This window comes from Cryptomeria japonica, chromosome 11 (assembly GCF_030272615.1).
Source record: "Cryptomeria japonica chromosome 11, Sugi_1.0, whole genome shotgun sequence".
Lineage (NCBI taxonomy): Eukaryota > Viridiplantae > Streptophyta > Pinopsida > Cupressales > Cupressaceae > Cryptomeria > Cryptomeria japonica.
The window spans coordinates 557,847,328-557,991,506 of NC_081415.1; positions in this window are offsets into that span (position 1 = coordinate 557,847,328).

A 144,179-nucleotide genomic window follows, 5' to 3' on the forward strand; every position below is an offset into this window, starting at 1 on the left:
CCTCTAATAATTTTGGGCCATTTTTTGGTGTTTATTTTTTGTTATGGTTATTTCCTTTTTATACTCTTATGACTCCTATTTGGGTGGAGTTTTGCATGAGTAAAGATTATCTTGTAACTCTGTTCCTTTGGTGGGTTGCCTTAATGTATATAATTTTTACTAAGATTTGGAGTAGCTATAAGGGAGTTTTTATTACCCTTTCTCTTGACATAACTTAATTGTCTCCTATAGAGTTGGGGAATTCTTTGGTGTATTGGGTTGCTTCATTAATTATGTATCTTTCATCTTCTTTGAATTCTCCTATAGATGTGGAGTTATGTCCTATGGAGGTGGAGATTTTCATAGTTAGAGGAGACAAACTATTGTACAAGGAAGTTGTTCCTAATCCTAAGGATGATCTTGATGAGCAGTTTATTGGTTGTAAGGAGGTTGTTACTACATTTCTTTCTATTTATCTCTTTTTCTCTTCTATTGAGGTGGAGACTAAATATAGTATTCAAAGATTGTTTTGATTGTACTTGTAGGTTATGGGAGCATTGTAAAACCCTTTGATAATGAGTCTCTAAGTTATCTTGTCTAATGGTTTTAACATTTTAATAAAAACACTTTCTCTTCGATGCTTACTTTTTGTTGAGTGGTTGATGGTTAGCTGCTATTCGTCTCCACGGTACCTTTGCGAAACATTATTCTTAATCATTTTCAAACCCCTACAAAATCTATTTGTAACAGGTTTCAGGTCCCTTAAAAAACCTATTTTACCCCTAATAAAAAATATAGTAATCAATTTGTTGGCATTTGAATGAAGATTGCATTAATGATATGTTATGTTGTCATTGATGTCAACTGAGCCGGTAATGATATTCATGATTGCTGATGTTATTATTGATATTGCTTTTGTGTTGTAACCGGTATAATAAACTTTGTGGAAGATGTTGTAAACTGGTATATGGTAATTTGTAAGTTGAACCGGTGTACAAGGTTAAACATTTCTATGATATGTAACCGGTAAACCCTACCTGTTGTTTTGTATTAAACCCTTACCGATCAAAGTTTGTTGGTTTAAGATATAATGTTGAGTGGTATAGATGGAGACACGTGTGATCATTGTATGAGGATAAGTTCAAGTTATTTTGGCACATTTGATTGTCTTGGGAATGACCAATGTGGATTGCATCAAATGCATAACGCATGATGAGTTACAAGTCCAATGAAGTGGTGATCATGGAGCAGTTGGAATTTTCTTGAAGAATGTGAAGAGATTGTTATGATTTCTAATGGTCAAGATTGTACCGACTTGTTTGTAATCTTGATGATGAGAATTAGGTTTTTATTGTGTTACTGACCTAGTTGATTTGTATTTAAGGTCGATGAAGTTGTTTGAAAAATAGTTGGCAAAATTGGTAGAAACCAATTATGTGTATGGTTGCCAAATCAATGAATGGCTCTGTAGTTTGAGTAAAGGTTGATTGAAGCTTAAGAAGGATCTAATCAAACAAATGTAGTGCTATTTAGACAAATCAAGAAAATCTGTTGTTTTCTAACAATTACAACAAAATTGAAATCCCCTAACAGGGTAACCTCTAACAAGCTTGGTTACTGATTAAATCCTCTAACAAGGTGGTCCATTAATTTGGATTCTCAAATCCTCTAGTGAGGTTACTGCTAATAGGGTATTGTGCTTTTCATCAAGGCATATCTGTAAATCCCTTAATCGGGTGATTCCTAACTAGAAGTAATTCTTAACAGGACTTATTGTAAAAGCTTTAACAAGCATGTCTCCTAACAGGGTGAACTTCATAAGAGTTTAGATAGCTATCCTTGTGAGTCTCATGTCACCATGGTTTTTATCTATTTGGGTTTTCCAAGTATAAATATTTGTATCAAGTGGTGATTACTTTTGTGGTTATGATCTTATTTGTTGATTTGATTAACTAATTAACTATTCTGATATGGCATGATAAATGGATGCATTGAGAGATGGAATATGTTGATATTTGATTAAGCATTTAGATGTTTACAAGATTGAAGTTGTTTACTTTTAATTTGGCTTAACAGTCAACTGGTTGGTGTTGATAATCTTTGAGTATTGATCTTGACAAGTGAAAGTTTACTTTGTGAGTTTGATTTTGAGTTTGGGAGTTTGTATCAATTTTTTAGTATACTGATTCACCCTCCATCAAAGTATTCTTCCTAATACTTATTCTTTCATCATATCATCAATTGGTATCAGAGCATCTCAGGTCCTCTTTACCTAAAAGCCTAATAGCTTGAGGAAAAGATCTTGTAGATCATGATGAAGAAAGAAGGTCCTAAGTTAAATAAAGAGAGCTATAGAATCTGGAGTGACAAAATGAAGATTTACATTAAGAGTCTTGGTAGTCAGTATTGGGATCATATAAAAACTAAGTATGTTGCACCTACTGGTATCCCGACTGATGATCATAAGAAAGAACAACAAGAGAATCATCAAGCATTAGAGGCTATTATAAGTTCCTTGTCTGATGCTGAATATGTAGATGTTCATGGTCTTGAAACTGCATATGAAGTATGGAAAAATCTTAAAGAGATTTATAGTGGTGATGAACATGTTAAGATTGCTAGAAAGGAGAGTTTAAAAGGAAAGTTTGATGACATGAGAATGTCTGAAGATGAGAATATCTAGTAGTATGGTCAAAGGATAAAAGAGATAGTTGGTGAAATAAAGAGTGCAAGAGGGAAAGTGGAAGATGCCACAGTGATCAGTAAGGTACTCAGAACCCTGTTACCGGTCTATGCTATCTGAGTTGTAGCTATTCAGGAGCTCAAATTCATTGACAAAACTAAGGTAACTCTTGACTCTATTATTGGCAAACTTAATGCTTTTGAGTTAAATGGCTATGATGGTAGTGTACAGAAATCTGAATCTACATTCCAATCTTCTATCTCTAACCCATCTGTGAGAAGAAGTAGAGATAATGACCATAGCTATGAATCCAGATCCAACAGAGATGCTGATGATGAAGATAGTTTAGTGTAGCTTGAAGCATTATTAGCAAAACGACTACCTAGAGGCACTAGCAAATATAGAGGTAAGCTACCATTAAAATGTTTTGCTTGTAATAAGATTGGTGATGTAGCAGCAAATTGCCCTAATAGTGAAAATGAATACAAGAGAGACAAATTTAAGAAGTATAAGGGTAAAGGCAAAAGAGATTATCTTATAACTATTGATAGTGGTATTACTGATGATGAATCTGATGATGAAACTAGTGAAGATATTGTGTTTGTGGCTATTAAGGAAGAGATATCTGATCAGAAAGTGCTAGTGTCTAGGATAGATAACTCTGATGATTGGATCATTGAAAATGGTTGTTCACATCACATGACTAGTGATTGAACAAATTTCTTTCCCTGAAGGAATTTGATGGCGGTGTTGTTAGATTTGGCAATGAATCACCCTGTATTGTTAAAGGAAAGGGAGTTATTTCTCTAAATGGGAAGAGCAGTACTGACGATGTCTATTGGGTTGAAGGTCTAAAGCATAATCTTCTGAGTGTGGCATAACTGAATGACAAAGGATATCCACTGGAGTTTAGAAATGGTATGTGCAAAATCTTTGACAACAAAGGTGAATTGATTGCAATCGGTAAACAGACCAGAGTTAATCTATTTTATCTTAATCCTAAAGTTAGCAACTATTTGATTGCAAAAATAGATGATAGCTAGCTTTGCCGTAGGAGATTTTTTCATATAAACTTTGACAACATTGTTAAAGTGAGTAAATCTAAGATAGTAAGAGGTCTACCTCAGATAGACAAACTGGTTAATGCTCTTTGCAAAGAATGTCAATTGGGAAAGATGACTTCTTCAACTTTCAAGAGCAAGTCTTTCTTAGCAGAGCACTTGTTAGATTTGGTTCATACAGATCTATGTGGACCAATAAGAACTAGAAGCATTTTAGGTGATAGATATTTCATGATCTTCACTGATGACTATTCAAGGATGATGTGGGTCACATTCTTGAAGGATAACAATGAAGCTTTTGGTAAATTCAAGGCATTCAGAGCCTTAGTAGAGAAAGAGAGTGGCAAAAAGATAAAATGTTTGAGAGCAGATCAAGGTGGTGAATTCACTTCTATAGAGTTCACTGAGTATTATGATGAGAATGGTATCAAGCAGCAGTTGTCTACACCAAGGACACAACAACAGAATGGTATAGCTAAAATAAACAAATGGTCAGTGGTTGAAGCAACAAGAAATATGTTGATACAAGGAGGTGTTGTGAAAACATTTTGGAGAGAAGTTGTAAGTACAACGGTCTAAACAATAAATTGGGTTCTCGTGAAAAGAAGTAAGGAAAAGACACCTTATGAATATTGGTATGGAACATCACCGGATGTTAGTTATTTTAAGACCTTTGGTAGTAAATGTTTCATTAAAAGAGGTCATTATGTAAGAAATTTTGAAGGTAAAAGTGATGAAGGCATATTTCTTGGCTATTCCACCAAGAGTAAGGCCTACAAATGATTCAACAACCAGACACATAAAATTGTTGAGAGTGCTGATGTTCGAGTAGATGAATGTCGTAAATTTTTAGAAGAAACCAGTTCAAAGAAAAGGATGAAGATCCTTGCATTTTGCTTTTGGAACTTGAAATAGTTAAATCTAAAACTAGTAAAGCAAATTGTGATGCACTTGTTGAACTGGAACAGATGAATTTAGAAGAAGAAGATAATGAAGGAGCTGAACCTAAGGAGAATGATCATGTTATTCCTAGATATGTGAGACTGAATCACAGTCCTGAGTAGATTATTGGGGAGAAGGATGTTGGAGTACTTACTAGAAGGAGAATAAGAGAGAACTCTTGCATGATATCCACCATTGAACCTAGAAGTGCTAAGGAGGCATTTGGTGATGATCATTGGGTTAAGGCAATTGAATAAGAATTGGATTGAGAAGACCAACACTTGGACCCTCGTACCCCGACAGGTAAACAAAAATGTCATAGGTACTAAATGGGTGTTTAGAAACAAGTTAAATGAGGATGGTGTTGTAGTTCACAATAAGCCAAGATTAGTTTGCAAAGGATATGTACAAGAAGAAGGAGAGGATTATGGAGAAACATTTGCTCCAGTAGCAAGACTGGAAGGAGTTAGAACATTGCTTGCATTTGCAGCTCATAAGAAGTTCAAGGTATATCAGATGGATGTTAATTCTTCATTTTTGAATGAGATATTTGAAGAAGAGGTTTATATAGAGCAGTTTGATGGTTATGCATTGACAGATAATGAAGACATGGTATGTAGATTGCAAAAAGCTTTATATGAATTAAAGCAGGCACCTAGAGCATGGTATGAAAGGATTCATACACATCTGATGAAGATAGGCTTTGCAAGAACCAGTGATGAAAGCAACATTTATCTCAAGTCTGAGGGAGATGAAATACTAGTCAATGAAGTATTTGTTGATGATATTATATTTGGAGGTAATGGTGTCATGAGCAACAATTTTGCAGATGAAATGAAGAATGAGTTTGAAATGTCATTAGTAGGGGAAATAAAAAATTTCATAGGCTTGTAGATACAACAAATGAAGAATGGTATTTTCATTACTCAATCTAAGTATGTGAAAGGGGTTTTGAAGACTTTTGGCATGAGTGACTGTAAACCAGTTGGAACCCCAATGGTTACAGGTTGTAAATTGTCCAAGGAAGATGCATCTAAGTCTGTAGATGAGAAGGAGTACAGGTCAATGATTGGGAAATTACATTATGTTGTTCACAGTTGACCAGATATTGCCCATGCAGTTGGTATTGTTGCTAGATTTCAAAAAAATCCAAAGGAAGCACATTTGATAGCAACCAAGAGAATTTTTAGATATCTGAAAGGCATAATTGACTATGGATTATGGTATCTATATGGAGGAAATTTTGACTTGAAGGCATACACTGATGCTGATTGGGCAGAAAATATTGATGACCAGAAAAGTACTACTGAAGGATCATTCTTTATAGGAGGAAGGTTAGTTTCATGGAGTAGTAAAAGGCAGAGTTGTACTTCACAATCTACTACTAAAGTTGAGTATGTAGTAGCTTATATGAATTGCACACAAGAAATTTGGATGAGGCACATTTTGGAAGGTTTTAAGATGATGATCTCAGAACCTATAAGGATTTTATATGATAATATGAGTGCCATAAATATTTCTAAGAATCATGTTTTGCATGCAAGGACTAAGCACATTGAATTAAACTATCACTTTTTGAGGGAAAAAGTTCAAAGTAATGATGTTATCTTAGAGCATGTTTCTACCAACGAGAAACTTGCAGATATCTTTACCAAACCTCTACATAAGACCACTTTTGAGTATCTTAGAAGTCAGTTGGGGGTTGTCCCTCTTCATGAAGTTAGTTGAACATGATGTTGATTGCATTAGTCCTTGAATTACAAGTTGTAGTATGTTGTTGATGCACAGTGAAAATTCAACATCACATCTTTTACTTTAATTTTGGAATTGCTGTGAAAGGGGGAGAAGAATTATGTCATTGATGAGAAGAATTATGTGACTGGCAAAGGGAATCCAACAACAAGCTAAAGACAGACAGAGCATGGTGAATACTTGGTAATGTAAACTAGGATTCTTATTCACCCATCAACAACAATAATCAGAGGCATTGATATTTGTATTGCGATCAATGCCAAAGGGGGAGATTCTTGGCACTTGCATGAAGATTGCATTAATGATATGTTATGTTTTCATTGATGTTAATTGAACCGGTAATGGTTTTCATGATATTGCTGATGTTATTGTTGATATTGCTTTTGTGTTGTAACTGGTATAATAAACTTTGTGGAAGATGTTATAAACCAGAATATGGTAGTTTGTAAGTTGAACCAGTGTATAAGGTTAAACATTTCTATGATATGTAATTGGTAAACCCTAGCAGTTGTTTTGTGTTAAACCCTAACCAGTCAAAGTTTGTTGGTTTAAGATCTAATGTTGAGTGGTATAGATGGAGACACATGTGATCATTGTATGAGGATAAGTTCAAGTTATTTTGGTGTGTTTGATTATCTTGGGAATGACCAAAGTGGATTGCATCAAATGCATAGTATGAGATGAGTTACAAGTCCAATGAAGTGGTGATCATGGAGCAGTTGGAATTTTCTTGAAGAATGTGAAGAGATTGTTATGATTTTTAACGGTCAAGATTGTACCGACTTGTTTGTAATCTTGATGATGAGAATTAGGTTTTTGTTGTGTTACCGACCTAGTTGATTTCTATTTGAGGTCGATGAAGTTCTTTGAAAAAGAGTTGGAAAAATTGGCAGACACTGGTTGAGTGAATGGTTGCCAAACCAGTGAATGGATCTGTAGTTTGAGTAAAGGCATATTGAAGCTTAAGAAGGATTTGATCAAGAAAATGTAGTTCTATTCAGACAGATCAAGAAAACCTGTTGTTTTCTAACAATTACAGTAGAATTGAAATCCCCTAATTGAGTAAGCTCTACCGGGCTTGGTTACTGATTAAATCCTCTAATAAGGTGGCCCATTACTTTGGATTCTCAAATCCTCCAGTGAGGTTACTCCTAATAGGGTATTGTGCTTTTCATCAAGGCATATTTGTAAATCCATTAACCGGGTGATTCCTAATCGGAATTATTTCTTAACAAGACTTATTGTAAAAGCTTTAACAAGCTTGGCTCCTAACATGGTAAACTTTAGAAGAGTTTAGATAGCTATCATTGTGAGTCTCATCTCACCATGGTTTTTACCTATTTGGGTTTTCCACGTATAAATATTTGTGTCAAGTGGTGAATGGTTTTGCGGTTATGATCTTATTTGTTGATTTGATTAACTACTTAACTATTCTGATATGGCATCATAACTGGAAACATTGAGAGATGGAATATGTTGATATTTTATTAAGTATTTAGATGTTGACAAGCTTGAAGTTGTTTACCTTTTAAGTTGGTCTAGTAGTCAAACTGGTTGATGTTGATAATCTTTGAGTATTGATCTTGACAAGTGAAAGTTTACTTTGTGAGTTTGATTTTGAGTTTGGGAGTTTCTATCAGTTTTTTAGAATACTGATTCACCCTGCCCTCTCAGTATTCTACCGAATACTTATTCTTTCATCATATCATCACAATTAAAATTTATTCTTGTTTCAATGAAGAAACATAACATTATGTAGTTTTTATTTGTCAAAGATCATATAATAATCACCATGATGCCTTACATTTGTAGTTTCGCAAATTGTACACCCCTAATTAGGGTTGTACAATTTCATGCTTAGGTTAGCACCCGCTTTAGTGTGTTGCATTTTTCATTTTCAATATTCCTTTAGGCATTTAATTATTAATTTAATTAAACATAAAGTGCTCCCTTATCATTCCACATAATATAAAAATTGGACCCTTAACCATAAGTGTGCCACTTTTTATTTAATCTTCTTTAATCAATTAATCATTAAGTTTTGATAATGTTCTATTTCAACTTTCTAGGCCCGATTTCGCATATCTAAACACCTTGGATTGTCGCACTGAGCTAGGATTAGCTTTGTAATCATGAAATCTTGCATCCCTAAAAATTTGGAAAAAAGTTGGTCCCAACTTTTTTCCCTTACATTTCAGGATCATGTTGTGGCAGTATTACAATGTTTAAATCTTTCTTTATGTGAAAATATATCCATTCTAGGTTGGCCTATCATAAAAAATAAAGCTAGGATTTCATATATAGCTTTTGCTTTCCTCATTTGAAGGATCCAATGACTTTAGCAATTGAAGAGCCTCTTGTGAAGTGAAAGTACAGGTTTATGTGAAGTGTACAATCAACAAATCAAGCATTTATCAAGTCTTTATCAACCTTTGTATCATCTATTGAATCTTTGTAGATATGAATAATAATAAGGAGATCATCGAGTGTTGATTAGCTTGTACCTCTCTCTTAGGGTTTGGTGTGGTTTCATGTTCTTTTCATATCTCTATGTGAGCTTCACCTCACTCATTTTTAGATTTACATTATTGCTTTAGATCCATATTGCATTTGTGATTTGAAGCATTAACATTTACATTATATTCATATAGGGTTTTTACTCAAAACATAGGGTAGAACTCTTAATTTGCATTCTAGCTCATTTAGGATCTTACAAACACATGAGATTATAGGGTGTACACAATTTTCAATATTGCATCAGCTATTTTTGGAGGTGGAATCACCAAGATAAGGGGTGTGACTAAGGAAAAACCCTATATAGCCACCTAAACACCACTTTTCAAGTTGCAAGTGTAGGTACATGTTTTCGACGAAGCTGTGATCTTTAAGGAGCAAAGAAGTCACAGACAAATGCCTAGATTCATAGGAAGGCCCCAGATGCCTAGGACTGAGGCACCCAACACCCTAGTCCTTTTCATTTTCTATTAGACTTTGGTAGTTCAGGCTCAAAGATCTTGAATTTGTAGATTTTAGTCATTCAACTTAGTAGAATAACGGGTACAAGAGTGCTCGACGCCCTAGTTTGGCTCAATTAGGATGAGTTTTGGGAGACATGTGTACATATGGATTTCATTTATTGTTCTATAATCTGTATCTCTCTATTATTGTAATTTATATCTAGTCATTTCTATTCATCTCTCTAGTTTACTTAATTTATTGTTTGGATTTGACTTATTAGTAGCGAAGGAATATAAACCCTAGAGATATTCCTTGATTCTCTTTTATAAGAGCAAGTCAAAGTGAATCATTTCATTAGGCTATTTCATATTCAAATGTGTGAATGAGAGTGTGATTAGGTCTTACTGTACATGATCCCACATTTTCATCCATCACAAGATTATGTACTATTCGAAGAAAATTTTGTCAAGAAAATGATACACCATCTTATTGAGTAGGTAGATTGGAGGTTGTCATAAAATATTAGAATTCTTTTGAAACCTAAGGCTCTTGTACCCAAATCAAAGACCACTCATAACTAGGGAGACTAGTTTTTTATATAAATATTCTATAATAATCTAAGTTTAAGGCTCACTAGTGGGACCTCACATGATCCCAAAATTTATTCTTAACAAAGTTACTTTTTCTTGAGATTATTTGGCACATGATTGTGGTAAGTAAAACTCACCACTAGCAACAATTTAAAGGAAGGTTCATTTTTACATGTTATATTATACATTTTACATTTTCAAATACTAGCTAAAGAGGTCCTTGAACTCATAATGAATATATTAACACCATATATATTGAAATAAGATTTTCCTTGGCCTTTTGATCCCAAGGATTGAATTAGAGAGGTGAGAGCCTCATACAAGATGCTAACCTTTTCCCATCATTATAAAGAATCGAAAGATGTAATAAAGAATTGTCAACCTTAAGCAAAAGTCACAAAGAGAAGAGAAGAGTGGCTAAAGGATAAATATGTTGAGGGAGAGATAAAGGGGTAAAATATTGCATATAGTGGATCATGGGTGGAAAGAAAATATTCTCTCTTAAGAATGAAAATGATTCTCCGTGTCTATCAATATGATTTCGATAGGATCAAGCTTCTAAGCTTGGCATCAAGAACTTCAGTTGCACCTTGTGCCCCATCAACTTCTTCTACTTTAGTGCCATCATCACCACACACTTAATTATCATCACAAGTATAAATCCTAGAGAGTCCTAGACCAATGATTCCAATTCAAAAACTATCTCCTAGAAAAAATCCTACAATAAACTTCCTCAAAAGTGGATTTCACATCAACACAGATGGCCAAGATAAAAATAATAAATTTAACACTCATAAGAAGGTTGACAGAAAGGTTTCCCATGTAGACAAAAAAATGATTACTTATAGATAAGGAGGGGAGATTGTTGATGATATTAGAGAATTGGCTTGCACTCTGTTCATGGATGATCAGAGCTTCATATAGATAAATTTTTGTTAAAAACATTATTATAAAAGATAGAGGAGAGAAGTATAATAGGGAAGAAAAAATACAATATATGATAGATGAGAATAGAAAATAAATTGTTGAAGAAGCATAGAATATGGTGAGGGAGGAAATGAATGAAATGAGCCTTGGGAAACTAAGATAGATAGTTAAATAAAGTGGTATCTTACTAATTGAAGGTTGGAACATTTATTATAACATTAATTTTTATTCTTTAGGAAAGCAAGAGAGAATTGAAGCTACAAAAAGAAAAAGAAAATGCAAAAGCTTTCTATTTTGGGTCAAGATTTGACCGAAGACATGATGTCTTAGCTATTTGATCATTTTTATTTTTAATAGATAATCCTCACATGATAAAAGACAAAAATGAACTATGTTGCCATTTGTTTATTAGGAGGCTTACTAACACCATAGTTTCTCAGGCTACACAATTGACCTCACATTCAACCATGTTTATAGAATCTCCTACTTAAAGACTTGAAGTAAATATGGATAGGGTAATAGAGGAAAATTAATTATTTAGAGAAAAAATTACAACTTAATATCTTTTCTCCTTCCTCCTTAATAAGTTCTCACACTAGAATAAATAATACAGTTTAGGGAAGAGTTAGAGATGACAAAAAAAAAAGCCATAAATCTACAAAATATTTTTAAAAAAGTGTGAAGAGAGGAGAAGAAACAAATCAAATGAAAACAAAAATAAGAGATGATATAGTTGACTCGTTGTATGGAAATAGATTGATTCACTCTTAGGACATGCAGATAAAGCATGACAATTGTACAATACCATTAAAGGAATTTATAGAAACTATGCTAGGGTTAGAATTCATCTTCAATGTGTTGAGAAGTATTTAAGGCCAAGAATTGAGGATTTTTATGTTCCAATGGAAAATGTGGATGTGGAGAATGTAACATAGCAAGACATGTGTGATATGCACCACAAATATGAGAAGATGGTACAATTGCTTAATGTGCATGGTACTTATAAACAAATGATTATAAGGGAATTGTTTGCATTTGAATAAATTATTATCTACCATATGTTTGTCCTATGCAAAGAAGATGGATACTTGAAATGCAATATAGAATATAAGGCACTCTTTACATATATTATTTTTACAATATTTATAGGAATTAATGTTGATGAGGAAGCAAGTTTAAAAAAGTTAAGGTCTTAGCTGGAAAAATTATATCAACTTGATCAAGGAATGATTTTTATCACCACTATTAGAGGTAAACTATTCTGAGATCAATTCCACAAGAATCTGGCATCAGTTAATTGCATTATAATGGATTATATTTTTGGACTCTAAAATGAAGAACTATGCAAGTTCAATATTCATGTCAACTCAACCATCAGAAAGAGGCCCGCCTTGTTACATCATCAACCCATGGACATCTTCTGAAATTGGAAATAAATGAAGAAAATCAAAATTGACTTGTATTTCAATCATTCATCCTCAAGGACAAGTTTTTCCACATCATCGATCTTGTAATCATGTGCTTCTTTATGCAGTTTCAATGTAAATAATGTCAATTTATTTTCATTTTAGATAGTGGAATATCTTCCTTGAATCACGAGCTCTTCATCAACATTTTTTTTATCTCCAACATTCCTTTTGGTGGGCATTTAAATATTTTTTCATATTGCAAGGTGAGTGATTATTAGATTAAAATGTGACACATGTACATGGCTTGAAGCTTGTTTCTCTCTTGTTTCTATAAAAGAGAAATCAAAGCCATTTTTCAAAGGATTTAAAGTCTAAGTCTTAGGAGTTTTGGTCTAGTTTTGTAAGGTGTCATTTATAGGAAATATAGATGAATTTTTAGTCTTTCTTATAATAGTTGTAGATCAAATTCTAAGAAACATGAGAAAACAAATATATAATTTATGATTAACTTGTCTCCTTAATATTTTATTCAAACTCTATTAAAATTAATAAGAAAGTTTTATTGATTCCATATATGTGTCCTTTGCAGGGTGTATATCTATTTTTTATAATCTTCTAAAGCAAAGGATTAAATATATTTAAATAGGATATAAAGGTTTGAATGAGATTTTATGGAACAAAAAGTACAAAATTTGAAATTGGATACTATTGAGAATATAATGTAATTTATTAAAATTAAGAACCCTGTAATCTAAAATTCAATTGGTGTATTGGTTCTTATTTTATTCCTAAATCCAAATCTGTACTCCATGATAGCCATCAATTAAGAACCTCCAACTACATTAGATAGAATTACTTATTAAATTTAAATGAATACCTTTTATTTTTTAGTATTGTCCTTTAGTTTAAAATAGCCATATATTCTCTCAAGACCAAAAATTCACATCATCAAAAAATTATGCCAATTTTTCCTTGAAGTTTGTTATTTCTTCATGTAAATACGAGAGCACTTTTGCTAAAAAAGTAACACAATTGTTAGAAAATTATATACTTACTTATTGTATAGAGAAATTCTCATTGGTCTTACAGAACTAGAAGTATAGTAGTATGTGTATCTAATTATAGCTTGATAGAGAACTTCACGATAAGTCTAATACTTAAAATGGTTGATTAATTAATCTCCCAAATAAAAAATTATGGCCTTTGAAAGTTGGATCTCCTAAATGGGAAATATTAAATATGTTGGACACATAAATGAGCTATAAAGGGCAGTTACAAATGTTGGTGTGTGTTTTTGTACATCATTTGGCATCTTGGATTGGTGATAAGATGAACACCACTTTTTTGTGGTTTTATTTCATTGTTTTGTAATGTTGTTTGATGGTTTGATGTATTGTATCTCCTATATATTAGGTACATGAGGTGGAGGTTGTGTGTAAGAGTTCTATAGCTATTGAATTACCTCTAGATTCTTGTTAGTGCCATTCCTATAAGTAGCTTAATATGGAAGTATATTACAATCTTTTATTCTTTGAAACTATTATAACATAAAATCCTAAAATAGTCATAGTTCATTATTTCATTCTTTTTCTTCTAAGGACACAAAACAAATAAAACAAAAAAAATAGTAGTTTATTTAATTTATTTCAATGAATTTTATTGGAAAGATATACAAATATAAAATATACCAAAATAATATATCAATAATATTTTGTTTAAATAATTGGTTTTTAATTCAATATTAGCTTAGTTTGTTCAATATCTATTTCATTAATATTCAATAAATAGATAATATTGAAACAAAGAAAAAATATAACAATTGTATAGCACCATATGACTTCACATTGAGTTAAATGATCAAAAGGCAAGACCAACTTTTTTGCACTCAAACTTGAACAAATAAATGTTCAATTGGAAAAATGATCAAAATGTTACAACTATACCAAAGTAATGTGAATCAACATTCCCTAGGGTTCCCCATTCACATTATCTCCACCTTGGTCACATTTAGCTTCTCATGCTCAAGTAACTTAGAATTAGAGAGGATTGAGTAGAAGCTACTCTAAGGGAACTAGGTCAAAACCTACCCAACAAAAGCTCATTGAGGAATAATAAGAATAGGCCATCTGATATAAATAATAAGATATAAATCGATAATATACTATTATCTTATACAATCTTGGCACACTTCTTTGAGGTACATATTAAATTCTTGACATGTTCTTAGCAAAAAATCACTAAAGTTCACACTACACAAGCCACTAATAAAAATAATTATATCAAAACCATCATCACTACACCTCTATAATTATTCAAAATTATAAATACAGACATAGTTGTTACTAAAACTAATGACCTTGTGAATAGCATTACCACAATTATGATACTTGTGAGGAATTTATTAGTACAAATGGTCTTCAATTCCACATATATGTTGGAATCCAAAAACATTAAGAGGGGGGGTGAATCAGTGTTCTCTTGGTATGATTATTTTTAACCTTATTAGCACAACAACTTAGTAACTATTATGCATAAAAGCAAATAACATCAAGTAATAATGCAACCACAAAGATCAACACCATAACACAAAGATTTATAAGTGGAAAACCTCAAAGAAGAAAAACCACGGTGTGATTGGTGACCCACAATATGTATCCACTGATCAGATGAATAAATATTACAAATAAGGGGCCTGCACATGCTGGAAGGCACACTGCCTAGAGCTCACTGCTCATCAAAAAAGGAGCCTCATTGACTACAATCCAAAAAGAAGATTGAACTGTAAGAATAACATCTCCTATGGCTGAGTACAGTTCTAGTTAAGCTTAATACTGGAGGTCTTAAACCTCTTACTCAAACCCAATTTGATCATCTATGATTGACCAAAACCTCTGCATATTATTACAACTTTATTCACACATAGATAATCCCATAACCCATGATCTACAAAGAGATCTTACATCATATTTATACAAACCTGGGACCTAAACAATTAGGTTAGTTACCTAAAACATAATATAATAAATCCATTACATAAACCCACAAACCAATGATAACCCAAGTCGGCCAGAGACCTAAACAACATTAACCATATAATAAATCCAACTTGTGATGTATCGGGAGCATCCACCAACATGCTACATAAACTGGTCCATAACCTAGGAGAATAACATAGAATAGCACTGGACCTAAAATAGGTCGCCATAAGCCAAATGTAACCCACTGATCAGCTGAAACATGAACATGATAACCATCAACATCCTAAGAACCGTCTAGAAGCCGCACCAACAATGCTTATCAAATCCATCAAAAGATCTTCAACAAAGAACTGTCGACAAAACCCTTACCTATAACCAAAAGGCTTAATAGAACATATGATCGCTTTCGGATGACCAAATCCTGAACCAACTAAATGTAACATGCATTTGAACCACATGAATGACCGAACAAAACCATTTCCACCAATCGGAACGTACCCGAGAATACCGAAGATGGTCTCTAGGTCAACATCACAATCCAACCACTCTACTGGAACCTGGTAGACAACCAAACAAGCTAGTGTTAACATCAATGACAAACATCAATGCAACACATAATCAATTCCTCCACATTTTCAACAATATATACATACATACATACATACTATTAAAATCAAAGATCACTGAAAGGTGGGGTGAATCAGTGATCTACCGGAATCCAGATCCACAAACTTACTCTTTATCCACTGATTAACAATGCACAATTGAAAAGAACATAAACATGAAACAAAGAATTCACAAATCCACAACATCAAAATTTTTATGTGGAAGCCCAAAAAATGGAAAAACCATGGTGGGGCTGGAACCCATAATATTCATATACTATGGCCAGGAGTACATAAATATTACATAGATGGGGAATGCACTTGCATTCAGCTTCACTGGCTAGAGCTCACTGCTCAAATATAGTTTCCCAGAAGGCTACAACCTTTAGGGTAGTCTCATTGACTTCCAATCTAATTACAATGAGAAAATACAATAAAATGGACTCTCAAGTAGCATATGACTATACAAGAATGAGTTTCGGTTAAGCACTGAATCCCTGGCTGTCTTCACTCTGCTAAATACTCTGTTACTATTTCAGTCAGCTACCGGATTGTTTGAAAACAAAGTGCACACATGAAATTATGCTCAATCACACCAAAACTGATTGCCACACCACTAATACATCGAAAATCAATCGCCAATTAGATCGTATATATCTAGTCTTAACATAAACAAAATCTCCTTCAAGTTGGCTTCAATCTCGAACATAAACATAGCACCAGACCAAAATATTATAATCACATGCTTCATAAGGATCTTCCCATTCACCAAGATCACAAAAATAATCACCAAAAACACTACAATCATCATAAATCATTTTAGACCAAAACATTACCGAGATACCTTGTTTTATCAGTTAACTCTAGCTTCTAGATAAGATGAATCATGACTATAGGATCAAATCTCCAAGAAGAGTTGCCATTAACATGACAACCCTAAACCATAAATCAAGCATCAAAGATCACCAAATGAGTGCCAATTGCCAACAATCTCCCCCTTTAGCATTGATGGCAACACTTGTTAAAAATGACTAAGTGTAGAAACCTGTGAAACTTGTACATCGGATCGAGAATGAAACAATTCTAAGGCTTCTCCTTAGATCAACAATCCCAAAATATGCATCACCGAATTGTACACTCTATACACAGTTAGTCTATACATTTTTCCCCTTATCTCTCCTGCTTTGACAAAATGCCAAAGATGGGGTGCTGCCCAAAATTGATATAGAAATGACAATCATTTTACAAATATTTGAAAAGGTCAGCATAAACAGTCTAAAAAAATCCCAAGTGAGTATCCCACCCACTCTTCAGGTTATCCAAAATTGTGATAAATGTATTAAGTACAGTAGCATGAATTTATAATTCTCTCAAATCTGATGATATAGGCTAGGCCATTTCCTTCATACAGTCTGCCTTATTACTTAGCATAGTATCTAACCAGATTGCAATTAGGTTCTAGAGTTCATCCACTTTCCTCAAATGTTTCTCCTTATCTACATGAAGGCTTGAGATTTGATCAATTAAGGCTATAATTTGTCCTTCATTACTTCTGGTTAATATTACATTAGGGTCAAAAGATTGAGAAATACTAGCAAACTTTCCCTAGCAGACACCTATCTATTTATCAATATCAATAACTTGAACTTAGGCAAAATGAGGCAAGATTTATACAATTTACTGGCTTCTAACAATGTGTCAGAAATAGTCTGCAATCTCTTATTCAATGTTACCTTATCATCTTCAATCATTTTCAGGAATGTTTGTTTTCTAACTTCCGTAAACCTATCCAAAACTTTCTGAGTAGTTGTCTTCTCCAAAGAATCAAAATTGGTATTTACACTATTAATCAACTGTAATAATTCACCAAAGGATCTGTTACTTGAATATAACTGTACATTGGAAGCCACCTTCTACAAAACATCTATACACATAAAAATTATATTTTTGTCTTCATTCTTTGATTTCACCAGATCTTGACTAGCTCGGGCTTACACTGTAGCAACAAGCATATGCTTCTTGATAGGAGACATTTTCCGAAGATCATCTGAGCCATCAAAATTGATCATAATCTAAAGTGGGATCCCTGTAACTGGATGAGTGGCAATTTCTAGATCAGCTATGCCTTTACCTTTGTCAACCTTAGCTACCCCAGCCTCTCCTAGTACAGTATCCTTCTTCTCTCCCTTGTCCTCAATATTAGTCCATTGAATAATAGGAGTTGTAGAGCTATCTATCACTAGAGGATTGTCACCAGTCTTAGCATCAACTATGGTATTACCTTGGTCTTCTAGTTGATCTTCAGACTGGGTCTCAATGTTCTGACTTCCAGAGACACCTTGCTTATCTTTCGACTAAGATGATCTAAATGCATCTTTATATAGAGGGTCACTTTGAATAATATTTTTCCATATCTCCTTTGTCTCTTTCCTCACCTCCTCTACATTCCCAATCATTAATTTGTTGATTTTGTTCTTACTTTTGAATTCCTTTTTGTTTGCCTCTTCTATTAGGCTCTTTGCTTTATCATGAGTATTACAAGTACATACATTTACTAGCTCTTTCTCCTTCATTTCTCTGTCAATTTTACTTGCATTGATTCTTCTAGCATATATCAAACTATAGAAGTCATTTGGAATGAACTTTTCTAATTCAATTAATGTCTTACTAAAATTATGTAAGTATAATACTACTGCTTCCTCAACTTTCCTTTGGTCACCATCATCAAAATGCTCAAAATTTGCTTCAAGATTCTTCAAATTGCCATCCACTAATATTTCATTTATCAACTAATCTATTGATAGTGGAGGAATGATTGTGTACTTAACTTGTATGTTGTCAGACTCAAGGTCTTTATCGAGTTGACTTTTGACTTGTGTACCTCTTTCGGATCTTCCAGTAGGAACAAGATCTGACTATATATTTTCTTTGTTGTGCTCCACTAGATTGAGGCTTTCTCACTAATATGAAAAACTATCCCTTTTGCTTACCTCTTCATGCCTCTTTCTCAGATTTAGTTTCTGAGGCCACTAGAGATACTGCAATATAGGTTCTTTTGGGTTTTTCTTTCTATTGTAGCACACCTTTTCTGGATGGGCTAGGTTTTGTAGGATGTGCCACCAGAGCAGGAGTAGACTTAGTTTCCTTAGGTTTTTCCTTAGAGCGAACCCGATCAACCTTGGATTTCTTGGTTTCCTCCTTGGCCTCCTTTTGTGCATATTTTTCTCTTGCTTTCTTCACGTCCTCCTTGGTGAAACCCATTTGAGCAGCTACATCTTCTACCATCTTAGTGACTTTTCTCTTCTGGGTAGGAGCAGTGAACTGCGTATGTAAACTAAGGTCCTTCTCCTTGAATGTGCCAAATCTCCCTTCCTTAGGATCCACCAGTTGACTTAGAAGGTGTTGTGCATATACCTCAAGTGTACCGGAGTCAACTTCATTACCCATGGGCATGATCCAGACTATCCAGGGCTCCACTGCTTCCATCAGACACTGAACCTTAAAAACCATGAAGAAAATGGTTTTCTCATATTTATCAACTACCTCCTTAGGAATCCTCTCCCTATTCTTCATTGCATTTTGGAAGGTTTTAAAATATCCCTAGAGAGCAGATATGCTCATGGTTGCATCACCAACTCCACATAGACCTTCCTTGATCTGCATGGCCACTGGTCTATCAAAGTCCCATTGGACCTTACCGTTGATACTCACTATCTCATTCAAGAAGTACAGTGCTAGTCAAATAGGGAGTGTACCATATTTAAATGTATGCTTTTTATCCTGCTTAATCTTCTTTGGGTTGCTCAATAATTCATTCAGAAGTGCAATGCACAGACCATACCTCTTATCTTCCTTGAGCATTTTGTACGCAGAGTAGATAGTAGTACCAAAGATAGATTTGTACTGGTTGGACTGGTAAACCTTATATCTGAGTACCATTCAAGAAAACTTCACATCATTCTCCAAAATGTCATTCATAGTCATGGCTCTACTATTAAATTTTGATCTAGTGGTAGCTATGATGGTGTCATTTGATACTTTTCTTAAACTGGGCACATCACTGGTTTCAGCATAGATTGCTTGCTTGGTGATTTTGTGAGGCCTATCAAGCCATATAAACTCATCATGCATGTGGCTAAGGATGTAGTAGATCCATTCTGCCTCACCAAACAACAGAAAATGCACAAACTATGAGAAACCCTTATCTTGCAGCACTTTATATTTAGGTTTGAGATTTCCCAAACCATCGACCAAATTCTTGTTGTATAGCTCCAACATGTCTACATTCACAAGCTCTTTAAAATCACAATGAATGTAGGCCCTAATATCTTCATTGTGTAGCACACCGTAGGGCATAGATGAGAATGCACCTTCCAAATCATCCTTGATTGATTTAAATGGATATTTATTAAATATTGGACAAGCCCTATCCTTAATTTTAACTACCAGAGGAGTCATAATACTAGAAACTAAGGCCATTTAGAATCCTAGGGTTTGCAAAAAATACCTTGCTTCACAACTATGTGCTAAAATACAATTAGAAGTTGTTGAAATTGCTGTTGAGATCATCAAGATTCTTTGCTCTCTCCTCTAATATTACTTGCTTGATCGCATTGTGACAAACGAAGTCTTGAGATGCACTTTTATCCTTCAAAAACCTAATTTTTCACTATAATAAATGTAGCAACCGGTTATCTTGATCTTCATGAAATTTAATAAGGGAGCCCAAGATCCTTCAGAAACTTCTAGATATCATCAACACATATGATTCAGTCCTTCTGCAAACTTCCAGAATCGATTGCAGACCATCGAAGAGAAGGGTTCTTAGAATCTACATGAAAATCTCCCCCTAAGGCATAAAGACCTAGTTACCTATTGAAGATCCTGCACCGGATTCGGGTGCAGACCTATTTTTAGCTCTAGATTCATCATTTCTCACCCACATCTTCTCATTCTTGTCCTTGATCTCTTCTACTTTTGTTTTTTCTCTCTCATCTGATTTGTTCTTGTCTACCGAAGCATTGTTCTTGCTTCTGTAGTACTTTGCAATGTGATCGGTTTTGTTGCATGCTCAGTAAACAACATTTATTCTGCATAGGTCTGAAGTTCATTTGATTGGGTCTTGTCCTGCACTAATTAGAGATGTGTCCAAACATTCCACAAGCATAGCATCTCTTGTTTTGAAAGTTATTCACTACTTCTCTACACACATTTGACTTCTGTCCAAAATTATTGCATATGAAACACTGACCGGTCAAGGTAGGAACATTGTTCATGTTGTTTACTCCATTATTTATCCTACTTCTACACTGACTATCCATATGACCAAATTTATTACAAGTAAAACATCTACCATTGAATTTATGAGCATTAGGTTGTCTTATCAGATGATTCTTGCTTTTCTTCTTAACAGGTTTTGTATTTCCTTGTCTAGATCCAGAGGATTCACCTTTCTCAAATCCTAGACCTTGCATGTCCTTTCCATGTCTCTGACTTAATAGCATCTCATCAAGCCTTACTGAACTAGCTTTGAATTTTTCTTTGTATTAATTGGTAGTAGCAAGTTCATCCCTTAAGGTAGCAATCTGTCTTTCAAGTTCTTGACCATTATTCCTTGATTGTGCCAACTCAAGCTTCAACCGATCATTCTCATAGGGAAGCTTGAAGCATTCATCAGCTCTTTCCTTCAGTGATTGTGCTAGATTATCTTCAATCTTCTTCTGATCCTCTATTTCCTTAGTTAGCCTTGAATCATAATGGATTGCATCTAATTCTTCAAAGCAACATTCTCTCTCTCAATCTTGTCAGTCTCATCAGCTTTGTGTTAGTATTTCATGATCTGATATTCTTTCTCCTTCAACTTGTCCATTAATTCCTTCCTCATTTCTCTACAAATACTTGCTTGATCCTTCAGCTCACTAATGAATTCATCAGCAACACTCAGGTTCTTCTTCAAGGTACAGATCTCATTTCTATTTGCATCAAGATCCTCAAGTGCCACATTGAGTTGTCTTTGAAAACTGGAATCCATGAAATCAATCTCCCAGATCTTCCTCAAGAGGTTAAGCTACCTCAAAGGAACTAGGCTTTGATAACAATTGTTAGAATCAAAGATCACTGAGAGGGGTGTGAATCAGTGATCTACCGCAATCCAGATCCATAAACTTATTCTTTATCCACTAGTTAGCAATGCATAATAGAATAGAACATAAACATGAAACAAAGAATACACAAATCCACAACATTGGAATTTTTATGTGCAAACTTGGAAAGGGAAAACCCATAGTGGGGCTGGAACCCAAAATATTCATATACTATGGCCAAGAGTACATACATATTACATAGATGGGGAATGCACTTGCATTCAGGATCACTGCCTAGAGCTCACTGCTCAAATATAGTTGCCCAAAAGGCTACAACCTTCATGGAAGTCTCATTGACTTAAAATTTGATTACAATGAGAAAATACAATAAAATGAACTATCAAGTAGAATCTGACTATGCTAGAATAAGCTTCGGTTAAGCATTGAATCTCTGACCGTCTTTGCTTTGCTAAATACATTGTTACTATCTCAGTCAGCTACCAGACTGTCTGAAAGAAAAGTGTGCATGTGAAACTACACTCAATCACACCAAAACTGATCACCACACCACTAATACACCAAAAGTCAATCACCAATTCGATCTTATATATCCAATCTTAACATAAAAGCAATCTCCTTCAAGTTGGCTTCAAGAAGTGTAACATGTAGCTTCAAGTCAGCTTCAATCTCGAACATAAACATAGAACCTGACCAAAAGATTATAGTCACACACTTTCTAAAAATCTTCCCATTCATCGAGATCACAAAAATAATCACCAAAAACAACACAATCATCAAAAATCATTTCAAACCAAAACATTACTGAGATACCCTGTTTTATCGATTAACTGCCTACCGGTTAACTCTAGCTTCTCGATAAGATGAATCACAACCACCAGATCAAATCTCCAAGAATGTTTTCCATCAATGACAACCCTAAACCATAAATCAAGCATCAAAGATCACCGGATGAGTGTCAATTGCCAACACATACACACACACAACTATTATTTCCTGCTTATATATATGAGAAGCCTATTTCCTTTACTACAACTTTACTTTGTTATTCTCCTAGATATCACATTAGGGTCATGTAGTGTCCTTTCTTTTGGGAATGATGATTATTATATGCACATACATATATGATATACATGAGTTACCATACAACATACTGACCCTGAGGAAAGTGAAACTACCTCGTACCTCATGTTTTATGTTCATTATCCTTGGGTTTATTCCTCGATTGGGGACTAAATCCTTGCGATAACATGCTCCCTCTCTTCCCTCTCTCTTGAGTGTATCCTACCTAAAAGCAATCACTCCCAATAAGGCATGTGTGATTTCTTTAACGTGGGGGCATACACTCTGCTCATATTTTTATTCTTGATACTTAGACTTAGTGAACTTTGTTGTTTTGTAATCTTTGGTATCCTTGCTTTCATGACTCATAGTGAAGGGAACTTTGCTACTTGCAATCATGGTTCTCCCCTTCTTGATCTTCTCTTTTACTTTGTCAGTCAAAGTCGTAAGGTCCTAAGTCCACTGGGGGCTTGGCACATCTTGCCTCCTTGACATGGTAAAAGTTTTTCAATCTTGTTTCCTTGTACTTTACTGACCATATTGGCATATGCTCATACTCCCACTAAAGTGGGGGCTAAATGTAGTGTCGTAAAATTGTGACCCTAGTAATTTTCAACCACATTATGGTCCTCTCGCACATGAGATCAAACCCCCTAACTTGATTGGAGACCAAAGACTACTCAACCCTCAGAATTTGCTTCTTCCTTGGTCTCCGCACCACCCTATCTTCACTTTGTCCTAGAGAAAGGGGTAGGACAGGAGCATGGTGCCCCTATGCCCCTTAGGACAGGGGTGTGGCACTGTCCCTGCCTTATTTTGGGGTAGGACCCTTCCTAGGCCTGCATTGTCGGTTGGGCATTGGGTGGGAAACTTCCTCGATGTCAGCCTGGGATGAAAATTTGTCAATTAAACCCTAATTGACAAGTATTTAAGCTGTATTTTCCATCTCATTTGCATAAGTTTTGGTTAAGAGATAAGACAGACACATGAGATCATGCATTGAAGCATTCTTTCCAAGCATTGAGCATTCTCAAGTCTCCCTTCAAGGCTAGGTGTTGCATTGAAGTCAAGGATTCAACCATTGAAGAGGAGATTGATTCCAACATTCAATTCCACATAAGCATATCTATCAATATTCTATCTATGACCTCCCTTGAGGTGATTTACAATTCAATCTTTCATTTATATTCACTTGCAAGTACTTTCTTTCATTACTTGGTTAATTCCCAAACTGGGGTTTGACTTGAAGGAAAACGCCCAATCCCAACCCATTTTCCTCTCTTTTCTATGTGTAGGTTGCAAGTGCACAACTGTACTTTTGGATTCAGGCTCCATTTGTAGAGGTGGAAAAACCCTTTTCATTTCATGGATTTTTTCGGATGATCGTTTACATTCCCACCATGGTTTGGACAACTTTTCCTCAAATTCGCAAGGTGGCTTCATCTCAACATATTACTACCAGATCTAGGTGCACAACTTCATCCCATACTTCGATCTCAAGTTATAATAGGTTCTTTGTCACTTTTGCACTACATAATTCAATCAATTCCTTTCCATTTCCAATAGGAAGAGGGAATCAACTTATCATTTTCATTTCATTCAAAATTCTATCTTCTTCTTGGGAGGTTGAATCTAGTGAATTTTCCTCTCCTCTTCCAATGTAATTAGGTGAAATGTGTTTGAAGGGAAATCCGTAGTGAAACTCTCATCTCTCCTTGGAGGGAAAGGGTAGTTTGCCTCTTGATCTCTCATTCACACATTTTTCACCCACCAATACACTTTGGTGACATTATAGGTCATATGCTAATTTATTTATCTGTCTAATAACATGTACATTTTTTCTCTTTGAGAGCCACATCACTATTTATTTACTTATAAATGTAGGTTGAGACTCTACTTTCTTTAATGATATCTCTATCCTACATATGCTTGCCATTTTTTATCATTATATATGTTTACATGGTTATTATTTGTGTATCCATTATTACTATCATTTTACATGAATCCATGCTTAAATGTATATCTCTATATATTATATAATTATTCACCTAACATTTTCCCTCTAATTCAATTCCTTGTATGCTATCATTATAACCAAATTGAGGGGATATATATTATAACAAAGAATCCTTTATAAGATTTAAACTAGTCATAGTAACTATAATGAATCATGATTATGAAAAGATAAATCATCATTACATGATACCATGTAATTCACATGCCTTTTCTTAACATGGTCTTTGAAACAATCGCAACATTGCCTTTATTTCAATAACTAGAATTTTTTAACCTTACTAGTTTCATCTTTTCTTAATTTTTTATCGAGTAAAGATATTTCTTATTTTATGCCTTATGGCATGACTTTCCTTTAAATTGTAGGATCCTAAATTTCATGTAAAAGACATATATGAATGATCACAAATTGTAGGTTCCATAAATATTTACTTCAAATGCAAGATTACATATGCTACATGCTTTTATATGCATTATCATTTGAGGATTCACATTATAAGGGAAGGCTATAATCATAAAATTCATATACAGTTATCATTTACTATTTAGTCCTATATTCATCTCTACTATGGAAATTTAGGTATTCATTTAGGAAATTTTAAATTCCAGATGGACCAAAATAATGATAATATTCACCTTGACTAAAAGGATTTAATTTCATCATCACCGATATTCATCACTACCTATTTACTAGTTGGTTGGTTGTTCATGAATAAATGAATGTCATATTAAATAGAGATTGAGTTAACCCCCTTCAAAGCATATTGTATTCCAATAACAAGCATGTGTAAAGTGGCTTAAAGATATTCTAACCATTGAACATTGGTATAGCTGACATCATTTATAAAATTCTCAAGTTATTGAGATTGAAATACAAAGAGTGATCATCTTAAAGAAAGTGACTATTTGATGTAGTCAAGGTAGGGAGATCCAATAAAGGACATCCCCTCCTTGTAGCCTAAACACAAATAGCATGTAAGATATACCGGTAACCGGTAACACAACATAGATAAAGCAGAAAGAGCAATTGGTAACATCACAAAGTACACAACCGGTAAATAGTAAGAATAATTCCCATAACAGTTTAATGAATTACATATACCACATGCTAGACCGCAACCCAAGATTACAAAACAACTCTTACAACTTAGATCTATGATCCACAGATCATCCTCTCAACAAATCATCAATCGGTAACAACTTTCACCAATCTGCACTGATTTTGAACCTCAGCCCTACTGGCTTAAGTCCTACCAGACTAGAATCTAACTGATATCTACATCTTTGCTCAATCTCTAACCTCTGTCCTCTATCTTCCATCTTCTGTCTTAAAATGAATCACTAAAATTTCCTTTTATACTATCCGCAAGGAATAACAACTCGAACAAGTCGGCCAAAGACCAATCAATACATGATGAAATGTGCAAACAATAACACATTGGCCCAAATCACAAAGAACATCACCAAAATGCTTAGAACTTCACGTGGTCCTTTGGGAACATCAGACAAGGCTAAAGTAACATCGATCAATGATCTGCAAGTCACATGAATCAATTGCAATGCAATTCGGTTTCACTCCACGCACTGCAAGACTAACCAATAAGAACATATCAACACTGAGCCAATACCAGAATCGATATCTCACCAGAATCAAATCCAAATGACAAGAATCTCAAATATGATAAAGACAATGAACTCAAGGTGATAAATCCTAATTCACAACACAAAATTCTAAAACATGAAGAAATGCCACGATCTCGAAGCAATTTCATAGTTAACTACCCTAACTGGTTTGAACTACTCTGGTGCTCCTTCATCAAAATCTCAAGGTTAACTGAAAAGTGAGTCCCATCACTTGATCTGGGTTGACAATTGGTCAGTAGGTACTTCCAACTGTCGTAGGAATTCGGTGATCTGACTATAGCTTCCGGTTTCCTCTCCACGGTGATCTACCGATCCACTCTGTAGCCTTCCCAATCAGCAATTTGTTCAAGTCTCCACCCATGAACTACCTTAAGCTCAAGCTCTAGGTTCGGTGGTCTACCTGCAAGCCTTTCTTTGCCTCATGTTCAGTGATCTGAACAAGTCCACAAGTTACCTCAACTTCCTTTCCAACCAGCCGACACGCAATCAACACTCTCTCCAACAACAGGTTCACAAACCAGCTCTAATACCATTTGATGTAGTCAAGATGGGGAGATCCAATGAGGGACATCCCCGCCTTGTAGCCTAAACAAAAACATCATGCAAGATATACTGGTAATAAGTAACACAACATAGATAAAGAAAAAAAGAGCAACCAGTAACATCACAAAGTACACAACCAGTAAACATAATGAATAATTCCCATATCAATTTAATGAATTATATATGCCACATGTTGGACCATAGCCTAGGATTGCAAAACAACTCTTACAGCTTATATCTAAGATCTGTAGATCATCCTCTCGATAAATCATCATCTTGTAACAACTTCCATTGATCTGCACTAAACCGGACCTCAGCCCTACCGGACTAGAATACAACAAGTATCTACATCTTCGCTTGATCTCTAACCTCTGTCCTCTATCTTTTGTCTTCTTTCCTTAGATGAATCACTAAACTTTTCCTTTAAACCATCCGTAAGCAATAACAACTCGATCAAGTTGACCAAAGACCAACCGGTTCATGATGAAGTATGTAAACTATAACACGTCAGCCCAAATCACCAAGAACATCACCAAAATGCTTAGAACTTCACGCAGTCCTCTAGGAACATCGAACAAGGATAAAGCAACATCGATCAACAATCCGTAAGTCATGGGAATCAACTGCAACCCAATTCAGTTTTGCTCCACACACTGCAAGAATAACTAGTGACAACACATCAACACCGGGCCAATACCGGAATCGATATCTCACCAGAATCAAATCCAAATATAAAGAATCTTGAATATGATAAAGATGACGAAATCAAGGTGATAAATCCAAATCCACAATGGTAAATTCTCAAATGTGAAGAAATGCCACGATCTCAAAGCAATTTCATAGTTAACTACCCCAACCGGTTTGAACTACTCTGGTGCTCCTGCATCACTATTCATGTAGGATCCCTATACACATTTTTCACATACTTCGCTTCCACTTTAGCATTACATTAACATGCTATAATACTTTCAATATACTCTAAAGAGAAGAAAAATGAAAAAAAAGGAAAGTAACATAAAGATTCAAAGAAATATGAAACCTTTGATCTTGTTTACTTGTTCCTCCTCAAATTAAGATAAATATAAGAGTTGCAGTTAACACTCTATTGATGTGCTCCTTTGGTGTATTGAATGTGGTTTCTTATTGTAAAGCAGAAAATCGCGGTCGAACCCTAGTTGGTCTCCCCTCTTCTAACTCCGAGGAGAGAGAAGGGAGGTTCGCTAGGATTCGATGGGTTTTCACTTAGGGGGAAGACTTTACATTCAAAAGAGGGGTTGAAACTCATAAGATTCAATCCCACACGATGTAAGATTGGATGCTAAATGAATTTCAAGGGTTTGGAAAGCAAAGCTACCCTCTTTTGTAAAGAATGTTGATTAAGGAAATTAAGCTAAGGATGCATAGAAAGTCATAAAGATTCGCTTATAAACTGAGTTTAGGTTATAGGATGAAGCTGCGGACCTAGAATTAGCAGTAGAATGTCGATACGGCACTGTCCTGCAAATTTGAGAAAAAGTTGTCAAGACGATGGCGCCCGGCGCCACGGTCCTCCGAAAAATCCGCGAAACGAAGTCGGATCGGTTCGTCTCTGCACAAGGATTCCAAATCTTCAATCTTAGCCGCGTACCTGCAACCTACACACAGAAAAGTGAAGACGATTGGGGGGTTAGGGATTAGGGGTTTGCCTTTAGGTCAAACCCCGGTTTTGGAATTAACCAAGAAATGAGCAAGTGTTGTAAATGTCAATGACTGTAATGTAAAACAAGTACTAATACCTTGTTCTAAGGATGTTTGTATCCTTATGTGCAAAGGTTTAGATGTTGTATGTTGTAGTATGTAGCATGTAATAAGTGATCTCCTCTTCAATGGTTGAATCCTTGACTTGAATGCAACACTTAGCCTTGAATGGAGACTTGGAATGATCAATTGCTTGAATGCTTGAATGCTTGAGTATAGTTTCCACGCTTTTTCCGTCATGTATGTCTTCTATCTCCAATGAGAGAGAAAAATGTAGTTTATATACTTGTCAATTAGGGCTGATAGACTGATTTTCCTGACCTTAGGCCTACCAGGGAAGTATATTTCCAAATTGCAATAAAAAAGACCCGATATCACTTAGGAAACCGGGCCCAAAATAGGACCCAGGGACCAGGGCGCTGGGCGCCATGGTCCTGGAGGACCAGGGCGCTAGGCACCCTGGTCCTGAGGGACCAGGGCGCTGGGTGCCCTGGTCCTGAGGGACCAGGGCGCTGGTCGCTCTGGTCCCACCTCCGGGACAGCGGGGTGCAAGGAGGTTCAGGCCAATGGTGCTTGAAAAATGCAGTTTTCAGTGTCGTGAGCAAGTTTTGGGGTCTCCATTCAGGTTGCGTGTTGCGTCGCCATCGTGAAGACCGAAATGCAGTCGAAATTGCAAGTGTCGCAATTTTAGGACGCTACATTTAGCCCCCACTTTAGCGGGAGTATGTATGCTCATACTTCCGGTAAAGTACAAGGAAACAACGTTGAAAGACTTTCACCACGTCAAGGAGGCAAGATACACCAAGCCCCCAGTGGACTAAGGATCTTATGACTTCGATTGACAAAGTAAAAGGGAAGATCACGAGGGAGAACCATGACTGTCAGTAGTAAGGTTCCCTCACTATGAGTCATGCAAAAGAAATACCAAAAATCTTCAAGACAAAGCTAAGTTTGCCAAGAAATTTTCAAGTATCTTTGAAAGGATAGACAAGGTGTATGCCCCCCTACGTTAAAGCGATCGCACACGCCTCAACGGGGGTGATTGTTTTAACGTAGTGATACACATAAGAAATGAGAAAGGAAAAGGAGCACGTTATCGCAAAGATTTAGCCCCCAAGTGTGAGATAAACCCAAGGATAATAGACACAAAACACAAAGCACGAGGTGACTTCGCTTTCCTCGGGGTCAGTATGCTCTATGATAAGTCATGTATATATCATATGTATGTATGCATAATTGTTCTTCATTCCCCAATCAAGGAAGGTCACCTAGAAGAAGGGAACACATGTGTCTTTTGAGTCAACATGAGAGAGACCAAAGAGATCTCAATGCTTTGCATCGTCCTCAAGTAGACAACACTAAGGATGACAAATAGAAGAATGAGAATAACATATAGAAGAAGTAACAAAAGAGAGGGGGAGAGAATCTGCTATGCTAATGTAACTAGTCTAGCACGTCATCTACCCCCCGATCTTGCTGATCAATGTTTCGGGAAGGCAGGGAACACGCTAGAGGAGGAACATCCAACACAGCAGATGGAGATATCACAAGATCCAAACAAGGGCTATGTTCATGTTCCAAGCCACATTGTTCTTGTCTAGGAGCTAGGATAAGTGCTTTAGAAAATTCATTAGATAAATGGTTATCAACATCAACAAGTTCATATTCGCTATCAGAAGCAAGAGGAGTAACATTTTCATCATGCATAACATTTTCATCTATATCATCATCAAGATTTATAAAAATAGGATCTTTAACTCGCACAGGATCAAGACCATCATGCATCTTATGTTTAGGAGATTTAGGCTCGATATCCGGCTGAGGAGAAAATGGAATAATGCTTGTTGAAGGTGTTTTTGGAGATTGTAAAGTTTGAGAAGCAGCTACTTGAGCCCTAAGACGACGCTTTCGTCGGCGTTCCCGTGCAGAACAATTACGTCTAGTCTTAGTAGGAAGTGTAGAAGATAGAGAAAGAGAAATGTTCTCATCCTTATCACTTGGGTGTTTAGGTTGTGATCTCTTAGGCTGGATAATAGGAGAAGAAGAAGGTCTCTTCTCTCTATAAAAGGCAGGAGGAGGAACTGCTCCATATAAAGGAAGAATTTTTGGTTTAGGAAGAAGACCAAGTCCATCATGACGAGGAGGTATAGGTCTACTTTTAGAAGATTTATTAGGCATGGACATAGTCACATCCATGGGGACGGGTTGGGAATCTTCTTGAGGAAAGACATTGGTTTTGTCTTTCAAAGGAAGAATTTCCTTCTCAAGAATGATAGGAATGTCAAGTTTAGGTGTTCTAGGTTCACTTAGAGATAGGATCATATCTATTTTCCACTTTTGATAAGATTTAAAAAGATGATCACTTCGCGGAGGGAGAGATTGGAATTGTTTGGGCCAAAAGTAATCAATAGGAACACTAGAGGTTCTTTCAGCTGGTTTAAAGAAACTATGATTGACAGTAACAACTTCACCATTATGGGGAAATTTTAAACACTTATGAATAGGAGAAGCAATAGCTTTCATGGAAGATAGCCAAGGATAGCCAAGCTTCACACAAAATTGTTCGGAAGATGGAATAATAGCAAAGTTCACATCAAGAGATTTATTATGAACCTCAATAGGCAATGTAATAGAACCAATTGCAAGAGAAGAAAATGCATCAAATAGTTTCACAATCACATCTGTTTTGTCATAGATCACTTGATTCAATTGCAAAGTAAAAAGAAATTCTTCAGTAATAACATTAACCATGCACGAAGGATCAATAAGCACTCCACGGCAAGGTGTATTTTTGACTTTTGCAACTATGTATAAAGGACCATCAGGTGCTCTAATGGTTTCACTGGAAGCAAATGTGATGGAAGGTTCTTTAGGGATTTCTTGCTGCTCTACAAAGTTAATCACATTCGGAGCCATAGACACAAGACCATCAGATGAGAAAGAGGAATCATTAGCCTCAATCGCATTAGAGGTATGAGAGGTATGAGAAGGTAATGGATCAGTAAAAATCTGAAGATTTTGGTTAGGAGGAGCTACAGATGTGTTGCCTTTATCATTCACTCCAGAAATAGAAATAGTATTATTATCAATCAAATCTTGAATTTTACCCTTTAAAGAAAAAAAATTTTCAGTATCATGCCCAGGCTGACGATGAAAGTGACAAAAAGATTTGTGATCAAAATAAGGTGAAGTAATCTTTGCAGGATCAATTTGTCGTATAGGAGGAAGAGTAAGCACATTTTGTTCCAATAACTTATTCATAATATCATGCAATGATTCATTCAAAGGAGTATACTTTCTTTCTTTCCTGAAAAATTTAGAAATAGGAGGCACACCTGATGCTGCATTCACATTGTTGTTGATGATGTTTTCATTGAATTTGATGGAATCTCTATTCGGTTTAAACTTCCCAAATGGTTGTTGACTGCTATCACCCTTATCACTTGGAGCCATAGGATGTGATTGTTCCATTTGACTCACAGTCAGTTGATAATTGTGAAGAGTGGCACACAACTGTTGGAAAGAAGTAAACTCAGAAAACAGAAGTTTGTCTCGAATATCTTTTTGCAAATTAGAAATAAAGATTCTTTGAATATCATTATCAGGCACTGGAAAAGAAATTTGAGCATACAAATGCTTATATCTACCAATGAAATCAGTCACTTTTTCTTTAACACCTTGTTTACAATGCATTAAATCAATCAAAGTAACTTTAGGACTTATATTGTTTTGAAATTGTTGAATGAAAGTATTTGCAAGTTGTTCGAAAGAAGTAATAGAATAAGAAGGCAACGAGCAATACCATTGTAGGGTTTTGTCTCTTAATGTTCTAGTGAACAGTTTTGCAAGCAACCTTTGGTCATAAGCAAAATCAGTACATATTGTTTGAAAAGTCTTAACATGTGTTAGAGGATCTCCTTTACCATTATAAAGCTCCAAATGCGGGATTTCAACATGTTTAGGAGGAATAGCTCGAACAATATCAAGAGAAAGTGGGCTCGCAACATTAAATGTGGGCACACCAAACTTAGATTGATTCATAGAGGCAATTTGTTGCTGTAAAGAAGAGACAGTTTGTGCAAGATTATTAATGGTAGCTTCAGTCGAAGAATTCATATTAGGTGTGTTAGATTGAGATGGAGGTGTGATGTTATTGAAAGAAGGTAAAGAGTAAGGTGGTGGGACCCTATGATAGTCAACCATAGGGGATGATTGGATAGGAGGAACACCACAAGGAGGAATGGAATGGTTAAATGAATTGCCCCCTTGCGTCATGTTCATTTGTGAAGATGTAATAGGAACACTTATTGAAGGAATGAATGAAGAAGTCGGATTGAATGAAGGAATAGGGTTAATTGAAGAAGGAGGATTGCCCCCATGACTAGTGATCACAGGAGGAATGTCTTGTATAGAAGTAGCCATGATGTTTGATGTAAAGGTAGGTATACTAGCAATAGAAGTGGTCAAAGGAATAGAATGATTGACTTGTGTAGGAGGCTGTGTATAACCTAAAGATTCAACACAACTCTTCATAGGCATCACATTCGAATCCACAATGTGTGCGATACCACGTAAAACATCAATTCCATTCTTATCACTTTGAAGCATGCGTTTTAGACCCTCAATTGAAGGAAGAGCTTGACTATCGGGATACTCATGAGACATCCATTGGTGAAAATCGTCAAATTGGTTATCCAATTTGGAAAGTTGTTCAACGGAAACTTCATGGAGAGCTTCTTCATCATTTGGAGGATTAGAGGAATTACCCATGTCCTCGTTAAAAAGGCTACTCAAATTAGGTTCCCTCTCCTCAGTAGTTAAACCTCGGAAAGACTTAATTCTACGGCTTCTTCTAACGGGAATAGTGTAAGTAGGGCTTATTGTTGTAAAACTCATGCACTAGAGAGAGAGAGAGAAGATTTTGATTTTAGAGGTAGCAATTTTCAGTAAAAACAGCCAATCTTCCAGATTTAAGCTGTTAAATGCAATCACAACAGTCTCCCGAAATTTCGGAAAAAATGTTCGGGACCGTGGCGCTTGGAGTGCAACACGGTCCTTGCAACTTTTTTCGAAATTTGCAGGGATGATAGGTATGATGATTTTAGAGCTAATCTGAAAAAATTGAGTGATTTTACGATCTATAGATAGGCCAAATTAAAGTTGCAATCTCAAAATTGAACCCTATCAAGATTGTCGAAAAATGCAAAATTTGAATTTTGAAAAAGAGAGGGAAACTATAATTTTGAATTTTATGATTTTAGAGGGAATGTCAAAAGCAGTGCAAGTTTTGAAATTTAAAAATTGATTCAATTTCACGCAAAATTCAATTTTGAAAGCGGAAATCAAAGTTGTTGTAATTAAGCACTTAATTTCACAAGTCACAAATTGCAAGGATTTGAATAAAGCACTGAAATTTTGAATGAATGCAAACACAATTTTCAGATTTAGGACAGTAAGAAAGCAATTTTGACACAAAATTTCAATTTCCACAATTTTTGAATGATTAGGAGCCTTAAACCAAGCAATCACAAGACCAACTTTGACTGTAATTTTGAAAGTGTTATAATTGACAAAATCAGCCAAAATTTTGGATTTTAGCAGGAAAATACAGCAAGATCTCGCTCCCAAAATTTTGGAAAAAATGTCGGGGACGATGGCGCTCGGAGTGCAACACGGTCCTCGCAACTTTTTTCCAAATTTTCAGGGATGAAAGATATTGTGATTTTATTGCAGAATCCAAAGTTACAGCTGATTTGGAGATGTTTTGATCGGTCAAATTGTCAAACAAAGGTTGAATTAAGAGGGTTTCAAAAATTAGGGTTTTGACATTTAACCACTTAATTTTCAAAATTAAAGTACAGATATGAATTGATAATTTATAATAGAAAAGCATATCTGAAGCAAGCATTAATAATTAAACATTTCGCAAGTTCAATGTTCAAAAAAAGAAAATTTAGGGTTTTTATGCAATCACCTCTAAAATTTTGCAAAAGATCAAACATGGAAATGTAATCAAGGAATCAATTTTTAGATCTAAGCATGAAAAATCAGAAAGGATGTTCACGTCGGGTTCACCAAAATGTAAAGCGGAAAATCGCGGTCGAACCCTAGTTGGTCTCCCCTCTTCTAACTCCGAGGAGAGAGAAGGGAGGTTCGCTAGGATTCGATGGGTTTTCACTTAGGGGGAAGACTTTACATTCAAAAGAGGGGTTGAAACTCATAAGATTCAATCCCACACGATGTAAGATTGGATGCTAAATGAATTTCAAGGGTTTGGAAAGCAAAGCTACCCTCTTTTGTAAAGAATGTTGATTAAGGAAATTAAGCTAAGGATGCATAGAAAGTCATAAAGATTCGCTTATAAACTGAGTTTAGGTTATAGGATGAAGCTGCGGACCTGGAATTAGCAGTAGAATGTCGATACGGCGCTGTCCTGCAAATTTGAGAAAAAGTTGTCAGGACGATGGCGCCCGGCGCCACGGTCCTCCGAAAAATCCGCGAAACGAAGTGGGATCGGTTCGTCTCTGCACAAGGATTCCAAATCTTCAATCTCAGCCGCGTACCTGCAACCTACACATAGAAAAGCGAAGACGATTGGGGGGTTAGGGATTAGGGGTTTGCCTTTAGGTCAAACCCCGGTTTTGGAATTAACCAAGAAATGAGCAAGTGCTGTAAATGTCAATGACTGTAATGTAAAACAAGTACTAATACCTTGTTCTAAGGATGTTTGTATCCTTATGTGCAAAGGTTTAGATGTTGTATGTTGTAGTATGTAGCATGTAATAAGTGATCTCCTCTTCAATGGTTGAATCCTTGACTTGAATGCAACACTTAGCCTTGAATGGAGACTTGGAATGATCAATTGCTTGAATGCTTGAATGCTTGAGTATAGTTTCCATGCTTTTTCCGTCATGTATGTCTTCTATCTCCAATGAGAGAGAAAAATGTAGTTTATATACTTGTCAATTAGGGCTGATAGACTGATTTTCCCGACCTTAGGCCGACCAGGGAAGTATATTTCCAAATTGCAATCAAAAAGACCCGATATCACTTAGGAAACCGGGCCCAAAATAGGACCCAGGGACCAGGGCGCTGGGCGCCCTGGTCCTGAGGGACCAGGTTGTTGGGCGCCCTGGTCCTGAGGGACCAGGGCGCTGGGCGCTCTGGTCCCACCTCCGGGACAACGGGGTGCAAGGAGGTTCAGGCCAATGGTGCTTGAAAAATGCAGTTTTCAGTGTCGTGAGCAAGTTTTGGGGTCTCCATTCAGGTTGCGTGTTGCGTCACCATCGTGAAGACCGAAATGCAGTCGAAATTGCAAGTGTCGCAATTTTAGGACGCTACACTTATGAGTCCAATATCATGATGATATAATCAAAATTATTGAGTGTTAAATTAAACATTAAAATAGTATGATAGAAAAATATATATATCAACATGAGCTGAGACACCTCAATTTAATAGAATTTCCAAGAAGCATTGTCAATATGTTATATAGATTGATAATGGGTGGCTAGGATTGAATGAGGATTAGGGTTAGGATCAAAGATGTAGTCATGTGGAAAGTATTACATGAGGCAAAAGGGATATTCTTTACGGATGGATTAAAGCAACATCTTAATGTAAATAAAAAGCATTAATAGGTTTATTTTGACATGAATGGTTGAAATGGAATGTTTTTTTACTATTGGGAAGTGTCTAGGTTTAATGCATGTGGAAACAATCTTAGTGAGTTATGCGAAAGAGACACTTATCACATTTTAGAAATTTTATATGGTGATTCATGTGAACAAGTATAAAGTCTAGGATTAAATGGATAATGATGAAGAGATAAAGGTGAATTATCAAAATTATTAAATAAATAATAACTATTTAGTTAACAAATGGAATCAAGTAAAAAATAAATAATAGTTTTTATTTAATTAAGATAAGTATAGGAATGGGGTAAAGGATGAAATAAAAAGGACAAATAATAAATATTTATTTAATTAATTTCTTATGATAGTGTAATATTTGTTGTAGTTAAGTTTGGAAATTCTAGGGGTCTACACACTCTTACATTAATGGCACCTATCCTTATGTATATGTCCTTCTACATATTTTTCATCTATGTTTTTATTCTTTTGCACTCAATGACATGTGTCATGATCATGGAGTTGACACTATAAGTATAGATTTAGATAAAATTAAATTAAATTCCAAACTTAAAACTAACTAGTTAGTTGTCCTTATTTTTCCACAATGATAGAAAATAAACATGGTTTGTGAAAGTTATTCAAAGGCATGTAGTAGCAATCCTCTCTTATATCTCAAGCATCCTCTTACATTCTAGAACATTAAAAAATTTAGTCATGAAATATTTGGATTTGGTGTAGCAATGTGAGTAATAAATACTTATTTTTATATTAGCCTATGAGGTTTTATTTTCTTTGAGCTTTGCTACACTTTAATGATTTTTAACCTAGCAAGATTTATTTTTTAGAATACAACAACCACCTTTTCAAGGAATTTTGAGTACTACCAATCATTATGTCAACAAAAGGAGGAATGAGGATAAATATTTATCAAGCAAACAATATAGATTCACTATATGTTATATAGGGTCGAGTCCAAACCTAAAAGATGAATCTAATATAGGCTATTGCCTACTATATCACAAAAACCACACATCATTATTAAAAAAATTGAGGCATTCAATTACTAATTATAATTAGGAATTTGGGAAAAAGGATCAAAGCAAATAACTAGCTAACTGTGAAAGCTAATAAGCTTATGAAATCAAATCCTAATTCAATCAACAAAGGAACAAAAGACAAGACATTCAAATTAAAATGCAAACTATCACAAATGTCTCCCTTCATTGAGCTCCATTGTCCTTTCTCCTTCAAATTATGTGGATGTCACCTACAAATGCAAGTGCAAATGAAACCAAGTTGATGACAAAATCATAGCAAATTGGACAGCATAAGGATACTCAAAGTGTGGTTGAAAATAATTGATGAAAGAGACCAATTTATAGAGAAATTGATGAAATCATGAAAATAGCATGAAAGATGATGAAAGAAGCAACCTCATTCGAAATTGGCAAACTGATTTGAAAGAGGCATGATTATGACAAATTATTAACACATTTCTATGTCAAAAATTATGAAATGTTTCTATGCAAGAATTATGACAAATTGCTATGTCCCTTAATGACAAAATTAGCCATGAAATTAACTTTCAACTTATGAAAAAATGAAGCATGAAAATAAGAGAAATTAGGGGAAAATAATTAGTGGGAAATTAAAATTAAAAAATTAACAAATTAGGTGACATTAATTAATAAATTCACATTTATTAATTAACTCATAAAAAGGAAAACAATTAGACAATTAAATAATTCATTTAATTGTGACATGAGAGACTTAGGATTAATGAAATTAATTCATTTAACCTAAAGAGAAATCTTAGTAGTATTAAATGAATAAATAATTAAACCCCAATGGATAGTTTAGAAATGAAATTAGGTCAAGACAAAATTGAAGCCAATAAATGATAAAGATTGCAATCAAAGGGACAAATGACAAAGATTTGATAATGACAAGAAACCGATATTGATTGACTGAAGAAGATCAATGACAAATTGATCAAGATTGACAAAAGAATCAAATTTATAGATGAAAATTGATAAAGGATCAATGACTAATCGATTTAAAATTGACAAACATTGATGATTGATTGAGATCGATGATGAATCGATCAAAGATTGATAAAAGGTTGACTTGATGAAGGTTGACATGATACTCAGATTGACAAAGACCGATGATGAATTGATCACAAATGAAAAAAATTGATTGATAATTGACAATTGAAAGAGGATCCTAAATGATCGAAATTGATTGAAGATGATTGAAAATTGATTGAAACTAATTGAAATCTAGAACAAAACCATAATTCGACATAAATTAGGATTGACAATGTCCAATTGACATGACAAAATTGACCACGACCAATGATTGCAATTCATAAATGATACCAACAAGACATAGTTCAAAATGCGAGAGATTAGACTTAAATTGGAAAGAAATGCCGAGGGAAGATGCAATGTTGACAAACAATGAAGATCGAATGCACGACATAGAGGAAATGTCAATAAGATGTGAAAACCCTAAAAGAAGGTCACGCAGACATGTTAAAGTATGGCACCACAAGTGGACCATTTTTAGATACCTATACTAATAAGTCATATGTTATATCATTAAAAAAATTCTAAAATCTTGATCAGTAAAATATATTTTTAATTATCAAAATCTTGATGAGTAAAATGTGAGATAATGTTGTTGTTTGGTGATCTTGTTATTTCATAGGTTTAGGCCCTTCTCTCTTCTTATATAATTAACAACATATATTTCTGCGCACTATACTCCTGTGTTCCCGTCTGTCTAAGGCAGGCATTTGACTAAATCTAAGATTCTAAACACCTTAAACAGATGTTCTCAAATGCAGAAGGTGAATATTTGTAAATATTTGTAAACATTTGGATGCAGAAGGTGAATATCTGTTTTATTGTAATGTTACGGTGAAGGTTTCATATAATATGTTGTTTGAGTTTGAATTACAGATTTTAATCTGTTCTTTTTTAAACTAGTTTTCCTTATTTCCTTGGCAGCCTACTTGCTGCTTTTCTATATGCATCTATTTCTTACTTTGCTTCAATTGAAAAAATATTAAATCTCAGCTAGTTTTTGTCTCACAATTATTGTTATACAATCCCTAAGCCATGAGTCAGAAAGTTATAACGATTCAAATAGGGTACAATATGCAAACAGCAACAGCCTTGACTAAGAGTACAGGAAAACTACTTGCGTTCTACTTTCAAAGTGGGTGCAATGTGAGGTCAAGCTGAAAAAAGTCAGTCGGAAGCATTAAATAAAATTGTAAGATATGTTTAAAGATAAGTTTATAAATTATTTGTAAGAAAACGAGCATTGATAGTATCTAAATCTTTTGATTTTTAAAGTCCATTAAACTAGGTAAGAAAAATTAAAATGTTTTGTATAATTTATTTTTGAAGTTATGTATCTTACAAAGATTAGTATGTATAGTTCTTAAGTACAAATATATATCTTATAGGGAGGGAATATTGTGGATGTCGTTAGTAAAAACATAAAGCAAAGTTTCTTTAGTAAGCAAGTTTTAAAATTGTGGTGAGAAATAAAATACATAAACATAAAAGGAATCCCTACACAAGTGTGGTAGATTGAGTCTGAGATGAATTAATCAAAAGGTAGTGTATAAAAAAATTCAAGAGTACATAAACATGTGAATAATAGCAAATAGATAATTAATATCTCATTTGAACATTAAAACTCAAAAATGTGAGAACACAATATCATGCCAAACCTTTGAGGAGATGTACAGGCTAATTATTAGTTAGTAAGTCCATATCGTCCTCAAGCATTCCTTGAAGCTTTGATGGTCACATTTACAATAAACGTGAATGAACAATTTTGAAAACTTGATGTTGCAGATTTGTGCGATCAATTTGGTAGAGCTTAGCTATCATAAGGATTGTATATCTAGATGAGGAAAGATACTAGCTTTTATATGAGCCAAATGTTGTTTTTCATAAAAAGACAACATAAAATGACAATATTAAAAAAGAGATTCTATAATGTCAAGACCATCACTTGAAATTTTAAAATTTTAAAATATATTTTGGTGATACACATTGCGACATGGTGCCCTTGTTCCAACAAAAGGAGATGCCTGAAAGGTAGATGTTAAATTCAATGTATGTTATATTACACCCTATCCTAATTTTTTATTTTGACAATAATTAAATATAAATAAGATAATTAAGATTTAAAATGGAATAGGACACATCTCCTTGAGTTGGGATTGAAGGCTAAAAATGATCCTAAAATTGATGGTATGATGAAATAATAAGTATCTGGTAGAATACTGAGAGGGGGAGTGAATCAGTATATTGAAAAACTGATACAAAGTTCCCGAACTCAAACTCAGTTAAACAAAGTAAACATATCTCAGTCAAGATCAATATTCATAGGAATACTTGACATTAACCGGTTTAACTGTTATGACAACTTTAATAGTAAACACCTTCAATATTGTAAACATCAACAATGCTTAATCATAACTCAACATATTCATCTCTCAATGCTTATACTTAACATGCCTTATCAGAAGTTAATCAAATCAACAAATAAGATCATAGCCACAAAAGCATTCACCACTTGACACAAATATTTATACATGGAAAACCCAAATAGGTAAAAACCATGGTGAGATGGGACTCACAAGGATAGCTATCTGAACTCTTTCAATGTTCGCCCTCTTAGGAGCCAAAGCCTGTTAGAGATTTACAATAAGTCCCGTTAAGAACTAATTCAGGTTAGGAATCACCTGGTTAAGGGATTTACAAATATGCCTTGTTAGAAGCACAATAGCCTGTTAGGAGTAACCTCACTGGAGGATTTAAGAATCCAAGCTAATGGACCACCTTATTAGAGAATTTAATGAGTAACCAAGCTTGTTAGAGCTTAACCAGTTAAGGGATTTTACTTCTGCTGTAATTGTTAGAAAACAACAGGTTTTCTTGATCTGTCTGAGTAGCACTATCTTTTCTTGATCAGATCCACCTAAGCTTCAATCTGCCTTCACTCAAAGTGTAGATCAATTCACTGGTTGGGCAACCACACACACAACAGGTTTTCTATCAACCTTGCGAACAACCTTTACAAACAACTTCATCGACCTTAAATACAAATCAATTAGGTCGGTAACACAGCAAAAACTTAATTCTCACCATCGAGATTACAAACAATTCGGTTCAATCTTGACCATTAGAAATCATGACAATCTCTTCACATTCTTCAAGACAATTCCAACCTCTCCATTGGACTTTGTAACTCATCACACGCTATGCATTAAATGTAATCCATTTTGCTCCTTCCCTAGATAATAAGCAAATGCACCAAACCAATTTTAATTTATCCTTATACAATGATCACACGTGTCTCCATCATTACCACTCATTAGATAATAAACCAAGAAACTTGATCGGTTAGGGTATAACAGATGATAGGGTTTACCGGTTACATTTCATAGAAAGGTTTAACCCTTTACACCGGTTCACCGGTTCAACTCAAAAACTTTACATACACTGATTACAACATCTTCTACAACTCTCTTCTTACCAGTTACTAGCCAATATCAAAAGCAACAATATCGGCAATAACATGAATAGCATTTACTAGTTCAATTGATATCAATGACAATATATCATTAATGCAATCTCTATGCAAAATGCCAAACAAACTCAAAATGCCACCAAAAATTGTGTAGGGTAGTTTAGCTAAGGAGACCTTGAGATTGGGTTCATAATTAAGAAGTACAATTAATGACTCTATGCAATACATACTTGATCAATAAGAACCACATGTGTGGGTTTGTCATTAATTCTAGCAATAATATATAGTGGTCCATCATGTGTGCATGCATTGAATTATCCAAATAGCTAAAGGTGATACTAGGTGTAAGGTTGAGTTTAGTTTTCAATTGTTTAGGGATAAGGTTCTATTATATTCACTAGATGTTTAGCTTAGTTGGTTTGATAATCCATGTTTATGCAACTAGAACTAGGGTAAACAAAATTTGTGGAATGGGAAGAAAGAGGATTAGTGAAAAATTATGTTTTGATTAGGAGGTGATACAAATTTATTCCCTCTTTCATCTACGTCATCCACCTAAATGATATTAGATTTAGTGAGGTCTTGGACATCATGTTTTAAACACATACATCACTTAGTAACATGTCCAGGAGAAAGATGATATTGACAAAAGGCATTCAGATTAAAAAAATCTTAAGATTTGGAAGTATCTACAAGATGGATGGGAGGAAGTGTAATCATTTATATTTTAGCAATAGAAGCATAATTGAATGTAGGGGTCCTCAAAAACCTATACAAAGTGTTGATCATTTGGTCTACAAGAATAGTGAGATACAATAGAAGGTGTTGTAGTTGCAACTTGAGTTTTGATGTTATTGGAAGAATATGTATTTGTCTTAATAAAGTTATTATTTTGTTTCTTAAATGTTGCTAAGTTTGAGGAGACTCGTCATATTTTTAAACAAGAGTGATAGATGAAGGGCCTTCATCTTGACTATTAAAAAGTTGATAACCGTGAATTGTTGTACACAAGTATATGAATGATGGAAATCTAAAAGTCATGAAAAAAATCTTATCTCTAAGTTGTGGTTATAAATTTGTAATAAAAAATATTTGAACGTCAACATCAATCTTATGGGGATGGATTTTGGGGAGGGAAAGGATGTTTTAAAGGATGATGACTAGGAAATAGAGGATGCGGCTTGATTCCAGAGAAAAAATTTGTCTCGAAGGAGGAAAAAATGACAACCACGCTCTTAGGGATGAGAAAAAGAGATTTGTGAAGAGAAAGAAAGTGATGCAGGTGTGTTCTAGTCAAGTTGATGTGGAGTTGAATATTGAGGAGACTGGTGATAATTAGAATGTGAAATGGGAAACTTGTATGGATGAATAGGCAAACCTTATGGGTGAAGGGAAGGATCCTTGGGAGAAGCCCCTTCCCCTCCATTATCTAATCTTACTAATGAGGATATAGCTAATAGCACTCGCTTTCCCCAAGATTTAGTTAGGGATTCCACCTTCCTCAAGAGTGATCCCAAGAACCCCCTTAATCTTCTCGGTGTTGCAGGGGATGCTACCTTGGACCAATTTAAGGTTTCTAAATGGTTGTTTCTTGAAACAAATTAAAGTTAATATCTAGGTGATTAAAAGTAAGATGGCTAATTTGGAGTAGGAAGATGGTTAGGTAGCCTTTGAGGCTCTTGTTGACAGCATGATTTCTAATGAGGAGAAAACAAGAATGCTCTCTATCCTGGAAAATATGGCCAAAGATGTTGATCTCCTTAAAATTGACTATGAAGGTAGGTTGGGGGTTCTTGAAGACAAGATGCAGTGAATAAATGGTAAGTCATCTAATATGGTTAACATGAGTTCTCACACAATTCATAGCAATGTGGAGGGGGTTAAAACCCTTGCAGGGGGTTAAAACCCTTGCAAACCATTGGAAAAATGTGTAGGCAATGAATTATGGGGATACTATTGTTATTAATATGGACTTGTTAGAGAAGGCTAGGCTAATAAGGGGTGAAAGTGGTGGTCCATTGTTGTAAACCCATGGGAACATAGAGAAGACTAGAGAGAAACCAAAGATTGAATTGCATAATCTGACAAAACTGGATTAGAACCTTAACCAAATGGAAGCTGAGGTTGTTGAATCCCATATAAAATCTTTTCTAGGTTTTCTTTTTCTCCTTTGCCAGCATGTTATTTTAGGGGTCTAGTTTTTAGTGTTTTTATGTTGTTTTCTTATTAAGGATCAAATAGGTTTTGAGGGGACCTAAGACCCTTTATAGTATGTTTTGAAGGGACCTAAAACTCTCAGATTTTACAATAATCTAGAAACCATAGAAAAGAAAATTGTAACAAGATGCAATAACAAACAATAGTCTAACCACAACCTAGCAACAAATATTAAACATTGAGGAATGGACTATCAAACAAGTAGGCCAAAGCCAACATTATAGACAACTCAAAGAAACATGAGTGTAGGGTTTTTTTGGGCTCCCTCAATCTTACTAGTGAGTTTTAACAAGGTTCTCACAACCTTCATCTTGAGAAAGTACAACACGGAGCTCCCTTTTTCATTCAAGATCTCAACCTCAAAAGGATAGAAAAGAGAGAGGGAAGAAAAATTGACAAGAAAAACTTCCTCGCAGGCCAAAAATAGGGTACTTATAGCCCCCAAGCAGCATCACATAATTTCTCCAGCACAATCCATGTTCACCTCAATAGAAAATGGCACCACCTCTATAGGAAGATCTGAAGAAAATCAGTGATGTTGTAACTAAATTACCAAGCCACTTGACCAAATACTCTCTACCTCAATAAGAGAGACTAGAGAAAAGAAGATAGAAAGGGAAAATAAAGCCCCCTTAATGCAACACCATTTCAAATAAGAAGCCACAAGGCACTCAGCCTCTAAAGGAAACCCAAAGCATGGTTCCAAAGAAATGACCAACAAGTCCTCCAAGCCCTAGAGAAAAAAGAGTAGAACTCACCAAAACCCACATAAATAAGGGCAACAAGACCCTCAACTATGAAAAATACTACACTCAAAAGAAACAAAACCACCTTTATAGGCCCATAAATAGCTAAGAGATAGGTCATGCCCACAACAAAGGGGTCACCAAAGGTCGAAGGAGTGTGAAAACTAAAATACCCCACCTCAATAGGGAAATTGGTAAGATAGTAAAACCTAAAGAGCACAAAAAATGATACTACTTTATAACCAAGAACCCTCTCCCTCGAAAACAATGACACCAATGAGTAAGAGGCAAGGAGGAGGAGGTCAATCAAAGGGTTTGGGAAAAAATAGAGAATCACACCAAGATTTGAACCTCTAATAAGCCACGCACAAGCTCCAAAGATGAAAACTCTAGCCATGTAATCTGTGATAGACATGGATTTGAGAATAGCAATGATATACAAGAAACCAAACCATGACTAGTGCAAAAAAGGGCCACCCTTGGGAATCATCACCAGAGACCAAAGATGAGAGAAAGACCCCATGCACAGACAAAATAGGAGCCACTAAACAAGGGCCTAAAATAGGGAAACCTAGAACATACTACAAATGACAAAATCCCAATGGGGAGAATTCTCATCTCTATCTAGATCTCCATCTTCCCCAGCATCTGCATCCCCTCCTGCAACCCTAGATCCTCCTCCATGTGCATGCTCCATTAAAATTATTATCTATTTTTTTTTGTATTGTTGTTGAGTTGTGGGTTGGTTCTATATTTTTTTCTGTTTGCATCTCATTGTACTTGTAATGTCATAAATTGTAAACCCTTGCTAGGGTGGTACAATTTCATACTTATTTTAGTACCTACCTTAGTGGGTTTGCATCTTACTTTATTATTTCCCTGTAAGAATATAATTAATTAATTTAATTAAATCTAAAGTCATATTTCATCACTCCTCACATCATAAAATTGGGCCCTTTACCCTAAGTGTGCCCTTTTTATTTTATTTCTCTAATAAATCATTTAATCATAAACCCTAATTATGTCCTATTTCAACCTTTAAGGCTCGATTTCACATATCAAAATACCTCGAAATTAGTTGTAACTTTGGGATTCACTCTAATATCATCATATCTAATGACCTTGAAAATTTGGTGAAAAGTTGGTTGGACCATGGCAAGAATGCACATTGTCCTCAGCTATTTTCCTGAAACTTCGAGAGCATAATCCTATGATATTATAATGCTTAACACAAAAAGATTGGTGGGAAATTCAATTCCTAGGTCAGCCTAAAGGAAGAATCAATTTGAAATTAAGATCTAGGGTTTCATACATAAGAGCTCTCTTTCTTCATTTGAAGGCAACTAAGATCTATCTAATCTAAGGGAGCTTTTAGCAAAACAAGCATAAGGAGCCTTCTATGTAGTGAAAGAGAAGCCTATGTGGAGTCTTCAACAACATTTAACAATATTCAACAATCTTCAACAACATTTCATCAAGCATTCATCATCAATTAGGAGCCTTGAAGACATTGAAGAGTAATAGGAGATCTTGTGGCAATATCACTCCCTTGGAGATTGGTATGATTTCAAGTTATTTTGAAGTCTTTGTATGAGCTTATTTACATCAATTTGCATATTTACATTCATTCTCTAGATCATTGAGCATATTTGGTTTGAGGCATTATCATTTACATTCACATTTACTTTTAGGGTTTACTCACATGCATAGGGTAGCTCTAGTTTCTTATCATTTTAGGATCTTGCATACACACAAGGTTCTAGCACACACATTTTTAGTACATTATCGGTTATTTGTGGAGGTGGAAATCACCAACATAGGGGTTTAACTAAGGCAACACCCTATATAGCCACCCAAACCTTCCCTTTTCAGTTGCAGGTGCAGAAACAAACATCCAAAGGCAGTTTCAGATCTGGAAAATGCATCAGAACCACTCAGAAGTCTCAAAAGTGCATAAATATTTCAAGGAAAAGGGCACTGGCACTCTGGTCTTGCCTAGGACAGGGGCATGGTGCCCTGGTCCTTCCATTTTGTAGTAAAATTTGACAAGTGGCAGACTCAGGACCTCCAGTTTGCAGGGTCTCAATTGCAGCCTTCTGTCTATAGAAATAGGATAGTGATGTGGCACCCTAGTCCTTGTCAGTTTTGTTTAATTTTTAGCATCAGGTACACATCCAGAATCCTTCCCCTTTTATGCTTTCAATATCTATATTTCAGATCTGCAAGTTTGTGCAATTTCAAGTTCATTTATGCTTCATTCTTCATCTCCTAGTCTAGTTGATCAATCAAACCATAATTTTTCTCATCATTTACAACAAGAGGAATAGAAACCATAAGAGGTAATCCTTGGCTCTCTCTTTCTCACAAGAAGTATCCAAAGTGATCTATCACTCTAGGCTCTTTCGTATTCCCAATGTTTTGGCAAAAGTAGAATTAGGTCCTAGTCACTCGATCTCGCTTTTTCTGCCTCCACAGTACTAATTTTTTCAAGCCCCCTTCAAAACCTATTTTTTTATTAATAAAAAAGATTAGCAAAACAATAAATTGTTTTAAATACATAACTATATATCTACCAATAAAACCCCTGAATCTTCTCAATGTTGATGCTACATTGTATCAATTTAGGATTTCGAAACGGTTGTTTCTTGAATTAAATTAAATTAATGTTAATATCTAGTCCATTAAAAGATGGCTACTTTGGAGTAGGAAGATGGTTAGGTAGCCTCTGAGGCTCTTGTTTACAATGTGATTTCTAATGAGGAGAAAACAAGAATGCTCTCTATCTTGGAAACTATGGCCAAAGATGTTGATCTCCTTAAAATTGACTATGAAGGTAGGTTGAAGGTTCTTGAAGCCAAGATGAAGCGAATTAATGGTAATTAATTTAATATTGTTAACATGAGTTATCAAACAATTAATACTAGTGCAGAGGGGGTTAAAACCCTTGTGAACCATTGGAAGAATGTTTAGGCAATGAATTTTGGGGATACTATTGTTATTAATATGAATTTGGTAGATAAGGGTAAGCTAATAAGGGGTGAAAGTGGTGGTCCATTGTTGTGAACCCATGGGCACATAGAGAAGACTAGAGAGAAACCAAACAATTAATTGCATGATCTAACAAACTTGGCTTAGAACCTTAACCAGATGGAAGCTGAGGTTATTGAATCCCTATAAAATCTCTGCTAGGTTTTTTGTTTTCGTTTGCTAGGATGGTATTTTAGGGGTCTAGTTTTTAGTATTTTTGTGTTGGTTTTTTTATTAAGGATAAAATAGGTTTTGAAGGGATGTAAAACTCTTAGATTTTACATGAATCTAGAAACCATTGAAAAGAAAGTTGCAACAAGATGCAATAACAACTAATAGTCCAACCACAACCTAACAACAAATATTAAATATTGAGGAATGAACTATAGAGCAAGTAGGCCAAATCCAAAATAATAGACAACTCAAACAAACATGAGTGTAGGGTTTTTCTAGGCTCCCTCAATCTAACTAGTGGGTTTTAACAAGGTTCCCAAAACCTTAATCTTGAGAAAGTATAACATGGAGCTCCCTTTTTCATTCAATATGCAACCTCAAAAGGATACAAAATAGAGATGGAAGAAAAAGTGACAGCAACAACTTCCTCACGGGCCAAAAATAGGGCACTGACACCCCCAAGGAATACCACATGATTTCTCTAGTACAATCCATCTTCACCTCAATATAAAATGGCACCACCTCTATAAGAAGATCTGAAGAAAATCAGTGATGCTGAAACTAAATTACCAAGCCACTCGACCAAATCCTCTCTACCTAAATAAGAGAGACCAAAGAAAAGAACATAGAAAGGGAAAAGAAAGCCTCTTTAATGAAACACCATTTCAAATAAGAAATCATAAACAAAAAACTATGGTTGCATCAAAGGTCTTACCTACAAGGTACTCAACCTCTAAAGGAAACCAAAAGGAAGATTCGAAAGAAGTGACCAAGTACCCCTCCAATCCCTAGAGAAAAAATAATATAACTCACCAAAACCCACAAAAAGAAGAGCAACAAGACCCTCAACCACAAAAAATACTACACACAAGCAAAAAACCACCTCTATAGGCCCATACATAACCAAGAGATAAGCCTTACCCACCACAAAGGGGCCACCAAAGGTTGAAGGAGTGTGAAAACTAAAACTCCTCACCTCAATAGGAAAATTAGTAAGATACGACATCCCAAAGAGCATAAAGATCAATACTACTTCAAAACCCACAACCCTCACCCCCAAAAACAATGACACTGATGAGTAAGAGGCAAGAAGGAGGAGGTTAAAAAAAGGCTTGGGGAAAAAATACAAACTCACAGTAAGAGTTGAACCTCTAATAAGCCACGCACAGGCTCCAAAGACAGAAACTCTAGCCATGCAATCTGCCATAGACATGGATTTGAGAATAGATACGACATACAAGAAAGAAAAATATGACCAGTGCAACAAAGGGCCACCCTTAGGAATCATCACCAGAGACAAGAGAAGAGAGAAACACCTCATGCATAGGAAAACCAAGAGCCACTAAACATGGGCCTAAAATAAGGAAACCTAGAACATACTATACATGACAAAAACCCAATAGAGAGAATCCTCATATCTATTTAGATCTCTATCTTCCCCAGCATCTGCATCCCCTCTCACAACCCTAGATGCATCCCCTCCCGTAACCCTAGATCCTCCTCCACGTGCATGCTCCATTCAAATTATTATCATTTTTTTTTCTATTGTTGTTGAGTTGTTGGTTGGTTGTGTGTTTCTATATTTGTAGCTCATCATACTTATTTTTTCAAGGCCCCTTCAAAATCTATTTTTTTCCTAATAAAAAAGATTAGAAATACAGCAAGTTTTTTTAAATATAGTTTGATATCTACTAGTAAAACCAACCACTTTCTATATCAGAGATTGTTTACAATGCACAAAAACAATCAATATTTGTTGTGTAACAATATTATTCTAGAAATGGTGTAAAAATTGACTAATTAAGTGTGACAAAATATTAATAAGGTTGTTAGGTAAAGAGAAAAACTCATCAAAAGAAAAAAAAATTAAGGATCTCAGATAGTTTTTGTAAACAAGGGCATCTTCAAGAATGAAATCAACCCATAATGTAGTAAATGTCTCCACATGAGTGTTATGGACACCTTTCCCATTGTATTTCTTAAAGTGTGGTGCTTGTATGTGTTGTGGGAAGCTACTTGTGCAACATGATGGAAGAGTTGGTTGGGATTGGGTTTGGCTTCTGTTGGCTAATTGTTGTTATAATAAGATATTTTTTAGAATAATTATTTTATGATAGTGTCAATAATTTAAATGGTTAGTGAAAATTTTGAATTTTATGGTCAATTGGAAAGGACTTTAGGGTCTAGGTATGTGGAAAATTATGGTGAGTGGTGGAGAAAGCTCATAGGTGTTTTGGGAAACAAAAGGGTGTTGGCAACAAGTAGCAAATTGAGAGGGGGGGTGAATCGGTTTGCACAAAAACATTCTGCAACTTATACCACAAATCAGATCTAATGATTAACAATTAAAACATGAAAAAGCACCACATCAATATCACACATAACACCAAGATTTTTGACGTGGAAAACCTGGTTAAGGGAAAAACCATAGTGGGAATCTACCCACAATGAGATAATACCCAGTTAGGATTAAATGAAATATTGCAATGGGGAATGCACATGCATTCAGGCACATTGGCTAGAGCTCACTACTCAAACAAGAAACCCAGATATGCTACAAGCTTATGTTGGCATTTGACTGAACTGGTAAATGATTGATTGGTGAATGTGATGAAGAGATTGAGATTCATGGTTGATGACTAATTCTTGTCTTGTCATTGATGGCAATAATGTTTTTGTAGTGATCTAAGTCTTGTAAGCCAACCAGTAAAGCTTAACTAACAGAGATAACAGTTTACCAGTGAACCAACAATTAGGTCTTCAATTGGTAAATAGGAACAAAGTTGCATTCATGCAACCGATATAGGTGATTGATGAAGAGTTGAATGATGTTGTTTTACAGGAGTGATGGAGATGGGTATTTGGAGCTATGTTCATGACTGCATTGGCAGATTCAACCAGACAAGTGAGATTTGATGGACAAAGTAGCTATTCTGATGAACACTTAACCGATAGTGATACAATCACTTAAATTGATAACCGACACACGTTTTGGTTTATTTTTAGTTTGTTTAGATTCATTAAACCTAGAAAATTGTTCCAAGGTTTTAGCCCACTAAGTTTATTTGTATAAAAAATGTGATGAGTTATGAGATAGATATGCGTATGTTAAACAGATCGAAGGCGAATATTGAAGTTTTGATTGTGCGATGAGTAGTGAAGCTTTGTATTGATGTGTTGTTGAATATTTAAGGATCTGAAGAGGATCTTATTAGACGAAAGGTGTTATATGAAGATCATTTGAATTGTTGTTATCCTAATAGTTATAGCAACAAAATCCCTTAATTGGTTAGGTCGTGACAAGCCTTATATTGTAAATCCCTTAACAAGGTAGCTCTATATCAGAGTCTTAAATCCTCTTGCAAGGTTGATCCTAATAGGTCAAAGCTCCTAACAGGGCTCATCATTTAAATCCCTTAACTGGGTGACTCCTAACCACATCTACTCTTAACAGGGCATATTTGTAAGACCTTAACCGGTCAAGATTTCTATTTTGCAGATAGTGAATCTTGTGGGTATTAACTCCCACCATGGTTTTTCTCTTTTGGGTTTCCACATATAAATCTCTTATGTTATGTGGAATTTATTTTATTGGCTATTAGCTTATGTGGTGATATTCCTCTTATGCTTGTTAAGTTTTAAGTTGTTTAAGTTGGTAATCAAATTCATATTGTTTTTGTTTGCACTTGTTCAACCCCGCCCCCCTCTCAGTGCCTTATAAGTTTATCAATTGGTATCAAAGCCAACCTTCTTTGAGGCTTAACTACTTGAGAAGGATTCCTAAGGTAGACATGGGGGACATGAGTTATAGAGAGATGTCTAATAAAGTTGCAAAAACTGAGGAAGCTCTAGAAACATTGAGAGATAGGTATAAAGCTTCACTTGCTAAGAAAAGAGAGCTAAATGAACAACTGTTGGACGTTTCTGAGAGCAGTTATTCTAATGAAGAAAATATAGGTGCATTGTTTGATGAGGTGGAGAAACTGAATGATGAGAAGACTAACTTGAGGAGAGAGCTAGAAGCCCTAACTATCTGTATGAGTCAGGAACTTATAGCAAGGAGGGAAATAGAAGACAAGAACAAAGAGAAAGAACATGAGATCTTTATGATAAATCAAGAAAATGACACTCTATATACACATTGGCATGAGGAGAAAGAAGAAAAAGAAGAAATAAAGGTAGAACTAGATATGGCAATGTCTCTTAGAGAGACTCTTATGAAAAGGAATGAAGACCTTACACAAGAACTTGCTTATGCTAATGAGAAGCTTGCAAAGTTTAACAAAAGTTCTACCATGCTTGATAAACAAATCCAATCTCAAAGGATGAATGATGATACAACTAGATTGGGTTACAATATATTTGAGAAACAGGAGCCTTCTGGTACAAAGGACAACATGCATGAAGGTAAATTTGTGCCTAAGATTCAGAAACCCACTAGTAAGAAATCCTATAAGCTTGTTTGTTTCAATTGTCATAAACCAAGACATACTGCTAATGTTTGTAGAAGAAGATCTGATGTTACTAATGGTTATAGACCTAATACTTATCAAGGGTATAAACCTAGAACCTTTAATGGTTATTGTTTCACTTGCAACATCCATAGACATAGAGCTATTGAGTGCAGGTATGGAGAAAATAATCCTACACCTCACATGAGTTAGAGGTCTTGTGGTGGTTGGCAAAGAACCTTTAATGACCGGAGAAGTCCTACCTAGAAAAGACCCTATGCTAACTCATCTAGTCCCTATGAGATGGAAAAGAGGATGAATGTGGTTTGCACAATCTATCATAACTACGGTCATGTAGCTATGAACCATAGAAGAAGGACTGGTAGAGGCAATGCTTGACATTGGAGAGCATCTGGTATGGATTTTTATCATTGTCATAAGCTAAGACATATTGAAATTTTTTACAGAGCTAAGGTGAAACAATCAGTAAATCAATCTATTGACCAGAAAGGAAAGATGAAAGTTGATGTGGAGGAGACTAGAGCTGAAATGAATAGAATCTGGAAAAAGAAGGATGATGAGAAAACCAAAAACAAACCATCTAAGCATCCTATTCCTTCACTTAGTGTGGAGATCCCTTCACCGACAAACTAAGTTGTTAAAAAGCTTAAGGGGATGTTAATGTAAGATCTATTTCAGAACCCCCTGACGGACCATAAGGTATGTTAAATCTGCATACTTTGTTGTATTATGATATTGTGAAGTGTTTTTGTGATCAAACAGGTAGGTTTGATGTGTTATGAGAACTGGTAGTGTGTTATAAGATATTTTAGGGTTTTACTGGTAATGACATTTAATGCAGTAGATGATGGGAAAATAAAAGGAACTTTTTAAATTTTATTTGTCACATTGTATTCTTGTGAGCACATGGAGAGAGAATAGAGCAGAGAAGAGTTTGTGTTTGTAGTATTGATAGATATTTGAAGTGACCTTGTGTGATTTATGATCGACAATTGGTTGGAAAGCTTTGTTGGTGTTTTGGAACCCTAGTGCAGAAGCGACAAAAGGTATTTACCCAGAAATATTTTTATCTGCTTATCTTTCTGAAGTGTTGAAGATGGACACCCCATGTCTATTTCATGTTATCGATAGATCCCCTCCTAAATTTAAGAAGGGCCCATTTAAGTCCAAGGCAATTGATCCCACCAGAGCCCTATCCGGAGTTCCTTATGGTGTCTTAAATATTGAAGATGTTAGATTGTTTTATTATTGTAAACTGGAGGATCTTGGTATTGCTATTATTTTTTATCAGTATAAAGCATTCTGTGATAAGAATAGAGTGATAAAGGAACAATTCAAAAGGGTTACCAAGAAAGGGTTTCACCATGCCCTAAATTTCATTAATGATTTTCATGATGAACTTGTGAGATATACATATACTTGCATGATCGAGGCAGTTGTGCTCCGGACTACATGGGTTATACCCATGGGATATGAAGTGGACAAGGATCTTCTGATTGCATATGCTGATCATTTTCTTTTCCAACCGATCGATACAACAACAAAATGTTTTGGAACTTACAAGTAGAAATCCCTTCAAGTGCATTCAAAACTTAACAAATCGGTAATAGCAAAGAAAGTTAGAAAGGAAGTTGAAGCATTTACAGAGAAAGTAGGATTCACAAAGGAGGTAGTCATTGCTGAAGCAAGAGCAAAGCATTCTGCTCAATAGGCTGAAGCATCAAGTGCACCAACTGGTACCCCCATTGGTATAAAGACTAGAGATGGAAAGGAGAAAGCTGCAGAGAAAGAAAAACCAACAGTTGTTAAGAAGGAGAAACTAGTTGCAAAAAAGAAGGAAAAACCATCAAAGATTCAGTTCCAAAGAAAAGGTAAGATTGTTGAACCACCTACTGCATTGGTTAAGACTTGGAAAATGAAAAACCAACAAGCATAGAAACTGGTAGATGCTGATGAAGAAGAGATTAAGTCTGAAGGAGAAAAGAAATCCCTAAGGGCTAGTGGAAAAAGGTCAAAGGGTGCTGGTACTTCAACTATGAAATATTCAAAGAAACTGGTAACCAAGCTCACACCTCTTGAAAATTTAATAATAAACATTAAAGAGTATGGTTTATTGACTGGTGTGAAGAAACTCTATGATAAGTTTAGTGAAGATGAACAAAGGTAGATAAAAGATGAAATTGTTTATATGATGAATAAATACAAGGCCCTTATTAAATTGCAAGGAAAAATTCCAAATTCATTGTATAATATAATTGATGCTAGATGGCAGGCAGCCATGAGACAAGATAGAGAAATTATAGAATATTTTCTGAAAATTTTGCTACCTAAAGGTACTAGGGAAGAGCTAGATGAAATTTTTGCTAAGGCAAAGTCATCTTTTAGGTCAAAGAAAAGGTTGACAAGAATGTTAATTGGCAAGACCCAATCAGTCCATGAGGAGACTAAACAAATTTTGAAGAAGGTACTGGGTTTGATTTCGGATGAAGAGGAAGAAGTTAAGGAAGATGAACCAGAAAGGTTTGAGGCTGAAGATCTTCATGAAGGTGTCAAGATAACTAATTTTGAGCAAGATGAAATAGTGATGGGAGATCAATTGGTGAACATACAAATTGAACCTGTGATTATCCCTGATGATGATGATACCGATAATAATGATGATGCCGGTGCTACTAGCAATGCAAATGTAAAGGATGTTGATGTTCAAATGTCTGAGCTACATGAACATGAACAAGGATAGGAAGAAAAGAAATATGAAGAAGAAAAGAAGGATGAGGAGCCACTGGTAGTAACTCAATTGAAAATGATAAGGAAAGTGAAAAGAAAAAGGAAGTAACAGAAGATAAGCTTGAAGATAGAGAGAAGAACATATAAGAAAAAGAAAAGAAAAAGGAAGAGGAGAAAACTGAAGATAGAGAAAATAGAGGAGAAGAAGTCAGAGAAGACTGAACCTAAAGTGACACCTTCATCACTTGATTCTAAAAAGAAAATTATTCATGAAGCTGATGATGATGCTATAAGCATCAAAGGACCCCTAGACATGGATAATTTGAGCTCAACTGAGTTGATGGAGATTGCAACTACCATGCAATCCCAGGCCAAGAAGAAGAGGATGATAGAACAATAGAAGGAGGTAGAAATAATAAAGAATGTTGTTGAGATTTTGTCAAGTCTCCTACCAGAGATTGATACTGATAATGTTGTTACTCCTATTAACAAGCTTGGTCAACTTATTAATCATGCTGGATAAAAGATGAAATATTTTGAGGATGCATCTTATGTCACTCTTGAGAAAGATTACAAGAAGAATTGAACAGAGCACTTAATGACTGAAATTGATAAAGGGAAAGTTGCTCTTATTGTAAATAAGGACTATTTGAAAGAAGGACATGAGATTAGAGGTAAAATACTCTCAAGTGTTTCTAAATTTTCATTGTTTTGTGATGATTTTAAGAAGAAGAAGGAGGAAGATGAGCAAGAACTTGAAGTTCTTAGTGAGTCATTCACGACTCTGCCATCAAGTTTGGAAGATCAGTTGTTGAGCTTCAGCATAAGCTGAAAGCTTATGAAAATGAAAAGGTTAAGAGGATCATATCACTACAGGAATTACGGACACAACTGGTATCGAAGGTGGAAATCTTGTAGAGAGATTATAAAGAAACTGAAGCCATCCTTGCAACACAGGAGATGAGTACCATAGATGCCATGGAGGAGTTTTCTTGGCAGATAAAGATACATGTTGAGATAACCGACAATATTCTGGAGACTTGGCATAATGATTTGATGCAGTTTAAATCACATTTTAGTGATGCTTTTGTTGGTATTATGGATGACTTCATCATGTGATGCATTGGTTTTGTCATTGATGTCAACACTTATCTTTCTGGAGGTTTACATTGTTGATTTGACACTCTGGTTATATTGGTTTATTGTTGAACCCGGTAACAAATCTGATTGGAAAGCACTTTATGCAAAAGAACTTGAAGATATCAGAAGAGAAAATGAAGAACTTGAAGAACTTGAAGCACTATTTGCAAGGAAGATGCCTAAAGGTCTAGTAGGAAGTAAGTATGAAGGTAAAGCACCTTTCAAATGTTTTAATTTCAATAAAGTTGGTCATATGGTGTCTAGGCGTCCTGATAGACATGCAAGACTAAGAGATGAAACTAAGAGAACATATAAGCCTAACCCTAAATAACAGAGATATAGATTTAAGAAAAACAAAGATAAGTCATGTTACTATGCAGATGAAGGTGTTATAGATGATTCAGATGAAGATCCAACAGGTAGTGGATGTGCATTTTTTGCAATAAAAGAAGATCAACCGGCACCTATTGTCAAACCGGTAGAGCAGGCATTAGCAACAAAAATTGAAGAAAATGATGAATGGATCATTGATAGTGGTTGGTCACATCATATGACTGGTGATAAAAGAAAATTCTTATCATTACAGGAAATTCATAGAGGTCTAGTAATATTTGGAGATGAAAAAGCTTGTTTAATCAAAGGAAGAGGCACTATATCTTTGGATGGTAAGCACACTACTGACAATGTTTATTATGTTGAAGGTTTAAAACATAATATTTTTAGTATTGGTTAGTCAGTGGAAAAAGGATTTCAATTACAATTCAAGAATGGAAAATGCAAAATCATAAATAGAACTGGATTGGAGATTGCAACCAGTAATCAAAGTAAAGGTAATATCTTTCATTTGAATACCAGTGATAAGACATGTTTGATTGCAAAAATTGATGAAAGTTGGTTATGGCATAAAAGAATCTGTCATGTGAATTTTGATTGCATTGTAAAGATTAGTTCAACCAAGGTAGTAAGGGATTTACCTAAGATTGTGAAACCTCATAATCTGGTATGTAAGGAATGTCAAATGGGAAAGCAAGTTAGAACAACTTTTATCTTGAGCATTTCTGAGAAATCCAATAATATTCTTGATTTAATTCATACTGATTTATGTGGTCCAGCAAGAACAAGGAGTCATCAGGGTGATAAATACTTTATGCTAATAATTGATGATTATTCTAGAATGTGTTGGGTTACTTTTCTCAAGGAGAAATCAGAAGCTTTTGGGAGATTCAAGATATACAAGGAAATGGTAGAGAATGAAATCGGCAAGAAAATCAAATGTTTGAGATCTGATCAAGGAGGAGAATTTACATCTAGGGAATTCAATGCATTTTGTGAGGAGAATGGAATCAAAAGACAACTATCAGCACCCCGGACACCTCAGCAAAATGGAGTTGTGGAAAGAAAGAACATAACTTTACTGGATGTAGCAAGAACCATGATGATGGAAGCAAATCTACCTCATATATACTGGAGAGAAGTAGTGAATACAACAATTTATACTTTCAACAGAGTTCACATCAAAGGTGAAACTAGTAAGACCCCTTATGTGCTACGGTTCGGTCATACTCCTACTCTTAAATACTTCTGAATATTTGGAAGCAAATGCTATATTAGGAGAGATGAGTCTATTGGAAAATTTGATCCTAGAAGTGATGAAGGAATATTTCTTAGTTATTCAACTAGAAGCAAGGGATATAGATGTGATAGGAAAAGATTGTAGAAAATCATTGAGAGTACTAATGTGAAGATAGATGAACATTTTAGAGGAGAATAAAGATCTGTAGGTTCTGAACCGGCAATAGAAATGATTATAAATAAACCAGCTTAGATTGCACCAGAACAGAGTGAAGAACTAGTCACACCGGCATCATCAGAGAACTCAACTATGACTAAAGATCAACAACCTATGAATGGAAATCAGAATAAACCTAGGTATGTAAGATTGAATCATTCAGAAAATCAGATAATTGGAAATAAAAATCAAGGTGTCATGACAAGAGGAAGATTGGCAAATGAAGAGGTATGTTTAATTTCTCAAGTTGAACCAGCATCAGTTGTTGAAGCATGCCAAGATAAACATTGGATAAAAGCAATGGAAGATGAATTAGAACAGATTGAAAAGAATAATACTTGGACATTAGTTCCCCGACCTAAAGACAAAAATGTAATTTGAACTAAATGGGTATTTAGAAATATACTTAATGAGGATGGTTAAGTAATAAAAAACAAAGGTAGATTAGTTTGTAAACTTTATTCTCAGAAAGAAGGGATCGATTATAATGAAACTTTTGCACTGGTAGCCAAAATTGAAGCAGTTAGACTATTTCCTGCATTTGCAGCTCATAAGAACTACAAGGTTTATCAGATGGATGTAAAATGTGCATTTTTGAAAGGAGATCTTGAAGAAGAAGTTTGCACTGAACAACCTAATGGATTTTCATTAATAGATGATAAGGATATCACTTGCAGGTTAAGGAAAGATTTATATGGATTGAAGCAAGTCCCCAGAGCTTGGTATGCTAGACTGGATAAATATCTTTTAAAGCTTGGTTATACTAATGGTAATGTTGATAGTAATTTGTTTTACAAAGTTACCAATGATGACATTTTGGTTATTGAATTATTTGTGGATGATATCATTTTTTGAGGTGAAGAAGAGTTATGTAAAGAATTTTCTAACAAGATGCAGGAAGAGTTTGAAATGTCTATGATCGGAGAGATAAAAAAATTTCTAGGTTTGCAGATTTCACAAATAGATAAAGGTATATTCATATGTCAGACACAATACTTGAAGGAACTTTTGAAGAAATTTGGTATGGAAAAATCCAAACCGGTAAGCACTACTATGACTACAACAGATAAATTGACATTAAAGGATGATTCAACTCCTATTAATCCGAGAAGGTACAAATCTATGATTAGAGGATTACTGTATTTGACACAAACCGGACCTAACATAATGAATGTAGTGTGTACTGTATCGAGATTTCAAAGAAATCCCAAAGAAAATCATGAAACTGCAGTAAAAAGGATTTTCCGGTACCTACAAGGCACAACAAATCTTGTTTTGTGGTATCCTAAGAATGACAATTTTGAGTTATGTGCATATATAGATGCAAACTGGGTAGGAGATGTGGATGCCAGAAAGAGTACCACTGGTGGAGCATTCTTTCTTGGCAGAAGGTTAATTTCATGGATCAGCAAGAAGCAGACTTGTATATCATTATCTACAACAGAAGCAAAATATGTTGTAGCAGCAACTAATTGCACTCAGGTATTATGGATAAAGCAAATGTTGAAGGATATAAAGGTAAAGTGCAAGGAACTAGTAATTATTTACTCTGATAACTCAGCAACAATTGATATATTAAAGAATCCAGTATTTCACTCTAAAACAAAACATGTTTCTATTAAGTATAATTTTCTGAAAGAAAATGTTGAAGCAAATGAAGTGAGATTGGTTTATGTGAATACTAAAGAGAAAATTGTAGATATCTTTACAAAGCCTTTGCCTAAGGAAACATTTGAATATCTCATAGAGTAGCTTGGGGTAATTTCCCCACTGGCAAAGACTTGAATGATGAAGATTGGCATCAAACCGACAGGGACTAACAGAAAAATCTTTTTCCATCTTTGATGAAGGAGAGCTACTTCTCAAGGGGAGTAGTTAGCTATATGTTCTGATTTTTTATTCTTGACTACTTTGGCATTTGATGTCAAAGAGGAGAGATGTTTATGGAAAAAGATTGTTGTACTTTGAAGATTGGGGAGAGATGTATTTTGGTTTTGGTTATATTGTTTTTGGTTTTTTGGTACAAAACTTTGTATTGACCTATTTTGGGAGATTGTTGGTATTTGGCATTCTCTTTTTGGCACTTAGATGTTTTTCCCATCTAGTGTTACCAACAATGCCAAAGGGGGAGATTGTTGGTATTATGGATGACTTCGTCATGTGTTGCATTGGTTTTGTCATTAACATCAACACTTATCTTTTAGGAGGTTTACATTGTTGATTTGGCACTCTGGTTAGATTGGTTTATTGTTCAACTGGCATATTGTGGTCTTGGCATGGATATTAGCTTATGCACAGTCACCAACATATGCTTCACCAACAGGATATATGTTTCACTAGCAGCTCGGGAAGTTGATGATGACTTGTTATCATCTAGAGATCATTTGGTTATGTCGAAGACATGGATTGGATGTTTGGATTTGGTGTTTTTCTTATTCATCTGGTTGGGTTCACATATTTGCCTTTACTAACAGATAGGTCCAGGTTATGCACCGGTACAAGATATCATGTTCTAGATCAGCACGACACATCTTGGAAATGGTTTATTGATTGGATAATGTGTAAATATATTGAGCCGACATATTGTATCACATCAAGACTTATTTTGTAACTGATTTAAATGTAATATCTTTAGGGAGTTGACCTCATCATAAGATCTTAGGGTTTTGTATAAATAATTGTAAGATCTCATTTGAAGATCATATATGTGTATGAGTGTGTGTGAATATTGAGGATCATTGTAACAAAAGATCCTTGTGCGAATGATGTATATATTATCTGAAGGTTGAAGGAAAGGTTATGAAGGTGTTTGGCACTCATGGTTAGAGCTTAAACCAGTACTGAATCCAGCATTGTAGATGCTATACTGAAGGAGTACATTGTTTATTGGATTTAATCATCCAATTGTAGTCAATGTGACTCCCATTTTTTGATTGAGTAGTGAGCTCTAGGCGGTTGGCCTTTTTGCATATGTAGGCCCCATTATTGTATTCACTTACTATCTGCAGTAGTATCATCTGATTGTGGGTAAGGTTTCCCACCCTGGTTTTTCCGTTACAGGGTTTCCACATCAAAATCTCTGTGTCATGTGTTGTGGATGTTGTTTCTCTTTTTGTTTCATGCATTAAGTTATACTGGTACTGCTATAACTGTTAATCTGTGTTAATCTATTTTATAGGCATTAATTTTGTTTTACCAACACTAAGTTTTAAGTTGGAATAATTGGTTTTGGGTTGTAACTTATTGACAACTGATTCACCCCCCCCCCCCCCTCTTAGTTATCCTTCCTGGTTCCTAACAACTTTTTCCAAAATTGCATTGTAAAAACATTTTGAACTCCTACATCTATATATATGCTATGCAATTTGGATGCAATTTTGATGTAACATGTATTTATCTTTCATGTTTTTACTTCTTCTTTTGGCATTGTTGTCAAAGGGGGAATAGTGGTTGAAGAGTCAATCAAAAAAAATTTGTATTCATAATGGGGAGTAGTAGTAGAGAGTCAAATTTTTGTAATAGCATGCAACAGCTAAGGGGGAGTATATGTGATGTAGATAGTTAAGTATGCCGATAAACAGTGTTAACAGAAAATTGTTATACCGGTAAGAATTAATGCATGAAATATAAGCACAAAGTCCTCCACAACATATGACACCAATATTTCTACGTGGAAACCTTGTAAGGGGAAAAACCATGGTGGGAAACCTTACCCACGATCAGATGATACTACTGCAGATAGTAAGTGTACAAAGAGGGGTCTGCACATGTAGAAAGGCCAACAGCCTAGAGCTCACTACTCAATCACAAATGGGAGTCACACTGACTACAGTTGGATGGTTAAATCCAATAAGAATGTACTACACAAAATAGCATCTTCATATGCTGGATTCAGTACCAGTGTAATGCTGATATGCTTCTTCAAAAACCTAACTTCACCTTCGAATGATGTCTTCATGTATACTTCTGCTCGATCTCGCATTCCACACTTGATCTTACAAATAAGATCTTACATTTATACCATACCCTAAGACCAATTTTAGTAGGTCAGCTCTACAAGATATTACAATAAAAACATTTTACAAATAATAAAATATCTGATGCAATAACTGATTGAACATGATGGCTAAATGCATTTACAACAATAATAAATCATCTCCATAGCGTGCCATGCTGATCTGGAAAAGATAAGCTTGCAGGTAAAACCCTAGATAACTTGGACCTATTTGCCGGTAAAAGAAAATATGCAAATAAGAGTATATCAATGATTATTACTTCAAAATAAAGTGTCCACATGATGTCTTCGACATTACCAAGTGTCTCCATGTCATTTCAGGTATCGGTGAACATTATATCCTGTTAGTGAACCATATATTGGTAACTATTGCACAATTTACTGTTTACCAGTGAATGTTGTTGGATCTCCAAAGTAGGTGTATTTAGTAGGTGTTGACATCAATGACAAAACCATACCAAAATACCAATAGTAGAGAAGTACAAGGATGACATATTCTTTGAAGTAGACACTGACTACTGCTATGTTAATGTTGTAGAACCGAGAACTCAATCTTTGCCACCTATGGGTTATGAGATTGATTTTAACATTACACAACAATAGATAGATGCTTTTCTTACACTTCTGAGGCATGCTACCAAGCTGAGATATGATACATATGAAGAAGTTAAAGAGAAAATTAAGATGAGAATTGTAGTACCTAAGGCTACAAGGAAAGCAACAAAAATGATTAAGGCATTAACAGAGAAATTTGGAGAAGGTTCTTCCTTCACACCTGTCAAGGCCACTCTAGTCATCACTGAGGAGGAATATAAAGCCCAAGAGGCAGCTATTACATTGAGCACCGAGTTGCCTAATGGGAAAATTTTGAAAAGGAAGAAATAGGACACATCAAAGGTATCACCGACTCCTTCAGTAAAGTGCCCAAACACAAGATCATCTGTTGTATCACTGAGTAAGAAATAGAAGAATGTTGCCACACCAAAGGTAACCAAAACTTATAAGAAATGTACACAGAGACTCATTTTTGTTAAAGAGTCCAGTGACACCGAATCTGAAGGTGCAAGCAAATTTTAGATTGTTAAGAGTAAATAGAAAGATGTACATAGCATTGATAATTTCTATGCAAATCTGAAACAATATGGTGGATTTGGATCATTTAGATTTGTTAAGTATGAATCCAGAAATGATGATGAAAAGAGACAAATAGAAGAAGCTGTCATCTGTACACTTTTCAAATTCCAATTGGTCCCATTGGTTGTATATAATTCTCTTCGAAAAGAATTGTATATGAACATTGATAACAGGTGGAAGTATGGTATGGACTTGGAGAAACAGATGAGAGAAAGAAGTCTGGTACATCTCTTCTCAGACATGTCGGTAGATGAGATCAATGAACATCTGAAAAACTACCACGCAAACTTCCTTGTCAAGCAAAGAGCCTTGAAATTAATGAATGGCCTTTATCTAGATCTAGAAAATGAGACCAAAGAAAAGTGGCAGGAAATCTTTCGAATCAAGAATGCTAGTGAACAAGTTGAAGTTGAAATAGTTGATGTCACTGAGCAAGATCCTGATATCACCATGTAAGACCCTGCTGACACTATACAAATTGATGAGGATATCATGGACACCAAGGCACAAGAACAGGAAATGATAGAAGGGAATGCTTATGCCCAACTGATTTCAAGTGAGTTAGATTTGGAACAAGTTCAGCCCTATCCTCCGGTCACTCAACCTATTTCAACTAAGGCCCCTCATGATATTGAACAAGGAACAGAGGATCACAAGTCTACGAAAGGAGAAGCTACTTCTTAGGCCACAGGGGAACAGACTTCACAAGCACCTTCTAGCACTGAAATTGTTACAACTGAGACCCCGAGCAAGGATTCACCAAAGGCTACATTAGAGGTTCAAGAAATTGAAAAAAGTGTTGCCTCTACCAAGCAACCTATTGAGGGTCAACAAGCCTACCAAGCCATTTTCTTAGTTCAAACGGTGAAAACTAAAGAAAAGAAAATGAAAAAGCATAGTTTCAAATTAGATTTGTCAAAACCAATAGTGTTGCCGAATGTAGACATCTCCAAATTAAAAGGGCAAGCACTCATTGAATTCAGTGAACTATGCAAGGCCAAAGCAGAACAGGAAAAACGAATGGCTATTCAATAGAAAAATAGAGTACTTCAAAAGGTGAAAGCACTCTTAACTGATATGCTACCTGAAGCTATAGTGACACAAGATGCAGCCATCCATGTTCAACTAGATGAACTCATAACTAAGATAGAGACATCTAGAGTAGATGCATCTGAATATTTGTGCAAATTGAAGGACAAAGAGCTCACTGCTAAAATGATTGAAGAGGTACAAAAAGCTATTGCTATTGGCAAAGTAAAACTTGTCAAATTTATTGCTGAGTTGTCCCCTCAACTCAGGCACATTCTTTCATTATTTCAGAAACTCTGTACATTTTCTTTATTTATTAAGGACATCAAGAATAAAATCGAAGTGATTGAGAAAGAGATCACCGATCTCTCCAATCAGTTGACCACCAAGCCAAATTCTATTCAGAATTACTATACCAAGCTACAAGAGCTCATGGCTCAACAATTGGAACTTTGGAATGAAGAGCACAAAATAAGGATGGACATTATGACACTTCAAACATTATTCATTCCACACTTGTCCTCCATCCAAGAGTAGATCAACAAGGTTGCCTCCATATCCACTCAGCTAGAGGGAAGCACCTTAGATGGACTAATTTCATTGTTAGCTGACATTACAACTCAGAACACACTCATGGACAATGTCAAGGATGCCCTCTCTACTGCTCTCACTGATGCTAGAACAAAGTACAAATCCATTTTTGACCAATTGCCTCCACCGAATGGTAACTAAGTTTTGATGTTTGTCAAAAAGGGGGAGTATATAGTGTACATAAGAGTATAATGTATATAAGCAGATTAGCATACAGATAATTTTGACAGGGGGAGCAATGACAACTGAGAAGTTAATACATAATATTGATCATAGCGCATGCACCCTCAGAGTTTTGTACAGTATATTGATAAGGGGAGTATACCTGAGTATACTATTTTATTGTCAATTGTATATACTGTCAGTTTAATCAAATTTTGCAAGTATATAGTATTTTGAGTTATGACTTTGAAAGAATTTTTGTCAAACATCTCAACTAATGTCAAAAGGGGAGATTGTTACTATTTACTAAGTTGTCATTAGTTTTAGGTTCAAGTCATTCTATATACTCTAGTTGATTATTACAATGAATCATTTAGTCAGTAAGAATAGAACATTCGGTAAGCACAGAGTAGTTGGTTATAGAAGAAAGTAGTCCCAGAGCCTACTTTACACCGAGTTGTCTATCGAGTAACACCCTATGTCTACCGAGCAGAAAAAATGATATACCGAGTTAACACACACCGAGTTAAATGTGTTACTAGGTTCATTGAACCTAGACACATATGGGAAACGTGTTACAAGATCAAGGAACAGGGAATCTTTATCGCTTAGGAGATTGTACCTTAAAGATTTTGTATGATTTTGAGGTTATCTATCCAATGAAATATTTTGCATGGTTGTTCATTTTATGAATCATGTTTGTAAGATCGAATCAATGAACAAGATCACTGACATAAGAGATCTATTTATACAACATGAATTGAGGATCAGAAAGAGAGATAGATATGTGTGTGAAGCAAGACATAAGGAACCACTGAGTATTGTGACTATCAAAGACATAGAGGTTACTGAGAAAGATTTTAGAGAACGGTCAAGCAACAAAGTAAACAAAAGGGTTTACAGAGTTACTTTATGGATTACTGAGGTATGCTATAAGCAAGGTAATCTCATTTTGAGCACATAGAATCTGCTATAACATTCCAGATGTGAAGTTGCAGATATTTGTAATATTGATTGTAATATTTTGAGTTGTAAGAGAAACCTTTAATAGGGTAAAAGACTCTAACAAAGTCTATAAATTGTAAAGCCTTTAACCAGGTGCAACATTTAGAATAAGTGTTGTAAAATCCTTTAGCAAGGTAGATCTAATGATCTTGATACTCCTAACAAGGTAAGCTATCAGAAATAGTTGAACATGTAGCTCTAACTGAGCAACCTTTATTATTGCAGTAGTGAAGTTGTGGGTGCCATCCTCACCCCAGTTTTTCTCTCTAACCAAGACTTACTGCGTAACCAAAATATATGTGTTATGGAGTGAATCATGTATGATTGTTATTTATTTGTTTTAGCATTATATTATGTTACAACAGTTTTTGGTTTATGCTTAATAGTAAAGTTATTGTTGAAGAAAAGTTTTGAATTACTGATTCACCCCTCTCCTCTCAGTACATTAGCTTTCCATATTGTGTCTTACACACTTACCCTGCATGTTTTGAAGGTATAATCTAAAATAGAATAACAAATATAGTCAGTAACATAGTAATTGCGGACTTGGGCCCTATTTGCTTTGCTTTACTTTGGGGGTTTCTATTCTTTACTATGATGGGGGTTTGTTGCTTTTGGATGTATGTTTTGTGTAGATGTGATCTTGGTACTTATTTTCTTTGGGAGCTTTAGGCCATTGTTATAAGGGTTGTGGTTTTAATTTTACTAACTAGAGTTGGTGTTGGGTCCCCTACGGATCTAGGAAGGAGGTTGGTTGTGGTGTACAGTGTTTTCTCTAGTCTATGGGCCCTCTGTTACAAGTGTGGTTGTCGTTACACCAAAAGATCGACTTGTTAATGCTCAATGCAACCACTAGACCTATAGAATCCACATGAGGTGTTTAAGCCATGTCACAAACCTGAGAGTTGCATTGCACAACACAAGGAGACCAAGGACTAACACTTTGCAACAATCCCTCCCCAGTGCAAGCAAGGGGTTTGAACCTGTGAACAAGCTTTGATACCACTTTTTATAATTGTGGTTGTCGTTAAACCAAAAGATTGGCTTGTTAATGCTCGATACAACCACTAGACTTATAGAATCCATAGGAGGTAGTTAAGCCATGTCACAAACCCAAGTGTTGCACTACACAACACAAGGAGACAAGGGCACACACCTTGCAATACCCTCTTACATTCCCTAAGTTTTTTTTCTTGCTGCTTCTATTGGAGAGGATATTTCTCTCCTAGTTTTAGGTAGATCTTCCTAGTTTGGGAGTGTGGACATATTGGATATGGTGTTCTTATGCTCATTTCATTCTATTCCCTATTTTATTTTTTTAGATTTCTTACAGCTTTTGGCAAGATGTTGCTTCTACATGTGATATGCTTTGAAGAATTTCTATTGGTAAGGTTTTTGTGGACTTGTCAATTTTCTATACTTATGTGGCCTCTAATAATTTTGGGCCATTTTTTGGTGTTTATTTTTTGTTAGAGGTATGTCCTTTTTATACTCTTATGACTCCTATTGGGGTGGAGTTTTTCATGAGTAAAGATTATCTTGTAACTTTGTTCCTTTGGTGGGTTGCCTTAATGTATATAATTTTTACTAAGATTTGGAGTAGCTATAAGGGACTTTTTATTGCTCTTTCTCTTGACATAACCCAATTGTCTCCTATAGATGTGGAGTTATGTCCTATGGAGGTGGAGATTTTCATAGTTAGAGGAGACAAACTGTTGTACAAGGAAGTTGTTCCTAATCCTAAGGATGATCTTGATGAGCAGTTTATTGGTTGTAAGTAGGCTGTTACTACATTTCTTTCTATTTATCTCTTTTTCTCTTCTATTGAGGTGGAGACTAAATATAGTAGTCAAAGATTGTTTTGATTGTACTTGTAGGTTATGGGAGCATTGTAAAACCCTTTGATAATGAGTCTCTAAGTTATCTTGTCTAATGGTTTCAACATTTTAATAAAAATACTTTCTCTTCGATGCTTACTTTTTGTTGAGTGGTTAATGGTTAGCTACTATTCATCTGCACAGTACCTTTGTGAAACATTATTCTTAATCATTTTCAAACCCCTACAAAATCTATTTGTAAGAGGTTTCAAGTCCCTTAAAAAACCTATTTTACCCCTAATAAAAAATATAGTAATCATTTTGTTGGCATTTGAATGAAGATTGCATTAATGATATGCTATGTTGTCATTCATGTCAATTGAGCCGGTATGGTATTCATGATTGCTGATGTTATTGTTGATATTGCTTTTGTGTTGTAACTAGTATGATAAACTTTGTGGAAGATGTTGTAAACCGGTATATGGTAATTTGTAAGTTGAACCAGTATATAAGGTTAAACATTTCTATGATATGTAACCATTAAACCCTACCTGTTGTTTTGTGTTAAACCCTTACCGATCAAAGTTTGTCAGTTTAAGATCTAATGTTGAGCGGTATAGATGGAGACCTGTGTGATCATTGTATGAGGATAAGTTCATGTTATTTTGGCATGTTTGATTGTCTTGGGAAAGACCAAAGTGGATTGCATCAAATGCATAGCGCGTGATGAGTTACAAGTCCAATGAAGTGGTGATCATGGAGCGGTTGGAATTTTATTGAAGAATGTGAAGAGATTGTTATGATTTCTAACGGTCAAGGTTGTACTGACTTGTTTATAATATTGATGATGAGAATTAGTTTTTTATTATGTTACTGACCTATTTGATTTGTATTTAAGGTTGATGAAGTTGTTTGAAAAAGAGTTGGCAAAATTGGTAGAAACCAATTATGTGTATGGTTGCCAAATCAGTGAACGGATCTGCAGTTTGAGTAAAGGCAGATTAAATCTTAAGAAGGATCTGATCAAACAAATGTAGTGCTATTTAGATAGATGAAGAAAACTTGTTGTTTTCTAACAATTACAACAAAATTGAAATCCCCTAACAGGGTAACCTCTAACAAGGTGGTCCATTAGTTTGGATTCTCAAATCCTCTAGTGAGGTTACTCCTAACAGGGTATTGTGTTTTTCATCAAGGCATATCTGTAAATCCCTTAATCAAGTGATTCCTAACTAGAAGTAGTTCTTAACAGGACTTATTGTAAAAGCTTTAACAAGCATGTCTCCTAACAGGGTGAACTTCAGAAGAGTTCAAATAGCTATCCTTGTGAGTCTCATGTCACTGTGGTTTTTACCTATTTGGGTTTTCCACATATAAATATTTGTATCAAGTGGTGATTACTTTTGTGGTTATGATCTTATTTGTTGATTTGATTAACTACTTAAATATTCTGATATGGTATGATAAATGGAGGCATTGAGAGATGGAATATGTTGATATTTGATTAAGCATTTAGATGTTTACAAGATTGAAGTTGTTTACTGTTAATTTGGTTTAACAGTCAACTGGTTGTTGTCGATAATCTTTGAGTATTGATCTTGACAAGTGAAAGTTTACTTTGTGAGTTTGATTTTGAGTTTGGGAGTTTGTATCAGTTTTTTAGTATACTGATTCACCCCCCGTCAAAGTATTCTACCTGATACTTATTCTTTCATCATATCATCAATTGGTATCAAAGCATCTCAGGTCCTTTTTACCTAAAAGCCTAATAGCTTGAAGAAAAGATGTTGTAGATTGTGATGAAGAAAGAAGGTCCTAAGTTCAACAAAGAGAGCTATAGAATCTGGAGTGACAAAATGAAGATTTACATTAAGAGTCTTGGTAGTTAGTATTGGGATCATATAAAAACTAAGTATGTTGTGCCTACTGGTATCTCGACTGATGATCATAAGAAAGAACAACAAGAGAATCATCAAGTATTAGAGGCTATTATAAGTTCCTTATCTGATGCTGAATATGTAGATGTTCATGGTCTTGAAACTGCATATGAAGTATAGAAAAATCTTAAAGAGATTTATAGTGGTGATGAACATGTTAAGATTGCTAGAGAAGAGAGTTTAAGAGGAAAGTTTGATGACATGAGAATGTCTAAAGATGAGAATATCTAGTAGTATGGTCAAAGGATAAAAGAGATAGTTGGTGAAATAAAGAGTGTAGGAGGGAAAGTGGAAGATGCCACAGTGATCAATAAGTTACTAAGAACCCTATTACCGGTCTATGCTATCTAAGTTGCAGCTATTCAGGAGCTGAAATTCATTGACAAAACTAAGGTAACTCTTGACTCTATTATTGGCAAACTTACTGCTTTTGAGTTAAATGGCTATGATGGTAGTGTACAGAAATTTGAATCTGCATTCCAAGCTTCTGTCTCTAACCCATCTGTGAGAAGAAGTAGAGATACCGGTCATAGCTATGAATCCAGATCCAACAGAGATGTTGATGATGAAGACAGTTTAGTGGAGCTTGAAGCATTATTGGCAAAATGACTACCTAGAGGCACTAGCAAATATAGAGGTAAGCTACCGTTAAAATGTTTTGCTTGTAATAAGATTGGTCATGTAGTAGCAAATTGCCCTAATAGTGAAAATGAATACAAGAGAGAAAAATTTGAGAAGTATAAGGGTAAAGGCAAAAGAGATTGTCTTATAGCTGTTGATAGTGGTATTACTTATGATGAATTTGATGATGAAACTAGTGAAGATATTGTGTTTGTGGCTATTAAGGAAGATATATCTGATTAGAAAGTACTAGTGTCTATGATTTGGTTCATATAGATCTATGTGGACCAATAAGAACTAGAAGCATTTTAGGTGATAGATATTTCATGATCTTCACTAATGACTATTCAAGGATGATGTGGGTCACATTCTTGAAGGATAAGAATGAAGCTTTTGGTAAATTCAAGGCATTCAGAGCCTTAGTAGAGAAAGAGAGTGGCAAAAAGATAAAATGTTTGAGAATAGATCAAGGTAGTGAATTCACTTCTGTAGAGTTTACTAAGTATTATGATGAGAATGGTATCAAGCGGCAGCTGTCTGCACCAAGGACACCACAACAAAATGGTATAGCTGAAAGAAACAAATGGTCAATGGTTGAAGCAACTAGAAATATGTTGATACAAGGAGGTGTTGCGAAAACATTTTGGAGAGAAGCTATAAGTACAACGGTCTATACAATAAACCGGGTTCTGGTGAAAAGAGGTAAGGAAAAGACACCTTATGAATATTGGTATGGAACATCACCAGATGTTAGTTATTTTAAGATCTTTGGTAGTAAATGTTTCATTAAAAGAGGTGATTATGTAAGCAAGTTTGAAGCTAAAATTGATGAAGGCATATTTCTTGGCTAATCCACCAAGAGTAAAGCCTACAAATGATTCAACAAGTGGACACATAAAATTGTTGAGAGTGCTGATGTTCGAGTAGATGAATGTCCTAAAATTTTAGAAGAAACCAGTTCAGAGAAAAGGAAGAAGATCCTTGCATTTTACTTTTCAAACTTGAAATAGTTAAATTTGAAACTAGTAAAGCAAATTGTGTTGCACTTGTTGAACTAGAACAGATGAATTTAGAAGAAGAAGATAATAAAGAAGTTGAACCTCGGGAGAATGATCATGTTATTCCTAGATATGTGAGACTGAATCATAGTCCTGAGTAGATTATTGGGGAGAAGGATGTTGGAGTACTTACTAGAAGGAGAATAAGAGAGAACTCTTGCATGATATCCACCATTGAACCTAGAAGTGCTAAGGAGGCATTTGGTGACGATCATTGGGTTAAGGCAATTGAATAAGAATTGGATTGAGAAGACCAACACTTGGACCCTCATACCTCGACAGGTAAACAAAAATGTCATAGGTACTAAATGGGTGTTTAGAAACAAGTTAAATGAGGATGGTGTTGTACTTCGCAATAAGCCAAGATTAGTTTGCAAAGGATATGCGCAAGAAGAAGGAGAGGATTATGGAGAAACATTTGCACCAGTAGCAAGACTAGAAGGAGTTAGAACATTACTTGCATTTGCAGCTCATAAGAAGTTCAAGGTATATCAGATGGATGTTGAGTCTTCATTTTTGAATGGGATATTTGAAGAAGAGGTTTATATAGAGCAGTCTGATGGTTATGCATTGATAGATAATAAAGACATGTTATGTAGATTGCATAAAGCTTTATATGAATTAAAGCAGGCACCCAGAGCATGGTATGAAAGGCTTCATACACATCTGATGAAGATAGGCTTTGCAAGAACTGGTGATGAAAGCAACATTTATCTCAAGTCTGACGGAGATGAAATACTGGTGAATGAAGTATTTGTTGATGACATTATATTTGGAGGTAATGATGTCATGAGCAACAATTTTGCAGATGAAATGAAGAATGAGTTTGAAATGTCATTAGTAGGGGAAATAAAAAATTTCATAGGCTTGTAGATACAACAAATGAAGAATGGTATTTTCATTACTCAATCTAAGTATGTGAAAGAGGTTTTGAAGACTTTTGGCATGAGTGACTATAAACCAGTTGGAACCCCAATGGTTACAGGTTGTAAATTGTCCAAGGAAGATGCATCTAAGTCTGTAGATGAGAAGGAGTATAGGTCAATGGATGGGAAATTACATTATGTTGTTCACAATTGACCAGATATGCCCATGCAGTTGGTATTGTTGCTAGATTTAAAAAAAATCCAAAGGAAGCACATTTGATAGCAACCAAGAGAATTTTTAGATATCTCAAAGGCACAGTTGACTATGGATTATGGTATCTATATGGAGGAAATTTTTACTTGAGGGCATACACTAATGCTAATTGGGCAGAAAATATTGATGACTGGAAAAGTACTACTGAAGGATCATTCTTTATAAGAGGAAGGTTAGTTTCATGGAGTAGTAAAAGGCAGAGTTGTACTTCACAATCTACTACTAAAGTTGAGTATGTAGCAGCTTATATGAATTGCACACAAGATATTTGGATGAGGCACATTTTGGAAGGTTTTAAGATGAAGATCTCAGAACCTATAAGGAATTTATATGATAATACGAGTGCCATAAATATTTCTAAGAATCATGTTTTGCATGCAAGGACTAAGCACATTGAATTAAAGTATCACTTTTTGAGGGAAAAAGTTCAAAGTAAAGATGTTATCTTAGAGCATGTTTCTACCAAGGAGCAACTTGCAGATATCTTTACCAAACATCTATGTAAGACCACTTTTACTTTAATTTTGGAATTGCTATGAAAGGGGGAGAAGAATTATGTCATTGATGTGAAGAATTATGTGACTGGCAAAGGGAATCCAATGGCAGGCTGAAGACAGACAAAGTATGGTGAATACCTGGTAATGTAAACTAGGATTCTTATTCACCCATCCATGACAATAATCAGAGGCATTGATATTTGTATTGCCATCAATGCCAAAGGGGGAGATTCTTGGCACTTGCATGAAGATTGCATTAATGATATCTTATGTTGTCATTGATGTCAATTGAACTGGTAATGGTATTCATGATATTGCTGATGTTATTGTTGATATTGCTTTTGTGTTGTAACTGGTATAATAAACTTTGTGGAAGATGTTATAAACTAGAATATGGTAGTTTGTAAGTTGAACCAGTGTATAAGGTTAAACATTTCTATGATATGTAACTGGTAAACCCTAGCAATTATTTTGTGTTAAACCCTAACTGATCAAAGTTTGTTGGTTTCAGATCTAATGTTGAGTGGTATAGATGGAGACACATGTGATCATTGTATGAGGATAAGTTCAAGTTATTTTGGCACATTTGATTATCTTAGGAATGACCAATGTGGATCGCATCAAATGCATAGTACAAGATGAGTTACAAGTCCGATGAACTGGTGATCATGGAGCGGTTGGAATTTTCTTGAAGAATGTGAAGAGATTGTTATGACGGTCAAGATTGTATCAACTTGTTTGTAATCTCGATGATGAGAATTAGGTTTTTATTGTGTTACTGACCTAGTTGATTTCTATTTGAGGTCGATGAAGCTGTTTGAAAAAGAGTTGGCAAAATTGGTAGAAACTAGTTGAGTGTATGGTTGCCAAACCAGTGAATGGATCTGTAGTTTGAGTAAAGGCATATTGAAGCTTAAGAAGGATTTGATCAAGAAAATGTAGTTCTATTCAGACAGATCAAGAAAACTTGTTGTTTTCTAACAATTACAACAGAATTAAAATCCCCTAATTGAGTAAGCTCTACCAAGCTTGGTTACTGATTAAATCCTCTAACAAGGTGGCCCATTAGTTTGGATTCTCAAATCCTCCAGCAAGGTTACTCCTAACAGGGTATTGTGCTTTTCATTAAGGCATATTTGTAAATCCCTTAACCAGGTGATTCCTAATCGGAATTAGTTCTTAATAGGACTTATTGTAAAAGCTTTAACAGGCTTGGCTCCTAATAAGGCAAACTTCAGAAGAGTTCAGATAGCTATCATTGCGAGTCTCATCTCACCATGGTTTTTACCTATTTGGGTTTTCCACGTATAAATATTTGTGTCAAGTGGTGAATGATTTTGTGGTTGTGATCTTATTTGTTGATTTGATTAACTACTTAACTATTCTGATATGGCATCATAACTAGAAGCATTGAGAGATGGAATATGTTGATAATTTATTAAGCATTTAGATGTTGACAAGATTGAAGTTATTTACCTTTTAAGTTGGTCTCATAGTCAAACCGATTGATGTTGATAATCTTTGAGTATTGATCCTGACAAGTGAAAGTTTACTTTGTGAGTTTGATTTTGAGTTTGGGAGTTTCTATCAGTTTTTTAGTATACTGATTCAACCCCCCCTCTCACTATTCTACCAGATACTTATTCTTTCATCATATCATCACAATTAAAATTTATTCTTGTTTCAATGAAGAAACATAACATTATGTAGTTTTTATTTGTCAAAGATCATATAATATTCACCGTGATGCCTTACATTTGTAGTGTCACAAATTGTACACCCCTAATTAGGGTTGTAAAATTCCACGCTTAGGTTAGCACCCGCTTTAGTATGTTGCATTTTTCATTTTCAATATTCCTTTAGGAATTTAATTATTAATTTAATTAAACATAAAGTCCTCCCTTATCATTCCACATAATATAAAAATTGGACCCTTAACCATAAGTGTGCCACTTTTTATTTAATCTTCTTTAATCAATTAATCATTAAGTTTTGATAATGTCCTATTTCATCTTTCAAGGCCCAATTTCACATATCTAAACACCTTGCATTGTCGCACTGAGCTAGGATTAGCTTTGTAATCATGAAATCTTGCATCCCTAAAAATTTGGAAAAAAGTTGGTCCCAACTTTTTCCCCTTACATTTAAGGATCATGTTGTGGTAGTATTACAATGTTTAAATCTTTCTTTATGTGAAAATATATCCATTCTAGGTTGGCCTATCATAAAAAATAAAGCTAGGATTTCATATATAGCCTTTGCTTTCCTCATTTGAAGGATCCAAAGACTTTAGCAATTGAAGAGCCTCTTGTGAAGTGAAAGTATAGGTTTATGTGAAGTGTACAATCAACAAATCAAGCATTTATCAAGTCTTTATCAACCGTTGTATCATCTATTGAATCTTTGTAGATATGAATAATAATAAGGAGATCACCGAGTGTTGATTAGCTTGTACCTCTCCCTTAGGGTTTGGTATGGTTTCATGTTCTTTTCATATCTCTATGTGAGCTTCACCTCACTCAATTTTAGATTTACATTATTGCTTTAGATCCATATTGCATTTGTGATTTGAAGCATTAACATTTACATTATATTCATATAGGGTTTTTATTCAAAACATAGGGTAGAACTCTTAATTTGCATTCTAGCTCATTTAGGATCTTACAAACACATGAGATTATAGGGTGCACACACTTTTCAATATTACATCAGCTATATTTGGAGGTGGAATCACCAAGATAAGGGGTGTGACTAAGGAAAAACCCTATATAGGCACCTCAACACCACTTTTCAAGTTGCAAGTGTAGGTACATGTTTTCAACGAAGCTGTGATCTTTCAGGAACACATAAGTCATAGACAAATGCCTAGATTTGTACGAAGGCCCCAGATGCCTAGGACCGAGGCATCCAACACCCTGGTCCTTTTCATTTTCTATTAGACTTTGGTAGTTCAGGCTTAAAGATCTTGAATTTGTAGATTTTAGTCATTCAACTTAGTACAATAACGGGTACAAGAGTGCTCGATGTCCTTGTTTGGCTCGATTAGGATGAGTTTCGGGAGACATGTGTACATATGGATTTAATTTCTTATTCTATAATCTATATCTCTCTATTATTATAATTTATATCTAGTCATTTCTATTCATCTCTCTAGTTTACTTAATTTATTGTTTACATTTGACTTATTAGTAGCGAAGGAATATAAACCCTAAAGATATTCCTTGATTCTCTTTTATAAGAGCAAGTCAAAGTGAATCATTTCATTAGGCTATTTCATATTCAAATGTGTGAATGAGAGTGTGATTATGTCTTAGTGTACACGATCCCATTTTCATCCATCACAAGATTATGTACTATTCGAAGAAATTTTTTTCAAGAAAATGATACACCATCTTATTGAGTAGGTAGATTGGAGGTCATCATAAAATATTAGAATGCTTTTGAAACCTAAGGCTCTTGTACCCAAATCAAAGACCACTCATAACTAGGGAGACTAGTTGTTTATATAAATATTCTATAATAATCTAAGTTTAAGGCTCACTAGTGGGACCCCACATGATCCTAAAATTTATTCTTAACAAAATTACTTTTTCTTGAGATTATTTCACACATGATTGAGGTAAGTAAAACTCACCACTAGCAACAATTTAAAGGAAGGTTCATTTTTACATGTTATATTATATGTTTTAGATTTTCAAATACTAGCTAAAGAGGTCCTTGAACTCATAATGAATATATTAACACCATATATATTGAAATATGATTTTCCTTGGCCTTTTGATCCCAATGATTGAATTAGAGAGGTGAGAGCCTCATACAAGATGCTAACCTTTTCCCATCATTATAAAGAATCAAAAGATGTAATAAAGAATTGTCAACCTTAAGCAAAAGTCACAAAGAGAATAGAAGAGTGGCTAAAGGATAAATATGTTGAGGGAGAGATAAAGGGGTAAAATATTGCATATAGTAGATCATGGGTGGAAAGAAAATATTCTCTCTTAAGAATGAAAATGATTCTCAGTGTCTATCAATATGATTTGGATAGGATCAAGCTTCTAAGCTTGGCATCAAGAACTTCAGTTGCACCTTGTGCCCCATCAACTTCTTCTACTTTAGTGCCATCATCACCACACCCATAATCATCATCACAAGTATAAATCCTAGAGAGTCCTAGACCAATGATTCCAATTCACAAACTGTCTCCTAGGAAAAATCCTACAATAAACTTCCTCAAAAGTGGATTTGACATCAACACAGATGGCCAAGATAAAAATAATGAATTTAACACTCATAAGAAGGTTGATAGAAAGGTTTCCCATGTAGACAAAAAAATAGTTAGTTATTGATAAGGAGGGGAGATTGTTGATGATATTAGAGAATTGGCTTGCACTCTATTCATGGATGATCAAAGCTTCATATAGATAAATTTTTCATAAAAACATTATCATAAAAGATAGAGGAGAGAAGTATAATAGGGAAGAAAAAATATAATATATGATAGATGAGAATAGAAAATAAATTGTTGAAGAAGCATAGAATATGGTGAGGGAGGAAATGAATGAAATGAGCCTTGGGAAACTAAGATAGATAGTTAAATAAAGTGGTATCTTACTACTTGAAGGTTGGTACATTTACTATAACATTAATTTTTATCCTTTAGGAAAGCAATAAAGAATTGAAGCTACAAAAAAGAAAAGAAAATGCAAAAGATTTCTATTTTGGGTCAAGATTTGACTGAAGACATGATGTCTTAGCTATTTGGTCATTTTTATTTTTAATAGATAATCCTCATATGATAAAAGACAAAAATGAACTATGTTTCCATTTGTTTATTAGGAGGCTTACTAACACCATAGTTTCTCAGGCTACACAATTGACCTCACATTCAACCATGTTTATAGAATCTCCTACTTAAAGACTTGAAGTAAATATGGATAAGGTAATAGAGGAAAATTAATTATTTAGAGAAAAAATTACAACTCAATATATTTTCTCCTTCCTCCTTAATAAGTTCTCACACTAGAATAAATAATGCAGTTTAGGGAAGAGTTAGAGATGACAAAAAAAAAGCCATAAATCTACAAAATATTTTTTAAAAAGTGTGAAGAGAGGAGAAGAAACAAAACAAATGAAAACAAAAATAAGAGATGATGTAGTTGACTCGTTGTATGGAAATAGATTGATTCACTCTTAGGACATGTAGATAAAGCATGATAGTCGTACAATACCAGTAAAGGAATTTATAGAAACCATGCTAGGGTTAGAATTCATCTTCAATGTGTTGAGAATTATTTAAGGCCATGAATTGAGGATTTTTATGCTCCAATGGAAAATGTGGATGTGGAGAATGTAACATAGCAAGACATGTGTGATATGCACCACAAATATGAGAAGATGGTACAATTGCTTAATGTCCATGGTACTTATAAACAAATGATTATAAGGGAATTGTTTGCATTTGAAGAAATTATTATCTACCATATGTTTTTCCTATGCAAAGAAGATGGATACTTGAAATGCAATATAGAATATAAGGCACTTTTTACATATATTATTTTTACAATATTTATAGGAATTAATGTTGATGAGGAAGCAAGTTTTAAAAAGTTAAGCTCTTATCTTGATAAATTATATCAACTTGATCAAGGAGTGATTTTTATCACCACTATTAGAGGTAAACTATTCCGAGATCAATTCCACAAGAATCTGGCACTAGTCAATTGCATTATAATGGATTATATTTTTGGACTCTAAAATGAAGAACTATGGAAGTTCAATATTCATGTCAACTCAACCATCAGAAAGAGGCCCGCCTTGTTACATCATCAACCCATGGACATCTTCTGAAATTGGAAATAAATGAAGAAAATCAAAATTGACTTGTATTTCAATCATTCATCCTCAAGGACAAGTTTTTCCACATCATCAGTCTTGTAATCATGTGCTTCTTTATGCAGTTTCAATTTCACTAATGTCAAATTATTTTCAATTTAGATAGTCTTCATCAACATTTTTTTTATCTCCAACATTCCTTTTGGTGGGCATTTAAATATTTTTTCATATTGCAAGGTGAGTGACTATTAGATTAAAATGTGACACATGTACATGGCTTGAATCTTGTTTCTCTCTTGTTTCTATAAAAGAGAAATCAAAGCCATTTTTCAAAGGATTTAAAGTCTAAGTCTTAGGAGTTTTGGTCTAGTTTTGTAAGGTGTCATTTATAGGAAATATAGATGAAGTTTTAGTCTTTCTTATAATAGTTGTAGATCAAATTTTAAGAAACATGAGAAAACAAATATATAATTTATGATTAACTTGTCTCCTTAATATTTTATTCAAACTCTATTAAAATTAATCAGAAAGTTTTATTGATTTCATATATGTGTCCTTTGCAAGGTGTATATCTGATTTTTTTATCTTCTAAAGTAGAGGATTAAATATATTTAAATAGGATATAAAGGTTTGAATGAGATGCTATGGAACAAAAAGTACAAAATTTGAAATTGGATACTATTGAGAATATAATGTAATTTATTAAAATTAAGAACCCTGTAATCTAAAATTCAATTGATGTATTGGTTCTTATTTTATTCCTAAATCCAAATCTGTACTCCAAGATAGCCATCAGTTAAGAACCTCCAACTACATTAGATAGAATTACTTATTAAATTTAAATGAATACCTTTTATTTTTTAGTATTTTCCTTTAGTTTAAAATAGCCATATATTCTCTCAAGACCAAAAATTCACATCATCAAAAATTTATGCCAATTTTTCCTTGAAGTTTGTTATTTCTTCATGTAAATACGAGGGCACTTTTGTTAAAATATAACACAATTGTTAGAAAATTATATACTTACTTATTGTATAGAGAAATTCTCCTTGGTCTTACAGAACTAGAAGAATAGTAGTATGTGTATCTAATTATAGGTTGATAGAGAACTTCATGATAAGTCTAATACTTAAAATGGTTGATTAATTAATCTCCCAAATAAAAAATTATGGCCTTTGGAAGTTGGATCTCCTAAATGGGAAATATTAAATATGTTGGACACATAAATGAGCTATAAAGGGCAGTTACAAACGTTGGTGTGTGTTTTTGCACATCATTTGGCATCTTGGACTGGTGATAAGATGAACACCACTTTTTTGTTGTTTTATTTCATTGTTTTGTAATGTTGTTTGATGGTTTGATGTATTGTATCTCCTATATATTAGGTACATGAGATGGAGGTTATGTGTAAGAGTTCTATAGCTATTGAATTACCTCTAGATTCTTGTTAGTGCCATTCCTATAAGTAGCTTAATATCGAAGTATATTACAATCTTTTATTCTTTGAAACGATTATAACATAAAATCCTAAAATATTCATAGTTCATTATTTCATTCTTTTTCTTCTAAGGACACAAAACAAATAAAACAAAAAAATAGTAGTTTATTTAATTTATTTTAATGAATTTTATTGGAAAGATATACAAATATAAAATATACCAAAATAATATATCAATAATATTTTGTTTAATTAATTGGTTTTTAATTCAATACTAGCTTAGTTTGTTCAATATCTATTTCATTAATATTCAATAAATAGATAATATTGAAACAAAGGAAAAATATAACAATTGTATAGCACCATATGACTTCACATTGAGTTAAATGATCAAAAGGCAAGACCAACTTTTTTGCACTCAAACTTGAACAAACAAATGTTCAACTGGAAAAATTAACAAAATGTTACAACTAGACCAAAGTAATGTGAATCAACATTTCCTAGGGTTTCCCATTCACATTATCTCCACCTTGGTCACATTTAGCTTCTCATGCTCAAGTAACTTAGAATTAGAGAGGATTGAGTAGAAGTTACTCTAAGGGAACTAGGTCAAAACCTACCCAACAAAATCTCATTGAGGAATAATAAGAATAGGCCATCTGATATAAATAATAAGATATAAATTGATAATATACTATTATCTTATACAATCTTGGCACACTTCTTTGAGGTACATATTAAAGTCTTGACATGTTCTTAGCAAAAAATCACTAAAGTTCACACTACACAAGCCACTAATAAAAATACTTACATCAAAACCATCATCACTACACCTCTATAATTATTCAAAATTATAAATACAGACATAGTTGTTACTAAAACTAGTGATCTTGTGAATAGCATTACCACAATTATCATACTTGTGAGGAATTTATTAGTACAAATGGTCTTCAATTCCACATATATGTTGGAATCCAAAAACATTAAGAGGGGGGGTGAATCAGTGTTCTCCTGGTATGATTAATTTTAACCTTATTAGCACAACAACTTAGTAACTGTTATACATAAAAGCAAATAACATCAAGTAATAATGCAATCACAAAGATCAACACCATAACACAAAGATTTATACCTGGAAAACCTCAAAGAGGAAAAACCATGGTGGGATTGGTGACCCACAATATCTATCCATTGATCAGATGAATAAATATTACAAATAAGGGGCCTGCACATGCAGGAAGGCACACTATGTAGAGTGCACTTCTCATCAAAAAAGGAGCCTCACTGACTACAATCTAGAAAGAAGATTGAACTGTAAGAATAACATCTCCTATGCTTGAGTATAGTTCTAGTTAAGCTTAATATCAGAGGTCTTAAACCTTTTACTCAAACCCAGTTTGATCACCTATGATCCACCAAAACCTCTGCATATGATTACAACTTTATTCACACATAGATAATCCCATAACCCATGATCTACAAAGATATCTTACATCATATTTATACAAACCTGGGACCTAAACAATTAGGTCAGTCACCTAAAACATAATACAATAAATCCATTACATAAACCCGCAAACCAATGATAACCCAAGTCGGCCAGAGACCTGAACAAAATTAACCAAATAATAAATCTAACCAATAATGTATCGGGAGCATCCACCAACATGTTACATAAATTGGTCCATAACCTAGGAGAATAACATAGAATAGCACTGGACCTAAACTAGGTCGCCATAAGCCAAATGTAACCCATTGATTAGTGAGAACATGAACATGATAACCATCAGCATCCTAAGAACCTTCTAGAAGCCACACCAACAACGCTTATCAAATCCATCAAAAGATCTTCAACAAAGAACTATGGCAAAACCCTTACCTATAACCAAAAGGCTTACTAGAACATATGATCGCTTTTGGATGACCAAATCCTAAACCAACTAAATGTAACACACATCTAAGCCACATGAATGACCAAACCAAACTGTTTCCACCAATCTGAACGTACCTGAGGATAACGAAGATGGTCTCCAGATCAACATCACAATCCAACCACTCTACCGGAACTTGGTAGACAACCAAACAAGCTAGTGTTAACATCAATGACAAACATCAATGCAACACATAATCAATTTCTCCATATTTTCAACAATATATACATACATACATACATACTATTAGAATTAGAGATCACTGAGAGGGGGGACTGAATCAGTGATATACCAGAATCCAGATCCACAAACTTACTCTTTATCCACTGATTAATAATGCACAACTGAAAAGAACATAAACATGAAACAAAGAATACACAAATCCACAACATCAAAATTTTTACGTGGAAGCCCAAAAAATGGAAAAACCATGGTGGGGCTGGAACCCATAATATTCATATACTATGGCTAGGAGTACATAAATATTACATAGATGGGGAATGCACTTGCATTCAACTTCACTACCTAGAGCTCACTGCTCAAATATAGTTTCCCGGAAGGCTACAACCTTTAGGGTAGTTTCACTGACTTCCAATCTGATTACAATGAGAAAATACAATAAAATGGACTCTCAAGTAGCATATGACTATACAAGAATGAGTTCCTGTTAAGCACTGAATCCCTGACTATCTTCACTCTGCTAAATACTATGTTACTATTTTAGTCCGCTACCGGATTGTCTAAAAGAAAAGTGCGCACATGAAATTATGCTCAATTGCACCAAAACTGATTGCCACACCACTAATACATCAAAAATCAATCGCCAATTAGATCGTATATATCTAGTCTTAACATAAATGAAATCTCCTTCAAGTTGGCTTCAAGAATTGTAAAGTGTAGCTTCAAGTCGGCTTCAATCTCGAACATAAACATAGCACTAGACCAAAATATTATAATCACATGCTTCATAAGGATCTTCCCATTCACCAAGATCACAAAAATAATCACCAAAAACACCGCAATCATCATAAATCATTTTAGACCAAAACATTACCGAGATACCTTGGTTTACCGGTTAACTCTAGCTTCTAGATAAGATGAACCATGACTGTGGGATCAAATCTCCAAGAAGAGTTTCCATTAACATGACAACCCTAAACCATAAATCAAGCATCAAAGATCACCAGATGAGTGCCAATTGCCAACAATCTCCCCCTTTGGCATTGATGGCAACACCTATTAAAAATGACTAACTGTAGAAAGCTATGAAACTTGTACATCGGATCGAGAATGAAAGAATTCTAAGGCTCCCCCTTAGATCAACAATCCCAAAATATGCATCACCAAATTGTAAACTCTATACACAATTAGTCTATACATTTTTCACCTTATCTCTCCCGCTTTGACAAGAATCCCAAAGATAGGGTGCTGCCCAAAATTGATATACAAATGACAATCATTTTACAAATATTTGAAAAGGTCAGCATAAAGAGTCTAGAAAAATCCCAAGTGAGTATCCCACCCACTCTTCAGGTTATCCAAAATTGTGATAAATGCATTAAGTACAGTAGCATGAATTTATAATTCTCTCAAATCTGATGATATAGGTTAGGCCATTTCCTTCATATAGTCTGCCTTATTACTTAGCATAGTATCTAACCAGATGGCAATCAAGTTCCAGAGTTCATCCACTATCCTCAAATGTTTCTCCTTATCTACTTGAAGGCTTGAGATTTGATTAATTGAGGCTATAATTTGTCCTTCATTACTTCTAGTTAATATTACATTAGGGTCAAAAGATTGAGAAATACTAGCAAGCTTTCCCTAGCAGACACCTATCTGTTTATCAATATCAATAACTTGAACTTAGGCAAAATGAGGCAAGATTTATACAATTTACTGGCTTCTGACAATGTGTCAGAAATAGTCTACAATCTCTTATTCAATGTTACCTTATCATCTTCAATCATTTTTAGGAATGTTTGTTTTCTAACTTCCGTAAACCTATCCAAAACTTTATGAGTAGTTGTCTTCTCCAAAGAATCAAAATTGGTATTTACACTATTAATCAATTGTAATAATTTACAAGAGGATCTGTTATTTGAATCTAACTGTACATTGGAAGCCACCTTCTACAAAACATCTATACACATTAAAATTATATTTTTGTCTTCATTTTTTGATTTCACCAGATCTTGACTAGCTTGGGCTTACACTGCAGCAGCAAGCATATGCAATTGCTAGATCAGCTATGCCTTTACCTTTGTCAGCCTTAGCTACCCCAGCCTCTCCTGGTATAGTATCCTTCTTCTCTCCCTTGTCCCCAGTATTAGTGCATTGAATCATAGGAGTTGTCGAGCTATCTATCACTGGAGGATTGTCACCAGTCTTAGCATCAATTGTGGTATTACCTTGGCCTTCTGGTTGATCTTTAGAATGGGTCTCAAAGTTCTGACTTCCAGAGACACCTTGCTTATCTTCCGACTAAGATGATCTAAATGCATCTTTATACAGAGGGTCACTTTGAATAATATTTTTCCATATCTCCTTTGTCTCTTTCCTCACCTCCTCTACATTCCTAATCATTAATTTGTTGATTTTGTTCTTACTTTTGAATTCCTTTTTGTTTGCCTCTTCTATTAGCCTCTTTGCTTTATCATGAGTAGTACAAGTACATACATTTACTAGCTCTTTCTCCTTCATTTCTCTGTCAATTTTACTTGCATTCATTCTTCTAGCATCTATTAAATTGTAGAAGTCATTTGGAATGAAATTTTCTAATTCAATTAATGTCTTACTAAAATTATGTAAGTATAATACTACTGCTTCCTCAACTTTCCTTTGGTCACCATCACCGAAATGCTCAAAATTTGCTTCAAGATTCTTCAAATTGCCATCCACTAATATTTCATTTATCAACTAATCTATTGATAGTGGAGGAATGATTGTGTACTTACCTTGTATGTTGTTAGACTCAAGGTCTTTGTCGAGTTGACTTTTGACCTGTGTACCTCTTTGGGATCTTCCAGTAGGAGCAAGATCTGATAGTATATTTTCTTTGTTGTGCTCCACCGGATTGAGGCTTTCTCACTAATATGAAAAAATCTCCATTTTTCTTAGCTCTTCATGCCTCTTCCTCAGATTTAGTTTCTGAGTCCACCAGAGATACTGCAATATAGGTTCTTTTGGGTTTTTCTTTCTATTTCAAAACACCTTTTCTCGATGGGCTAGGTTTTGCAGGATGTGCCACCAAAGTAGGAGTAGACTTGGTTTCCTTAGGTTTTTCCTTAGAGGGAACCCAATCAACCTTGTATTTCTTGGTTGCTTCCTTGGCCTCCTTTTGTGCATATTTTTCTCTTGCTTTCTTCACCTCCTCCTTGGTGAAACCCATTTGAGCAGCTACATCTTCTACCATCTTAGTGACTTTTCTCTTCCGGGCAGGAGCAATGAACTGCATATGTAAACTAAGGTCCTTCTCCTTGAATGTGCCAAATCTCCCTTCCTTGGGATCCACCGGTTGACTCAGAAGGTGTTGTGCATATGCCTCAAGTGTACCAGAGTCAACTTCATACCCCATGAGCATGATCCAGACTATCCGGGGCTCCACTGCTTCCATCAGACACTGATCCTTATCGACCATGAAGAAAATGGTTTTCTCATATTTATCAACTACCTCCTTAGGAATCCTCTCCCTATTCTTCATTGCATCTTGGAAGGTTTTAAAATATCCTTAGAGAGCAGATATCCTCATGGGTGCATCACCAACTCCACATAGACCTTCCTTGATCTGCATGGCCACCAATCTATTAAAGGCCCATTGGACCTTACCGTTGATACTTGCTATCTAATTCAGGAAGTACAGTGCTAGTCAAATAGGGAGTGTACCATATTTAAAAGTATGCTTTTTATCCTGCTTAATCTTCTTTGGGTTGCTCAATACTTCATTCAAAAGTGCAGTGCATAGACCATACCTCTTATCTTCCTTGAGCATTTTGTACGCAGAGTAGATAGTAGTACCAAAGACAGATTTGTACCGGTTGGACTGGTAAACCTTGTATCTGACTACCATTGAAGAAAAATTCACATCATTCTCAAAAATGTCATTCATAGTCATGGCTCTGCTGTCAAATTTGGATCCAGTGGTAGCTATGATGGTGTCATTTGATATTTTTCTTAAACTGGGCACATCACTGGTTTTAGCTAAACCAGTTACAGCATAGATTGCTTGCTTGGTGATTTTGTGAGGCCTATCAAGCCATATAAACTCATCATGCATGTGGCTAAGGATGTAGTGGATCCATTCTGCCTCATCAAACAATAGAAAATGCAAAAACTGTGAGAAACCCTTATCCTACAACACTTTATATTCAAGTTTGATATTTCCCAAACTGTCGACCAAATTCTTGTTGTATAGGTCCAACATGTTTGCATTCACAAGCTCTTTAAGGTCACAATGAATGTAGGCCCTGATATCTTCATTGTGTAGCACACCGTAGGGCACAGATGAGAATGCACCTTCCAAATCATCCTCGATTGATTTAAATGGATGTTTCTTAAAGATTGGACGAGCCCTATCCTTAATTTTAACTACCAGAGGAGTCATAATACCAGAAACTAAGGCCATTTAGAATCCTAGGGTTTGCAAAAAATACCTTGCTTCACAACTGTGCACCAAAATAAAATTAGAAGTTGTTGAAATTGCTATTGAGATCATCAAGCTTCTTTGCTATCTCCTCTAATATTACTTGCTTGATCGCATTGTGGCAAATGAAGTATTGAGATGCACTTTTATCCTTCAAAAACCTAATTTTTCACTATAATAAATGCAGCAACTGGTTATCATGATCTTCATGAAATTTTATAAGGGAGCCCAAGATCCTTCAAAAACTTCCAAATATCATCAACACATATGATTTAGTCCTTCTGCAAACTTCCAGAATCAATTGCAGACCATCGAAGAGAAGGGTTCTTAGAATCTACATGAAAATCTCCCCGTAAGGCATAAAGACCTAGTTACCTATTGAAGATCCTGCACCGGATTCGGGTGCAGACCTATTATTAGCTCTGGATTCATCGTTTCTCACCTACATCTTCTCATTCTTGTCCTTGATCTCTTCTAATTTTATTTTTTCTCTCTCATCTGATTTGTTCTTGTCTACCAAAGCATTGTTCTTGCTTCTGCAGTACTTTGCAATGTGACCGGTTTTGTTGCATGCTCGATAAACAACATTATTTTGCATAGGTCTGAAGTTTATTTGATTAGGTCTTGTCCTACATTGATTAGAGATGTGTCCAAACATTCCACAAGCATAGCATCTCTTGTTTTGAAAGTTATTCACTACTTCTCTGCACACATTTGACTTGTGTCCAAAATTATCGCATATGAAACACTGATTAGTAGAGGTAGGAACATTGTTCATGTTGTTTACTCCATTATTTATCTTACTTCTACACTGACTATCCATATGACCAAATTTATTGCAAGTAAAACATCTACCATTAAATTTATGAGCATTAGGTTGTCTTATTGGATGATTCTTGCTCTTCTTCTTAACAGGTTTTGTATTTCCTTGTCTAGATCCAAAGGATTCACCTTTCTCAAATCCTAGACCTTGCATGTCCTTTCCATGTCTCTGACTTTATAGCATCTCATCAAGCCTTACTAAACTAGCTTTGAATTTGTCTTTGTATTAATTGGCAGTAGCAAGTTCATCACTTAAGGTAGCAATCTGTCTTTCAAGTTCTTGACCATTATTCCTTGATTGTGCCAACTCAAGCTTCAACCGATCATTCTCATAGGTAAGCTTGAAGCATTCATCAGCTGTTTCCTTCAATGATTATGCCAGATTATCTTCAATCTTCTTCTGATCCTCTATTTCCTTAGTTAGCCTTGAATCACAATGGATTGCATCTGATTCTTCAAAGCAACATTCTCTCTCTCAATCTTGTCAGTCTCATCAGCTTTGTGTTAGTATTTCATGATTTGATATTCTTTCTCCTTCAACTTGTCCACTAATTCCTTCCTCATTTCTCTACAAATACTTGCTTGATCCTTCATCTCACTAATGAATTCATCAGCAACACTCAGGTTCTTATTCAAGGTACAAATCTCATTTCTAGTTGCATCAAGATCCTATAGTGCTACATTGAGTTGTCTTTGAAAACTGGAATCCATGGAATCAATCTCCCAGATCTTCCTCAAGAGGTTAAGCTATCTCAAAGGAACTAGGCTTTGATAACAATTGTTAGAATCAGAGATCACTGAGAGAGGGGTGAATCAATGATCTACCAAAATCCAGATCCATAAACTTATTCTTTATCCACTAGTTAGCAATGCATAATAGAAAAGAACATAAACATGAAACAAAGAATACACAAATCCACAACATTGGAATTTTTACGTGCAAACCTGGAAAGGGAAAACCCACGGTGGGGCTAGAACCCACAATATTCATATACTATGGCCAAGAGTACATACATATTACATAGATGGGGAATGCACTTGCATTCAGGCTCACTGCCTAGAGCTCACTACTCAAATATAGTTTCCCAGAAGGCTACAACCTTCACGGAAGTCTCATTGACTTACAATTTGATTACAATGAGAAAATACAATAAAATGAACTATCAAGTAGAATCTGACTATGCTAGAATAAGTTTCGATTAAGCATTAAATCGCTGACTGTCTTTGCTCTGCTAAATACATTGTTACTATCTCAGTCAGCTACCAGACTATTTGAAAGCAAAGTGCACATGTGAAACTACACTCAATCACACCAAAACTGATCACCACACCACTAATACACCCAAAGTCAATCACCAATTTGATCTTATATATCCAATCTTGACATAAAAGCAATCTCCTTCAAGTTGGCTTCAGGAAGTGTAACGTGTAGCTTCAAGCCGGCTTCAATCTAGAACATAAACATAGCACATAACCAAAAGATTATAGTCACACACTTTCTAAAGATCTTCCCATTCATCAAGATCACAAAAATATTCACCAAAAACACCGCAATCATCAGAAATCATTCCGAACCAAAACATTACTAAGATACCCTATTTTATCAATTAACTGCCTACCGGTTTACTCTAGCTTCTGGATAAGATGAATCACAACCACCAGATCAAATCTCCAAGAATATTTGCCATCAATGACAACCCTAAACCATAAATCAAGCATCAAAGATCACTGGATGAGTGTCAATTGCCAACACATAAACACACACAACTATTATTTCCTGCTTATATATATGAGAAACCTATTTCCTTTACTACAACTTTACTTTGTTATTCTCCTAGATATCACATTAGGGTCATGTAGTGTCCTTTCTTTTGGGAATGATGATTATTATATGCACATACATATATGATATACATGAGTTACCATACAACATACTGACCTCGAGGAAAGTGACACTACCTCGTACCTTGTGTTTTATGTTCATTATCCTTGGGTTTATTCCTTGATTGGGGACTAAATCCTTGCAATAACATGCTCCCTCTCTTCCCTCTCTCTTGAGTGTATCCTACCTAAAAGCAATCGCTCCCAATAAGGCATGTGTGATTGCTTTAATGTGGGGGCATACACTCTGCTCATATTTTTATTCTTGATACTTAGACTTAGTGAACTTTGTTGTTTTGTAATCTTTGGTATCCTTGCTTTCATGACTCATAGTGAAGGGAACTTTGCTGCTTGCAGTCATGGTTCTCCCCTTCTTGATCTTCTCTTTTACTTTGTCAGTCAAAGTCATAAGGTCCTAAGTCCACTGGGGGCTTGGCGCATCTTGCCTCCTTGACATGGTAAAATTTTTTCAATCTTGTTTCCTTGTACTTTACCAACCATATTGGCATATGCTCATACTCCCACTAAAGTGGGGGCTAAATGTAGTGTCATAAAATTGTGACCCTAGTAATTTTCAACCGCATTATGGTTTGGACAACTTTTCCTCAAATTCGCAGGGTGGCTTCATCTCGACATATTACTACCAGATCCAGGTGCACAACTTCATCCCATACTTCGATCTCAAGTTATAATAAGTTCTTTGTCACTTTTGCACTACATAATTCAATCAATTCCTTTCCATTTCAAATAGGAAGAGGGGATCAACTTATCATTTCCATTTCATTCAAAATTCTATCTTCTTCTTGGGAGGTTGAATCTAGTGAATTTTCCTCTCCTCTTCCAATGTAATTAGGTGAAATGTGTTTCAAGGGAAATCCGTAGTGAAACTCTCATCTCTCCTTGGAGGGAAAGGGTAGTTTTCCTCTTGATCTCTCATTCATGCATTTTTCACCCACCAATACACTTTGGTGACATTATAAGTCATATGCTAATTTATTTATCTGTCTAATAACATGTACATTCTTTCTCTTTGAGAGCCACATCACTATTTATTTACTTATAAATGTAGGGTGAGTCTCTACTTTCTTTAGTGATATCTCTATCCTACATATGCTCGCCATTTTTTATCATTATATATGTTTACATGGTTATTATTAATGTATCCATTATTACTATCATTTTACGTGAATCCATGCTTAAATGTATATCTCTATATATTATATAATTATTCACCTAACATTTTCCCTCTAATTCAATTCCTTGTATGCTATCATTATAACCAAGTTGAGGGGATATATATTATAACAAAGAATCCTTTATAAGATTTAAACTAGTGATAGTAACTATAATGAATCATGATTATGAAAAGATAAATCATCATTACATGATACCATGTAATTCACATGCCTTTTCTTAACACGGTCTTTGAAACAATCACAACATTGCCTTTATTTCAATAACTAGAATTTTTTAACCTTACTAGTTTCATCTTTTCTTAATTTTTTATCTAGTAAAGATATTTCTTATTTTATGCCTTATGGCATGACTTTCCTTTAAATTATAGGATCCTAAATTTCATGTAAAAGACATATATGAATGATCACAAATTGTAGGTTCCATAAATATTTACTTCAAATGCAAGATTACATATGCTACACGCTTTTATATGCATTATCATTTGAGGATTCACATTATAAGGGAAGGCTATAATCATATAATTCATATATGGTTATCATTTACTATTTAGTCCTATATTCATCTCTACTATGGAAATTTGGGTATTCATTTAGGAAATTTTAAATTCTAGATGGACCAAAATAATGATAATATTCACCTTGACTAAAAGGATTTAATTTCATCATCACCAGTATTCATCACTACCTATTTACTAGTTGGTTGGTTGTTCATGAATAAATGAATGACATATTAAATAGAGAATGAGTTAACCCCTTTCAAATTATATTGTATTCCAATAACAAGCATGTGTAAAGTGGTTTAAAGAAATTTTGACCATTGAACATTGGTATAGTTGACATCATTTATAAAATTCTCAAGTTATTGAGATTGAAATACAAAGAGTGATCATCTTAAAGAATATGACTATTTGATGCAGTCAAGGTAGGGAGATCCAATAAAGGGCATCCCCGCCTTGTAGCCTAAACACAAACACCATGTAAGATATACCAGTAACTGGTAACACAACATAGATAAAGTAGAAAGAGCAATTGGTAACATCACAGAGTACACAACTGGTAAATAGTAAGAATAATTCCCATAATAGTTTAATGAATTACATATACCACATGCTAGGCCACAACCCAAGATTACAAAACAACTCTTACAACTTAGATCTATGATCTGTAGATCATCCTCTCAACAAATCATCAACCAGTAACAACTTCCACTAATCTGCATTGATTCGAACCTCAGCCCTACTGGCTTCAGTCCTACCAGACCAGAATCTAACCAGTATCTTCATCTTTGCTCAATCTCTAACCTCTGTCCTCTATCTTCCATCTTCTGTCTTAAAATGAATCACTAAAATTTCCCTTTATACTGTCCACAAGAAATAACAACTCAATCAAGTCGGCCAAAGACCAATCAATACATGATGAAACGTGTAAACAATAACACATCGGCCCAAATCACCAAGAACATCGCCAAAATTCTTAGAACTTCATGTGGTCCTCTAGGAACATCGGACAAGGCTAAACCAACATCGATCAGTGATCCACAAGTCACGCGAATCAATTGCAATGCAATTCAGTTTCTCTCCACACACTACAAGACTAACCAATAAGAACATATCAACACTTAGCTAGTACTAGAATCGATATCTCACCAGAATCAAATCCAAACAACAAGAATCTCAAATATGATAAGGGTAATGAACTCAAGGTGATAAATCCTAATCCACAACACAAAATTCTAAAACATGAAGAAATGCCACGATCTCGAAGCAATTTCACAGTTAACTGCCCCAACTGGTTAGAACTACTCCGGTGCTCCTTCATCAGAATCTTGGGTTTAATTGAAAAGTGAGTCCCATCACTTGATCTGGGTTGATGATCGATCAGTAGGTACTTGCAATTGTTGTAGGAATTCAGTGATTTGACTATAGCTTCTGGTTGCCTCTCCACGGTGATCTACCGGTCCACTCTGCAACCTTCCCAATCGGTAATCTGTTCAAGTCTCCACCCATGAACTACCTTAAGCTCAAGCTCTAGGTTCGGTGGTCTACCTACAAGCCTTTCTTTTCCTCATGTTTGGCGATCTGAACAAGTCCACAAGTTACCTCAACTTCCTTTCCAACCAATCAATACACAATCAACACTCTCTCCAACAATAGGTTCACAAACCAGCTCTAATACCATTTGATGCAGTCAAGATGGGGGATCCAATGAGGGACATCCCCGCCTTGTAGCCTAAACAAAAACATCATACAAGAAATACTTGTAATCAATAACACAACACAAATAAAGAAAAAAAGAGCAACCAGTAACATCACAAAGTACACAATCGATAAACATAATGAATAATTCCCATATCAGTTTAATGAATTATATATGCCACATGTTGGACCATAGCCTATGATTGCAAAACAACTCTTACAGCTTATATCTAAGATCCACAAATCATCCTCTCAATAAATCATCATCGGGTAATAGCTTCCACTATTCTGCATTGAATCGGACCTCAGCCCTACCGGACTAGAATCCAACCAGTATCTACATCTTCACTCAATCTATAACCTCTATCCTCTATCTTTTGTCTTATTTCCTTAGATGAATCACTAAAGTTTTCCTTTAAACTGTCCGCAAGCAATAACAACTTGATCAAGTTGGCCAAAGACCAACTAGGTCATGATGAAGCATGTAAACTATAACACGTCAGCCCAAATCACCAAGAACATCACCAAAATGCTTACAACTTCATGCAATCCTTCGAGAACATTGAACAAAGATAAAGCAACATTGATCAATAATCCGTAAGTCATGGGAGTCAACTACAACCCAATTCGGTTTCACTCCAAACACTGCAAGACTAACCGGTGAGAACACATCAACATCGGGTCAATACCGGAATCGATATCTCACCAGAATCAAATCCAAATATAAAGAATCTCAAATATGATAAAGACAACGAACTCAAGGTTATAAATCCAAATCCACAATGGTAAATTCTCAAATGTGAAGAAATGCCACGATCTCAAAGCAATTTCATAGTTAACTGCCCCAACCGGTTTGAACTACTTCGGTGCTCCTACATCACTATTCATGTAGGATCCCTATACACATTTTTCACATACTTCACTTCCACTTTAGCATTACATTAACATGCTATAATACTTTCAATATACTCTAAAGACAAGAAAAATGAAAAAAAAGGAAAGTAACATAAAGATTCAAAGAAATATGAAACCTTTGATCTTGTTTATTTGTTCCTCCTCAAATTAAGATAAAATATAAGAGTTGCAGTTAACACTCTATTGATGCGCTCCTTTGGTGTATTGAATGTGGTTTCTTATGAGTCCAATATCATGATGATATAATCAAAATGATTGAGTGCTAAATTAAACATTAAAATAGTATGATAGAAAAATATATATATCAACATGGGCTGAGATGCCTCAATTTAATAGAATTTCCAAGAAGCATAGATTGATAATGGGTGGCTAGGATTGAATGAGGATTAGGGTTAGGATCAAAGATGTAGTCATGTGGAAAGTGTTACATGAGGCATAAGGGATATTCTTTACAGATGGATTAAAGCAACATCTTAATGTAAATGAAAAGCATTAACAGGTTTAGTTTGACATGAATGGTTGAAATGGAATGTTTTTTTACTATTGGGAAGTGTCTAGGTTTAATGCACATGGAAACAATCTTAGTGAGTGATGTGAAAGAGACACTTATCACATTTTAGAAATTTTATATGGTGATTCATGTGAACAAGTATAAAGTCTAGGATTAAATGGAGAATGATGAAGAGATAAAGGTGAATTATCAAAATAATTAAATAAATAATAACTATTTAGTTAACAAATGGAATCAAGTAAAAAATAAATAATAGTTTTTATTTAATTAAGATAAGCATAGGAATGGGGTAAAGGATGAAATGAAAAGGGCAAATAATAAATATTTATTTAATTAATTTCTGATGATAGTGTAATATTTGTTGTAGTTAAGTTTGGAAATTCTAGGGGTCTACACACTCTTACATTAATGACACCTATCCTTATATATATCTCCTTCTACATATTTTTCATCTCTGTTTTTATTCTTTTGCACTCAATGACATGTGTCATGATCATGGATTTGACACTATAATTATAGATTTAGATAAAATAAAATTAAAATCCAAACTTAAAACTAACTAGTTAGTTGTCCTTATTTTTCCACAATGATAGAAAATAAACACGGTTTGTGAAAGTTATTCAAAGGCATGTAGTAGCAATCCTCTCTTATATCTCAAGCATCCTCTTACATTCTAGAACATTAAAAAATTTAGTCATGAAATATTTGGATTTGGTGTAGCAATGTGAGCAATAAATACTTATTTTTATATTAGCCAACGAGGTTTTATTTTCTTTGAGCTTTGCTACACTTTAATGATTTTTAACCTAGCAAAATTTACTTTTTAGAATACAACAACCACCTTTCCAAGGAATTTTGAGTACTACCAATCATTATGTCAACAAAAGGAGGAATGAGGATAAATATTTATCAAACAAACAATATGGATTTACTATATGTTATATAGGGTCGAGTCCAAACCTAAAAGATGAATCTAATATAGGCTATTGCCTACTATATCACAAAAACCACACATCATTATTAAAAAAATTGAGGCATTCAATTACTAATTATATCTAGGAATTTGGGAAAAAGGGTCAAAGCAAATAACTAGCTAACTGTGAAAGCTAATAAGCTTATGAAATCAAATCCTAATTCAATCAACAAAGGAATGAAAGACAAGACATTCAAATTAAAATGCAAACTATCACAAATGTCTCCCTTCATTGAGCTCCATTGTCTTTTCTCCTTCAAATTATGTGGATGTCACCTACAAATGCAAGTGCAACTGAAACCAAGTTGATGACAAAATCATAGCAAATTGGACAGCATAAGGATACTCAAAGTGTGGCTGAAAATAATTGATGAAAGAGACCAATTTATAGAGAAATTGATGAAATCATCAAAATAGCATGAAAGATGATGAAAGAAGCAACCTCATTCGAAATTGGCAAACTGATTTGAAAGAGGCATGATTATGACAAATTATTGACACATTTCTATGTCAAAAATTATGAAATGTTTCTATGCAAGAATTATGACAAATTGCTATGTCCCTTAATGACAAAATTAGCCATGAAATTAACTTTCAACTTATGAAAAAATGAAGCATGAAAATAAGAGAAATTAGGGGAAAATAATTAGTGGTAAATTAAAATTCAAAAATTCACAAATTAGGTGACATTAATTAATAAATTCACATTTATTAATTAACTCATAAAAAGGGAAACAATTAGCCAATTACATAATTCAGTTAATTGTGACATGAGAGACTTAGGATAAATGAAATTAATTCATTTAACCTAAAGAGAAATCTTAGTAGTATTAAATGAATAAATAATTAAACCCCAATGGATAGTTTAGAAATGACAAGAAACCGATATTGATTGACTGATGAAGATCAATGACAAATTGATCAAGATTGACAAAAGAATCAAATTGATAGATGAAAATTGATAAAGGATCAATGACTAATCGATTTAAAATTGACAAACATTGATGATTGATTGAGATTGATGATGAATCGATCAAAGATTGATAAAAGGTTGACTTGATGAAGTTTGACATGATACTCAGATTAACAAAGACTGATGATGAATTGATCACAAATGGACAAAATTGATTGATAATTGACAATTGAAAGAGGATCCTAAATGATCGAAATTGATTGAAGATGATTGAAAATTGATTGAAACTAATTGAAATCTAGAACAAAACCATAATTCGACATAAATTAGGATTGACAATGTCCAATTGACATGACAAAATTGATTACAACCAATGATTGCAATTCATAAATGATACCAACAAGACATAGTTCAAAATGCGAGAGATTAGACTTAAATTGGAAAGAAATGCCGAGGGAAGATGCAATGTCGACAAACAATGAAGATCGAATGCGCGACATAGAGGAAATGTCAATAAGATGCGAAAACCCTAAAAGAAGGTCACGCAGACATGTTAAAGTATGGCACCACAAGTGGACCATTTTTAGATACCTATACTAATAAGTCACATGTTATATCATTAAAAAAATTCTAAAATCTTGATCAGTAAAATATATTTTTAATTATCAAAATCTTGATGAGTAAAATGTGGGATAATGTTGTTGTTTGGTGATCTTGTTATTTCATAGGTTTAGGCCATTCTCTCTTCTTATATAATTAACAACATATATTTTTAATTATCAATAATGATACTATTATTTTCTTATCTACCTGTATATTTTGCTGATTCCACCAATCTTCAAATTAACAAAAAAACCAAAGCCAAAAATGATTTATTACACAAACAATATAGTTGGACAATATATTGAGAGATTCTAATTCCTAATCGGGAGGATGAATCTATGAATCTAACATAGGCTACCAAAGTCAATCAACAGCAACACACATGATCATCGCAAAATTGAGGTATTCAATTAACAAGAAATCGCAATATTAATTGAAAAAAAATGCTGAAAGTTCATGGAAAACACATTTTTATTTACCTTTTATAGTTTCCAAATTATCGACTCATTATCTTAGTAAAGAGTAGTTAAAAACACTAGATGATCAGCCAAAAATATCTTTGACAAAAAAAAATATTGAATAGCATGAAAAAACTCATATGCTTTTAACGCTATCAAATTTTCATACTCCACAAAAATGTGCTGCTTTTAGATATTTTTTAACATCAATTCCTAGATAATCGAATCTAGCAACATCTTATTTCTTTTTCTTTCTGTCACTTATCATGTAGTGGGGTAGCCTTTTTCTTTCTGTCACTTATTAAAGAAATGAAAGCAAAGAACAGTAGTGGGGTAGCCTCACCTACAATCCCTGCAAAAATCTTTAATAATAGTAATACAGTCATAATAGCTTTTGTCAGGTATCATGTGAATACTAACTGTAGCAGCATTATTTCTGCGCACTATACTCCTGTGTTCCCGTCTGTCTAAGGCAGGCATTTGACTAAATCTAAGATTCTAAACACATTAAACAGATGTTCTCAAATGCAGAAGGTGAATATTTGTAAACATTTGGATGCGATTAAGTATTAAGTTATATAGCTTCACTCAAATAACATTAAACAGATGTTACGGTGAAGGTTTCCAATTTCCAATGCAACAGTTTCATATAATATGTTGTTTGAGTTTGAATTACAGATTTTAATCTGTTCTTTTTTAAACTAGTTTTCCTTATTTCCTTGGCAGCCTACTTGCTGCTTTTCTATATGTATCTATTTCTTACTTTGCTTCAATTGAAAAAAAATTAAATCTCACAATTATTGTTATAACGATTCAAATAGAGTACAATATGAAAACAGCAACAGCCTTGACTAAGACTAGAGGAAAACTACTTGTGTTCTACTTTCAAAGCGGGTGCAATGTGAGGTCAAGCTGAAAAAAGTCAGTCAGAAGCATTAAATAAAATTGTAAGATATGTTTAAAGATAAGTTTATATATTATTTGTAAGAAAACGAACATTGATAGTATCTAAATCTTTTAATTTTTAAAGTCCATTAAACTAGGTAAGAAAAATTAATTTTTGAAGTTCAGTAAGAAAAATTAAAATGTTTTGTATAATTTATTTTTGAAGTTATGTATCTTACAAAGATTAGTATGTATAGTTCTTGAGTACAAATATATATCTTATAGGGAGGGAATACTCTGGATGTCGTTAGTAAAAACATAAAGCAAAGTTTCTTTAGTAAGCAAGTTTTAAAATTGTGGTGAGAAATAAAATACATAAACATAAAAGGAATCCCTACACAAGTGTTGTAGATTGAGTCTGAGATGAATTAATCAAAAGGTAGTGTATAAAAAAATTCAAGAGTACATAAACATGTGAATAATAGCAAATAGATAATTAATATCTCATTTGAACATTAAAACTCAAAAATGTGAGAATACAATATCATGCCAAACCTTTGAGGAGATGTACAGGCTAATTATTAGTTAGTAAGTCCATATCATCCTCAAGCATTCCTTGAAGCTTCGATGGTCACATTTACAATAAACGTGAATGAACAATTTTGAAAACTTGATGTTGTAGATTTGTGCGATCAATTTGGTAGAGCTTAGCTATCATAAGGATTGTATATCTAGATGAGGAAAGATACTAGCTTTTATATGAGCCAGATGTTGTTTTTCATAAAAAGACAATATTAAAAAAGAGATTCTATAATGTCAAGACCATCACTTGAAATTTTAAAATTTTAAAATATATTTTGGTGGTACACATTGCGACATGGTGCCCTTGTCCCAACAAAAGGAGATGCCTGAAAGGTAGATGTTAAAATCAATGTATGTTATATTACACCCTATCCTAATTTTTTATTTTGACAATAATTAAATATAAATAAGATAATTAAGATATAAAATGGAATAGGACACATCTCCTTGAGTTGGGATTGAAGGCTAAAAATGATCCTAAAATTGATGGTATGATGAAATAATAAGTATCTGTTAGAATACTGAGAGGGGGAGTGAATCAGTATATAGAAAAACTAATACAAAGTTCTCAAACTCAAACTCAGTTAAACAAAGTAAACATATCTCAATCAAGATCAATATTCATAGGAATACTTGACATTAACCGGTTTAACTATTATGACAACTTTAACAGTAAGCACCTTCAATATTGTAAACATCAACAATGCTTAATCATAACTCAACATATTCATCTCTCAATGCTTATACTTAACATGCCTTATCAAAAGTTAATCAAATCAACAAATAAGATCATAGCCACAAAAGCAATCATCGCTTGACACAAATATTTGTACGTGGAAAACCCAAATAGGTAAAAACCACGGTGAGATGGGACTCACAAGGATAGCTATCTAAACTCTTTCAAAGTTCATCCTGTTAGGAGCCAAAGCCTATTAGAGATTTACGATAAGTCCTGTTAAGAACTAATTTCGGTTAGGAATCACCCGGTTAAGGGATTTACAAATATGCCTTGTTAGAAGCACAATACCCTATTAGGAGTAACCTCGTTGGAGGATTTAAGAATCCAAGCTAATGGACCACCTTGCTAGAGGATTTAATGAGTAACCAAGCTTGTTAGAGCTTTCCCAGTTAAGGGATTTTACTTCTGCTGTAATTGTTAGAAAACAACAGGTTTTCTTGATCTATCTGAGTAGCACTATCTTTGCTTGATCAGATCCTTCTAAGTTTCAATCTGCCTTCACTCAAAGTGTAGATCCATTCACTGATTGGGCAACCACACACACAACAGGTTTTCTATCAACCTTGCCAACAACCTTTACAAACAACTTCATCGACCTTAAATACAAATCAATTAGGTCGATAACACAGCAAAAACCTAATTCTCATCATTGAAATTACAAACAAGTCAGTTCAATCTTGACCATTAGAAATCATGACAATCTCTTCACATTTTTGAAGACAATTCCAACCGCTCCATTGGACTCTGTAACTCATCACACACTATGCATTAAATGCAATCCACTTTGCTCCTTCCCTAGATAATAAGCAAACATGCCAAACCAATTTGAATTTCTCCTTATACAATGAACACACGTGTCTCCATCATTACCGCTCATTAGATAATAAACCAACAAACTTGATTGGTTAGGGTATAATAGCTGATAGGGTTTACCGATTACATTTCATAGAAAGGTTTAACCCTTTACACCGATTCAACTCACAATCTTTACATACACCGATTACAACATCTTCTACAACTCTCTTCTTACCGGTTACTAGCCAATATCAAAAGCAACAATATCGGCAATAACATGAATAGCATTTACCAGTTCAATTGATATCAATGACAACATATCATTAATGCAATCTCTATGCAAAATGCCAAACAAACTCAAAATGCCACCAAAAATTGTGTAGGGTAGTTTAGCTAAGGAGACCTTGAGATTGGGTTCATAATTAAGAAGTACAATTAATGACTCTACACAATACATACTTGATCAATAAGCACCACATGTGTGGGTTCGTCATTAATTCTAGCAATAATTTATAGTGGTCCATCATGTGTGCATGCTTTGAATTATCCCAATAGCTAAAGGTGATACTAGGTGTAAGGTTGAGTTTAGTTTTCACTTGTTTAGGGATAAGGTTCTATTATATTCACTAGATGTTTAGCTTGGTTGGTTTGATAATCCATGTCTATGCAACTAGAACTAGGGTAAACAAAATTTGTGGAATGGGAAGAAAGAGGATTAGTGAAAAATTATGTTATGATTAGGAGGTGATACAAATTTATTCCCTCTTTCATCTATGTCATCCACCTAAATGATATTAGATTTAGTGAGGTCTTGGACATCATGTTGTAAACACATACATCACTTAGTATCATGTCCAAGAGAAAGATGATATTGACAAAAGACATTCAGATTAAAAAAATCTAAAGATTTGGAAGTATCTACAAGATGGATGGGAGGAACTGTAATCATTTATTTTTTAGCAGTAGAAGCATAATTGAATGTAGGGGTCCTCAAAAACCTATATAAAGTGTTGATCATTTGGTCTACAAGAATAGTGAGATACAATAGAAGGTGTTGTAGTTGCAACTTGAGTTTTGATGTTATTGGAAGAATATGTGTTTGTCTTAATAAAGTTATTATTTTGTTTCTTAAATGTTGCTAAGTTTGAGGAGACTCACCATATTTTTAAACAAGACTGATAGATGAAGGGCCTTCATATTGACTAATAAAAAGTTGATAACCATGAATTGTTCTACACAAGTATATGAATGATGGAAATCTAAAAGTCATGAAAAAAATCTTATCTCTAAGTTGTGGTTGTAAATTTGTAATAAAAAATATTTGAACATCAACATCAATCTTATGGGGATGGATTTTGGGGAGGGAAAGGATGTTTTAAAGGACGTTGACTAGGAAATAGAGGATGTGGCTTCATTCTAGAGAAAAAAATTGTCTCGAAGGAGGAGAAAATGACAACCACCCTCTTAGGGATGAGAAAAGGAGATTTGTGAAGAGAAAGAAAGTGATGCAGGTGTGTCCTAGTCAAGCTAATGTGGAGTTGAATACTGAGGAGACTGGTGATAATTAGAATGTGAAATGGGAAACTTGTATGGATGAATAGGCAAACCTTATGGGTGAAGGGAAGGATCCATGGGAGAAGCCCCTTCCCCTCCATTATCTAATCCTACTAATGAGGATATAGCTAATAGCACTCCCTTAATCTTCTCGGTGTTGCAGGGGATGCTACCTTGGACCAATTTAAGGTTTCTAAATGGTTGTTTCTTGAAACAAATTAAAGTTAATATCTAGGTGATTAAAAGTAAGATGGCTAGTTTGGAGTAGGAAGATGGTTAGGTAGCCTCTAAGGCTCTTGTTGAAAATATGATTTATAATGAGGAGAAAACAAGAATGCTCTCTATCCTGGAAAATATGGCCAAAGATGTTGATCTCCTTAAAACTGACTATGAAGGTAGGTTGGGGGTTCTTGAAGACAAGATGAAGCGAATAAATGGTAAGTTGTCTAATATGGTTAACATGAGTTCTCACACAATTCACACCAATGTGGAGGGGATTAAAACCCTTGCGAACCATTGGAAAAATGTGTAGGTAATGAATTATGGGGATACTATTGTTATTAATATGGACTTGGTAGAGAAGGCTAAGCAAATAAGGGGTGAAAGTGGTGGTCCATTGTTGTAAACCCATGGGCACATAGAGAAGACTAGAGAGAAACCAAAGATTGAATTGCATAATCTGACAAAATTGGATTAGAACCTTAACCAAATGGAAGCTATGGTTGTTGAATCCCTGTAAAATCTCTGCTAGGTTTTCTTTTTCTCCTTTGCTAGCATGTTATTTTAGGGGTCTAGTTTTTAGTGTTTTTGTTTTGTTTTCTTATTAAGGATCAAATAGGTTTTGAGGGGACCTAAAACCCTTTATAGTATGTTTTGAAGGGACCTAAAACTCTCAGATTTTATAGTAATCTAGAAACCATAGAAAAGAAAATTGTAACAAGATGCAATAGCAAACAATAGTCTAACCACAACCTAGCAACAAATATTAAACATTGAGGAATGGACTATAAAACAAGTAGGCCAAACCCAACATTACAGACAACTCAGACAAACATGAGTGTCGGGTTTTTTTGGGCTCCCTCAATCTTACTAGTGAGTTTTAACAAGGTTCCCACAACCTTCATCTTGAGAAAGTACAACACGGAGCTCCCTTTTTCATTCAAGATCTCAACCTCAAAAGGATACAAAAGAGAGAGGGAAGAAAAATTGACAAGAAAAACTTCCTCGCATGCCAAAAATAGGGTACTTATAGCCCCCAAGTAGCATCACATAATTTCTCCAATACAATCCATGTTCACCTCAATAGAAAATGGCACCACCTCTATAGGGAGATCTGAAGAAAATCGGTGATGTTGTAACTAAATTGTAGTACCCCTGCCCTAATCAATCTCTAACCCTTGTTTAATCTTGATTAGTTTATCTTAATATAATATTATAGTCAGATGTTTGATTTAACGCATAGCTATTGATGTGGTTTTCACACTAGTTGTATGCAAGTTATTCAGTGTTCCTATTTCGTGGTATCAATATCGGGCTAACGCTTTCATTAAATTTTATATATGTATGCATGTATGACTCTTGGTTGCAGGAGATATCAAGTACAACACCACATGAGTGCGAGGTTCGTCTTCACCTGGATTTGCAGGTTTGAGTGTACCTCTTTAATCCTTAGAGTTGGATTAGGTGGTCGTAAGACCCTAGTCAACCTTAGTCGTGCTCAAGTGAGCATCGTTAGTCGTCGTCGGTAATCCCTTTTTGTTTGGGTTTGCGAGTCGTCTGTTTGGTTGACCTTCTCGGTTTGCGTGCTTGGTGTGTTTGGTTAGATTGATTGATTAGTCCTTAGTAATTATTTTGATTAAATATGTAATTGTGCATTAGAGGTTAATGGACTAGATTAATCGGGAATGTCGTTATGCGATTTTCGTTGATAATGAATTGCTTATTTTAAATTGGGAGTAAGTTCGATTTAATGACTTATTTTGAATATTAAATGCATTTTGTATATGCTGTGGAAAAGAAAGTTCTGTATTTTATCGCAATAGATTTAATTGTGTTCTGTTGGCTTTTGAAATTTGAAAGGCTAAATTTAATTAAAGGAAGAAATCGATTTTGGATTTGAAAAGCAAGTCAATTTGTTGTTATAGTTAGAAAAGGATTAAATTTTTGAGAATTATTTGTAAATAAGAATTTTAATTCCAAAAATGGAATTTTGGTCAACTCTTCCATATAACCTAATTTGGGGGATGTTTTGGGGGATGGACATTTTTGGAGGATTTTTGGTTGAAAAGAAATTTTGGGGGTTTTGGGAAGGAGTTTTGCTGGATCTGACAGGTGGGCTCTCCTTCAGCGATTCCAGGATTGCGTATGAAGGTAGGATTCTAAATTGTTTTCTTGTTGCCAAAAGAATTTACTGTTCTGGTTGAAAGAAATGAATTTGTTATTGAAAAATCAATTTGATTGTCCATTATGAGTTTGGCTGGAGATTTTAATTGAGATGTGTTATTCCTCATTGCTATTTGGGTGTTTGAAACCCTTTGTTATTGGGAAGGATGAAAATCACCAAAGAAATGGGATACCAGAACATAGTTCCTTTTTAATCTGAACTTTTCTTAAATCGAAAACTTCAACAAACTCTTTTTGGGCGTTTTGTTTTTGGAAGTTTCGGACTGTGTGTTTTTTTATAAAAAATATATATATATTTTAAAAGCGAGCTGGGCGTTTGTTTTTGTTTCGGCCTGGGCGTATGTTTTTAGATTGTGGGTTGGGGTTTGGAGGGTAGGGAGCGGAGCTCCACCCGCTCCTCCTCCCCTCCCCCGCTCGTCCCCCTTCTTCCGCTCACCAAACACAGTGGCCGTGGCCCACGATGGTGGCCGCAGGGACCGCGGTGGCCGCAGGGCGCCACGGGACATGCGGGCACCACCATGGCGCTGCCCACGAGTTTTCTCCGCCTGCGGCTAGGGTTGGGCGCCCAGCCATCTCCGTTGGGAGGTGGGCCCCGCCCTCGCCTCTTTGATTTAAATGCATTTTTTTTTAAACATAGTTTTTAAATGGTTTTTTTTTAATGTATTTTTTTATCATTCAAAAAAAAAATGCATATGATATTAATATCATTTTAATGTAAGTTATTTTAATGTTAAGTTTTATTTAGTTTCTTAATTATGATTAAGGTGGCAATAATCTTGATAAATGTTAATTGGATATTGATTAATTTTATAATGGAGTTTATAGGTGAATTAATTATTCAATCTCATTTCATGATTTATGCCCTCTTTCTAATTAAGTTCTACAACTGTAATTTCGCAATTGAATATTATCGATTATATTCTGATTGATCTTGGTCTAATAAATTTATATCTTACCTTCTAGCTGATTAGGGAAGTTGGCTAGTTGAGGTAGTACTGTTTAAAAACCAGATAGAATATTAAGTTATTGGAAAACTGTTGAAATATGTTATAATTACTAATTGATGATGTTAAACATTATTCCAGAACATATCATTTGAGTAATCGAGAAGTAAGTGAGATATTTTACCTTGATCGTAGAAATTGAAACGATATGCTTTTGGAAATGATTATCTCCTTTTAGACTCTCTTTTTATAATTATATTTCCCTGATCCGTATAATGCATCTGGGCTTGAGAAATAATACGAAACTGTAGAGGTCGGTTTTGGACCAGTCTGTTAATGATGTTTTGTTGGAGATTAAATATCTTATTTATTTGATTAATGGTTGTCTGAGTTTAATTAATATGAATTGGTTTAAAAACTCTTTATGACTTAATATGTCTGTTCGATGCTTTGAACCTTAGAGAGTTAGAAAACCAAGAACAACTTATCCCTAGATGAGGTAGATAACTGTAATCTGATATAGATCTTGTAGAACTTGATCGACGTTTAATGTTTAGATCAATTCGGAAAGATTGCATCTATTGAATATTGTCTTATCTGTTTATTGCCTTTGTGAGTTTAATTGCTGTATTCGCTTTTAATTATGAAATGGCAAGTCGTGCTTGTTTTGATAGGACCCTATCGTATGGAATGATTTGGGGTACCTGTTTCAGTCCTCGGTCCTGAGTTGACTGTTGTATTGTGGTAGTTTCGTTTTGGTCATATCCTCTTTGTGTGAGTCGAATGATGATTTGTGGTTGACCGTTGTTGGTCAGGTCTCTAGTTAGAGTACCATTAGTAAGTGTGCATCTTTGAGTCGTGTTTGACCTGATGGTTGTTTCTCTCTTCTTGAACTCCATTCATCTGACCATGTGTATTCCTTGGGTTTTGAGTTCGTTGAGTATAGTCTAGTGTCATATGGGAAAGTGGCTTTCGATTGGGGGCTGCGCCCAAAGTGGCTGCTGGGTAACCCATCGAAAGTGAGTCTAATAAGTGATAACCTAACAGTTGATTAGAATGTAATCTCTAAGTAAGATAATGTGCCTCACACATGGGATGAGTGCTAACATAGACTCGACATGCTATGAGAAGGCCTGAAATGGCAAACCATCTTCCTTGTCTTCACGAGAGGATGTGTGGGTCCACATGAGGCTTGGATGGGCCAGAAGTTTGGATTAGGTTGCTAGGGTAACCCAATGTATGTGGCCGGGACCTATGAAGACTTGCCATGGTAACCATACCAGGTTGTGTGATGACACTTGTCCCTACGTTCGCTAGTGTGTTGTCGTTTTGTCCTATTAGGAGTACCTTTGTGGGTTGTCCTTGTGTCTCTGCCCTTGTGAGTATCGGTTTCATCTTAGACCCTGGGTGGTGATGGCTTAGTTTTGTGGATGCTCTTCTGGACTTATGTTTTTAGCTTTGATTATGTTCAGCTGGATCCTGTTCTTTTCAAGGATCGTTTATGTATTAATTGACCGATACGGTCGTTTGTATATTGTTTATGTTTCGCCTTAATGGCTGGATTGTAATGGTGTAACCTCTTGTATTCTTAACTTCATTAATTATTAGAGGGGTCTTGCAGTTGAGCAGACCCGGAGATGTAGCCCTTTAGGGGTGAACTTCGAGATCATTATGGTGTTATGTGATGTATTCTCTTATGTTTCCTTTATTCAGCTTTATCATGTATGAATAACTTATGTTAGAATGGATAAGTGGATGAATGGAATTAACTTTAAATGCTTTTATGCAGTTCTTTCTTGAATGCCATATTGATCGAATGCTTAAGTGGTTTAGATGAGATTTATCGTAGATGCATGTATGTAATCATCTTTGAAAATGAAATAAGTTGGAATATGAAAGAATGTAACTTAGAGTAATGGAATATATTCAGTTGTTGTTAAGGATATTAGTATGCTTGAAAAGATCTCTTATGTTTATGATGGAATTCCAGTGTGTTAGGATATTAGATGTATGGCTTGTAATTTTAAATGAAAAGCTTGAATGAAGATTATGAATAGATATTAATGGATGAGTCATTGCTTGTGATTTATATTTCCATCTTTTGAAAGAAATTACCCTGATTTAGAATTATCTCGTTACTAAGACTTATTGGATTAATTGTGTGAATTAAGTGAATTGTGAAATTTAAGTAATCTCATTGGGAAACTCTTTAGGTGTTAGTTGATGTCTTCCGCTATGTAATCTGAATCTTTGATGTCTTGTTGTATCTTAATGTGGTGTAACTTTAAAAAAAAAAATTTATTGCACCCTATTCTCGTGTTATGGCTTAATCCCTTCGGGGTTTCTTGGCGGGGCATTACATAAATTACCAAGCCACTTGACCAAATACTCTCTACCTCAATAAGAGAGACCAGAGAAAAGAGGATAGAAAGGGAAAATAAAGTCCCCTTAATGCAACATCGTTTCAAATAAGAAGCCACAAGGCACTCAACCTCTAAAGGAAACCCAAAGCAAGCTTCCAAAGAAATGACCAAGAAGTCCTCCAAGCCCTAGAGACAAAAGAGTAGAACTCACCAGAACCCACATAAAGAAGGGCAACAAGACCGTCAACTATGAAAAATACTACACTCAAAGAAACAAAACCACCTCTATAGGCCCATAAATATCCAAGAGATAGGTCATGCCCACAACAAAGGGGTCACCAAAGGTTGAAGGAGTGTGAAAACTAAAATACCCCACCTCAATAGGGAAATTAGTAAGATAGCACATCCTAAAGAGCACAAAGAACGATACTACTTTATAACCAAGAACCCTCTCCCTCGAAAACAATGACACCAATGAGTAAGAGGCAAGGAGGAGGAGGTCAAACAAAGGGTTTGGGAAAAAACAGAGACTCACACCAAGATTTGAACCTCTAATAAGCCACGCACAGGCTCCAAAGACAAAAACTCTAGCCATGTAATCTGTGATAGACATGGATTTGAGAATAGCAATGATATACAAGAAACCAAACCACGACCAGTGCAACAAAGGGCCACCCTCAGGAATCATCACTAGAGACTAGAGATGAGAGAAAGACACCATGCATAGACAAACCAGGAGCCACTAAACAAGGGCCTAAAATAGGGAAACCTAGAACATAATACAAATGACAAAAGCCCAATGGGGAGAATTCTCATCTCTATCTAGATCTCCATCTTCCCCAGCATCTACATCCCTTCCTGCAACCCTAGAACCTCCTCCACATGCATGCTCCATTAAAATTATTTTCTTTTTTATTTTGTATTGTTGTTGAGTTGTGGGTTGGTTGTGTTTTTTTCTGTTTGCATCTCATTGTACTTGTAATGTCATAAATTGTAAACCCTTGCTAGGGTGGTATAATTCATACTTAGTTTAGTACCTTCCTTAGTGGGTTTGCATCTTGCATTATTATTTCCCTGTAAGCATATAATTAATTAATTTAATTAAATCTAAAGTCATATTTCATCACTCCTCACATCATAAAATTGGGCCCTTTACCCTAAGTGTGCCCTTTTTATTTTATTTCTCTCATAAATCATTTAATCATAAACCTTAATTATGTCCTATTTCTACCTTTAAGGCTCGATTTCGCATATCAAAATGCCTCGAAATCAGTTGTAAGTTTGGGATTCACTCTAATATCATCATATCTAACAACCTTGAAAATTTGGTGAAAAGTTGGTTGGACCATGGCAGGAATGCACATGGTCCTCGGCTGTTTTCCCGAAATTTCGGGAGCATAATCCTATGATATTATAATGCTTAACCCCAAAAGATTGGCTGGAAATTCAATTCCTAGGTCAGCCTAAAGGAAGAATCAATTCAAAACTAAGATCTAGGGTTTCATACATAAGAGCTCTCTTTCTTCCTTTGAAGGCAACTAAGATCTATCTAATCTAAGGGAGCTTTTAGCAAAACAAGCATAAGGAGCCTTCTATGTAGTGAAAGAGAAGCCTATGTGGAGTCTTCAACAACATTTAACAATATTCAACAATATTCAACAACATTTCATCAAGCATTCATCATCAATTAGGAGCCTTGAAGACATTGAAGAGTAATAGGAGATCTTGTGGCAATATCTCTCCCTTGGAGATTGGTATGATTTCATGTTATTTTCAAGTCTTTGTATGAGCTTATTTACATCAATTTGCATATTTACATTCATGCTCTAGATCATTGAGCATATTTGGTTTGAGGCATTATCATTTACATTCACATTTACAATTAGGGTTTACTCTCATGCATAGGGTAGCTCTAGTTTCTTATCATTTTAGGATCTTGCATACACACAAGGTTCTAGCACACACATTTTTAGTACATTATCGGTTATTTGTGGAGGTGGAAATCACCAACATAGGGGTTTGACTAAGGCAACACCCTATATAGCCACCCAAACCTTCCCTTTTCAGTTGCAGGTGCAGAAACAAACATCCAAAGGCAGTTTCAGATCTGGAAAAGGCATCAGAACCACTCAGAAGTCTCAAAAGTGCATAAATATTTCAAGGAAAAGGGCAGTGGCGTTCTGTTCTTGCCTAGGACAGGGGCATGGTGCCCTGGTCCTTCCATTTTGTAGTAAAATTTGACAAGTGGCAGACTCAGGACCTCCAGTTTGCAAGGTCTCAATTGTAGCCTTCTGTCTATAGAAATAGGATAGTGGTGTGGCACCCTAGTCCTTGTCATTTTTGTTTAATTTTTAGCATCAGGTACACATCCAGAATCCTTCCCCCTTTATGCTTTCAATATCTATATTTCAGATCTGCAAGTTTGTGCAATTTCAAGTTCATTTATGCTTCATTCTTCATCTCCTGCTCTAGTTGATCAATCAAACCATAATTTTTCTCATCATTTACAACAAGAGGAATAGAAACCCTAAGAGGTAATCCTTGGCTCTCTCTTTCTCACAAGAAGTATCCAAAGTGATCTATCACTCTAGGCTCTTTCATATTCAAAATGTTTTGGCAAAAGTAGAATTAGGTCTTAGTCACTCGATCTCGCTTTTTCTGCCTCCACAGTACTAATTTTTTCAAGCCCCCTTCAAAACCTATTTTTTTCTTAATAAAAAAGATTAGCAATACAATAAATTGTTTTAAATACATAATTTTATATCTACCAATAAAACCCCCTAAATCTTCTCAATGTTGATGCTACATTGTATCAATTTAGGATTTCTAAATGGTTGTTTCCTGAATTAAATTAAATTAATGTTAATATCTAGTCCATTAAAAGATGGCTACTTTGGAGTAGGAAGATTGTTAGGTAGCCTTTGAGGCTCTTTTTTACAATGTGATTTCTAATGAGGAGAAAACAAGAATGCTGTCTATCTTGGAAACTATGGCCAAAGATGTCGATCTCCTTAAAATTGACTATGAAGGTAGGTTGGAGGTTCTTGAAGCCAAGATGAAGCAAATTAATGGTAATTCATTTAATATGGTTAACATGAGTTATCAAACAATTAACACCAGTGCATAGGGGATTAAAACCCATGTGAACCATTGGAAGAATGTTTAGGCAATGAATTCTTGGGATACTATTGTTATTAATATGAACTTGGTACATAAGGGTAAGCTAATAAGGGGTGAAAGTGGTGGTCCATTGTTGTGAACCCATGGGCACATAGAGAAGACTAGAGAGAAACCAAACAATTAATTGCATGATCTGACATACTTGGCTTAGAACCTTAACCAGATGGAAGCTGAGGTTATTGAATCCCTATAAAATCTCTGCTAGGTTTTTTGTTTTCCTTTGCTAGGATGGTATTTTAGGGGTCCAGTTTTTAGCATTTTTGTGTTGTTTTTTTTATTAAGGATAAAATAGGTTTTGAAGGGACCTAACACCCTTTACAGTAGGTTTTTAAGGGATGAAAAACTCTCAGATTTTACATGAATCTAGAAACTATTGAAAAGAAAGTTGCAACAAGATGCAATAACAACTAATAGTCCAACTACAACCTAACAACAAATATTAAATATTGAGGAATGAACTATAGAACAAGTAGGCCAAAGCCAACATAATAGACAACTCAAACAAACATGAGTGTAGGGTTTTTCTAGGCTCCCTCAATCTAACTAGTGGGTTTTAACAAGGTTCCCAAAACCTTAATCTTGAGAAAGTATAACATGGAGCTCCCTTTTTCATTCAATATGCAACCTCAAAAGGATACAAAATAGAGATGGAAGAAAAAGTGACAGCAACAACTTCCTTGCAGGCCAAAGATAGGGCACTGACAACTCCCAAGCAACACCACATGATTTCTTTACCACAATCCATCTTCACCTCAACAGAAAATGGCACCACCTCTATAAGAAGATCTGAAGAAAATCAATGATGCTGAAACTAAATTACCAAGCCACTCGTCCAAATCCTCTCTACCTAAATAAGAGAGACCAAAGAAAAGAACATAGAAAGGGAAAAGAAAGCCTCTTTAATGAAACACCACTTTAAATAAGAAACCATAAACAAAAAACTATGGGTGCATCAAAGGTCTTATCCACAAGGTACTCAACCTCTGAAGGAAACCAAAAGGAAGGTTCGAAAGAAGTGACCAAGTTGCCCTCCAATCCCTAGAGAAAAAATAATAGAACTCACCAAAACCCACAAAAAGAAGAGCAACAAGACCCTCAACCACGAAAAATACTGCACACAAGAAAAAAAACCACCTCTATAGGCCCATACATAACCAAGAGACAAGCCTTGCCCACCACAAAGGGGTCACCAAAGGTTCAAGGAGTGTGAAAACTAAAACTCCCCACCTCAATAGGAAAATTAGTAAGATAGCACATCCCAAAGAGCATAAAGATCAATACTACTTCAGAACCTAGAACCCTCGCCCCCAAAAACAATGACATTGATGAGTAAGAGGCAAGGAGGAGGAGGTTAAAAAAAGGCTTGGGAAAAAATACAAACTCCTAGGAAGAGTTGAACCTCTAATAAGCCATGCATAGGCTCCAAAGATAGAAACTCTGGCCATGCAATCTGCCATAGACGTGGATTTGAGAATAGCAATGACATACAAGAAAGAAAACCATGACCAGTGCAACAAAGGGCCACCCTTAGGAATCATCACCAGAGACAAGAGAAGAGAGAAAGACCCCATGCACAGGAAAACCAAGAGCCACTAAGCAAGGGCCTAAAATAAGGAAACCTAGAACATACTATACATGACAAAATCCCAATAGAGAGAATCATCATCTCTATTTAGATCTCCATCTTCCCCAGCATCTGCATCCCCTCCCGCAACCCTAGATCCTCCTCCACGTGCATGCTCCATTCAAATTATTATCATTTTTTTTTCTATTATTGTTGAGTTGTTGGTTGGTTGTGTGTTTTTATATTTGTAGCTCATTGTACTTATTTTTTCAAGGCCCCTTTAAAACCTATTTTTTTCCTAATAAAAAAGATTAGCAATACAACAAATTTTTTAAAATATAGTTTGATATGTAATAGTAAAACCAGCCACTTTCTATATCATAGATTGTTTACAATGCACAACAACAATCAATATTTGTTGTGCAACAATATTATTTTGGAAATGGTGTAAAAATTGACTAATTAAGTGTGACAAAATATTAATAAGGCTGTTAGGTAAATAGAAAAACTCATCCAAAGAAAAAAAAATTAGGGATCTCGGATAGTTTTTGTAAATGAGGGCATCTTCAAGAATGAAATCAACCCATAATGTAGTAAATGTCTCCACATGAGTGTTATGGTCACCTTTCCCATTGTATTTCTTAAAGTGTGGTGCTTGTATGTGTTGTGGGAAGCTACTTGTGCAACATGATGGAAGAGTTGGTTGGGATTGGGTTTGGCTTCTGTTGGCTAATTATTCTTAAAGTGTGGTGCTTGTATGATGGAAAGTCTCACTTGAAATGTTTTTCTTGTAATAAGATAGGACATTTTGCTTCTAGATGCCCAGAGAGAATGACTAAGTATGACAGAAATGATAAGTTTGATAAGCATGATAGGAATGATAGATATGAGAAGCATGAAAAGTATGATAACCTTATAAGTTTAATTAGAATTTTGGGAACCAGAAGAACTGTTATTATGTTGTAGATAAAGGTGTTACATATGATGAATCATAAGGCGATGAAGTTGTGTTTATTGCCATTAAAGAGGATATACCTATGCCTATTGATTCCATAAGTTGTTCTGTTGAGAAGAAAGATTTGGCTGCAAAGGTAGAAGAGAAGGGTGTATGGGTGATTGACAACGGTTGTTCACATCATATGGCCAGTGACAAAAGAAAATTTGTAATCATGGAAAGGTATGATGGTGGAATAGTTAGATTTGGAGATGAAAAAGCCCATGTAATCCATGGGAGAGGTTCTATTTCTTTTTATGGTAAGCATAACACTGATGATGGCTTGTATGTTGAAGGTTTGAAGCATAATCTTTTGAGTGTTGGACATATGGTTGATAAGGGTTATAATCTGTAATTTAAATATGGTAAATGTTAGATCTTGAATGCCTTCGGTATAGAGATTACATCTGGAACTAAGACTAAAGGTAACATTTTTCATTTGAATAATGGTGAGAAAAGTTGTTTGATTGCTAAGATAGATGAGAGTTGGTTGTGGCATAGAAGAATGTGTCATGTAAACTTTGATTATTAGATCTTGTGCATACTGACCTGTGTGGACCTACAAATGTTAGAAGTGTGCAGGGTGATAGATACTTTATGCTACTAATTGATGATTATTCTAGAATGATGTGGGTTGTATTTTTGAAAGAAAAATTAGAAGCATTTGAGAAATTCAAGATATTCAAAGATAAAGTTGAAACTGAGTCTGGATTGAAGCTAAAGTGTTTGAGATCTGATAGAGGAGGAGAATTATGTTTCAGTGAATTCAATTCTTTCTTTGAGGTACATGGAATCAAAAGACAACTATCTGCTCCTAGGACTCCACAGTAGAATGAGATTATTGAAAGGAAGAACCGTACTATTTTGGATGCTGCTAGAACCATGTTGATTGAAGGAAATGTTCCAAAGGTCTACTAGAGAGAAGCTATTAGCACTACAGTTTATACATTTAACTAAGTTCATATCAAAGGTGAAACTAGTAAGACCCCTTATGAGATTTGGTTTGGTCATGTTCCTACTGTGGAATATTTCAAAGTTTTTGGTAGCAAATGTTATATCAAGAGAGATGAGGATATTGGAAAGTTTGATGCTAGAAGTGATGAAGGTATCTTTTTGGGATATTCTACAAATAGCAAACCTTACTAGTGCTATAATAAGAGACTGAAAAAGATAGTGGAGATTGCAAATGTGAAGGTGGATGAAAACCTTGGGAAGGAGGTTAGAGCTTATGATTATGGTCAACATGTTGTTTTAGCTCCTATTTAGTTTGAAGAGCCTAAGAAGAATGATCCGGTAGAGACTTTTAATCTGGATGTTGCTGCTGCTGGTAATGATGTACAGGAACCTAAGATTCAGGACAATCAAAAGACTCTGAGATATGTCAGACTAAATCATTATGAGAATCAGATTGTTTGTGATAAGAATAAAGGTGTGATGACTAGAAGAAGGTTAGTTGTAGAAGAGGTATGTTTGATTTCTAAAGTTTAACCTAAAGATGTTGGTGAAGCTAGTAAAGATGATAATTGGATAAGAGCCATGGAAGAAGAGTTAGACCAAATTGAAAAGAACAACACTTGGGAACTTGTACCTAGACCTAAGGATAAAAATGTTATTGGTACTAAATGGATTTTTAGGAACAAATTGAATGAAGTCGGCGAAGTAGTAATAAATAAAGCTAGACTAGTCTGCAAAGGATATTCACAGCAAGAAGGGAATTATTATGAGGAAACGTTTTCTCGAGTTATCAATATTGAAGCTGTTAGATTCTTGCTTTCTTATACTACTTATAAATATTTCAAGATATATCAAATGGATGCTAAATCTACATTTTTGAATGGTGATCTAGAGGAAGAAGTTTACATTGAACAACTTGATGGATTTTCATTGTCGGATGATGGAGACATGGTATGTAAGTTGAAGATAGCACTTTAAGGACTGAAACAAGCTCCTAGAGCCTGGTATGCTAGATTAGACAAATATTTGTTGAAATTGGGATTTATCAAAGATGTTGTTGAAAGTAATTTGTACTTTAAGATTGAAAATGATAACATTTTGATTATTGAAGTCTTTGTTGATAGCATTATCTTTGGTGGTGATGATGATATGATTATGAAGTTTGCTGGTGATATGTAAAAAACAATTTGAGATGTCTATGGTTGGTGAGATGAAATTTTTCTTAGGTTTGCAGATTGCACATAGATGAAAAGGTATCTTTATATCTCAAACTAAGTATGTGAAGTAACTATTGAAGAAGTTTGGATTAGATGATTCCAAACTAGTTGGAACTCCTATGGTGACTGGTTGCAAACTGTCTAAAAATGATGAATCTCCTAAAGCTAATCAAAGTTTGTACAGATCTATGGTTGGTGGACTACAATATCTTACTCAGACTAGGCCTGACATTATGCATGATGTATGTATGGCTGCTAGATATCAAGTTGATCCTAAGGAAAGTCATGTCACTATTGTTAAAAGAATATTCAGATATCTAAAGGGAATTGTAAATTATGGGCTATGGTATCCAAAGAATGATGATTTCATGTTTTGTGCCTACACTGATGTGGATTGGGTTGGTGGTGTCGATGACCAAAAGAGTACTACTGGTGGAGCATTCTTTTTAGGTAAGAAGTTGGTTTCATGGGCTAGTAAGAAACAAGATTCAGAATCTTTATCTATTGCTGAAGCTGAGTACATTGTTGCTGCTAGTAATTGCACTCAGATAGTTTGGATGAAGCAAATGTTGAAAGATATCAGAGTTATTCATGATGAGCCTACTATTATATACTATTATAATTCTAGTGCTATAAACATGTCAAAGAATCTAGTGCAACATTCAAATAATAAGCATATATCAATCAAATATAATTACTTGAGAGAGAAAGTTAGTGAATAGAAGGTCAAGTTGGAATATATATCTAAAAAGGAGTAAATTGCTGATATTTTTACTAAACCTTTGCCTGTAGATACATTTGTCTATTTGAGAGACAAGTTAGGGGTATCCACCCCTCCTAATATGAATTAGATGCATTGAGTTACATCGACCCAGTGGAATTCAGAGCCTTATTCTTTTATTTGGATTGATGAGTTGGTGTTGCTCCTCTGCTGGAGTAGTTTGTTGATTTGGTTGTATTCAAGGGAAAGAGATTCATGTTTTTATTGTTTTGTGTTTTGGGGATCTTTGGCATTGTTGTCAAAGGGGGGGAGAGATCATGTGAAAAACTGATATCTATCTTGATCTTAGGGGGAGTTTGCTAGTGATATCTTCTTTCTTTGCATTGATTGTTTTTCACATTCATATGTTGTCATCAATTCCAAATGGGGAGATTGTTTGATTGTTGGGGAGATTTTTGGTTTTGGTTGATCATTGCTGCTGCTAGGATATGGTTTTGTCATTGATATCAACATATTCTTGTCATTTATTCTGGTGAGTTTGGGAAGGTTTTCTGATCTGGTTTTGTAGTTTGCTTTTGCTAATCAATGTTTTGTAGAATCTGGTATTTCCTCCAGTATATTTTGGTGTGATCAGATCTTGTGCTAAGACTTTGGATCATTGTTTGGGATGATCTTGTGTATCTTCATTTTAGATGGTTAAATGACCATCAAGGGAGAAATATTTCATGATTACATTGAGAACAATAGCTCAAAGGGGTTCAATGCAATCAATGTCAAAACCTCTATTTGGCTTCTTAACTAGACACTTCCTTTCTTTACCTTTGGGTAATTTCTAGGCCACTTCTTTCAAATTATTTTTGTCTCTAAAGACCTTCCCATCCATCAGCATTGTCGTAATCTCATAAATGAGGTATTCTATGAGGTCTACATTCTTTCAATACACTAGGACATAAGTCTCCTTCTAGCCCATTGACAACAAGTTTGGATAATCTATGACCATAACCATGTAGCCTTTCCTAGTAAGGAGTAGCATCCCCTTTTTATAGAATCTGCTAGATAGTAGCATTCTTCTTCACCCCTTCAAAGTTAATTGGCTCCAAATAGATCCTTTCACTCCACATTTTAGAGACCCTGCACCACATACCAGCAACTAGAGACCCAGGAAAATAAAGAATCTGAGTCCTTGAAAGCAAGAAAAACACCCAAAAATCATGGGATCTGGGCAACATGGCATGACAAGCATGATGCAAAGAGTTCGTTATAATGATTAATAAATGCTCCATACATGAGTGTGTAGTATTTCATATGCCATCAAATTCAAGACATTTAATGGTAACATATCCTCTTTAGCCCATAATTTTTTAGCATTGCTTTGGACTACCACGTTAGAAAAATAGTCAACAACACAATTGGCCTCCCTATAAGCACGAAAAATGATACAACTATAAAATAAATCAATAATTTTGATAGCACCCCTTATTCAACTTTGGATAGTCTAAGAAGTACATTGAGACCCCTTAAGCTATTAGATTATATTTTTATAATCATCTTCAAGATAGACCTTTTGTAATTCAATTGAGAGGCTAGGCTCAAACCATGGTAGGCAGCAATAGCTTCGGCTAGGTGATTTTTCTGACTTCCCAAAGGAAGCACCACCATCAAAATAAACCCACCATTTTCACACCTCAACACTCTCCCACAACTACTCGAACTCGAGTTATCTTTCACCACCCCATAATGTTTGAAAAATATTACTATGAGGTCTTATAGCATATTATATTGGAGCTACATTTATATTAAATTTTCCTCTCCCTAAATTCATTACACAGAGCTTGTAGGTCTTAATATAATATGCCTACAAGACTTAATACAATATTTTTAGAAGTGGAATATTTACAAGGAGAAGAATTGAAAAAAATCTTGTAGGAATTAAAACATGTGCCTGTAGGACAATAAAATATGCTCGTGGGACTTGAAACAAAGGATTTAGCCATCCTTAAGTGTTAATATGCCCATGGATCTTATTTTATGCTTGGGTTATTATGTCTAGAGGTGACTTTATTTTTCATACTCTCCCTCAATGATAATTCCTTGTGGCCAAGCATTAAATTGAATTCAAAGCATATAATGTGTAAAGTTCTTATATTATGCCTTTCAGATCGTACATCAAGGATTTAGCCACTAGATGGTATCATGTACATTCCCCCTAAATGGAAACACCTAAAAGTCAATCAATGCATAGAGGCTTTAGAAAGTGATGACTAATAATCCAATACATAGCATGTACCAATGATAATCAATGTGTTTTTTTGATAGAACTAGAGAGAAATTTATTCACTTTATTGAGGTGTCTATGATATTCAATGTTCTTTTTTTGTTTAGAAATAGTATTCTTTGAGAAGAATAAAATTAATTTAATTATTATATAGTAAGGTGGTAGTTTTACACATATCCAGTTTGAAGTTTTGCATAAATCTTCAAAGACAATTTAATTCTTCAAGAGTTACTTGTGTATTTTGTCCCTTTGATTCAAGCAAACAAAATAAGATAGCCTTCTAATTAAAGTATTGCACCATCCATGTATTAACACTTTGTTACTATTTACTAAGTTGTCATTAGTTTTAGGTTCAATTCATTCTATATACTCTAGTCGGTTATTCCTACCAAATCATTCAGTCGGTAAGAACAGAACAGTCGGTAAGCACAGAGTAGTCGGTTATAGAAGAAAGTAGTCACAGAGCCTAGTTTACATCGAGCTGTCTATTGAGTAACACTCTATGTCTACCGAGTAGCAAAAATGATATACTGAGTTAACACACACCAAGTGAAATGTGTTACCAGATTCATTGAACCTAGACACATATGGGAAATGTGTTACAAGATCGAGGAACAAGGAATCTTTATCGCTTAGGAAATTGTACCTTAAAGAATTTGTATGATTTTGAGGTTATCTATCCAATGAAATATTTTGCATGGTTATTCATTTAATGAATCATGTTTTTAAGATCAAAGCAATGAACAAGATCACGAACATAAGAGATCTATTTATACAACAAATTGAGGATCGGAAAGAGAGACAGATATGTGTGTGAAGCAAGACATAAGGAAACACTAAGTACTATGACTATCAGAGACACCGAGGTTACCAAGAAGGATTTCAGAGAGCAATCAAGGAACAAAGTAAACAAAAGGGTTTACCGAGTTACTTTATGGATTACCAAGGTATGCTATAAGCAAGGTAATCTCATTTTGAGCACATAGAATCTACTATAACATTCTAGATGTGAAGTTGTAGATATTTCTAATATTGATTGTAATTTTTTGAGTTGTAAGAGAAACATTTAATAGGGTAAACGACTCTAACAAAGTCTATAAATTGTAAAGCCTTTAACCAGGTGCAACATTTAGGATAAGTGTTGTAAAATCCTTTAGCAAGGTAGATCTAATGATCTTGATACTCCTAACAAGGTAAGCTATCAGAAATAGCTGAACATGTAGCTCTAACTGAGCAGCCTTTATTATTGCAGTAGTGAAGTTGTGGGTGCCATCCCCACTGTAGTTTTTCTCTCTAACCAAGACTTACTGCGTAACCAAAATATATGTGTTATAAAGTGAATCATCTATGATTGTTATTTATTTGTTTTAGCATTATATTATGGTACAACAGTTTTTGGTTTATGCTTAACAATAAAGTTATTGTTGAAGAAAAGTTTTGAAGTACTGATTCACCCCTCCCCTCTCAGTATATTAGCTTTCCATATTGGGCCTAACAATTGGTATCAGAGCTTGAATCTTGGAAAAAGGTTTAACTGCCTAAAGAGAAAGATGTTATCAATGGAAGGCTACAAACAATCTTAGAGAATTGTGAATCTTCAAACTGAATTATATCATGCTAATCAAGTGATTGCTGACATGCAGAAACAAATGCAAAAATCTCTGAAAGTTAGAAGAAGATTATTTGATGATTTGCAGGACTCTCAAGAGTTAGTTTAACAAATTGAGACATCATCTGAGAACAACATATCTGAAGAGACTGAAGAAATGATTGAAGAACTGAAAGAAAAGAACAAAGCACTAACTGATCAGCTAAAAGCATTGAAAAGAGTACATGAACATTTCACTACATAGATGACTAAAAAATCTGGATGCATTGAGGACAGCCAAGGATAAAGTAAGAGATCTAGAAAGAGAAAAACAACAACTTGAAGTATTAGTATTTGAAAAGAATGATGAAATCACAAGGTTGATTGGGATTCAACAAAATCTGTCAGATCAATTGGGTTATGAACATCATGAAGTAAAACTGAAAGATGATGAGAATCAAGCATTGAAAGTTGAAGTATCAAGGTTGATCGATGAACTTGAAATAGAGAATAAATCCAAAGAAACACTGAAAAAGAGTTATGAAGCATCAAAGATGTTGGATGAGCAACTGAATACAAAAAGACCCAACAAAGTTGCAGGGCTTGGTTACAAAGGAAAAGACTCTACTGAGAAGGGAATCCACACTACCAAGAGAGGAGAATCATCAAAGCAAGCTGGAAATAAGAAGAACATCAAAGGAAAGAAGAATATTTGCAACTACTATGGAAAACAAGGTCATATTGCTAACATGTGCCAAATCAGAAAAGGTATGAAACCAAATGTCACTAGGTCTAATGGTTATTGTTACAATTGCAATAAATATGGTCACACATCTAACCAATGTAGGACAAAGTCTGCTAGCAATTATCAGAATGCAAAATTCAAAGGATTTTGTAAAAACTGCAATAGATATGGACATAGTACCAAGAAGTGTTGGTTTAAGCAGAAGAACTATATGTGGTCTGCACACTGAGCAAATACTAGAGGCTACCAAACTCACACAGATCCTAACCAATAGTATTTTGTAGTACCATGGGATTATAATACAAGAATATGGTGTGAATGTTGTGGAAGATATGGAGATATAAGTGCCAATTGCTTTATAAGGTTTGGAATGAACAACCGAAGATCATGGAGAAATCCTGGTATGGCATGTTTTCATTGTCACAAAGTTGGACACTTGGCTAGAGATTGCAGAGATAAACCTAGAAGAGATACTGAGGAAATAAAAGGTAAATTACAGATGATTTGGAAAAAGAAGGAAATTTTGTGTCAAATGAAGAAAGCACCTTACCTACCGAGTTAGGTGCACTTATTCCAAATTAGTCGGTAAAGGTATGAAGGGACTGCATTCTCTCAAAGGTTAAATCTTAATAGTTCCTATTTTATCATGTACTTAATTCAAAATCTGCATAGCTAAAGATGCATTAGAAAATCTGAAATTTTATCAAGTCTTTTGGAAGCCTGTCTAGTCGGTAAATGTAGGAAGTCTGGCTACTCGATAAAAGCATAAAAAGTAAGTGGAACTGAGTGCATTTAATGTTTTCTTACCTAACTACATGGAGCCTGATAAGGTAAAATTGTATACTTAAAGCTTTTACATGGTCATTTTACACTTACCAAGTTTTCAGAAAGCAGAGAAAAGCGATTCAAAGGCTATCAAATCTCTTCCGAAGTGAATTCAAAGGTATTTACATCAATCACAATGCATTGTCAAGATAGTTTACCAGTCATATCAAGTTGTTATTATTTGCTAAGTAGAAAGTGTCTACTATTGAAAAGTCTTCAAACCCTAAGGATCTTTTGTTTAGTGTTTATCAAAAATCTGCAATGGCACCTAAGATCCAGAAGCTCATTGTTGTTGAGAACATTGAAAAGCCCTCACTAAAATACTCTCTCACTCCCAAAGTAGCATCTGAACCGGACGATAAAACTACATTTTCACTCATTTCAGATAGGGTTTTATTAGTTGAGGATGTGAGATTCTTCACTAAGTGTCGTGTTGAAGAACTAGGTCATGTTGAAATCAAGGACACATATGATGAATTGTGTACTGATGAACACATTAAAGTCAAGGGATTGACCGAAGCCCTAACCTACCTGCGAGTCTTCAAACCCCAGTGGGTTAAAAATTTTTTGAGCAGAGTTCATGATGACTTCATGTAGTTAGAGGAGCAACCGTTCAAGATCACCAAGGAAATCATCCATTTGATCACTGGTTACCCTATTTTTGATCATGCTAGAGCTCAGAAAATGATATCACAGAAGGAATTGATCAGTTTAACCGGAGTAGAATCTGATTGCAGAGGTCTAAAACTAAACAATGTCATAGATGCAGAGCTGAAGTTTGCAGTTAGAGTTATAGGCTATTGTTTCTTTCAATCGGCAAGGGAAAACAGTGTACCCTATGCAGCTATCGATTTAGCATATAAAATTGTGAAGAAAGGCATGAAAATTGATTTATGCGAAGTATTGTTGAAAAACCTATTTGAGAATCTCAATACCATAAGGAAGCCAAAGAAGAACAACTCGACAAATACACTCAAGTTTGGATCACTTTTGGTATGCATGTTTTTCTATTTTGAGAAATTCTTTCCATCAGTCGGTAAAGTAATTTGGGAGCTACACTGACCAATCACCCATCAAATCAATGACTTCATCAAGAAGCTAGGTGATAACTTTAATGAGACTATGGATGATTACTTTAGCAAGTTTCAGGAAAAGATGCACAACAGGCATAGAATTCCACCCCAGCTAGTAGAGAAGTACAAGGATGACATATGCTTTGAAGTAGACACTGACTACTGCTATGTTAATGCTATAGAACCGAGAACTCAATATTTGCCACCTATGTGTTATGAGATTGATTTTGACATTACACAATAATAGATAGATGCTTTTCTTACACTTCCAAGGCATGCTACCAAGCTGAGATATGGTACATATGAAGAAGTTAAAGAGAAAGTTAAGATGAGCATTGTAGTACCTAAGGCTACAAGGAAAGCAACAAAAATGATTAAGGCATTAACAGAGAAATTTGGAGAAGGTTCTTCCTTCACACCTGTCAAGGGCACTCTAGTCATCACCAAGGAGGAATCTGAAGCCCAAGAGGCAGCTATTACATTGAGCACTGAGTTGCCTAAAGGGAAAATTTTGAAAAGGAAGAAATAAGACACATCAAAGGTATCACCGACTCCTTCAGTAAAGCACCAAACACAAGATCATCTGTAGTATCACCGAGTAAGAAACAGAAGAATGTTGCCACACCAAAGGTAACCAAAAATTATAAGAAATCTACTCAGAGACTTATTTTGGCTAAAGAGTCCAATGACACTGAATTTGAAGGTGCGAGTAAATTTCAGATTGTTAAGAGTAAACAGAAAGATGTACATAGCGTTGATAATTTCTGTGCAAATCTGAAACAATATGGTGGATTTGGATCATTTGGATTTGTTAAGTATGAATCCAGAAATGATGATGAAAAGAGACAAATAGAAGAAGCTATCATTTGCACACTTCTGAAATTTCAATTGGTCCCATTGGAAGTATCTAATTCTCTTCGAAAAGAATTGTATATACACATTGATAATAGGTGGAAGTATGCTATGGACTTGGAGAAAAAGATAAGAGAAAGAAGTCTGGTACATCTCTTCTCAGACATGTTGGTAGATGAGATCAATGAACATCTGAAAACCTACCACGCAAACTTCCTTGTCAAGCAAAGAGCCTTGAAATTAATGAATGTCCTTTATCTAGATGTAGAAAATGAGACCAAAGAAAAGTGGCAGCAAATCTATCGAATCAATAATGCTAGTGAACAAGTTGAAGTTGAAATAGTTGATGTCACCAAGAAAGATCTTGATATCACCGCACAAGACCCTACTAACACTATACAAATTGATGAGGATATCATGGACACCGAGGCACAAGAATAGGAAATGATAGAAGGGAATGCTTATGCCCAACTGGTTTTAAGTGAGTCAGTTTTGGAATAAGTTTAGCCCTATCCTCCGGTCACTTAGCCTATTTCAACCGAGGCCCCTCAGGATACTGAACAAGGAACAGAGGATCACAAGTCTACAAAAGGAGAAGCTAATTCTCAGGCCATAGGGGAACAGACTTCACAAGCACCTTCTAGCACTGAAATTGATACAATTGAGACCCCGAGCAAGGATTCACCGAAGCCTACATCAAAGGTTCAAGAAATTGACAAAAGTGTTGTCTCTACTAGGCAACCTATCGAGGGTCATCAAGCATCCCAAGCCATTGTCTTAGTTCAACCGGTGAAAACTAAAGAAAAGAAAATGAAAAAGCATAGTTTCAAATTAGATTTGTCAAAACCAATAGTGTTGCCGAATGTAGACATCTCCAAATTAAAAGGTCAAGCACTCATTGAATTCGGTGAACTATGCAAGGCCAAAGCAGAATAGGAAAAACAAATGGCTATTCAAAAGAAAAATAGAGTACTTCAGAAGGTGAAAGCACTCTTAACCGATATGCTACCTGAAGCTACAATGACACAAGATGCAGCCATCCATGTTCAACTGGATGAACTCCTAACTAAGATAGAGACATCTAGAGTAGATGCATCTGAATATTTGAGCAAATTGAAGGACAAAGAGCTCACTGCTAAAATGATTGAAGAGGTATAGAAAGCTATTACTATTGAAAAGGTAAAACTTGTCAAATTTATTGCTGAGTTGTCCCCTCAACTCAAGGACATTCTTTTATTATTTCAGAAACTCTGTACATTTTCTTTATTTATTAAAGAGATCAAGAATAAAACCGAAGAGATTGAGAAAGAGATCACCGATCTCTCCAATCAGGTGACCACCGAGCCAAATTCTATTCAGAATTACTATACCAAGCTACAAAAGCTCATGGCTCAACAATTGGAACTTTGGAATGAAGAGCACAAAATAAGGATGGACATTATGACACTTCAAACATTATTCATTCCACAATTGTCCTTCGTCTAAGAGTAGATCAGCAAGGCTACCTCCCTATCCACTCAGCCAGAGGGAAGCACCTTAGATGGACTAATTTCATTCTTAGTTGACATTACAACTCAGAACACACTCATGGACAATGTCAAGGATGCCCTCTCTACCGCTCTCACCGATGCCAGAACAAAGTACAAATCCATTTTTGACTAGTTGCCTCCACCGAATGGTAAATAAGTTTTGATGTTTGTCAAAAAGGGGGAGTATATAGTGTACATAAGAGTATAATGTATATAAGCAGATCAGCGTACGGATAATTTTGACAAGGGGAGAAATGACAACCGAGCAGCGACAACTGAGCAGTTAATACATAATATTGATCATAGCACATGCACACTCAGATTTTTGTATAGTATATTGATAGGGGGAGTATACCTGAGTATACTATTTTATTGTCAATTATATATACTATCAGTTCATTCAAATTTTGCAAGTATATAGATTTTTGAGTTATGACTTTGAAAGAAGTTTTGTCAAACATCTCAACTAATGTCAAAATGGGAGATTGTTACTATTTACTAAGTTGTCATTAGTTTTAGGTTCAAGTCATTCTATATACTCTAGTTAGTTATTACTACTAAATCATTCAGTCAGTAAGAACATAAAAGTCGGTAAGCACAGAGGAGTCAGTTATAGAAGAAAGTAGTCACAGAGCCTAGTTTACACCAAGTTGTCTACCGAGTAACACTCTATGTCTACTGAGCAACAAAAATGATATACCGAGTTAACACACATTGAGTGAAACATGTTACCATATTAATTGAACCTAGACAGATATGGGAAACATGTTACAAGATCGAGGAACATGGAATCTTTATCAGTTAGGAAATTGTACCTTAAAGATTTTGTATGATTTTGAGGTTATCTATCTAATGAAATATTTTGCATGGTTATTCATTTAATGAATCATGTTTGTAAGATCGAAGCAATGAATAAGATCACCGACATAAGAGATCTATTTATACAACATGAATTGAGGATCAGAAAGAGAGACAGATATGTGTGTGAATCAAGACATAAGGAAGCACTGAGTATTGTGACTGTCAAAGACACAGAGGTTACCAAGAAGGATTTTAGAGAATAGTCAAGGAACAAAGTAAATAGAAGGGTTTAATGAGTTACTTTATGGACTACCAAGGTATGCTATAAGCAAGGTAATCTCATTTTGAGCATATAGAATCTACTATAACATTCCAGATGTGAAGTTGCAAATATTTGTAATATTGATTGTAATATTTTGAGTTGTAAGAGAAACCTTTAACAGGGTAAAAGACTCTAACAAAGTCTATAAATTTTAAAGCCTTTAACCAGGTGCAACATTTATAATACGTGTTGTAAAATCCTTTAGCAAGGTAGATCTAACGATCTTGATACTCCTAACAGGGCAAGCTATCAGAGATAGATGAACATGTAGCTCTAACCAAGAAACCTTTATTATTGCAGTAGTGAAGTTGTGGGTGCCATCCCCACCATAGTTTTTCTCTCTAACCAACACTTACCACATAACCAAAATATATGTGCTATGGAGTTAATCATGTATGATTGTTATTTATTTGTTTTAGCATTATATTATGTTACATCAGTTTTTGGTTTATGCTTAACAGTAAAGTTATTGTTGAAGAAAAGTTTTCTAGTACTGATTCACCCCTCCCCTCTCAGTACATTAGCTTTCTATATTGGGTCTAACACACTTACCCCGCATGTTTTGAAGGTATAATCTAAAATAGAATAACAAATATAGTCAGTAACATAGTAGTTGCGGACTTGGGCCCTATTTGCTTTTCTTTTCTTTGGGGGTTTCTATTATTTACTATGATGGGGTTTTGTTGCTTTTGGATGTATGTTTTGTGTAGATGTGATCTTGGCACTTATTTTCTTTGGGAGCTTCAGGCCATTGTTATAAGGGTTGTGGTTTTAATTTTACTAACTAGAGTTGGTGTTGGGTCCTCTATGGATCTAGGAAGGAGGTTGGTTGTGGTGTACAATGTTTTCTCTAGTCTAGGGGCCCTCTGTTACAAGTGGGGTTGTCATTACAACAAAAGATCTACCTGTTAATGCATGATGCAACCACTAGACCTATAGAATCCACATGAGGCAGTTAAGCCATGTCACAAACCTGAGTGTTGCGCTACACAACACAAGGAGACCAAGGACTAACACTTTGCAACAATCCCTCCCCAATGCAAGCAAGGGGTTCGAACCTGTGACCAAGCTCTGATACCATTTTTTATAAGTGTGGTTGTCGTTAAACCAAAAGATGGGCTTGTTAATGCTCGATACAACCACTAGACCTATAAAATCCATAGGAGGTAGTTAAGCCATGTCACAAACCCAAGTGTTGCACTACACAACACAAGGAGACCAAGGGCACACACCTTGCAATACCCTCTTACATTCCCTAAGTTTTTTTCTTGTTGCTTCTATTGGAGAGGATATTTCTCTCCTGGTTTTTGGTAGATCTCCCTAGTTTGGGAGTGTGGACATGTTGGATATGGTGTTCTTATGCTCATTTCATTCTATTCCCTATTTTACTTTTTTACATTTCTTACAGCTTTTGGCAAGATGTTGCTTCTACATGTGATATGCTTTGAAGAATTTCTATTGGTAGGGTTTTTGTGGACTTGTTGATTGTTTATACTTATGTGGCCTCTAATAATTTTGGGCCATTTTTTGGTGTTTATTTTTTGTTAGGGGTATGTCCTATTTATACTCTTATGACTCCTATTGGAGTGGAGTTTTCCATCTGTAAAGATTATCTTGTAACTCTGTTCCTTTGGTGTGTTGCCTTAATGTATATAATTTTTTCTAAGATTTGGAGCAGCTATAAGGGATTTTTTATTGCCCTTTCTCTTGACATAACTCAATTGTCTCCTATAGAGTTGGGGAATTCTTTGGTGTATTGGGTTGCTTCATTAATTATGCATCTTTCATCTTCTTCGAATTCTCCTATAGATGTGGAGTTATGTTCTATGGAGGTGGAGATTTTCATAGTTAGAGACAAACTATTGTACAAGGAAGTTGATCCTAATCCTAAGGATGATCTTGATGAGCAGTTTATTGGTTGTAAGGAGGTTGTTACTACATTTCTTTCTATTTATCTCTTTTTCTCTTCTATTGAGGTGGAGACTAAATATAGTATTCAAAGATTGTTTCGATTGTACTTGTAGGTTATGGGAGCATTGTAAAACCCTTTGATAATGAGTCTCTAAGTTATCTTGTCTAATGGTTTCAACATTTTAATAAAAACACTTTCTCTTCGATGCTTACTTTTTGTTGAGTGGTTGATGGTTAGTTGCTATTTGTCTATGCGGTATCTTTGTGAAACATTATTCTTAATCATTTTCAAACCCCTACAAAATCTATTTGTAAGTGGTTTCAGGTGCCTTAAAAAACCTATTTTCCCCCTAATAAAAAATATAATAATCAATTTGTTGGCATTTGAATGAAGATTGCATTAATGATATGTTATGTTGTCATTGATGTCAATTGAGCCGGTAATGGTATTCATGATTGCTGATGTTATTGTTGATATTGCTTTTGTGTTGTAACTGTTATGATAAACTTTGTGGAAGATGTTGTAAACCGGTATATGGTAATTTGTAAGTTGAACCGATGTATAAGGTTAAACATTTCAATGATATGTAACTGGTAAAACCTACCTGTTGTTTTGTGTTAAACCCTTACTGATCAAAGTTTGTTGGTTTAAGATCTAATGTTGAGCAGTATAGATGGAGACACGTGTGATCATTGTATGAGGATAAGTTCAAGTTATTTTGGAACGTTTGATTGTCTTGGGAATGACCAAAGTCGATTGCATCAAATGCATAGCGCGTGATGAGTTACATGTCCAATGAAGTGGTGATCATGGAGCGGTTGGAATTTTCTTGAAGAATGTGAAGAGATTGTTATGATTTCTAACAGTCAAGTTTGTACCGACTTGTTTGTAATCTTAATGATGAGAATTAGGTTTTTATTGTGTTACTGACCTAGTCGATTTGTATTTAAGGTTGATGAAGTTGTTAGAAACTAATTACGTGTATGGTTGCCAAATCGGTGAATGGATCTGTAGTTTGAGTAAAGGCAGATTGAAGCTTAAGAAGGATTTGATCAAACAAATGTAGCGCTATTTAGACAAATCAAGAATACCTGTTCTTTTCTAACAATTACAACAAAATTAAAATCCCCTAACAGGGTAACCTCTAACAAGCTTGGTTACTGATTAAATCCTCTAACAAAGTGATCCATTAGTTTAGATTCTCAAATCCTCCAGCGAGGTTACTCCTAACAGGGTATTGTGCTTTTCATCAAGGCATATCTGTAAATCCCTTAATCGGGTGATTCCTAACTGGAAGTAGTTCTTAACAGGACTTATTGTAAAAGCTTTAACAAGCATGTCTCCTAACAGGGTGAACTTCAGATGAGTTCAAATAGCTATCCTTGTGAGTCTCATGTCATTGTGGTTTTTACTTATTAGGGTTTTCCACGTATAAATATTTGTATCAAGTGGTGATTACTTTTGTGGTTATGATCTTATTTGTTGATTTGATTAACTACTTAACTATTTTGATATGACATGATAAATGGAGGCATTGGGAGATGGAATATGTTGATATTTGATTAAGCATTTAGATGTTTACAAGATTGAAGTTGTTTACTATTAATTTGGTTTAACAGTCAACCGGTTGGTGTTGATAATCTTTGAGTATTGATCTTGACAAGTGAAAGTTTACTTTGTGAGTTTGATTTTGAGTTTGGGAGTTTGTATCAGTTTTTCAGTATACTGATTCATCCCCCATCAAATTATTCTACCTGATACTTATTCTTTCATCATATCATCAATTGGTATTAGAGCGTCTCAGGTCCTCTTTACCTAAAAGCCTAATAGCTTGAGGAAAAGATCTTGTAGACCATGACGGCAAAAGAAGGTCCTAAGTTCAACAAAGAGAGCTATAGAATCTGGAGTGACAAAATGAAGATTTACATTAAGAGTCTTGGTAGTCAGTATTGGGATCATATAAAAACTAAGTATGTTGCACTACTGGTATCCCGACTGATGATCATAAGAAAGAACAACAAGAGAATCATAAAGCATTAGAGGCTATTATAAGTTCCTTGTCTGATGCTGAATATGTAGATGTTCATGGTCTTGAAACTGCATATGAAGTATGGAAAAATCTTAAAGAGATTTATAGTGGTGATGAACATGTTAAGATTGCTAGAGAAGAGAGTTTAAGAGGAAAGTTTGATGACATGAGAATATCTGAAGATAAGAATATCTAGTAGTATGGTCAAAGGATAAAAGAGATAGTTGGTGAAATAAAGAGTGCAGGAGGGAAAGTGGAAGATGCCATAGTGATCAGTAAGGTACTGAGAACCCTGTTACCGGTCTATGCTATCCGAGTTCCAACTATTCAAGAGCTGAAATTCATTGAAAAAACTAGGGTAACTCTTGACTCTATTATTGGTAAACTTACTACTTTTGAGTTAAATGACTATGATGGTAGTGTACAGAAATCTGAATCTGTATTCTGAGCTTCTATCTCTAACCCATTTGTGAGAAGAAGTAGAGATACCAGCCATAGCTATGAATCTAGATCCAATAGAGATGTTGATGATGAAGACAGTTTAGTGGAGCTTGAAGAATTATTGGCAAAATGACTACCTAGAGGCACTAGCAAATACAAAGGTAAGCTATCGTTAATATGTTTTTCTTGTAATAAGATTGGTCATGTAGCAGCAAATTTCCCTAATAGTGAGAATGAATACAAGAGAGACAAATTTAAGAAGTATAAGGGTAAAGGCAAAAGAGATTGTCTTATACCTGTTGATAATGGTATTACTGATGATGAATCTGATGATGAAACTAGTGAAGATATTGTGTTTGTGGCTATTAAGGAAGAGATATTTGATCAAAAAGTACTAGTGTCTAGGATGGATAACTCTGATGATTGGATCATTGATAGTGGTTGTTCACATCACATGACTAGTGATCGAAGCAAATATCTTTCCCTAAAGGAATTTGATGGCGGTGTTGTCAGATTTGGTAATGAATCACCCTATATTGTTAAAGGAAAGGGTGTTAGTTCTCTGAATGGGAAGAGCAGTACTGATGATGTCTATTGGGTTGAAGGTCTAAAGCATAATCTTCTGAGTGTGGCACAACTGAATGACAAAGGATATCCACTAGAGTTTAGAAATGGTATGTGTAAAATCTTTGACAACAAAGGTGAATTGATTGCAATCGGTAAATAGACCAGAGGTAGTCTATTTTATCTTAATCCTAAATTTAGCAATTGTTTGATTGCAAAAATAGATGATAGCTGGCTTTGCCGTAGGATAATTTTTCATATAAACTTTGACAACATTGTTAAAGTGAGTAAGTCTAAGATAGTAAGAGGTCTAGCTCAGATAGACAAACCGATTAATGATCTTTGCAAAGAATGTCAATTGGGAAAGATGACTTCTTCAACTTTCAAGAGTAAGTCTTTCTCAGCAGAGCACTTGTTAGATTTGGTTCATACAGATCTATGACGACCAATAAGAACTAGAAGCATTTCAAGTGATAGATATTTCATGATCTTCATTGATGACTATTCAAGGATGATGTGGGTCACATTCTTGAAGGATAAGAATGAAGCTTTTGGTAAATTCAAGCCATTCAGAGCCTTAGTAGAGAAAGAGAGTGGCAAAAAGATAAAATGTTTGAGAATAGATCAAGGTGGTGAATTCACTTCTGCAGAGTTCACTAAGTATTATGATGAGAATGGTATCAAGCAACAGCTGTCTGCACCAAGGACACGACAACAAAATGGTATAGCTGAAAGAAACAAATGGTTAGTGGTTGAAGCAACTAGAAATATGTTGATACAAGGAGGTGTTGTGAAAACATTTTGGAGAGAAGCTATAAGTACAACAGTCTACACAATAAACCGGGTTCTGGTGAAAAGAGGTAAGGAAAAGACACCTTATGAATATTGGTATGGAACATCACTAGATGTTAGTTATTTTAAGATCTTTGGTAGTAAATATTTCATTAAAAGAGGTGATTATGTAAGCAAGTTTGAAGCTAAAAGTGATGAAGGCATATTTCTTGGCTATTCTACCAAGAGTAAGGCCTACAAATGATTCAAAAACCATACACATAAAATTGTTGAGAGTGCTGATGTTCAAGTAGATGAATGTCCTAAAATTTTAGAAGAAACTAGTTCAGAGAAAAGGATGAAGATCCTTGCATTTTGCTTTTGGAACTTGAAATAGTTAAATCTGAAACCAGTAAAGCAAATTGTGATGCACTTGTTGAACCAGAACAGATGAATTTAGAAGAAGAAGGTAATGAAGAAGCTAAACCTGAGGAGAATGATCATGTTATTCCTAGATATGTGAGACTGAATCACAGTCCTGAGTAGATTATTAGGGAAAAGGATGCTAGAGTACTTACTAGAAGGAGAATAAGAGAGAACTCTTGCATGATATCCACCATTGAACCTAGAAGTGCTAAGGAGGCATTTGGTGATGATCATTGGGTTAAGGCAATTAAATAAGAATTGGATTGAGAAGACCAACACTTGGACCCTCATACCCTGATAGGTAAACAAAAATGTCATAGGTACTAAATGGGTGTTTAGAAACAACTTAAATGAGGATGGTGTTGTAGTTCACAATAAGCCAAGATTAGTTTGCAAAGGATATGCACAAGAAGAAGGAGAGGACTATGGAGAAACATTTTCACCAGTAGCAAGATTGGAAGGAGTTAGAACATTACTTGCATTTGTAGCTCATAAGAAGTTCAAGGTATATCAGATGGATGTTAAGTCTTCATTTTTGAATGGGATATTTGAAGAAGAGGTTTATATAGAGCAGTCTGATGGTTATGCATTGACAGATAATGAAGACATGGTATGTAGATTGCATAAAGCTTTATATGAATTAAAGTAGGCACCTAGAGCATGGTATGAAAGGCTTCATACACATCTGATGAAGATAGGGTTTGCAAGAACTAGTGATGAAAGCAACATTTATCTCAAGTCTGAGGGAGATGAAATACTAGTCAATGAAGTATTTGTTGATGACACTATATTTGGAGGTAATGATGTCATGAGCAACAATTTTGCAGATGAAATGAAGAATGAGTTTGAAATGTCATTAGTAGGGGAAATAAAAAATTTCATAGGCTTGTAGATACAACAAATGAAGAATGGTATTTTCATTACTCAATCTAAGTATGTGAAAGAGGTTTTGAAGACTTTTGGCATGAGTGACTGTAAACCAATTGGAACCCCAATGGTTACAGGTTGTAAATTGTCCAAGGAAGATGCATCTAAGTCTGTAGATGAGAAGGAGTACAGGTCAATGATTGGGAAATTACATTATGTTGTTCATAGTTGACTAGATATTGCCCATGTAGTTGGTATTGTTGCTAGATTTCAAAAAAATCCAAAGGAAGCACATTTGATAGCAACCAACAGAATTTTTAGATATCCGAAAGGCACAGTTGACTATGGATTATGGTATCTATATGGAGGAAATTTTGACTTGAAGGCATACACTGAGGCTGATTGGGCAGAAAATATTGATGACCAGAAAAGTAATATTGAAGGATCATTCTTTATAGGATGAAGGTTAGTTTCATGGAGTAGTAAAAGGCAGAGTTGTACTTCACAATCTACTACTAAAGTTGAGTATGTAGCAGCTTATATGAATTGCACACAAGATATTTGAATGAGGCACATTTTGGAAGGTTTTAAGATGAAGACCTTAGAACCTATAAGGATTTTATATGATAATATGAGTGCCATAAATATTTCTAAGAATCATGTTTTGCATGCAAGGACTAAGCACATTGAATTAAAGTATCACTTTTTGATGGAAAAAGTTCAAAGTAAAGATGTTATCTTAGAGCATGTTTCTACCGAGGAGAAACTTGTAGATATCTTTACCAAACCTCTACATAAGACCACTTTTGAGTATCTTAGAAGTCAGTTGGGGGTTGTCCCTCTTCATGAAGTCAGTTGAACATGATGCTGATTGCATCAGTCCTTGAATTACAAGTTGTAGTATGTTGTTGACGCACAGTGAAAATTCAATATCACATGTTTTACTTTAATTTTGGAATTCTTGTGAAAGGGGGAGAAGAATTATGTGACTGGCAAAGGGAATCTAGCGGTAGGTTGAAGACAGATAGAGCATGGTAGTACTTGGTAATGTAAACTAGGATTCTTATTCACCCATCCACAACAATAATCAGAGGCGTTGATATTTGTATTGCCATCAATGCCAAAGGGGGAGATTCTTGGTACTTGTATGAAGATTACATTAATGATATGTTATGTTGTCATTGATTTCAATTGAACCGATAATGGTATTCATGATATTGCTGATGTTATTGTTGATATTGGTTTTGTGTTGTAACCGGTATAATAAACTTTGTGGAAGATGTTATAAACCAGAATATGGTAGTTTGTAAGTTGAACCAGTGTATAAGGTTAAACATTTCTATGATATGTAACTGGTAAACCCTAGTAGTTGTTTTGTGTTAGACCCTAACCGATCAAAGTTTGTTGATTTAAGATCTAATGTTGAGTGGTATAGATGGAGACACATGTGATCATTATATGAGGATAAGTTCAAGCTATTTTGGCGCTTTTGATTATCTTGGGAATGACCAAAGTGGATTGCATCAAATGCATAGTGCGTGATGAGTTACAAGTCCGATGAAGCGGTGATCATGGAGCAGTTGGAATTTTCTTGAAGAATGTGAAGAGATTGTTATGATTTTTAATGGTCAAGATTGTATTGACTTGTTTGTAATCTCGATGATGAGAATTAGGTTTTTGTTGTGTTTCCGACCTAGTTGATTTGTATTTGAGGTTGACGAAGTTCTTTGAAAAAGAGTTGACAAAATTGGCAGAAACCAGTTGAGTGTATGGTTGCCAAACTATTGAATGGATCTATAGTTTGAGTAAAGGCATATTGAAGCTTAAGAAGGATTTGATCAAGAAAATGTAGTTCTATTCAAACAGATCAAGAAAACCTATTATTTTCTAACAATTACAACAAAATTGATATCCCCTAATTGAGTAAGCTCTACCAAGCTTGGTTACTTATTAAATCCTCTAACAAGGTGGCCCATTAGTTTGGATTCTCAAATCCTCCAGCGAGGCTACTCCTAACAGGGTATTGTGCTTTTCATCAAGGCATATTTGTAAATCCCTTAACCGGGTGATTACTAATCGGAATTAGTTCTTAACAAGACTTATTGTAAAAGCTTTAACAAGCTTGGCTCCTAACAGGGTGAACTTTAGAAGAGTTCAAATAGCTAATGTTGTGAGTCTCATCTCACCATGGTTTTTACCTATTTCGGTTTTCCACGTATAAATATCTGTGTCAAGTGGTGAATGATTTTGCGGTTATGATCTTATTTGTTGATTTGATTAACTACTTAACTTTTCTGATATGGCATCATAACTGGAAGCATTGAGAGATGGAATATGTTGATATTTTATTAAGCATTTAGATGTTGACAAGATTGAAGTTGTTTACCTTTTAAGTTGGTCTAATAGTCAAACCGGTTGATGTTGATAATCTTTGAGTATTGATCTTGACAAGTGAAAGTTTACTTTGTGAGTTTGATTTTGAGTTTGGGAGTTTCTATCAGTTTTTTAGTATACTGATTCACCCCCCCTCTCAGTATTCTACCGGATACTTATTCTTTCATCATATCATCACAATTCAAATTTATTCTTGTTTCAATGAAGAAACATAACATTATGTAGTTTTTATTTGTCAACGATCATATAATATTCACCATGATGCCTTACATTTATAGTGTCGCAAATTGTACACCCCTAATTAGGGTTGTACAATTCCACGCTTAGGTTAGCACCCGCTTTAGTGTGTTGCATTTTTCATTTTCAATATTCCTTTAGGCATTTAATTATTAATTTAATTAAACCTAAAGTCCTCCCTTATCATTCCACATAATATAAAAATTGGACCCTTACCCATAAGTGTGCCACTTTTTATTTAATCTTCTTTAATCAATTAATCATTAAGTTTTGATAATGTCCTATTTCAACTTTCAGGGCCCAATTTCACATATCTAAACACCTTGCATTGTCTCACTGAGCTAGGATTAGCTTTGTAATCATGAAATCTTGCATCCCTAAAAGTTTGGAAAAAAGTTGGTCCCAACTTTTCCCCTTACATTTCAGGATCATGTTGTTGCAGTATTACAATGTTTAAATCTTTCTTTATGTGAAAATATATCCATTCTAGGTTGGCCTATCATAACAAATAAGGCTAGGATTTCATATATAGCCTTTGCTTTCCTCATTTGAAGGATCCAATGACTTTAGAAATTGAAGAGCCTCTTGTGAAGTGAAAGTATAGGTTTATGTGAAGTGTACAATCAACAAATCAAGCATTTATCAATTCTTTATCAACCTTTGTATCATCTATTGAATCTTTGTAGATATGAATAATAATAAGGAGATCATCGAGTGTTGATTAGCTTGTACCTCTCCCTTAGGGTTTGGTTTGGTTTCATGTTCTTTTCATATCTCTATGTGAGCTTCACCTCACTCATTTTTAGATTTACATTATTGCTTTAGATCCATATTGCATTTGTGATTTGAAGCATTAACATTTACATTATATTCATATAGGGTTTTTACTCAAAACATAGGGTAGAACTCTTAATTTGCATTCTAGCTCATTTAGGATCTTACAAACACATGAGATTATAGGGTGCACACACTTTTCAATATTGCATCAGCTACTTTTGGAGGTGGAATCACCAAGATAAGGGGTGTGACTAAGGAAAAACCGTATATAGCCGCCTAAACACCACTTTTCAAGTTGCAAGTGTAGGTACATGTTTTCGACGAAGCTGTGATCTTTCAGGAACACAGAAGTCACAGACAAATGCCTAGATTCATAGGAAGGCCCCAAATGCCTAGGACCGAGGCACCCAACACCTTGGTCCTTTTCATTTTCTATTAGACTTTGGTAGTTTAGGCTTAAAGATCTTCAATTTGTAGATTTTAGTCATTCAACTTAGTACAATAATGGGTACAAGAGCACTCGACACCCTAGTTTGGCTCAATTATAATGAGTTTTGGGAGACATGTGTACATATGGATTTCATTTCTTGTTCTATAATCTGTATCTCTCTATTATTGTAATTTATATCTAGTCATTTCTATTCATCTCTCTAGTTTACTTAATTTATTGTTTACATTTGACTTATTAGTAGTGAAGGAATATAAACCCTCAAGATATTCCTTGATTCTCTTTTATAAGAGCAAGTCAAAGTGAATCATTTCATTAGGCTATTTCATATTCAAATGTCTGAATGAGAGTGTGATTAGGTCTTATTAAGTAGGTAGATTGGAGGTCGTCATAAAATATAAGAATGCTTTTGAAACCTAAGGCTCTTGTACCCAAATCAAAGACCACTCATAACTAGGGAGACTAGTTTTTTATATAAATATTATATAATAATCTAAGTTTAAGGCTCACTATTGGGACTGCACATGATCCCAAAATGTATTCTTAACAAAATTACTTTTTCTTGAGATTATTTGGCACATGACTGAGGTAAGTAAAACTCACCACTAGCAAAAATTTAAAGGAAGGTTCATTTTTACATGCTATATTATATGTTTTAGATTTTCAAATACTAGCTAAAGATGTCCTTGAACTCATAATGAATATATTAACACCATATATATTGAAATAAGATTTTCCTTGGCCTTTTGATCCCAAGGATTGAATTACAGAGGTGACAGCCTCATATAAGACGCTAACCTTTTCCCATCATTATAAAGAATCAGAAGATGTAATAAAGAATTGTCAACGTTAAGCAAAAGTCACAAAGAGAAGAGAAGAGTGGCTAAAGGATAAATATGTTGAGGGAGAGATAAAGGGGTAAAATATTGCATATAGTGGATCATGGGTGGAAAGAAAATATTCTCTCTTAAGAATGAAAATGATTCTCAATGTCTATCAATATGATTTGGATAGGATCAAGCTTCTAAGCTTGGCATCAAGAACTTCAGTTGCACCTTGTTCCCCATCAACTTCTTCTACTTTAGTGCCTTCATCACCACACCCATAATCATCATCACAAGTATAAATCCTAGAGAGTCCTAGAATAGAAAATAAATTGTTGAAGAAGCATAAAATATGGTGAGGGGGGAAATGAATGAAATGAGCCTTGCGAAACTAAGATAGATAGTTAAATAAAGTGGTATCTTACTACTTGAAGGTTGGTACATTTACTATAACATTAATTTTTATTCTTTAGGAAAGCAAGAGAGAATTGAAGCTACAAAAAAAAAAAAAAAATGCAAAAGCTTTCTATTTTGGGTCAAGATTTGACCGATGACATGATGTCTTAGCAATTTGGTCATTTTTATTTTTAATAGATAATCCTGACAATATAAAAGACAAAAATAAACTATGTTGCCATTTGTTTATTAGGAGGCTTACTAACACCATAGTTTCTCAGGCTACACAATTGACCACACATTCAACCATGTTTATAGAATCTCCTACTTAAAGACTTGAAGTAAATATGGATAAGGTAATAGAGGAAAATTAATTATTCAGAGAAAAAATTACAACTCAATATCTTTTCTCCTTCCTCCTTAATAAGTTCTCACACTAGAATAAATAATACAGTTTAGGGAAGAGTTAGAGATGACAAAAAAAAAGCCATAAATCTACAAAATATTTTTAAAAAAGTGTGAAGAGAGGAGAAGAAACAAAACAAAAATAAGAGATGATATAGTTGACTCATTGTATGGAAATAGATTGATTCACTCTTAGGACATGTAGATAGAGCAAGACAGTCATACAATACCATTAAAGGAATTTATAGAAACCATGCTAGGGTTAGAATTCATCTTCAATGTGTTGAGAAGTATTAAAGCCCAAGAATTGAGGATTTTTATGTTCCAATGGAAAATGTGGATGTGGAGAATGTAACATAGCAAGACATGTGTGATATGCACCACAAATATGAGAAGATGGTACAATTGCTTAATGTCTATGGTACTTATAAACAAATGATTATAACGGAATTGTTTGTATTTGAAGAAATTATTATCTACCATATGTTTGTCCTATGCAAACAAGATGGATACTTGAAATGCAATATAGAATATAAGGCACTTTTTACATATATTATTTTTACAATATTGTAAAGCGGAAAATCGTGGTCGAACCCTAGTTGGTCTCCCCTCTTCTAACTCCGAGGAGAGAGAAGGGAGGTTCGCTAGGATTCGATGGGTTTTCACTTAGGGGGAAGACTTTAAATTCAAAAGAGGGGTTGAAACTCATAAGATTCAATCCCACACGATGTAAGGTTGGATGCTAAATGAATTTCAAGGGTTTGGAAAGCAAAGCTACCCTCTTTTGTAAAGAATGTTGATTAAGGAAATTAAGCTAAGGATGCATAGAAAGTCATAAAGATTCGCTTATAAACTGAGTTTAGGTTATAGGATGAAGCTACGGACCTGGAATTAGCAGTAAAATGTCGATACGGCGCTGTCCTGTAAATTTGAGCAAAAGTTGTCAGGACGATGGCGCCCGGTGCCACGGTCCTCCGAAAAATCCGTGAAACGAAGGGGGATTTGTTCGTCTCTGCACAAGGATTCCAGATCTTCAATTTCAGCCGCGTACTTGCAACCTACACACAGAAAAGCGAAGATGATTGGGGGGTTAGGGATTAGGGGTTTGCCTTTAGGTCAAACCCCGGTTTTGGAATTAACCAAGAAATGAGCAAGAGCTGTAAATGTAAATGACTGTAAAACAAGTACTAATACCTTGTTCTAAGGATGTTTGTATCCTTATCTGCGAAGGTTTAGATGTTGTATGTTATATGTTGTATGTTGTAGCATGTAGTATGTGATCTCCTCTTCAATGGTTGAATCCTTGACTTGAATGCAACACTTGGCCTTGAATGGAGACTTGGAATGAATGCTTGAATGTTTGAATGCTTGAATGCTTGAGTATAGTTTCCACGCTTTGTACACATATCCTCTTCATGCCAAATGAGAGAGAAAAATGTAGTTTATATACTTGTCAATTAGGGCTGATAGACTGATTTTCCCGACCTTAGGCCGACCAGGGAAGTATATTTCCAAATTGCAATCAAAAAGACCTGATATCACTTAGGAAACCGGGCCCAAAATAGGACCCAGGGACCAGGGCACTGGGCGCTCTGTTCCCACCTCCGGGACAGCGGGGTGCAAGGAGGTTCAGGCCAATGGTGCTTGAAAAATGCAGTTTTCAGTGTCGTGAGCAAGTTTTGGGGTCTCCATTCAGGTTGCGTGTTGCGTCGCCATCGTGAAGACCGAAATGCAGTTGAAATTGCAAGTGTCGCAATTTTAGGACGCTACATTTAGCCCCCACTTTAGCGGGAGTATGTATGCTCATACTTCCGGTAAAGTACAAGGAAACAACGTTGAAAGACTTTCACCACGTCAAGGAGGCAAGATACACCAAGCCCCCAGTGGACTAAGGATCTTACGACTTCGATTGACAAAGTAAAAGGGAAGATCACGAGGGAGAACCATGACTGTCAGTAGTAAGGTTCCCTCACTATGAGTCATGCAAAAGAAATACCAAAAATCTTCAAGACAAAGCTAAGTTTGCCAAGAAATTTTCAAGTATCTTTGAAAGGATAGACAGGGTGTATGCCCCCCTACGTTAAAGCGATCACACATGCCTCAACGGGGGTGATTGTTTTAACGTAGTGATACACATAAGAAATGCAAAAGGAAAAGGTGCACGTTATCGCAAAGATTTAGCCCCCAAGTGTGAGATAAACCCAAGGATAATAGACACAAAACACAAAGCACGAGGTGCCTTCGCTTTCCTCGGGGTCAGTATGCTGTATGATAAGTCATGTATATATCATATGTATGTATGCATAATTGTTCTTCATTCCCCAATCAAGGAAGGTCACCTAGAAGAAGGGAACACATGTGTCTTTTGAGTCAAGATGAGAGAGACCAAAGAGATCTCAATGCTTTGCATCGTCCTCAAGTAGACAACACTAAGGATGACAAATAGAAGAATGAGAATAACATATAGAAGAAGTAACAAAAGAGAGGGGGAGAGAATCTTCTATGCTAATGTAACTAGTCTAGCACGTCATCTACCCCCCGATCTTGCTGATCAATGTTTCGGGAAGGCAGGGAACACGCTAGAGGAGGAACATCCAACACAGCAGATGGAGCTATCACAAGATCCAAACAAGGGCTATGTTCATGTTCCAAGCCACATTGTTCTTGTCTAGGAGCTAGGATAAGTGGTTTAGAAAATTCATTAGATAAATGGTTATCAACATCAACAAGTTCATATTCGCTATCAGAAGCAAGAGGAGTAACATTTTCATCATGCATAACATTTTCATCTATATCATCATCAAGATTTATAAAAATAGGATCTTTAACTCGCACAGGATCAAGACCATCATGCATCTTATGTTTAGGAGATTTAGGCTCAATATTCGGCTGAGGAGAAAATGGAATAATGCTTGTTGAAGGTGTTTTTGGAGATTGTAAAGTTTGAGAAGCAGCTGCTTGAGCCCTAAGACAACGCTTTTGTCGGCGTTCCCGTGCAGAACGATTACATCTAGTCTTAGTAGGAAGTGTAGAAGATAGAGGAGGAGGAATGTTCTCATCCTTATCACTTGGGTGTTTAGGTTGTTGTCTCTTAGGCTGGATAATAGGAGAAGAAGAAGGTCTCTTCTCTCTATAAAAGGCAGGAGGAGGAACTGCTCCATATAAAGGAAGAATTTTTGGTTTAGGAAGAAGACCAAGTCCATCATGACGAGGAGGTATAGGTCTACTTTTAGAAGATTTATTAGGCATAGACATAGTCACATCCATGGGAACGGGTTGGGAATCTTCTTGAGGAAAGAAATTAGTTTTGTCTTTCAAAGGAAGAATTTCCTTCTCAAGAATGATAGGAATGTCAAGTTTAGGTGTTCTAGGTTCACTTAGAGATAGGATCATATCTGTTTTCCACTTTTGATAAGATTTAAAACGATGATCACTTCGCGGAGGAAGAGATTGGAATTGTTTGGGCCAAAAGTAATCAATAGGAACACTAGAGGTTCTTTCGGCTGGTTTAAAGAGACTATGATTGACAGTAACAACTTTACCATTATGGGGAAATTTTAAACACTTATGAATAGGAGAAGCAATAGCTTTCATGGAAGATAGCCAAGGATAGCCAAGCTTCACACGAAATTGTTCGAAAGATGGAATAATAGCAAAGTTCACATCAAGAGATTTATTATGGACCTCAATAGGCAATGTAATAGAACCAATTGCAGGAGAAGAAAATGCATCAAATAATTTCACAATCACATCTGTTTTGTCATAGATCACTTGATTCAATTGCAAAGTAAAAAGAAATTTTTCAGTAATAACATTAACCATGCACGAAGGATCAATAAGCACTCCACGACAAGGTGTACTTTTGACTTTTGCAACTATGTATAAAGGACCATCAGGTGCTCTAATGGTTTCACTGGAATCAAATGTGATGGAAGGTTCTTTAGGGATTTCTTGCTGCTCTACAAAGTTAATCACATTCGGAGCCATAGACACAAGACCATCAGATGAGAAAGAGGAATCATTAGCCTCAATCGCATTAGAGGTATGAGAGGTATGAGAAGGTAATGGATCAGTAAAAATCTGAAGATTTTGGTTAGGAGGAGCTACAGATGTGTTGCCTTTATCATTCACTCCAGAAACAGAAATAGTATTATTATCAATCAAATCTTGAATTTTACCCTTTAAAGAAAAACATTTTTCAGTATCATGCCCAGGCTGACGATGAAAGTGACAAAAAGATTTGTGATCAAAATAAGGTGAAGTAATCTTTGCAGGATCAATTTGTCGTATAGGAGGAAGAGTAAGCACATTTTGTTCCAATAACTTATTCATAATATCATGCAATGATTCATTCAAAGGAGTATACTTTCTTTCTTTCCTGAAAAATTTAGAAATAGGAGGCACACCTGATGCTGCATTCACATTGTTGTTGATGATGTTTTCATTGAATTTGATGGAATCTCTGTTTGGTTTAAACTTCCCAAATGGTTGTTGACTGCTATCACCCTTATCACTCGGAGCCATAGGATGTGATTGTTCCATTTGACTCACAGTTAGTTGATAATTGTGAAGAGTGGCACACAACTGGTGGAAAGAAGTAAACTCAGAAAATAGAAGTTTGTCTCGAATATCTTTTTGCAAATTAGAAATAAAGATTCTTTGAATATCATTATCAGGCACTGGAAAAGAAATTTGAGCATACAAATGCTTATATCTACCAATGAAATCAGTCACTTTTTCTTTAACACCTTGTTTACAATGCATTAAATCAATCAAAGTAACTTTAGGACTTATATTGTTTTGAAATTGTTGAATGAAAGCATTTGCAAGTTGTTCGAAAGAATTAATAGAATAAGAAGGCAACGAGCAATACCATTGTAGGGCTTTGTCTCTTAATGTTCTAGTGAACAGTTTTGCAAGCAACCTTTGGTCATAAGCAAAATCAGTACATATTGTTTGAAAAGTCTTAACATGTGTTAGAGGATCTCCTTTACCACT